The following is a 144,179-nucleotide window of genomic DNA, read 5'->3' as shown; positions in this document are numbered from 1 at the left end:
AAATTTATATTAAACTAAAATCATTTTCGGTTTGAGGATCATTGAACCACATTTTCATACTTCCAGTTTAGCAAAATCCAAACAAACTCAGCTTAAAAATCATATTTCGCATCAAGGGACATCGAGGTACAAGTTCAACCTTCTCATTTATCATATTTGTAACCATAAATGCTAAAACCTCATTTTTGCGACAAGAGTCATCGAGAAACAATATGATAGGAGAGAAAAAGCATGTGTTCAATTTACCAAATTTAAAACAAAATAGGTTCAAATATCATGTTTCGCATGAAGGGATATAGAGGGACAAGTTCAACCTTCATATTTATCAAACTTCTAACCATATAGGCTAAAATCTCGTTTTCGCGACAAGGAACATTCCAATACTTTCATTTTACCGAATATGAAACCAAACACATATCATGTTCTGCATCAAGGGCCATCGAGGGTTCAACCTGCATATTTATCAAACTTGTAACGATATTAGCTAAAATTTTGTTTTCGCAGCAAGGATCGTCTCACTACTTTCTATTTACATAATTTAAAACTAAATAGGTTCAATATTATGTTACGCATCAAAGGACATCGAGGGACAAATTCATCCTTCATATTTATCAAACTTCTAACCATATAGGCTAAAATCTCGTTTTCGCGACAAGGAACAATCCAATACTTTCATTTTACCGAATATGAAACCAAATAGGTTCACATATCATGTTTTGCATCATGGGCCATCGAGGGTTCAACCTTCATATTTATCAAGCTTGTAACAATATTAGCTAAAATTTCGTTTTCGCAGCAAGGACCATCTCATTACTTTCTATTTACATAATTTTAAACCAAATAGGTTCAATATTATGTTACGCATCAAAGGACATCGAGGGACAAATTCAACCTTCATATTTATCAAACTTCTAACCATATAGGCTAAAATCTCATTTTTGTGACAAGTGTCATTCCAATACACTTTCATTTTACCGAATACAAAACAAAATAGTTTCATATATCATATTTTGCATCAAGGGACAACGAGGGACAAGTTCAACCTTTATCAAACTTCTAACCATATAGGCTAAAATCTCATTTTCGCCTCATGTTTCGCATCAATGGTCAAGTTCAAACTTCTCATTTATCAAACTTGTAGGCATATATACCAAAATCAAATTTTCACGACAAGGGTCATTCCAATACTTTCATTTTACCGAATACAAGAACAAATAGGTTCACATACCATGTTTCACATCAAGCGACAATTTCAAACTTCCCATTTATCAAACTTTGTAACCATATAGGCTAAAATCTCGTTTTTGTGACAAGGGTCATCCCAATACTTTATATTTACCGAGGGACAAGTTCAAACTTCCAATTTATCAAACATGTAACCATTTAAGCTAAAATCTGTTTTTCGCGGCAAACAGAAGACATAACTCAATAAAATAAAAAGAAAAAAACTCCAAAGTTATAAACTCAAAAGACAATCGATAAAAAAAATAAACAAAACATACGAAAGAGATTATATTTTGACGACAAAATTCAATATCTAAACAAACTAAAACAAATGGTAAAAAGATGAATAAAGAGAGATGTTGTGGTGATTAAAGAAATTAAATTTACAAGTGTTACACGACTAACCTTGAGAGAACTACATATTTAACGATTGATCCATCAATCAAGAAGCTTCGTATTTCTTCCCATTTAATCAAATATCACATTTTCGCGTCAACTGTCATCAAAACAAAATATTAACTTTCCTATTTATCAAATTTATATTAAACTAAAATCATTTTCGGTTTGAGGATCATTGAACCACATTTTCATACTTCCAGTTTAGCAAAATCCAAACAAACTCAGCTTAAAAATCATATTTCGCATCAAGGGACATCGAGGTACAAGTTCAACCTTCTCATTTATCATATTTGTAACCATAAATGCTAAAACCTCATTTTTGCGACAAGAGTCATCGAGAAACAATATGATAGGAGAGAAAAAGCATGTGTTCAATTTACCAAATTTAAAACAAAATAGGTTCAAATATCATGTTTCGCATGAAGGGATATAGAGGGACAAGTTCAACCTTCATATTTATCAAACTTCTAACCATATAGGCTAAAATCTCGTTTTCGCGACAAGGAACATTCCAATACTTTCATTTTACCGAATATGAAACCAAATAGGTTCACATATCATGTTTTGCATCAAGGGCCATCGAGGGTTCAACCTGCATATTTATCAAACTTGTAACGATATTAGCTAAATTTTGTTTTCGCAGCAAGGATCGTCTCACTACTTTCTATTTACATAATTTAAAACTAAATAGGTTCAATATTATGTTACGCATCAAAGGACATTGAGGGACAAATTCATCCTTCATATTTATCAAACTTCTAACCATATAGGCTAAAATCTCATTTTTGTGACAAGGGTCATTCCAATACACTTTCATTTTACCGAATACAAAACAAAATAGTTTCATATATCATATTTTGCATCAAGGGACATCGAGGGACAAGTTCAACCTTTATCAAACTTCTAACCATATAGGCTAAAATCTCATTTTCGCCTCATGTTTCGCATCAATGGTCAAGTTCAAACTTCTCATTTATCAAACTTGTAGGCATATATACCAAAATCAAATTTTCACGACAAGGGTCATTCCAATACTTTCATTTTACCGAATACAAGAACAAATAGGTTCACACATCATGTTTCACATCAAGCGACAATTTCAAACTTCCCATTTATCAAACTTTGTAACCATATAGGCTAAAATCTCGTTTTTGTGACAAGGGTCATCCCAATACTAAATATTTACCGAGGGACAAGTTCAAACTTCCAATTTATCAAACATGTAACCATTTAAGCTAAAATCTGTTTTTCGCGGCAAACAGAAGACATAACTCAATAAAATAAAAAGAAAAAAACTCCAAAGTTATAAACTCAAAAGACAATCGATAAAAAAAATAAACAAAACATACGAAAGAGATTATATTTTGACGACAAAATTCAATATCTAACCAAACTAAAACAAATGGTAAAAAGATGAATAAAGAGAGATGTTGTGGTGATTAAAGAAATTAAATTTACAAGTGTTACACGACTAACCTTGAGAGAACTACATATTTAACGATTGATCCATCAATCAAGAAGCTTCGTATTTCTTCCTATTTAATCAAATATCACATTTTCGCGTCAACTGTCATCAAAACAAAATATTAACTTTCCTATTTATCAAATTTATATTAAACTAAAATCATTTTCGGTTTGAGGATCATTGAGCCACATTTTCATACTTCCAGTTTAGCAAAATCCAAACAAACTCAGCTTAAAAATCATATTTCGCATCAAGGGACATCGAGGTACAAGTTCAACCTTCTCATTTATCATATTTGTAACCATAAATGCTAAAACCTCATTTTTGCGACAAGAGTCATCGAGAAACAATATGATAGGAGAGAAAAAGCATGTGTTCAATTTACCAAATTTAAAACAAAATAGGTTCAAATATCATGTTTCGCATGAAGGGATATAGAGGGACAAGTTCTACCTTCATATTTATCAAACTTCTAACCATATAGGCTAAAATCTCGTTTTCGCGACAAGGAACATTCCAATACTTTCATTTTACCGAATATGAAACCAAATAGGTTCACATATCATGTTTTGCATCAAGGGCCATCGAGGGTTCAACCTGCATATTTATCAAACTTGTAACGATATTAGCTAAATTTTGTTTTCGCAGCAAGGATCGTCTCACTACTTTCTATTTACATAATTTAAAACTAAATAGGTTCAATATTATGTTACGCATCAAAGGGCATTGAGGGACAAATTCATCCTTCATATTTATCAAACTTCTAACCATATAGGCTAAAATCTCATTTTTGTGACAAGGGTCATTCCAATACACTTTCATTTTACCGAATACAAAACAAAATAGTTTCATATATCATATTTTGCATCAAGGGACATCGAGGGACAAGTTCAACCTTTATCAAACTTCTAACCATATAGGCTAAAATCTCATTTTCGCCTCATGTTTCGCATCAATGGTCAAGTTCAAACTTCTCATTTATCAAACTTGTAGGCATATATACCAAAATCAAATTTTCACGACAAGGGTCATTCCAATACTTTCATTTTACCGAATACAAGAACAAATAGGTTCACACATCATGTTTCACATCAAGCGACAATTTCAAACTTCCCATTTATCAAACTTTGTAACCATATAGGCTAAAATCTCGTTTTTGTGACAAGGGTCATCCCAATACTTTATATTTACCGAGGGACAAGTTCAAACTTCCAATTTATCAAACATGTAACCATTTAAGCTAAAATCTGTTTTTCGCGGCAAACAGAAGACATAACTCAATAAAATAAAAAGAAAAAAACTCCAAAGTTATAAACTCAAAAGACAATCGATAAAAAAAATAAACAAAACATACGAAAGAGATTATATTTTGACGACAAAATTCAATATCTAAACAAACTAAAACAAATGGTAAAAAGATGAATAAAGAGAGATGTTGTGGTGATTAAAGAAATTAAATTTACAAGTGTTACACGACTAACCTTGAGAGAACTACATATTTAACGATTGATCCATCAATCAAGAAGCTTCGTATTTCTTCCCATTTAATCAAATATCACATTTTCGCGTCAACTGTCATCAAAACAAAATATTAACTTTCCTACTTTCAGTTTAGCAAAATCCAAACAAACTCAGCTTAAAAATCATATTTCGCATCAACGGACATCGAGATACAAGTTCAACCTTCTCATTTATCATATTTGTAACCATAAATGCTAAAACCTCATTTTTGCGACAAGAGTCATCGAGAAACAATATGATAGGGGAGAAAAAGCATGTGTTCAATTTACCAAATTTAAAACAAAATAGGTTCAAATATCATGTTTCGCATGAAGGGATATAGAGGGACAAGTTCAACCTTCATATTTATCAAACTTCTAACCATATAGGCTAAAATCTCGTTTTCGCGACAAGGAACAATCTAATACTTTCATTTTACCGAATATGAAACCAAATAGGTTCACATATCATGTTTTGCATCATGGGCCATCGAGGGTTCAACCTTCATATTTATCAAGCTTGTAACGATATTAGCTAAAATTTCGTTTTCCCAGCAAGGACCATCTCATTACTTTCTATTTACATAATTTTAAACCAAATAGGTTCAATATTATGTTACGCATCAAAGGACATCGAGGGACAAATTCAACCTTCATATTTATCAAACTTCTAACCATATAGGCTAAAATCTCATTTTTGTGACAAGGGTCATTCCAATACACTTTCATTTTACCGAATACAAAACAAAATAGTTTCATATATCATATTTTGCATCAAGGGACATCGAGGGACAAGTTCAACCTTTATCAAACTTCTAACCATATAGGCTAAAATCTCATTTTCGCCTCATGTTTCGCATCAATGGTCAAGTTCAAACTTCTCATTTATCAAACTTGTAGGCATATATACCAAAATCAAATTTTCACGACAAGGGTCATTCCAATACTTTCATTTTACCGAATACAAGAACAAATAGGTTCACATATCATGTTTCACATCAAGCGACAATTTCAAACTTCCCATTTATCAAACTTTGTAACCATATAGGCTAAAATCTCGTTTTTGTGACAAGGGTCATCCCAATACTTTATATTTACCGAGGGACAAGTTCAAACTTCCAATTTATCAAACATGTAACCATTTAAGCTAAAATCTGTTTTTCGCGGCAAACAGAAGACATAACTCAATAAAATAAAAAGAAAAAAACTCCAAAGTTATAAACTCAAAAGACAATCGATAAAAAAAATAAACAAAACATACGAAAGAGATTATATTTTGACGACAAAATTCAATATCTAAACAAACTAAAACAAATGGTAAAAAGATGAATAAAGAGAGATGTTGTGGTGATTAAAGAAATTAAATTTACAAGTGTTACACGACTAACTTTGAGAGAACTACATATTTAACGATTGATCCATCAATCAAGAAGCTTCGTATTCCTTCCCATTTAATCAAATATCACATTTTCGCGTCAACTGTCATCAAAAGAAAATATTAACTTTCCTATTTATCAAATTTATATTAAACTAAAATCATTTTCGGTTTGAGGATCATTGAACCACATTTTCATACTTTCAGTTTAGCAAAATCCAAACAAACTCAGCTGAAAAATCATATTTCGCATCAAGGGACATCGAGATACAAGTTCAACCTTCTCATTTATCATATTTGTAACCATAAATGCTAAAACCTCATTTTTGCGACAAGAGTCATCGAGAAACAATATGATAGGAGAGAAAAAGCATGTGTTCAATTTACCAAATTTAAAACAAAATAGGTTCAAATATCATGTTTCGCATGAAGGGACATCGAGGGACAAATTCAACCTTCATATTTATCAAACTTCTAACCATATAGGCTAAAATCTCATTTTTGTGACAAGGGTCATTCCAATACACTTTCATTTTACCGAATACAAAACCAAGTAGTTTCATATATCATATTTTGCATCAAGGGACATCGAGGGACAAGTTCAACATTTATCAAACTTCTAACCATATAGGCTAAAATCTCATTTTCGCCTCATGTTTCGCATCAATGGTCAAGTTTAAACTTCTCATTTATCAAACTTGTAGGCATATATACCAAAATCAAATTTTTGCGACAAGGGCCATTCCAATACTTTCATTTTACCGAATACAAAAACAAATAGGTTCACATATCATGTTTAACATCAAGCGACGTCAGGAGACAATTTCAAACTTTCCATTTATCAAACTTTGTAACCATATAGGCTAAAATCTCGTTTTTGTGACAAGGGTCATCTCAATACTTTATATTTACCGATGGACAAGTTCAAACTTCCAATTTATCAAACATGTAACCATTTAAGCTAAAATCTGTTTTTCGCGGCAAACAGAAGACATAACTCAATAAAATAAAAAGAAAAAAACTTCAAAGTTATAAACTCAAAAGACAATTGATAAAAAAAATAAACAAAACATACGAAAGAGATTATATTTTGACGACAAAATTCAATATCTAAACAAACTAAAACAAATGGTAAAAAGATGAATAAAGAGAGATGTTGTGGTGATTAAAGAATTTAAATTTACAAGTGTTACACGACTAACCTTGAGAGAACTGCATATTTAACGATTGATCCATCAATCAAGAAGCTTCGTATTTCTTCCCATTTAATCAAATATCACATTTTCGCGTCAACTGTCATCGAAACAAAATATTAACTTTCCTATTTATCAAATTTATATTAAACTAAAATCATTTTCGGTTTGAGGATCATTGAACCACATTTTCATACTTCCAGTTTAGCAAAATCCAAACAAACTCAGCTTAAAAATCATATTTCGCATCAAGGGACATCGAGGTACAAGTTTAACCTTCTCATTTATCATATTTGTAACCATAAATGCTAAAACCTCATTTTTGCGACAAGAGTCATCGAGAAACAATATGATAGGAGAGAAAAAGCATGTGTTCAATTTACCAAATTTAAAACAAAATAGGTTCAAATATCATGTTTCGCATGAAGGGATATAGAGGGACAAGTTCAACCTTCATATTTATCAAACTTCTAACCATATAGGCTAAAATCTCGTTTTCGCGACAAGGAACAATCCAATACTTTCATTTTACCGAATATGAAACCAAATAGGTTCACATATCATGTTTTGCATCAAGGGCCATCGATGGTTCAACCTTCATATTTATCAAGCTTGTAACGATATTAGCTAAAATTTCGTTTTCCCAGCAAGGACCATCTCATTACTTTCTATTTACATAATTTTAAACCAAATAGGTTCAATATTATGTTACGCATCAAAGGACATCGAGGGACAAATTCAACCTTCATATTTATCAAACTTCTAACCATATAGGCTAAAATCTCATTTTTGTGACAAGGGTCATTCCAATACACTTTCATTTTACCGAATACAAAACAAAATAGTTTCATATATCATATTTTGCATCAAGGGATATCGAGGGACAAGTTCAACCTTTATCAAACTTCTAACCATATAGGCTAAAATCTCATTTTCGCCTCATGTTTCGCATCAATGGTCAAGTTCAAACTTCTCATTTATCAAACTTGTAGGCATATATACCAAAATCAAATTTTCACGACAAGGGTCATTCCAATACTTTCATTTTACCGAATACAAGAACAAATAGGTTCACATATCATGTTTCACATCAAGCGACAATTTCAAACTTCCCATTTATCAAACTTTGTAACCATATAGGCTAAAATCTCGTTTTTGTGACAAGGGTCATCCCAATACTTTATATTTACCGAGGGACAAGTTCAAACTTCCAATTTATCAAACATGTAACCATTTAAGCTAAAATCTGTTTTTCGCGGCAAACAGAAGACATAACTCAATAAAATAAAAAGAAAAAAACTCCAAAGTTATAAACTCAAAAGACAATCGATAAAAAAAATAAACAAAACATACGAAAGAGATTATATTTTGACGACAAAATTCAATATCTAAACAAACTAAAACAAATGGTAAAAAGATGAATAAAGAGAGATGTTGTGGTGATTAAAGAAATTAAATTTACAAGTGTTACACGACTAACTTTGAGAGAACTACATATTTAACGATTGATCCATCAATCAAGAAGCTTCGTATTCCTTCCCATTTAATCAAATATCACATTTTCGCGTCAACTGTCATCAAAACAAAATATTAACTTTCCTATTTATCAAATTTATATTAAACTAAAATCATTTTCGGTTTGAGGATCATTGAACCACATTTTCATACTTTCAGTTTAGCAAAATCCAAACAAACTCAGCTGAAAAATCATATTTCGCATCAAGGGACATCGAGATACAAGTTCAACCTTCTCATTTATCATATTTGTAACCATAAATGCTAAAACCTCATTTTTGCGACAAGAGTCATCGAGAAACAATATGATAGGAGAGAAAAAGCATGTGTTCAATTTACCAAATTTAAAACAAAATAGGTTCAAATATCATGTTTCGCATGAAGGGACATCGAGGGACAAATTCAACCTTCATATTTATCAAACTTCTAACCATATAGGCTAAAATCTCATTTTTGTGACAAGGGTCATTCCAATACACTTTCATTTTACCGAATACAAAACCAAGTAGTTTCATATATCATATTTTGCATCAAGGGACATCGAGGGACAAGTTCAACATTTATCAAACTTCTAACCATATAGGCTAAAATCTCATTTTCGCCTCATGTTTCGCATCAATGGTCAAGTTTAAACTTCTCATTTATCAAACTTGTAGGCATATATACCAAAATCAAATTTTTGCGACAAGGGCCAATCCAATACTTTCATTTTACCGAATACAAAAACAAATAGGTTCACATATCATGTTTAACATCAAGCGACGTCAGGAGACAATTTCAAACTTTCCATTTATCAAACTTTGTAACCATATAGGCTAAAATCTCGTTTTTGTGACAAGGGTCATCCCAATACTTTATATTTACCGATGGACAAGTTCAAACTTCCAATTTATCAAACATGTAACCATTTAAGCTAAAATCTGTTTTTCGCGGCAAACAGAAGACATAACTCAATAAAATAAAAAGAAAAAAACTTCAAAGTTATAAACTCAAAAGACAATTGATAAAAAAAATAAACAAAACATACGAAAGAGATTATATTTTGACGACAAAATTCAATATCTAAACAAACTAAAACAAATGGTAAAAAGATGAATAAAGAGAGATGTTGTGGTGATTAAAGAATTTAAATTTACAAGTGTTACACGACTAACCTTGAGAGAACTGCATATTTAACGATTGATCCATCAATCAAGAAGCTTCGTATTTCTTCCCATTTAATCAAATATCACATTTTCGCGTCAACTGTCATCGAAACAAAATATTAACTTTCCTATTTATCAAATTTATATTAAACTAAAATCATTTTCGGTTTGAGGATCATTGAACCACATTTTCATACTTCCAGTTTAGCAAAATCCAAACAAACTCAGCTTAAAAATCATATTTCGCATCAAGGGACATCGAGGTACAAGTTTAACCTTCTCATTTATCATATTTGTAACCATAAATGCTAAAACCTCATTTTTGCGACAAGAGTCATCGAGAAACAATATGATAGGAGAGAAAAAGCATGTGTTCAATTTACCAAATTTAAAACAAAATAGGTTCAAATATCATGTTTCGCATGAAGGGATATAGAGGGACAAGTTCAACCTTCATATTTATCAAACTTCTAACCATATAGGCTAAAATCTCGTTTTCGCGACAAGGAACAATCCAATACTTTCATTTTACCGAATATGAAACCAAATAGGTTCACATATCATGTTTTGCATCAAGGGCCATCGATGGTTCAACCTTCATATTTATCAAGCTTGTAACGATATTAGCTAAAATTTCGTTTTCCCAGCAAGGACCATCTCATTACTTTCTATTTACATAATTTTAAACCAAATAGGTTCAATATTATGTTACGCATCAAAGGACATCGAGGGACAAATTCAACCTTCATATTTATCAAACTTCTAACCATATAGGCTAAAATCTCATTTTTGTGACAAGGGTCATTCCAATACACTTTCATTTTACCGAATACAAAACAAAATAGTTTCATATATCATATTTTGCATCAAGGGATATCGAGGGACAAGTTCAACCTTTATCAAACTTCTAACCATATAGGCTAAAATCTCATTTTCGCCTCATGTTTCGCATCAATGGTCAAGTTCAAACTTCTCATTTATCAAACTTGTAGGCATATATACCAAAATCAAATTTTCACGACAAGGGTCATTCCAATACTTTCATTTTACCGAATACAAGAACAAATAGGTTCACATATCATGTTTCACATCAAGCGACAATTTCAAACTTCCCATTTATCAAACTTTGTAACCATATAGGCTAAAATCTCGTTTTTGTGACAAGGGTCATCCCAATACTTTATATTTACCGAGGGACAAGTTCAAACTTCCAATTTATCAAACATGTAACCATTTAAGCTAAAATCTGTTTTTCGCGGCAAACAGAAGACATAACTCAATAAAATAAAAAGAAAAAAACTCCAAAGTTATAAACTCAAAAGACAATCGATAAAAAAAATAAACAAAACATACGAAAGAGATTATATTTTGACGACAAAATTCAATATCTAAACAAACTAAAACAAATGGTAAAAAGATGAATAAAGAGAGATGTTGTGGTGATTAAAGAAATTAAATTTACAAGTGTTACCCGACTAACTTTGAGAGAACTACATATTTAACGATTGATCCATCAATCAAGAAGCTTCGTATTCCTTCCCATTTAATCAAATATCACATTTTCGCGTCAACTGTCATCAAAACAAAATATTAACTTTCCTATTTATCAAATTTATATTAAACTAAAATCATTTTCGGTTTGAGGATCATTGAACCACATTTTCATACTTTCAGTTTAGCAAAATCCAAACAAACTCAGCTGAAAAATCATATTTCGCATCAAGGGACATCGAGATACAAGTTCAACCTTCTCATTTATCATATTTGTAACCATAAATGCTAAAACCTCATTTTTGCGACAAGAGTCATCGAGAAACAATATGATAGGAGAGAAAAAGCATGTGTTCAATTTACCAAATTTAAAACAAAATAGGTTCAAATATCATGTTTCGCATGAAGGGACATCGAGGGACAAATTCAACCTTCATATTTATCAAACTTCTAACCATATAGGCTAAAATCTCATTTTTGTGACAAGGGTCATTCCAATACACTTTCATTTTACCGAATACAAAACCAAGTAGTTTCATATATCATATTTTGCATCAAGGGACATCGAGGGACAAGTTCAACATTTATCAAACTTCTAACCATATAGGCTAAAATCTCATTTTCGCCTCATGTTTCGCATCAATGGTCAAGTTTAAACTTCTCATTTATCAAACTTGTAGGCATATATACCAAAATCAAATTTTTGCGACAAGGGCCATTCCAATACTTTCATTTTACCGAATACAAAAACAAATAGGTTCACATATCATGTTTAACATCAAGCGACGTCAGGAGACAATTTCAAACTTTCCATTTATCAAACTTTGTAACCATATAGGCTAAAATCTCGTTTTTGTGACAAGGGTCATCCCAATACTTTATATTTACCGATGGACAAGTTCAAACTTCCAATTTATCAAACATGTAACCATTTAAGCTAAAATCTGTTTTTCGCGGCAAACAGAAGACATAACTCAATAAAATAAAAAGAAAAAAACTTCAAAGTTATAAACTCAAAAGACAATTGATAAAAAAAATAAACAAAACATACGAAAGAGATTATATTTTGACGACAAAATTCAATATCTAAACAAACTAAAACAAATGGTAAAAAGATGAATAAAGAGAGATGTTGTGGTGATTAAAGAATTTAAATTTACAAGTGTTACACGACTAACCTTGAGAGAACTGCATATTTAACGATTGATCCATCAATCAAGAAGCTTCGTATTTCTTCCCATTTAATCAAATATCACATTTTCGCGTCAACTGTCATCGAAACAAAATATTAACTTTCCTATTTATCAAATTTATATTAAACTAAAATCATTTTCGGTTTGAGGATCATTGAACCACATTTTCATACTTCCAGTTTAGCAAAATCCAAACAAACTCAGCTTAAAAATCATATTTCGCATCAAGGGACATCGAGGTACAAGTTTAACCTTCTCATTTATCATATTTGTAACCATAAATGCTAAAACCTCATTTTTGCGACAAGAGTCATCGAGAAACAATATGATAGGAGAGAAAAAGCATGTGTTCAATTTACCAAATTTAAAACAAAATAGGTTCAAATATCATGTTTCGCATGAAGGGATATAGAGGGACAAGTTCAACCTTCATATTTATCAAACTTCTAACCATATAGGCTAAAATCTCGTTTTCGCGACAAGGAACAATCCAATACTTTCATTTTACCGAATATGAAACCAAATAGGTTCACATATCATGTTTTGCATCAAGGGCCATCGATGGTTCAACCTTCATATTTATCAAGCTTGTAACGATATTAGCTAAAATTTCGTTTTCCCAGCAAGGACCATCTCATTACTTTCTATTTACATAATTTTAAACCAAATAGGTTCAATATTATGTTACGCATCAAAGGACATCGAGGGACAAATTCAACCTTCATATTTATCAAACTTCTAACCATATAGGCTAAAATCTCATTTTTGTGACAAGGGTCATTCCAATACACTTTCATTTTACCGAATACAAAACAAAATAGTTTCATATATCATATTTTGCATCAAGGGATATCGAGGGACAAGTTCAACCTTTATCAAACTTCTAACCATATAGGCTAAAATCTCATTTTCGCCTCATGTTTCGCATCAATGGTCAAGTTCAAACTTCTCATTTATCAAACTTGTAGGCATATATACCAAAATCAAATTTTCACGACAAGGGTCATTCCAATACTTTCATTTTACCGAATACAAGAACAAATAGGTTCACATATCATGTTTCACATCAAGCGACAATTTCAAACTTCCCATTTATCAAACTTTGTAACCATATAGGCTAAAATCTCGTTTTTGTGACAAGGGTCATCCCAATACTTTATATTTACCGAGGGACAAGTTCAAACTTCCAATTTATCAAACATGTAACCATTTAAGCTAAAATCTGTTTTTCGCGGCAAACAGAAGACATAACTCAATAAAATAAAAAGAAAAAAACTCCAAAGTTATAAACTCAAAAGACAATCGATAAAAAAAATAAACAAAACATACGAAAGAGATTATATTTTGACGACAAAATTCAATATCTAAACAAACTAAAACAAATGGTAAAAAGATGAATAAAGAGAGATGTTGTGGTGATTAAAGAAATTAAATTTACAAGTGTTACACGACTAACTTTGAGAGAACTACATATTTAACGATTGATCCATCAATCAAGAAGCTTCGTATTCCTTCCCATTTAATCAAATATCACATTTTCGCGTCAACTGTCATCAAAACAAAATATTAACTTTCCTATTTATCAAATTTATATTAAACTAAAATCATTTTCGGTTTGAGGATCATTGAACCACATTTTCATACTTTCAGTTTAGCAAAATCCAAACAAACTCAGCTGAAAAATCATATTTCGCATCAAGGGACATCGAGATACAAGTTCAACCTTCTCATTTATCATATTTGTAACCATAAATGCTAAAACCTCATTTTTGCGACAAGAGTCATCGAGAAACAATATGATAGGAGAGAAAAAGCATGTGTTCAATTTACCAAATTTAAAACAAAATAGGTTCAAATATCATGTTTCGCATGAAGGGACATCGAGGGACAAATTCAACCTTCATATTTATCAAACTTCTAACCATATAGGCTAAAATCTCATTTTTGTGACAAGGGTCATTCCAATACACTTTCATTTTACCGAATACAAAACCAAGTAGTTTCATATATCATATTTTGCATCAAGGGACATCGAGGGACAAGTTCAACATTTATCAAACTTCTAACCATATAGGCTAAAATCTCATTTTCGCCTCATGTTTCGCATCAATGGTCAAGTTTAAACTTCTCATTTATCAAACTTGTAGGCATATATACCAAAATCAAATTTTTGCGACAAGGGCCATTCCAATACTTTCATTTTACCGAATACAAAAACAAATAGGTTCACATATCATGTTTAACATCAAGCGACGTCAGGAGACAATTTCAAACTTTCCATTTATCAAACTTTGTAACCATATAGGCTAAAATCTCGTTTTTGTGACAAGGGTCATCCCAATACTTTATATTTACCGATGGACAAGTTCAAACTTCCAATTTATCAAACATGTAACCATTTAAGCTAAAATCTGTTTTTCGCGGCAAACAGAAGACATAACTCAATAAAATAAAAAGAAAAAAACTTCAAAGTTATAAACTCAAAAGACAATTGATAAAAAAAATAAACAAAACATACGAAAGAGATTATATTTTGACGACAAAATTCAATATCTAAACAAACTAAAACAAATGGTAAAAAGATGAATAAAGAGAGATGTTGTGGTGATTAAAGAATTTAAATTTACAAGTGTTACACGACTAACCTTGAGAGAACTGCATATTTAACGATTGATCCATCAATCAAGAAGCTTCGTATTTCTTCCCATTTAATCAAATATCACATTTTCGCGTCAACTGTCATCGAAACAAAATATTAACTTTCCTATTTATCAAATTTATATTAAACTAAAATCATTTTCGGTTTGAGGATCATTGAACCACATTTTCATACTTCCAGTTTAGCAAAATCCAAACAAACTCAGCTTAAAAATCATATTTCGCATCAAGGGACATCGAGGTACAAGTTTAACCTTCTCATTTATCATATTTGTAACCATAAATGCTAAAACCTCATTTTTGCGACAAGAGTCATCGAGAAACAATATGATAGGAGAGAAAAAGCATGTGTTCAATTTACCAAATTTAAAACAAAATAGGTTCAAATATCATGTTTCGCATGAAGGGATATAGAGGGACAAGTTCAACCTTCATATTTATCAAACTTCTAACCATATAGGCTAAAATCTCGTTTTCGCGACAAGGAACAATCCAATACTTTCATTTTACCGAATATGAAACCAAATAGGTTCACATATCATGTTTTGCATCAAGGGCCATCGATGGTTCAACCTTCATATTTATCAAGCTTGTAACGATATTAGCTAAAATTTCGTTTTCCCAGCAAGGACCATCTCATTACTTTCTATTTACATAATTTTAAACCAAATAGGTTCAATATTATGTTACGCATCAAAGGACATCGAGGGACAAATTCAACCTTCATATTTATCAAACTTCTAACCATATAGGCTAAAATCTCATTTTTGTGACAAGGGTCATTCCAATACACTTTCATTTTACCGAATACAAAACAAAATAGTTTCATATATCATATTTTGCATCAAGGGACATCGAGGGACAAGTTCAACCTTTATCAAACTTCTAACCATATAGGCTAAAATCTCATTTTCGCCTCATGTTTCGCATCAATGGTCAAGTTCAAACTTCTCATTTATCAAACTTGTAGGCATATATACCAAAATCAAATTTTCACGACAAGGGTCATTCCAATACTTTCATTTTACCGAATACAAGAACAAATAGGTTCACATATCATGTTTCACATCAAGCGACAATTTCAAACTTCCCATTTATCAAACTTTGTAACCATATAGGCTAAAATCTCGTTTTTGTGACAAGGGTCATCCCAATACTTTATATTTACCGAGGGACAAGTTCAAACTTCCAATTTATCAAACATGTAACCATTTAAGCTAAAATCTGTTTTTCGCGGCAAACAGAAGACATAACTCAATAAAATAAAAAGAAAAAAACTCCAAAGTTATAAACTCAAAAGACAATCGATAAAAAAAAATAAACAAAACATACGAAAGAGATTATATTTTGACGACAAAATTCAATATCTAAACAAACTAAAACAAATGGTAAAAAGATGAATAAAGAGAGATGTTGTGGTGATTAAAGAAATTAAATTTACAAGTGTTACACGACTAACTTTGAGAGAACTACATATTTAACGATTGATCCATCAATCAAGAAGCTTCGTATTCCTTCCCATTTAATCAAATATCACATTTTCGCGTCAACTGTCATCAAAACAAAATATTAACTTTCCTATTTATCAAATTTATATTAAACTAAAATCATTTTCGGTTTGAGGATCATTGAACCACATTTTCATACTTTCAGTTTAGCAAAATCCAAACAAACTCAGCTGAAAAATCATATTTCGCATCAAGGGACATCGAGATACAAGTTCAACCTTCTCATTTATCATATTTGTAACCATAAATGCTAAAACCTCATTTTTGCGACAAGAGTCATCGAGAAACAATATGATAGGAGAGAAAAAGCATGTGTTCAATTTACCAAATTTAAAACAAAATAGGTTCAAATATCATGTTTCGCATGAAGGGACATCGAGGGACAAATTCAACCTTCATATTTATCAAACTTCTAACCATATAGGCTAAAATCTCATTTTTGTGACAAGGGTCATTCCAATACACTTTCATTTTACCGAATACAAAACCAAGTAGTTTCATATATCATATTTTGCATCAAGGGACATCGAGGGACAAGTTCAACATTTATCAAACTTCTAACCATATAGGCTAAAATCTCATTTTCGCCTCATGTTTCGCATCAATGGTCAAGTTTAAACTTCTCATTTATCAAACTTGTAGGCATATATACCAAAATCAAATTTTTGCGACAAGGGCCATTCCAATACTTTCATTTTACCGAATACAAAAACAAATAGGTTCACATATCATGTTTAACATCAAGCGACGTCAGGAGACAATTTCAAACTTTCCATTTATCAAACTTTGTAACCATATAGGCTAAAATCTCGTTTTTGTGACAAGGGTCATCCCAATACTTTATATTTACCGATGGACAAGTTCAAACTTCCAATTTATCAAACATGTAACCATTTAAGCTAAAATCTGTTTTTCGCGGCAAACAGAAGACATAACTCAATAAAATAAAAAGAAAAAAACTTCAAAGTTATAAACTCAAAAGACAATTGATAAAAAAAATAAACAAAACATACGAAAGAGATTATATTTTGACGACAAAATTCAATATCTAAACAAACTAAAACAAATGGTAAAAAGATGAATAAAGAGAGATGTTGTGGTGATTAAAGAATTTAAATTTACAAGTGTTACACGACTAACCTTGAGAGAACTGCATATTTAACGATTGATCCATCAATCAAGAAGCTTCGTATTTCTTCCCATTTAATCAAATATCACATTTTCGCGTCAACTGTCATCGAAACAAAATATTAACTTTCCTATTTATCAAATTTATATTAAACTAAAATCATTTTCGGTTTGAGGATCATTGAACCACATTTTCATACTTCCAGTTTAGCAAAATCCAAACAAACTCAGCTTAAAAATCATATTTCGCATCAAGGGACATCGAGGTACAAGTTTAACCTTCTCATTTATCATATTTGTAACCATAAATGCTAAAACCTCATTTTTGCGACAAGAGTCATCGAGAAACAATATGATAGGAGAGAAAAAGCATGTGTTCAATTTACCAAATTTAAAACAAAATAGGTTCAAATATCATGTTTCGCATGAAGGGATATAGAGGGACAAGTTCAACCTTCATATTTATCAAACTTCTAACCATATAGGCTAAAATCTCGTTTTCGCGACAAGGAACAATCCAATACTTTCATTTTACCGAATATGAAACCAAATAGGTTCACATATCATGTTTTGCATCAAGGGCCATCGATGGTTCAACCTTCATATTTATCAAGCTTGTAACGATATTAGCTAAAATTTCGTTTTCCCAGCAAGGACCATCTCATTACTTTCTATTTACATAATTTTAAACCAAATAGGTTCAATATTATGTTACGCATCAAAGGACATCGAGGGACAAATTCAACCTTCATATTTATCAAACTTCTAACCATATAGGCTAAAATCTCATTTTTGTGACAAGGGTCATTCCAATACACTTTCATTTTACCGAATACAAAACAAAATAGTTTCATATATCATATTTTGCATCAAGGGACATCGAGGGACAAGTTCAACCTTTATCAAACTTCTAACCATATAGGCTAAAATCTCATTTTCGCCTCATGTTTCGCATCAATGGTCAAGTTCAAACTTCTCATTTATCAAACTTGTAGGCATATATACCAAAATCAAATTTTCACGACAAGGGTCATTCCAATACTTTCATTTTACCGAATACAAGAACAAATAGGTTCACATATCATGTTTCACATCAAGCGACAATTTCAAACTTCCCATTTATCAAACTTTGTAACCATATAGGCTAAAATCTCGTTTTTGTGACAAGGGTCATCCCAATACTTTATATTTACCGAGGGACAAGTTCAAACTTCCAATTTATCAAACATGTAACCATTTAAACTAAAATCTGTTTTTCGCGGCAAACAGAAGACATAACTCAATAAAATAAAAAGAAAAAAACTCCAAAGTTATAAACTCAAAAGACAATCGATAAAAAAAAATAAACAAAACATACGAAAGAGATTATATTTTGACGACAAAATTCAATATCTAAACAAACTAAAACAAATGGTAAAAAGATGAATAAAGAGAGATGTTGTGGTGATTAAAGAAATTAAATTTACAAGTGTTACACGACTAACTTTGAGAGAACTACATATTTAACGATTGATCCATCAATCAAGAAGCTTCGTATTCCTTCCCATTTAATCAAATATCACATTTTCGCGTCAACTGTCATCAAAACAAAATATTAACTTTCCTATTTATCAAATTTATATTAAACTAAAATCATTTTCGGTTTGAGGATCATTGAACCACATTTTCATACTTTCAGTTTAGCAAAATCCAAACAAACTCAGCTGAAAAATCATATTTCGCATCAAGGGACATCGAGATACAAGTTCAACCTTCTCATTTATCATATTTGTAACCATAAATGCTAAAACCTCATTTTTGCGACAAGAGTCATCGAGAAACAATATGATAGGAGAGAAAAAGCATGTGTTCAATTTACCAAATTTAAAACAAAATAGGTTCAAATATCATGTTTCGCATGAAGGGACATCGAGGGACAAATTCAACCTTCATATTTATCAAACTTCTAACCATATAGGCTAAAATCTCATTTTTGTGACAAGGGTCATTCCAATACACTTTCATTTTACCGAATACAAAACCAAGTAGTTTCATATATCATATTTTGCATCAAGGGACATCGAGGGACAAGTTCAACATTTATCAAACTTCTAACCATATAGGCTAAAATCTCATTTTCGCCTCATGTTTCGCATCAATGGTCAAGTTTAAACTTCTCATTTATCAAACTTGTAGGCATATATACCAAAATCAAATTTTTGCGACAAGGGCCATTCCAATACTTTCATTTTACCGAATACAAAAACAAATAGGTTCACATATCATGTTTAACATCAAGCGACGTCAGGAGACAATTTCAAACTTTCCATTTATCAAACTTTGTAACCATATAGGCTAAAATCTCGTTTTTGTGACAAGGGTCATCCCAATACTTTATATTTACCGATGGACAAGTTCAAACTTCCAATTTATCAAACATGTAACCATTTAAGCTAAAATCTGTTTTTCGCGGCAAACAGAAGACATAACTCAATAAAATAAAAAGAAAAAAACTTCAAAGTTATAAACTCAAAAGACAATTGATAAAAAAAATAAACAAAACATACGAAAGAGATTATATTTTGACGACAAAATTCAATATCTAAACAAACTAAAACAAATGGTAAAAAGATGAATAAAGAGAGATGTTGTGGTGATTAAAGAATTTAAATTTACAAGTGTTACACGACTAACCTTGAGAGAACTGCATATTTAACGATTGATCCATCAATCAAGAAGCTTCGTATTTCTTCCCATTTAATCAAATATCACATTTTCGCGTCAACTGTCATCGAAACAAAATATTAACTTTCCTATTTATCAAATTTATATTAAACTAAAATCATTTTCGGTTTGAGGATCATTGAACCACATTTTCATACTTCCAGTTTAGCAAAATCCAAACAAACTCAGCTTAAAAATCATATTTCGCATCAAGGGACATCGAGGTACAAGTTTAACCTTCTCATTTATCATATTTGTAACCATAAATGCTAAAACCTCATTTTTGCGACAAGAGTCATCGAGAAACAATATGATAGGAGAGAAAAAGCATGTGTTCAATTTACCAAATTTAAAACAAAATAGGTTCAAATATCATGTTTCGCATGAAGGGATATAGAGGGACAAGTTCAACCTTCATATTTATCAAACTTCTAACCATATAGGCTAAAATCTCGTTTTCGCGACAAGGAACAATCCAATACTTTCATTTTACCGAATATGAAACCAAATAGGTTCACATATCATGTTTTGCATCAAGGGCCATCGATGGTTCAACCTTCATATTTATCAAGCTTGTAACGATATTAGCTAAAATTTCGTTTTCCCAGCAAGGACCATCTCATTACTTTCTATTTACATAATTTTAAACCAAATAGGTTCAATATTATGTTACGCATCAAAGGACATCGAGGGACAAATTCAACCTTCATATTTATCAAACTTCTAACCATATAGGCTAAAATCTCATTTTTGTGACAAGGGTCATTCCAATACACTTTCATTTTACCGAATACAAAACAAAATAGTTTCATATATCATATTTTGCATCAAGGGATATCGAGGGACAAGTTCAACCTTTATCAAACTTCTAGCCATATAGGCTAAAATCTCATTTTCGCCTCATGTTTCGCATCAATGGTCAAGTTCAAACTTCTCATTTATCAAACTTGTAGGCATATATACCAAAATCAAATTTTCACGACAAGGGTCATTCCAATACTTTCATTTTACCGAATACAAGAACAAATAGGTTCACATATCATGTTTCACATCAAGCGACAATTTCAAACTTCCCATTTATCAAACTTTGTAACCATATAGGCTAAAATCTCGTTTTTGTGACAAGGGTCATCCCAATACTTTATATTTACCGAGGGACAAGTTCAAACTTCCAATTTATCAAACATGTAACCATTTAAGCTAAAATCTGTTTTTCGCGGCAAACAGAAGACATAACTCAATAAAATAAAAAGAAAAAAACTCCAAAGTTATAAACTCAAAAGACAATCGATAAAAAAAATAAACAAAACATACGAAAGAGATTATATTTTGACGACAAAATTCAATATCTAAACAAACTAAAACAAATGGTAAAAAGATGAATAAAGAGAGATGTTGTGGTGATTAAAGAAATTAAATTTACAAGTGTTACACGACTAACTTTGAGAGAACTACATATTTAACGATTGATCCATCAATCAAGAAGCTTCGTATTCCTTCCCATTTAATCAAATATCACATTTTCGCGTCAACTGTCATCAAATCAAAATATTAACTTTCCTATTTATCAAATTTATATTAAACTAAAATCATTTTCGGTTTGAGGATCATTGAACCACATTTTCATACTTTCAGTTTAGCAAAATCCAAACAAACTCAGCTGAAAAATCATATTTCGCATCAAGGGACATTGAGATACAAGTTCAACCTTCTCATTTATCATATTTGTAACCATAAATGCTAAAACCTCATTTTTGCGACAAGAGTCATCGAGAAACAATATGATAGGAGAGAAAAAGCATGTGTTCAATTTACCAAATTTAAAACAAAATAGGTTCAAATATCATGTTTCGCATGAAGGGACATCGAGGGACAAATTCAACCTTCATATTTATCAAACTTCTAACCATATAGGCTAAAATCTCATTTTTGTGACAAGGGTCATTCCAATACACTTTCATTTTACCGAATACAAAACCAAGTAGTTTCATATATCATATTTTGCATCAAGGGACATCGAGGGACAAGTTCAACATTTATCAAACTTCTAACCATATAGGCTAAAATCTCATTTTCGCCTCATGTTTCGCATCAATGGTCAAGTTTAAACTTCTCATTTATCAAACTTGTAGGCATATATACCAAAATCAAATTTTTGCGACAAGGGCCATTCCAATACTTTCATTTTACCGAATACAAAAACAAATAGGTTCACATATCATGTTTAACATCAAGCGACGTCAGGAGACAATTTCAAACTTTCCATTTATCAAACTTTGTAACCATATAGGCTAAAATCTCGTTTTTGTGACAAGGGTCATCCCAATACTTTATATTTACCGATGGACAAGTTCAAACTTCCAATTTATCAAACATGTAACCATTTAAGCTAAAATCTGTTTTTCGCGGCAAACAGAAGACATAACTCAATAAAATAAAAAGAAAAAAACTTCAAAGTTATAAACTCAAAAGACAATTGATAAAAAAAATAAACAAAACATACGAAAGAGATTATATTTTGACGACAAAATTCAATATCTAAACAAACTAAAACAAATGGTAAAAAGATGAATAAAGAGAGATGTTGTGGTGATTAAAGAATTTAAATTTACAAGTGTTACACGACTAACCTTGAGAGAACTGCATATTTAACGATTGATCCATCAATCAAGAAGCTTCGTATTTCTTCCCATTTAATCAAATATCACATTTTCGCGTCAACTGTCATCGAAACAAAATATTAACTTTCCTATTTATCAAATTTATATTAAACTAAAATCATTTTCGGTTTGAGGATCATTGAACCACATTTTCATACTTCCAGTTTAGCAAAATCCAAACAAACTCAGCTTAAAAATCATATTTCGCATCAAGGGACATCGAGGTACAAGTTTAACCTTCTCATTTATCATATTTGTAACCATAAATGCTAAAACCTCATTTTTGCGACAAGAGTCATCGAGAAACAATATGATAGGAGAGAAAAAGCATGTGTTCAATTTACCAAATTTAAAACAAAATAGGTTCAAATATCATGTTTCGCATGAAGGGATATAGAGGGACAAGTTCAACCTTCATATTTATCAAACTTCTAACCATATAGGCTAAAATCTCGTTTTCGCGACAAGGAACAATCCAATACTTTCATTTTACCGAATATGAAACCAAATAGGTTCACATATCATGTTTTGCATCAAGGGCCATCGAGGGTTCAACCTTCATATTTATCAAGCTTGTAACGATATTAGCTAAAATTTCGTTTTCGCAGCAAGGACCATCTCATTACTTTCTATTTACATAATTTAAAACCAAATAGGTTCAATATTATGTTACGCATCAAAGGACATCGAGGGACAAATTCAACCTTCATATTTATCAAACTTCTAACCATATAGGCTAAAATCTCATTTTTGTGACAAGGGTCATTCCAATACACTTTCATTTTACCGAATACAAAACCAAGTAGTTTCATATATCATATTTTGCATCAAGGGACATCGAGGGACAAGTTCAACATTTATCAAACTTCTAACCATATAGGCTAAAATCTCATTTTCGCCTCATGTTTCGCATCAATGGTCAAGTTCAAACTTCTCATTTATCAAACTTGTAGGCATATATACCAAAATCAAATTTTCGCGACAAGGGTCATTCCAATACTTTCATTTTACCGATACAAAAACAAATAGGTTCACATATCATGTTTCACATCAAGCGACATCAAGAGACAATTTCAAACTTCCCATTTATCAAACTTTAGGCTAAAATCTCGTTTATGTGACAAGGGTCATCCCAATACTTTATATTTACCGAGGGACAAGTTCAAACTTCCAATTTATCAAACATGTAACCATTTAAGCTAAAATCTGTTTTTCGCGGCAAACAGAAGACATAACTCAATAAAATAAAAAGAAAAAAACTTCAAAGTTATAAACTCAAAAGACAATCGATAAAAAAATAAACAAAACATACGAAAGAGATTATATTTTGACGACAAAATTCAATATCTAAACAAACTAAAACAAATGGTAAAAAGATGAATAAAGAGAGATGTTGTGGTGATTAAAGAAATTAAATTTACAAGTGTTACACGACTAACCTTGAGAGAACTGCATATTTAACGATTGATCCATCAATCAAGAAGCTTCGTATTTCTTCCCATTTAATCAAATATCACATTTTCGCGTCAACTGTCATCGAAACAAAATATTAACTTTCCTATTTATCAAATTTATATTAAACTAAAATCATTTTCGGTTTGAGGATCATTGAACCACATTTTCATACTTACAGTTTAGCAAAATCCAAACAAACTCAGCTTAAAAATCATATTTCGCATCAAGGGACATCGAGGTGCAAGTTCAACTTTCTCATTTATCATATTTGTAACCATAAATGCTAAAATCTCATTTTTGCAACAAGAGTCATCGAGAAACAATATGATAGGAGAGAAAAAGCATGTGTTCAATTTACCAAATTTAAAACAAAATAGGTTCAAATATCATGTTTCGTATGAAGGGATATAGAGGGACAAGTTCAACCTTCATATTTATCAAACTTCTAACCATATAGGCTAAAATCTCGTTTTCGCGACAAGGAACAATCCAATACTTTCATTTTACCGAATATGAAACCAAATAGGTTCACATATCATGTTTTGCATCAAGGGCCATCGATGGTTCAACCTTCATATTTATCAAGCTTGTAACGATATTAGCTAAAATTTCGTTTTCGCAGCAAGGACCATCTCATTACTTTCTATTTACATAATTTAAAACCAAATAGGTTCAATATTATGTTACGCATCATAGGACATCGAGGGACAAATTCAACCTTCATATTTATCAAACTTCTAACCATATAGGCTAAAATCTCATTTTTGTGACAAGGGTCATTCCAATACACTTTCATTTTACCGAATACAAAACCAAGTAGTTTCACATATCATCTTTTGCATCAAGGGACATCGAGGGACAAGTTCAACATTTATCAAACTTCTAACCATATAGGCTAAAATCTCATTTTCGCCTCATGTTTCGCATCATTGGTCAAGTTCAAACTTCTCATTTATCAAACTTGTAGGCATATATACCAAAATCAAATTTTCGCGACAAGGGTCATTCCAATACTTTCATTTTACCGAATACAAAAACAAATAGGTTCACATATCATGTTTCACATCAAGCGACATCAAGAGACAATTTCAAACTTCCCATTTATCAAACTTTAGGCTAAAATCTCGTTTTTGTGACAAGGGTCATTCCATTACTTTCATTTTACCGAATACAAAAACAAATAGGTTCACATATCATGTTTCACATCAAGCGACATCAAGAGACAATTTCAAACTTCCCATTTATCAAACTTTGTAACCATATAGGCTAAAATCTCGTTTTTGTGACAAGGGTCATCCCAATACTTTATATTTACCGAGGGACAAGTTCAAACTTCCAATTTATCAAACATGTCACCATTTAAGCTAAAATCTGTTTTTCGCGGCAAACAGAAGACATAACTCAATAAAATAAAAAGAAAAAAACTTCAAAGTTATAAACTCAAAAGACAATCGATAAAAAAATAAACAAAACATACGAAAGAGATTATATTTTGACGACAAAATTCAATATTTAAACAAACTAAAACAAATGGTAAAAAGATGAATAAAGAGAGATGTTGTGGTGATTAAAGAAATTAAATTTACAAGTGTTACACGACTAACCTTGAGAGAACTGCATATTTAACGATTGATCCATCAATCAAGAAGCTTCGTATTTCTTCCCATTTAATCAAATATCACATTTTCGCGTCAACTGTCATCGAAACAAAATATTAACTTTCCTATTTATCAAATTTATATTAAACTAAAATCATTTTCGGTTTGAGGATCATTGAACCACATTTTCATACTTCCAGTTTAGCAAAATCCAAACAAACTCAGCTTAAAAATCATATTTCGCATCAAGGGACATCAAGGTACAAGTTCAACCTTCTCATTTATCATATTTGTAACCATAAATGCTAAAATCTCATTTTTGCAACAAGAGTCATCGAGAAACAATATGATAGGAGAGAAAAAGCATGTGTTCAATTTACCAAATTTAAAACAAAATAGGTTCAAATATCATGTTTCGCATGAAGGGATATAGAGGGACAAGTTCAACCTTCATATTTATCAAACTTCTAACCATATAGGCTAAAATCTCGTTTTCGCGACAAGGAACAATCCAATACTTTCATTTTACCGAATATGAAACCAAATAGGTTCACATATCATGTTTTGCATCAAGGGCCATCGATGGTTCAACCTTCATATTTATCAAGCTTGTAACGATATTAGCTAAAATTTCGTTTTCGCATCAAGGAGCATCTCATTACTTTCTATTTACATAATTTAAAACCAAATAGGTTCAATATTATGTTACGCATCATAGGACATCGAGGGACAAATTCAACCTTCATATTTATCAAACTTCTAACCATATAGGCTAAAATCTCATTTTTGTGACAAGGGTCATTCCAATACACTTTCATTTTACCGAATACAAAACCAAGTAGTTTCATATATCATATTTTGCATCAAGGGACATCGAGGGACAAGTTCAACATTTATCAAACTTCTAACCATATAGTCTAAAATCTCATTTTCGCCTCATGTTTCGCATCAATGGTCAAGTTCAAACTTCTCATTTATCAAACTTATAGGCATATATACCAAAATCAAATTTTCGCGACAAGGTCATTCCAATACTTTCATTTTACCGAATACAAAAAAAAAATAGGTTCACATATCATGTTTCACATCAAGCGACATCAAGAGACAATTTCAAACTCCCCATTTATCAAACTTTAGGCTAAAATCTCGTTTTTGTGACAATGGTCATTCCAATACTTTCATTTTACCGAATACAAAAACAAATAGGTTCACATATCATGTTTCACATCAAGCGACATCAAGAGACAATTTCAAACTTCCCATTTATCAAACTTTGTAACCATATAGGCTAAAATCTCGTTTTTGTGACAAGGGTCATCCCAATACTTTATATTTACCGAGGGACAAGTTCAAACTTCCAATTTATCAAACATGTAACCATTTAAGCTAAAATCTGTTTTTCGCGGCAAACAGAAGACATAACTCAATAAAATAAAAAGAAAAAAACTTCAAAGTTATAAACTCAAAAGACAATCGATAAAAAATTAAACAAAACATGCGAAAGAGATTATATTTTGACGACAAAATTCAATATCTAAACAAACTAAAACAAATGGTAAAAAGATGAATAAAGAGAGATGTTGTGGTGATTAAAGAAATTAAATTTACAAGTGTTACACGACGACTAACCTTGAGAGAACTGCATATTTAACGATTGATCCATCAATCAAGAAGCTTCGTATTTCTTCCCATTTAATCAAATATCACATTTTCGCGTCAACTGTCATCGAAACAAAATATTAACTTTCCTATTTATCAAATTTAGATTAAACTAAAATCATTTTCGGTTTGAGGATCATTGAACCACATTTTCATACTTCCAGTTTAGCAAAATCCAAACAAACTCAGCTTAAAAATCATATTTCGCATCAAGGGACATCGAGGTACAAGTTCAACCTTCTCATTTATCATATTTGTAACCATAAATGCTAAAATCTCATTTTTGCAACAAGAGTCATCGAGAAACAATATGATAGGAGAGAAAAAGCATGTGTTCAATTTACCAAATTTAAAACAAAATAGGTTCAAATATCATGTTTCGCATGAAGGGATATAGAGGGACAAGTTCAACCTTCATATTTATCAAACTTCTAACCATATAGGCTAAAATCTCGTTTTCGCGACAAGGAACAATCCAATACTTTCATTTTACCGAATATGAAACCAAATAGGTTCACATATCATGTTTTGCATCAAGGGCCATCGATGGTTCAACCTTCATATTTATCAAGCTTGTAACGATATTAGCTAAAATTTCGTTTTCGCAGCAAGGACCATCTCATTACTTTCTATTTACATAATTTAAAACCAAATAGGTTCAATATTATGTTACGCATCATAGGACATCGAGGGACAAATTCAACCTTCATATTTATCAAACTTCTAACCATATAGGCTAAAATCTCATTTTTGTGACAATGGTCATTCCAATACACTTTCATTTTACCGAATACAAAACCAAGTAGTTTCATATATCATATTTTGCATCAAGGGACATCGAGGGACAAGTTCAACATTTATCAAACTTCTAACCATATAGGCTAAAATCTCATTTTCGCCTCATGTTTCGCATCAATGGTCAAGTTCAAACTTCTCATTTATCAAACTTGTAGGCATATATACCAAAATCAAATTTTCGCGACAAGGATCATTCCAATACTTTCATTTTACCGAATACAAAAACAAATAGGTTCACATATCATGTTTCACATCAAGAGACAATTTCAAACTTCCCATTTATCAAACTTTAGGCTAAAATCTCGTTTTTGTGACAAGGGTCATCCCAATACTTTATATTTACCGAGGGACGAGTTCAAACTTCCAATTTATCAAACATGTAACCATTTAAGCTAAAATCTGTTTTTCGCGGCAAACAGAAGACATAACTCAATAAAATAAAAAGAAAAAAACTTCAAAGTTATAAACTCAAAAGACAATCGATAAAAAAAATAAACAAAACGTACGAAAGAGATTATATTTTGACGACAAAATTCAATATCTAAACAAACTAAAACAAATGGTAAAAAGATGAATAAAGAGAGATGTTGTGGTGATTAAAGAAATTAAATTTACAAGTGTTACACGACGACTAACCTTGAGAGAACTGCATATTTAACGATTGATCCATCAATCAAGAAGCTTCGTATTTCTTCCCATTTAATCAAATATCACATTTTCGCGTCAACTGTCATCGAAACAAAATATTAACTTTCCTATTTATCAAATTTATATTAAACTAAAATCATTTTCGGTTTGAGGATCATTGAACCACATTTTCATACTTCCAGTTTAGCAAAATCCAAACAAACTCAGCTTAAAAATCATATTTCGCATCAAGGGACATCGAGGTACAAGTTCAACCTTCTCATTTATCATATTTGTAACCATAAATGCTAAAATCTCATTTTTGCAACAAGAGTCATCGAGAAACAATATGATAGGAGAGAAAAAGCATGTGTTCAATTTACCAAATTTAAAACAAAATAGGTTCAAATATCATGTTTCGCATGAAGGGATATAGAGGGACAAGTTCAACCTTCATATTTATCAAACTTCTAACCATATAGGCTAAAATCTCGTTTTCGCGACAAGGAACAATCCAATACTTTCATTTTACCGAATATGAAACAAAATAGGTTCACATATCATGTTTTGCATCAAGGGCCATCGATGGTTCAACCTTCATATTTATCAAGCTTGTAACGATATTAGCTAAAATTTCGTTTTCGCAGCAAGGACCATCTCATTACTTTCTATTTACATAATTTAAAACCAAATAGGTTCAATATTATGTTACGCATCATAGGACATCGAGGGACAAATTCAACCTTCATATTTATCAAACTTCTAACCATATAGGCTAAAATCTCATTTTTGTGACAATGGTCATTCCAATACACTTTCATTTTACCGAATACAAAACCAAGTAGTTTCATATATCATATTTTGCATCAAGGGACATCGAGGGACAAGTTCAACATTTATCAAACTTCTAACCATATAGGCTAAAATCTCATTTTCGCCTCATGTTTCGCATCAATGGTCAAGTTCAAACTTCTCATTTATCAAACTTGTAGGCATATATACCAAAATCAAATTTTCGCGACAAGGGTCATTCCAATACTTTCATTTTACCGAATACAAAAACAAATAGGTTCACATATCATGTTTCACATCAAGAGACAATTTCAAACTTCCCATTTATCAAACTTTAGGCTAAAATCTCGTTTTTGTGACAAGGGTCATCCCAATACTTTATATTTACCGAGGGACGAGTTCAAACTTCCAATTTATCAAACATGTAACCATTTAAGCTAAAATCTGTTTTTCGCGGCAAACAGAAGACATAACTCAATAAAATAAAAAGAAAAAAACTTCAAAGTTATAAACTCAAAAGACAATCGATAAAAAAAATAAACAAAACGTACGAAAGAGATTATATTTTGACGACAAAATTCAATATCTAAACAAACTAAAACAAATGGTAAAAAGATGAATAAAGAGAGATGTTGTGGTGATTAAAGAAATTAAATTTACAAGTGTTACACGACGACTAACCTTGAGAGAACTGCATATTTAACGATTGATCCATCAATCAAGAAGCTTCGTATTTCTTCCCATTTAATCAAATATCACATTTTCGCGTCAACTGTCATCGAAACAAAATATTAACTTTCCTATTTATCAAATTTATATTAAACTAAAATCATTTTCGGTTTGAGGATCATTGAACCACATTTTCATACTTCCAGTTTAGCAAAATCCAAACAAACTCAGCTTAAAAATCATATTTCGCATCAAGGGACATCGAGGTACAAGTTCAACCTTCTCATTTATCATATTTGTAACCATAAATGCTAAAATCTCATTTTTGCAACAAGAGTCATCGAGAAACAATATGATAGGAGAGAAAAAGCATGTGTTCAATTTACCAAATTTAAAACAAAATAGGTTCAAATATCATGTTTCGCATGAAGGGATATAGAGGGACAAGTTCAACCTTCATATTTATCAAACTTCTAACCATATAGGCTAAAATCTCGTTTTCGCGACAAGGAACAATCCAATACTTTCATTTTACCGAATATGAAACCAAATAGGTTCACATATCATGTTTTGCATCAAGGGCCATCGATGGTTCAACCTTCATATTTATCAAGCTTGTAACGATATTAGCTAAAATTTCGTTTTCGCAGCAAGGACCATCTCATTACTTTCTATTTACATAATTTCAAACCAAATAGGTTCAATATTATGTTACGCATCATAGGACATCGAGGGACAAATTCAACCTTCATATTTATCAAACTTCTAACCATATAGGCTAAAATCTCATTTTTGTGACAAGGGTCATTCCAATACACTTTCATTTAACCGAATACAAAACCAAGTAGTTTCATATATCATATTTTGCATCAAGGGACATCGAGGGACAAGTTCAACATTTATCAAACTTCTAACCATATAGGCTAAAATCTCATTTTCGCCTCATGTTTCGCATCAATGGTCAAGTTCAAACTTCTCATTTATCAAACTTGTAGGCATATATACCAAAATCAAATTTTCGCGACAAGGGTCATTCCAATACTTTCATTTTACTGAATACAAAAACAAATAGGTTCACATATCATGTTTCACATCAAGCGACATCAAGAGACAATTTCAAACTTCAAATTTATCAAACTTTAGGCTAAAATCTCGTTTTTGTGACAAGGGTCATCCCAATACTTTATATTTACCGAGGGACGAGTTCAAACTTCCAATTTATCAAACATGTAACCATTTAAGCTAAAATCTGTTTTTCGCGGCAAACAGAAGACATAACTCAATAAAATAAAAAGAAAAAAACTTCAAAGTTATAAACTCAAAAGACAATCGATAAAAAAAATAAACAAAACGTACGAAAGAGATTATATTTTGACGACAAAATTCAATATCTAAACAAACTAAAACAAATGGTAAAAAGATGAATAAAGAGAGATGTTGTGGTCATTAAAGAAATTAAATTTACAAGTGTTACACGACTAACCTTGAGAGAACTGCATATTTAACGATTGATCCATCAATCAAGAAGCTTCGTATTTCTTCCCATTTAATCAAATATCACATTTTCGCGTCAACTGTCATCGAAACAAAATATTAACTTTCCTATTTATCAAATTTATATTAAACTAAAATCATTTTCGGTTTGAGGATCATTGAACCACATTTTCATACTTCCAGTTTAGCAAAATCCAAACAAACTCAACTTAAAAATCATATTTCGCATCAAGGGACATCGAGGTACAAGTTCAACCTTCTCATTTATCATACTTGTAACCATAAATGCTAAAATCTCATTTTTGCAACAAGAGTCATCGAGAAACAATATGATAGGAGAGAAAAAGCATGTGTTCAATTTACCAAATTTAAAACAAAATAGGTTCAAATATCATGTTTCGCATGAGGGGATATAGAGGGACAAGTTCAACCTTCATATTTATCAAACTTCTAACCATATAGGCTAAAATCTCGTTTTCGCGACAAGGAACAATCCAATACTTTCATTTTACCGAATATGAAACCAAATAGGTTCACATATCATGTTTTGCATCAAGGGTCATCGATGGTTCAACCTTCATATTTATCAAGCTTGTAACGATATTAGCTAAAATTTCGTTTTCGCAGCAAGGACCATCTCATTACTTTCTATTTACATAATTTCAAACCAAATAGGTTCAATATTATGTTACGCATCATAGGACATCGAGGGACAAATTCAACCTTCATATTTATCAAACTTCTAACCATATAGGCTAAAATCTCATTTTTGTGACAAGGGTCATTCCAATACACTTTCATTTTACCGAATACAAAACCAAGTAGTTTCATATATCATATTTTGCATCAAGGGACATCGAGGGACAAGTTCAACATTTATCAAACTTCTAACCATATAGGCTAAAATCTCATTTTCGCCTCATGTTTCGCATCAATGGTCAAGTTCAAACTTCTCATTTATCAAACTTGTAGGCATATATACCAAAATCAAATTTTCGCGACAAGGGTCATTCCAATACTTTCATTTTACCGAATACAAAAACAAATAGGTTCACATATCATGTTTCACATCAAGCGACATCAAGAGACAATTTCAAACTTCCCATTTATCAAACTTTAGGCTAAAATCTCGTTTTTGTGACAAGGGTCATCCCAATACTTTATATTTACCGAGGGACGAGTTCAAACTTCCAATTTATCAAACATGTAACCATTTAAGCTAAAATCTGTTTTTTGCGGCAAACAGAAGACATAACTCAATAAAATAAAAAGAAAAAAAACTTCAAAGTTATAAACTCAAAAGACAATCGATAAAAAAAATAAACAAAACGTACGAAAGAGATTATATTTTGACGACAAAATTCAATATCTAAACAAACTAAAACAAATGGTAAAAAGATGAATAAAGAGAGATGTTGTGGTGATTAAAGAAATTAAATTTACAAGTGTTACACGACTAACCTTGAGAGAACTGCATATTTAACGATTGATCCATCAATCAAGAAGCTTCGTATTTCTTCCTATTTAATCAAATATCACATTTTCGCGTCAACTGTCATCGAAACAAAATATTAACTTTCCTATTTATCAAATTTATATTAAACTAAAATCATTTTCGGTTTGAGGATCATTGAACCACATTTTCATACTTCCAGTTTAGCAAAATCCAAACAAACTCAGCTTAAAAATCATATTTCGCATCAAGGGACATCAAGGTACAAGTTCAACCTTCTCATTTATCATATTTGTAACCATAAATGCTAAAACCTCATTTTTGCGACAAGAGTCATCGAGAAACAATATGATAGGAGAGAAAAAGCATGTGTTCAATTTACCAAATTTAAAACAAAATAGGTTGAAATATCATGTTTCGCATGAAGGGATATAGAGGGACAAGTTCAACCTTCATATTTATCAAACTTCTAACCATATAGGCTAAAATCTCGTTTTCGCGACAAGGAACAATCCAATACTTTCATTTTACCGAATATGAAACCAAATAGGTTCACATATCATGTTTTGCATCAAGGGCCATCGAGGGTTCAACCTTCATATTTATCAAGCTTGTAACGATATTAGCTAAAATTTCGTTTTCGCAGCAAGGACCATCTCATTACTTTCTATTTACATAATTTAAAACCAAATAGGTTCAATATTATGTTACGCATCAAAGGACATCGAGGGACAAATTCAACCTTCATATTTATCAAACTTCTAACCATATAGGCTAAAATCTCATTTTTGTGACAAGGGTCATTCCAATACACTTTCATTTTACCGAATACAAAACCAAGTAGTTTCATATATCATATTTTGCATCAAGGGACATCGAGGGACAAGTTCAACATTTATCAAATTTCTAACCATATAGGCTAAAATCTCATTTTCGCCTCATGTTTCGCATCAATGGTCAAGTTCAAACTTCTCATTTATCAAACTTGTAGGCATATATACCAAAATCAAATTTTCGCGACAAGGGTCATTCCAATACTTTCATTTTACCGAATACAAAAACAAATAGGTTCACATATCATGTTTCACATCAAGCGACATCAAGAGACAATTTCAAACTTCTCATTTATCAAACTTTAGGCTAAAATCTCGTTTTTGTGACAAGGGTCATCCCAATACTTTATATTTACCGAGGGACGAGTTCAAACTTCCAATTTATCAAACATGTAACCATTTAAGCTAAAATCTGTTTTTCGCGGCAAACAAAAGACATAACTCAATAAAATAAAAAGAAAAAAACTTCAAAGTTATAAACTCAAAAGACAATCGATAAAAAAAATAAACAAAACGTACGAAAGAGATTATATTTTGACGACAAAATTCAATATCTAAACAAACTAAAACAAATGGTAAAAAGATGAATAAAGAGAGATGTTGTGGTGATTAAAGAAATTAAATTTACAAGTGTTACACGACTAACCTTGAGAGAACTGCATATTTAACGATTGATCCATCAATCAAGAAGCTTCGTATTTCTTCCCATTTAATCAAATATCACATTTTCGCGTCAACTGTCATCGAAACAAAATATTAACTTTCCTATTTATCAAATTTATATTAAACTAAAATCATTTTTGGTTTGAGGATCATTGAACCACATTTTCATACTTCCAGTTTAGCAAAATCCAAACAAACTCAGCTTAAAAATCATATTTCGCATCAAGGGACATCAAGGTACAAGTTCAACCTTCTCATTTATCATATTTGTAACCATAAATGCTAAAACCTCATTTTTGCGACAAGAGTCATCGAGAAACAATATGATAGGAGAGAAAAAGCATGTGTTCAATTTACCAAATTTAAAACAAAATAGGTTCAAATATCATGTTTCGCATGAAGGGATATAGAGGGACAAGTTCAACCTTCATATTTATCAAACTTCTAACCATATAGGCTAAAATCTCGTTTTCGCGACAAGGAACAATCCAATACTTTCATTTTACCGAATATGAAACCAAATAGGTTCACATATCATGTTTTGCATCAAGGGCCATCGAGGGTTCAACCTTCATATTTATCAAGCTTGTAACTATATTAGCTAAAATTTCGTTTTCGCAGCAAGGACCATCTCATTACTTTCTATTTACATAATTTAAAACCAAATAGGTTCAATATTATGTTACGCATCAAAGGACATCGAGGGACAAATTCAACCTTCATATTTATCAAACTTCTAACCATATAGGCTAAAATCTCATTTTTGTGACAAGGGTCATTCCAATACACTTTCATTTTACCGAATACAAAACCAAGTAGTTTCATATATCATATTTTGCATCAAGGGACATCGAGGGACAAGTTCAACATTTATCAAACTTCTAACCATATAGGCTAAAATCTCATTTTCGCCTCATGTTTCGCATCAATGGTCAAGTTCAAACTTCTCATTTATCAAACTTGTAGGCATATATACCAAAATCAAATTTTCGCGACAAGGGTCATTCCAATACTTTCATTTTACCGAATACAAAAACAAATAGGTTCACATATCATGTTTCACATCAAGCGACATCAAGAGACAATTTCAAACTTCCCATTTATCAAACTTTGTAACCATATAGGCTAAAATCTCGTTTTTGTGACAAGGGTCATCCCAATACTTTATATTTACCGAGGGACAAGTTCAAACTTCCAATTTATCAAACATGTAACCATTTAAGCTAAAATCTGTTTTTCGCGGCAAACAGAAGACATAACTCAATAAAATAAAAAGAAAAAAACTTCAAAGTTATAAACTCAAAAGACAATCGATAAAAAAATAAACAAAACATACGAAAGAGATTATATTTTGACGACAAAATTCAATATCTAAACAAACTAAAACAAATGGTAAAAAGATGAATAAAGAGAGATGTTGTGGTGATTAAAGAAATTAAATTTACAAGTGTTACACGACTAACCTTGAGAGAACTGCATATTTAACGATTGATCCATCAATCAAGAAGCTTCGTATTTCTTCCCATTTAATCAAATATCACATTTTCGCGTCAACTGTCATCGAAACAAAATATTAACTTTCCTATTTATCAAATTTATATTAAACTAAAATCATTTTCGGTTTGAGGATCATTGAACCACATTTTCATACTTCCAGTTTAGCAAAATCCAAACAAACTCAGCTTAAAAATCATATTTCGCATCAAGGGACATCGAGGTACAAGTTCAACCTTCTCATTTATCATATTTGTAACCATAAATGCTAAAATCTCATTTTTGCGACAAGAGTCATCGAGAAACAATATGATAGGAGAGAAAAAGCATGTGTTCAATTTACCAAATTTAAAACAAAATAGGTTCAAATATCATGTTTCGCATGAAGGGATATAGAGGGACAAGTTCAACCTTCATATTTATCAAACTTCTAACCATATAGGCTAAAATCTCATTTTTGCGACAAGGAACAATCCAATACTTTCATTTTACCGAATATGAAACCAAATAGGTTCACATATCATGTTTTGCATCAAGGGCCATCGAGGGTTCAACCTTCATATTTATCAAGCTTGTAACTATATTAGCTAAAATTTCGTTTTCGCAGCAAGGACCATCTCATTACTTTCTATTTACATAATTTAAAACCAAATAGGTTCAATATTATGTTACGCATCAAAGGACATCGAGGGACAAATTCAACCTTGATATTTATCAAACTTCTAACCATATAGGCTAAAATCTCATTTTTGTGACAAGGGTCATTCCAATACACTTTCATTTTACCGAATACAAAACCAAGTAGTTTCATATATCATATTTTGCATCAAGGGACATCGAGGGACAAGTTCAACATTTATCAAACTTCTAACCATATAGGCTAAAATCTCATTTTCGCCTCATGTTTCGCATCAATGGTCAAGTTCAAACTTCTCATTTATCAAACTTGTAGGCATATATACCAAAATCAAATTTTCGCGACAAGGGTCATTCCAATACTTTCATTTTACCGAATACAAAAACAAATAGGTTCACATATCATGTTTCACATCAAGCGACATCAAGAGACAATATCAAACTTCCCATTTATCAAACTTTGTAACCATATAGGCTAAAATCTCGTTTTTGTGACAAGGGTCATCCCAATACTTTATATTTACCGAGGGACAAGTTCAAACTTCCAATTTATCAAACATGTAACCATTTAAGCTAAAATCTGTTTTTCGCGGCAAACAGAAGACATAACTCAATAAAATAAAAAGAAAAAAACTTCAAAGTTATAAACTCAAAAGACAATCGATAAAAAAATAAACAAAACATACGAAAGAGATTATATTTTGACGACAAAATTCAATATCTAAACAAACTAAAACAAATGGTAAAAAGATGAATAAAGAGAGATGTTGTGGTGATTAAAGAAATTAAATTTACAAGTGTTACACGACTAACCTTGAGAGAACTGCATATTTAACGATTGATCCATCAATCAAGAAGCTTCGTATTTCTTCCCATTTAATCAAATATCACATTTTCGCGTCAACTGTCATCGAAACAAAATATTAACTTTCCTATTTATCAAATTTATATTAAACTAAAATCATTTTCGGTTTGAGGATCATTGAACCACATTTTCATACTTCCAGTTTAGCAAAATCCAAACAAACTCAGCTTAAAAATCATATTTCGCATCAAGGGACATCGAGGTACAAGTTCAACCTTCTCATTTATCATATTTGTAACCATAAATGCTAAAATCTCATTTTTGCGACAAGAGTCATCGAGAAACAATATGATAGGAGAGAAAAAGCATGTGTTCAATTTACCAAATTTAAAACAAAATAGGTTCAAATATCATGTTTCGCATGAAGGGATATAGAGGGACAAGTTCAACCTTCATATTTATCAAACTTCTAACCATATAGGCTAAAATCTCATTTTCGCGACAAGGAACAATCCAATACTTTCATTTTACCGAATATGAAACCAAATAGGTTCACATATCATGTTTTGCATCAAGGGCCATCGAGGGTTCAACCTTCATATTTAAAAAGCTTGTAACTATATTAGCTAAAATTTCGTTTTCGCAGCAAGGACCATCTCATTACTTTCTATTTACATAATTTAAAACCAAATAGGTTCAATATTATGTTACGCATCAAAGGACATCGAGGGACAAATTCAACCTTCATATTTATCAAACTTCTAACCATATAGGCTAAAATCTCATTTTTGTGACAAGGGTCATTCCAATACACTTTCATTTTACCGAATACAAAACCAAGTAGTTTCATATATCATATTTTGCATCAAGGGACATCGAGGGACAAGTTCAACATTTATCAAACTTCTAACCATATAGGCTAAAATCTCATTTTCGCCTCATGTTTCGCATCAATGGTCAAGTTCAAACTTCTCATTTATCAAACTTGTAGGCATATATACCAAAATCAAATTTTCGCGACAAGGGTCATTCCAATACTTTCATTTTACCGAATACAAAAACAAATAGGTTCACATATCATGTTTCACATCAAGCGACATCAAGAGACAATTTCAAACTTCCCATTTATCAAACTTTGTAACCATATAGGCTAAAATCTCGTTTTTGTGACAAGGGTCATCCCAATACTTTATATTTACCGAGGGACAAGTTCAAACTTCCAATTTATCAGACATGTAACCATTTAAGCTAAAATCTGTTTTTCGCGGCAAACAGAAGACATAACTCAATAAAATAAAAAGAAAAAAACTTCAAAGTTATAAACTCAAAAGACAATCGATAAAAAAATAAACAAAACATACGAAAGAGATTATATTTTGACGACAAAATTCAATATCTAAACAAACTAAAACAAATGGTAAAAAGATGAATAAAGAGAGATGTTGTGGTGATTAAAGAAATTAAATTTACAAGTGTTACACGACTAACCTTGAGAGAACTGCATATTTAACGATTGATCCATCAATCAAGAAGCTTCGTATTTCTTCCCATTTAATCAAATATCACATTTTCGCGTCAACTGTCATCGAAACAAAATATTAACTTTCCTATTTATCAAATTTATATTAAACTAAAATCATTTTCGGTTTGAGGATCATTGAACCACATTTTCATACTTCCAGTTTAGCAAAATCCAAACAAACTCAGCTTAAAAATCATATTTCGCATCAAGGGACATCGAGGTACAAGTTCAACCTTCTCATTTATCATATTTGTAACCATAAATGCTAAAATCTCATTTTTGCGACAAGAGTCATCGAGAAACAATATGATAGGAGAGAAAAAGCATGTGTTCAATTTACCAAATTTAAAACAAAATAGGTTCAAATATCATGTTTCGCATGAAGGGATATAGAGGGACAAGTTCAACCTTCATATTTATCAAACTTCTAACCATATAGGCTAAAATCTCATTTTCGCGACAAGGAACAATCCAATACTTTCATTTTACCGAATATGAAACCAAATAGGTTCACATATCATGTTTTGCATCAAGGGCCATCGAGGGTTCAACCTTCATATTTATCAAGCTTGTAACTATATTAGCTAAAATTTCGTTTTCGCAGCAAGGACCATCTCATTACTTTCTATTTACATAATTTAAAACCAAATAGGTTCAATATTATGTTACGCATCAAAGGACATCGAGGGACAAATTCAACCTTCATATTTATCAAACTTCTAACCATATAGGCTAAAATCTCATTTTTGTGACAAGGGTCATTCCAATACACTTTCATTTTACCGAATACAAAACCAAGTAGTTTCATATATCATATTTTGCATCAAGGGACATCGAGGGACAAGTTCAACATTTATCAAACTTCTAACCATATAGGCTAAAATCTCATTTTCGCCTCATGTTTCGCATCAATGGTCAAGTTCAAACTTCTCATTTATCAAACTTGTAGGCATATATACCAAAATCAAATTTTCGCGACAAGGGTCATTCCAATACTTTCATTTTACCGAATACAAAAACAAATAGGTTCACATATCATGTTTCACATCAAGCGACATCAAGAGACAATTTCAAACTTCCCATTTATCAAACTTTGTAACCATATAGGCTAAAATCTCGTTTTTGTGACAAGGGTCATCCCAATACTTTATATTTACCGAGGGACAAGTTCAAACTTCCAATTTATCAGACATGTAACCATTTAAGCTAAAATCTGTTTTTCGCGGCAAACAGAAGACATAACTCAATAAAATAAAAAGAAAAAAACTTCAAAGTTATAAACTCAAAAGACAATCGATAAAAAAATAAACAAAACATACGAAAGAGATTATATTTTGACGACAAAATTCAATATCTAAACAAACTAAAACAAATGGTAAAAAGATGAATAAAGAGAGATGTTGTGGTGATTAAAGAAATTAAATTTACAAGTGTTACACGACTAACCTTGAGAGAACTGCATATTTAACGATTGATCCATCAATCAAGAAGCTTCGTATTTCTTCCCATTTAATCAAATATCACATTTTCGCGTCAACTGTCATCGAAACAAAATATTAACTTTCCTATTTATCAAATTTATATTAAACTAAAATCATTTTCGGTTTGAGGATCATTGAACCACATTTTCATACTTCCAGTTTAGCAAAATCCAAACAAACTCAGATTAAAAATCATATTTCGCATCAAGGGACATCGAGGTACAAGTTCAACCTTCTCATTTATCATATTTGTAACCATAAATGCTAAAATCTCATTTTTGCGACAAGAGTCATCGAGAAACAATATGATAGGAGAGAAAAAGCATGTGTTCAATTTACCAAATTTAAAACAAAATAGGTTCAAATATCATGTTTCGCATGAAGGGATATAGAGGGACAAGTTCAACCTTCATATTTATCAAACTTCTAACCATATAGGCTAAAATCTCATTTTCGCGACAAGGAACAATCCAATACTTTCATTTTACCGAATATGAAACCAAATAGGTTCACATATCATGTTTTGCATCAAGGGCCATCGAGGGTTCAACCTTCATATTTATCAAGCTTGTAACTATATTAGCTAAAATTTCGTTTTCGCAGCAAGGACCATCTCATTACTTTCTATTTACATAATTTAAAACCAAATAGGTTCAATATTATGTTACGCATCAAAGGACATCGAGGGACAAATTCAACCTTCATATTTATCAAACTTCTAACCATATAGGCTAAAATCTCATTTTTGTGACAAGGGTCATTCCAATACACTTTCATTTTACCGAATACAAAACCAAGTAGTTTCATATATCATATTTTGCATCAAGGGACATCGAGGGACAAGTTCAACATTTATCAAACTTCTAACCATATAGGCTAAAATCTCATTTTCGCCTCATGTTTCGCATCAATGGTCAAGTTCAAACTTCTCATTTATCAAACTTGTAGGCATATATACCAAAATCAAATTTTCGCGACAAGGGTCATTCCAATACTTTCATTTTACCGATAGAAAAACAAATAGGTTCACATATCATGTTTCACATCAAGCGACATCAAGAGACAATTTCAAACTTCCCATTTATCAAACTTTAGGCTAAAATCTCGTTTATGTGACAAGGGTCATCCCAATACTTTATATTTACCGAGGGACAAGTTCAAACTTCCAATTTATCAAACATGTAACCATTTAAGCTAAAATCTGTTTTTCGCGGCAAACAGAAGACATAACTCAATAAAATAAAAAGAAAAAAACTTCAAAGTTATAAACTCAAAAGACAATCGATAAAAAAATAAACAAAACATACGAAAGAGATTATATTTTGACGACAAAATTCAATATCTAAACAAACTAAAACAAATGGTAAAAAGATGAATAAAGAGAGATGTTGTGGTGATTAAAGAAATTAAATTTACAAGTGTTACACGACTAACCTTGAGAGAACTGCATATTTAACGATTGATCCATCAATCAAGAAGCTTCGTATTTCTTCCCATTTAATCAAATATCACATTTTCGCGTCAACTGTCATCGAAACAAAATATTAACTTTCCTATTTATCAAATTTATATTAAACTAAAATCATTTTCGGTTTGAGGATCATTGAACCACATTTTCATACTTCCAGTTTAGCAAAATCCAAACAAACTCAGCTTAAAAATCATATTTCGCATCAAGGGACATCGAGGTACAAGTTCAACCTTCTCATTTATCATATTTGTAACCATAAATGCTAAAATCTCATTTTTGCGACAAGAGTCATCGAGAAACAATATGATAGGAGAGAAAAAGCATGTGTTCAATTTACCAAATTTAAAACAAAATAGGTTCAAATATCATGTTTCGCATGAAGGGATATAGAGGGACAAGTTCAACCTTCATATTTATCAAACTTCTAACCATATAGGCTAAAATCTCATTTTCGCGACAAGGAACAATCCAATACTTTCATTTTACCGAATATGAAACCAAATAGGTTCACATATCATGTTTTGCATCAAGGGCCATCGAGGGTTCAACCTTCATATTTATCAAGCTTGTAACTATATTAGCTAAAATTTCGTTTTCGCAGCAAGGACCATCTCATTACTTTCTATTTACATAATTTAAAACCAAATAGGTTCAATATTATGTTACGCATCAAAGGACATCGAGGGACAAATTCAACCTTCATATTTATCAAACTTCTAACCATATAGGCTAAAATCTCATTTTTGTGACAAGGGTCATTCCAATACACTTTCATTTTACCGAATACAAAACCAAGTAGTTTCATATATCATATTTTGCATCAAGGGACATCGAGGGACAAGTTCAACATTTATCAAACTTCTAACCATATAGGCTAAAATCTCATTTTCGCCTCATGTTTCGCATCAATGGTCAAGTTCAAACTTCTCATTTATCAAACTTGTAGGCATATATACCAAAATCAAATTTTCGCGACAAGGGTCATTCCAATACTTTCATTTTACCGAATACAAAAACAAATAGGTTCACATATCATGTTTCACATCAAGCGACATCAAGAGACAATTTCAAACTTCCCATTTATCAAACTTTGTAACCATATAGGCTAAAATCTCGTTTTTGTGACAAGGGTCATCCCAATACTTTATATTTACCGAGGGACAAGTTCAAACTTCCAATTTATCAGACATGTAACCATTTAAGCTAAAATCTGTTTTTCGCGGCAAACAGAAGACATAACTCAATAAAATAAAAAGAAAAAAACTTCAAAGTTATAAACTCAAAAGACAATCGATAAAAAAATAAACAAAACATACGAAAGAGATTATATTTTGACGACAAAATTCAATATCTAAACAAACTAAAACAAATGGTAAAAAGATGAATAAAGAGAGATGTTGTGGTGATTAAAGAAATTAAATTTACAAGTGTTACACGACTAACCTTGAGAGAACTGCATATTTAACGATTGATCCATCAATCAAGAAGCTTCGTATTTCTTCCCATTTAATCAAATATCACATTTTCGCGTCAACTGTCATCGAAACAAAATATTAACTTTCCTATTTATCAAATTTATATTAAACTAAAATCATTTTCGGTTTGAGGATCATTGAACCACATTTTCATACTTCCAGTTTAGCAAAATCCAAACAAACTCAGATTAAAAATCATATTTCGCATCAAGGGACATCGAGGTACAAGTTCAACCTTCTCATTTATCATATTTGTAACCATAAATGCTAAAATCTCATTTTTGCGACAAGAGTCATCGAGAAACAATATGATAGGAGAGAAAAAGCATGTGTTCAATTTACCAAATTTAAAACAAAATAGGTTCAAATATCATGTTTCGCATGAAGGGATATAGAGGGACAAGTTCAACCTTCATATTTATCAAACTTCTAACCATATAGGCTAAAATCTCATTTTCGCGACAAGGAACAATCCAATACTTTCATTTTACCGAATATGAAACCAAATAGGTTCACATATCATGTTTTGCATCAAGGGCCATCGAGGGTTCAACCTTCATATTTATCAAGCTTGTAACTATATTAGCTAAAATTTCGTTTTCGCAGCAAGGACCATCTCATTACTTTCTATTTACATAATTTAAAACCAAATAGGTTCAATATTATGTTACGCATCAAAGGACATCGAGGGACAAATTCAACCTTCATATTTATCAAACTTCTAACCATATAGGCTAAAATCTCATTTTTGTGACAAGGGTCATTCCAATACACTTTCATTTTACCGAATACAAAACCAAGTAGTTTCATATATCATATTTTGCATCAAGGGACATCGAGGGACAAGTTCAACATTTATCAAACTTCTAACCATATAGGCTAAAATCTCATTTTCGCCTCATGTTTCGCATCAATGGTCAAGTTCAAACTTCTCATTTATCAAACTTGTAGGCATATATACCAAAATCAAATTTTCGCGACAAGGGTCATTCCAATACTTTCATTTTACCGAATACAAAAGCAAATAGGTTCACATATCATGTTTCACATCAAGCGACATCAAGAGACAATTTCAAACTTCCCATTTATCAAACTTTGTAACCATATAGGCTAAAATCTCGTTTTTGTGACAAGGGTCATCCCAATACTTTATATTTACCGAGGGACAAGTTCAAACTTCCAATTTATCAAACATGTAACCATTTAAGCTAAAATCTGTTTTTCGCGGCAAACAGAAGACATAACTCAATAAAATAAAAAGAAAAAAACTTCAAAGTTATAAACTCAAAAGACAATCGATAAAAAAATAAACAAAACATACGAAAGAGATTATATTTTGACGACAAAATTCACTATCTAAACAAACTAAAACAAATGGTAAAAAGATGAATAAAGAGAGATGTTGTGGTGATTAAAGAAATTAAATTTACAAGTGTTACACGACTAACCTTGAGAGAACTGCATATTTAACGATTGATCCATCAATCAAGAAGCTTCGTATTTCTTCCCATTTAATCAAATATCACATTTTCGCGTCAACTGTCATCGAAACAAAATATTAACTTTCCTATTTATCAAATTTATATTAAACTAAAATCATTTTCGGTTTGAGGATCATTGAACCACATTTTCATACTTCCAGTTTAGCAAAATCCAAACAAACTCAGCTTAAAAATCATATTTCGCATCAAGGGACATCGAGGTACAAGTTCAACCTTCTCATTTATCATATTTGTAACCATAAATGCTAAAATCTCATTTTTGCGACAAGAGTCATCGAGAAACAATATGATAGGAGAGAAAAAGCATGTGTTCAATTTACCAAATTTAAAACAAAATAGGTTCAAATATCATGTTTCGCATGAAGGGATATAGAGGGACAAGTTCAACCTTCATATTTATCAAACTTCTAACCATATAGGCTAAAATCTCATTTTCGCGACAAGGAACAATCCAATACTTTCATTTTACCGAATATGAAACCAAATAGGTTCACATATCATGTTTTGCATCAAGGGCCATCGAGGGTTCAACCTTCATATTTATCAAGCTTGTAACTATATTAGCTAAAATTTCGTTTTCGCAGCAAGGACCATCTCATTACTTTCTATTTACATAATTTAAAACCAAATAGGTTCAATATTATGTTACGCATCAAAGGACATCGAGGGACAAATTCAACCTTCATATTTATCAAACTTCTAATCATATAGGCTAAAATCTCATTTTTGTGACAAGGGTCATTCCAATACACTTTCATTTTACCGAATACAAAACCAAGTAGTTTCATATATCATATTTTGCATCAAGGGACATCGAGGGACAAGTTCAACATTTATCAAACTTCTAACCATATAGGCTAAAATCTCATTTTCGCCTCATGTTTCGCATCAATGGTCAAGTTCAAACTTCTCATTTATCAAACTTGTAGGCATATATACCAAAATCAAATTTTCGCGACAAGGGTCATTCCAATACTTTCATTTTACCGAATACAAAAACAAATAGGTTCACATATCATGTTTCACATCAAGCGACATCAAGAGACAATTTCAAACTTCCCATTTATCAAACTTTGTAACCATATAGGCTAAAATCTCGTTTTTGTGACAAGGGTCATCCCAATACTTTATATTTACCGAGGGACAAGTTCAAACTTCCAATTTATCAAACATGTAACCATTTAAGCTAAAATCTGTTTTTCGCGGCAAACAGAAGACATAACTCAATAAAATAAAAAGAAAAAAACTTCAAAGTTATAAACTCAAAAGACAATCGATAAAAAAATAAACAAAACATACGAAAGAGATTATATTTTGACGACAAAATTCACTATCTAAACAAACTAAAACAAATGGTAAAAAGATGAATAAAGAGAGATGTTGTGGTGATTAAAGAAATTAAATTTACAAGTGTTATACGACTAACCTTGAGAGAACTGCATATTTAACGATTGATCCATCAATCAAGAAGCTTCGTATTTCTTCCCATTTAATCAAATATCACATTTTCGCGTCAACTGTCATCGAAACAAAATATTAACTTTCCTATTTATCAAATTTATATTAAACTAAAATCATTTTCGGTTTGAGGATCATTGAACCACATTTTCATACTTCCAGTTTAGCAAAATCCAAACAAACTCAGCTTAAAAATCATATTTCGCATCAAGGGACATCGAGGTACAAGTTCAACCTTCTCATTTATCATATTTGTAACCATAAATGCTAAAATCTCATTTTTGCGACAAGAGTCATCGAGAAACAATATGATAGGAGAGAAAAAGCATGTGTTCAATTTACCAAATTTAAAACAAAACAGGTTCAAATATCATGTTTCGCATGAAGGGATATAGAGGGACAAGTTCAACCTTCATATTTATCAAACTTCTAACCATATAGGCTAAAATCTCATTTTCGCGACAAGGAACAATCCAATACTTTCATTTTACCGAATATGAAACCAAATAGGTTCACATATCATGTTTTGCATCAAGGGCCATCGAGGGTTCAACCTTCATATTTATCAAGCTTGTAACTATATTAGCTAAAATTTCGTTTTCGCAGCAAGGACCATCTCATTACTTTCTATTTACATAATTTAAAACCAAATAGGTTCAATATTATGTTACGCATCAAAGGACATCGAGGGACAAATTCAACCTTCATATTTATCAAACTTCTAACCATATAGGCTAAAATCTCATTTTTGTGACAAGGGTCATTCCAATACACTTTCATTTTACCGAATACAAAACCAAGTAGTTTCATATATCATATTTTGCATCAAGGGACATCGAGGGACAAGTTCAACATTTATCAAACTTCTAACCATATAGGCTAAAATCTCATTTTCGCCTCATGTTTCGCATCAATGGTCAAGTTCAAACTTCTCATTTATCAAACTTGTAGGCATATATACCAAAATCAAATTTTCGCGACAAGGGTCATTCCAATACTTTCATTTTACCGAATACAAAAACAAATAGGTTCACATATCATGTTTCACATCAAGCGACATCAAGAGACAATTTCAAACTTCCCATTTATCAAACTTTGTAACCATATAGGCTAAAATCTCGTTTTTGTGACAAGGGTCATCCCAATACTTTATATTTACCGAGGGACAAGTTCAAACTTCCAATTTATCAAACATGTAACCATTTAAGCTAAAATCTGTTTTTCGCGGCAAACAGAAGACATAACTCAATAAAATAAAAAGAAAAAAACTTCAAAGTTATAAACTCAAAAGACAATCGATAAAAAAATAAACAAAACATACGAAAGAGATTATATTTTGACGACAAAATTCACTATCTAAACAAACTAAAACAAATGGTAAAAAGATGAATAAAGAGAGATGTTGTGGTGATTAAAGAAATTAAATTTACAAGTGTTACACGACTAACCTTGAGAGAACTGCATATTTAACGATTGATCCATCAATCAAGAAGCTTCGTATTTCTTCCCATTTAATCAAATATCACATTTTCGCGTCAACTGTCATCGAAACAAAATATTAACTTTCCTATTTATCAAATTTATATTAAACTAAAATCATTTTCGGTTTGAGGATCATTGAACCACATTTTCATACTTCCAGTTTAGCAAAATCCAAACAAACTCAGCTTAAAAATCATATTTCGCATCAAGGGACATCGAGGTACAAGTTCAACCTTCTCATTTATCATATTTGTAACCATAAATGCTAAAATCTCATTTTTGCGACAAGAGTCATCGAGAAACAATATGATAGGAGAGAAAAAGCATGTGTTCAATTTACCAAATTTAAAACAAAATAGGTTCAAATATCATGTTTCGCATGAAGGGATATAGAGGGACAAGTTCAACCTTCATATTTATCAAACTTCTAACCATATAGGGTAAAATCTCATTTTCGCGACAAGGAACAATCCAATACTTTCATTTTACCGAATATGAAACCAAATAGGTTCACATATCATGTTTTGCATCAAGGGCCATCGAGGGTTCAACCTTCATATTTAAAAAGCTTGTAACGATATTAGCTAAAATTTCGTTTTCGCAGCAAGGACCATCTCATTACTTTTTATTTACATAATTTAAAACCAAATAGATTCAATATTATGTTACGCATCAAAGGACATCGAGGGACAAATTCAACCTTCATATTTATCAAACTTCTAACCATATAGGCTAAAATCTCATTTTTGTGACAAGGGTCATTCCAATACACTTTCATTTTACCGAATACAAAACCAAGTAGTTTCATATATCATATTTTGCATCAAGGGACATCGAGGGACAAGTTCAACATTTATCAAACTTCTAACCATATAGGCTAAAATCTCATTTTCGCCTCATGTTTCGCATCAATGGTCAAGTTCAAACTTCTCATTTATCAAACTTGTAGGCATATATACCAAAATCAAATTTTCGCGACAAGGGTCATTCCAATACTTTCATTTTACCGAATACAAAAACAAATAGGTTCACATATCATGTTTCACATCAAGCGACATCAAGAGACAATATCAAACTTCCCATTTATCAAACTTTGTAACCATATAGGCTAAAATCTCGTTTTTGTGACAAGGGTCATCCCAATACTTTATATTTACCGAGGGACAAGTTCAAACTTCCAATTTATCAGACATGTAACCATTTAAGCTAAAATCTGTTTTTCGCGGCAAACAGAAGACATAACTCAATAAAATAAAAAGAAAAAAACTTCAAAGTTATAAACTCAAAAGACAATCGATAAAAAAATAAACAAAACATACGAAAGAGATTATATTTTGACGACAAAATTCAATATCTGAACAAACTAAAACAAATGGTAAAAAGATGAATAAAGAGAGATGTTGTGGTGATTAAAGAAATTAAATTTACAAGTGTTACACGACTAACCTTGAGAGAACTGCATATTTAACGATTGATCCATCAATCAAGAAGCTTCGTATTTCTTCCCATTTAATCAAATATCACATTTTCGCGTCAACTGTCATCGAAACAAAATATTAACTTTCCTATTTATCAAATTTATATTAAACTAAAATCATTTTCGGTTTGAGGATCATTGAACCACATTTTCATACTTCCAGTTTAGCAAAATCCAAACAAACTCAGCTTAAAAATCATATTTCGCATCAAGGGACATCGAGGTACAAGTTCAACCTTCTCATTTATCATATTTGTAACCATAAATGCTAAAATCTCATTTTTGCGACAAGAGTCATCGAGAAACAATATGATAGGAGAGAAAAAGCATGTGTTCAATTTACCAAATTTAAAACAAAATAGGTTCAAATATCATGTTTCGCATGAAGGGATATAGAGGGACAAGTTCAACCTTCATATTTATCAAACTTCTAACCATATAGGCTAAAATCTCATTTTCGCGACAAGGAACAATCCAATACTTTCATTTTACCGAATATGAAACCAAATAGGTTCACATATCATGTTTTGCATCAAGGGCCATCGAGGGTTCAACCTTCATATTTATCAAGCTTGTAACTATATTAGCTAAAATTTCGTTTTCGCAGCAAGGACCATCTCATTACTTTCTATTTACATAATTTAAAACCAAATAGGTTCAATATTATGTTACGCATCAAAGGACATCGAGGGACAAATTCAACCTTCATATTTATCAAACTTCTAACCATATAGGCTAAAATCTCATTTTTGTGACAAGGGTCATTCCAATACACTTTCATTTTACCGAATACAAAACCAAGTAGTTTCATATATCATATTTTGCATCAAGGGACATCGAGGGACAAGTTCAACATTTATCAAACTTCTAACCATATAGGCTAAAATCTCATTTTCGCCTCATGTTTCGCATCAATGGTCAAGTTCAAACTTCTCATTTATCAAACTTGTAGGCATATATACCAAAATCAAATTTTTGCGACAAGGGTCATTCCAATACTTTCATTTTACCGAATACAAAAACAAATAGGTTCACATATCATGTTTCACATCAAGCGACATCAAGAGACAATTTCAAACTTCCCATTTATCAAACTTTGTAACCATATAGGCTAAAATCTCGTTTTTGTGACAAGGGTCATCCCAATACTTTATATTTACCGAGGGACAAGTTCAAACTTCCAATTTATCAAACATGTAACCATTTAAGCTAAAATCTGTTTTTCGCGGCAAACAGAAGACATAACTCAATAAAATAAAAAGAAAAAAACTTCAAAGTTATAAACTCAAAAGACAATCGATAAAAAAATAAACAAAACATACGAAAGAGATTATATTTTGACGACAAAATTCAATATCTAAACAAACTAAAACAAATGGTAAAAAGATGAATAAAGAGAGATGTTGTGGTGATTAAAGAAATTAAATTTACAAGTGTTACACGACTAACCTTGAGAGAACTGCATATTTAACGATTGATCCATCAATCAAGAAGCTTCGTATTTCTTCCCATTTAATCAAATATCACATTTTCGCGTCAACTGTCATCGAAACAAAATATTAACTTTCCTATTTATCAAATTTATATTAAACTAAAATCATTTTCGGTTTGAGGATCATTGAACCACATTTTTATACTTCCAGTTTAGCAAGATCCAAACAAACTCAGCTTAAAAATCATATTTCGCATCAAGGGACATCGAGGTACAAGTTCAACCTTCTCATTTATCATATTTGTAACCATAAATGCTAAAATCTCATTTTTGCGACAAGAGTCATCGAGAAACAATATGATAGGAGAGAAAAAGCATGTGTTCAATTTACCAAATTTAAAACAAAATAGGTTCAAATATCATGTTTCGCATGAAGGGATATAGAGGGACAAGTTCAACCTTCATATTTATCAAACTTCTAACCATATAGGCTAAAATCTCATTTTCGCGACAAGGAACAATCCAATACTTTCATTTTACCGAATATGAAACCAAATAGGTTCACATATCATGTTTTGCATCAAGGGCCATCGAGGGTTCAACCTTCATATTTATCAAGCTTGTAACGATATTAGCTAAAATTTCGTTTTCGCAGCAAGGACCATCTCATTACTTTCTATTTACATAATTTAAAACCAAATAGATTCAATATTATGTTACGCATCAAAGGACATCGAGGGACAAATTCAACCTTCATATTTATCAAACTTCTAACCATATAGGCTAAAATCTCATTTTTGTGACAAGGGTCATTCCAATACACTTTCATTTTACCGAATACAAAACCAAGTAGTTTCATATATCATATTTTGCATCAAGGGACATCGAGGGACAAGTTCAACATTTATCAAACTTCTAACCATATAGGCTAAAATCTCATTTTCGCCTCATGTTTCGCATCAATGGTCAAGTTCAAACTTCTCATTTATCAAACTTGTAGGCATATATACCAAAATCAAATTTTCGCGACAAGGGTCATTCCAATACTTTCATTTTACCGAATACAAAAACAAATAGGTTCACATATCATGTTTCACATCAAGCGACATCAAGAGACAATTTCAAACTTCCCATTTATCAAACTTTGTAACCATATAGGCTAAAATCTCGTTTTTGTGACAAGGGTCATCCCAATACTTTATATTTACCGAGGGACAAGTTCAAACTTCCAATTTATCAAACATGTAACCATTTAAGCTAAAATCTGTTTTTCGCGGCAAACAGAAGACATAACTCAATAAAATAAAAAGAAAAAAACTTCAAAGTTATAAACTCAAAAGACAATCGATAAAAAAATAAACAAAACATACGAAAGAGATTATATTTTGACGACAAAATTCAATATCTAAACAAACTAAAACAAATGGTAAAAAGATGAATAAAGAGAGATGTTGTGGTGATTAAAGAAATTAAATTTACAAGTGTTACACGACTAACCTTGAGAGAACTGCATATTTAACGATTGATCCATCAATCAAGAAGCTTCGTATTTCTTCCCATTTAATCAAATATCACATTTTCGCGTCAACTGTCATCGAAACAAAATATTAACTTTCTTATTTATCAAATTTATATTAAACTAAAATCATTTTCGGTTTGAGGATCATTGAACCACATTTTCATACTTCCAGTTTAGCAAAATCCAAACAAACTCAGCTTAAAAATCATATTTCGCATCAAGGGACATCGAGGTACAAGTTCAACCTTCTCATTTATCATATTTGTAACCATAAATGCTAAAATCTCATTTTTGCAACAAGAGTCATCGAGAAACAATATGATAGGAGAGAAAAAGCATGTGTTCAATTTACCAAATTTAAAACAAAATAGGTTCAAATATCATGTTTCGCATGAAGGGATATAGAGGGACAAGTTCAACCTTCATATTTATCAAACTTCTAACCATATAGGCTAAAATCTCGTTTTCGCGACAAGGAACAATCCAATACTTTCATTTTACCGAATATGAAACCAAATAGGTTCACATATCATGTTTTGCATCAAGGGCCATCGATGGTTCAACCTTCATATTTATCAAGCTTGTAACGATATTAGCTAAAATTTCGTTTTCGCAGCAAGGACCAGCTCATTACTTTCTATTTACATAATTTAAAACCAAATAGGTTCAATATTATGTTACGCATCATAGGACATCGAGGGACAAATTCAACCTTCATATTTATCAAACTTCTAGCCATATAGGCTAAAATCTCATTTTTGTGACAAGGGTCATTCTAATACACTTTCATTTTACCGAATTCAAAACCAAGTAGTTTCATATATCATATTTTGCATCAAGGGACATCGAGGGACAAGTTCAACATTTATCAAACTTCTAACCATATAGGCTAAAATCTCATTTTCGCCTCATGTTTCGCATCAATGGTCAAGTTCAAACTTCTCATTTATCAAACTTGTAGGCATATATACCAAAATCAAATTTTCGCGACAAGGGTCATTCCAATACTTTCATTTTACCGAATACAAAAACAAATAGGTTCACATATCATGTTTCACATCAAGCGACATCAAGAGACAATTTCAAACTTCCCATTTATCAAACTTTAGGCTAAAATCTCGTTTTTGTGACAAGGGTCATCCCAATACTTTATATTTACCGAGGGACGAGTTCAAACTTCCAATTTATCAAACATGTAACCATTTAAGCTAAAATCTGTTTTTCGCGGCAAACAAAAGACATAACTCAATAAAATAAAAAGAAAAAAACTTCAAAGTTATAAACTCAAAAGACAATCGATAAAAAAAATAAACAAAACGTACGAAAGAGATTATATTTTGACGACAAAATTCAATATCTAAACAAACTAAAACAAATGGTAAAAAGATGAATAAAGAGAGATGTTGTGGTGATTAAAGAAATTAAATTGACAAGTGTTACACGACTAACCTTGAGAGAACTGCATATTTAACGATTGATCCATCAATCAAGAAGCTTCGTATTTCTTCCCATTTAATCAAATATCACATTTTCGCGTCAACTGTCATCGAAACAAAATATTAACTTTCTTATTTATCAAATTTATATTAAACTAAAATCATTTTCGGTTTGAGGATCATTGAACCACATTTTCATACTTCCAGTTTAGCAAAATCCAAACAAACTCAGCTTAAAAATCATATTTCGCATCAAGGGACATCGAGGTACAAGTTCAACCTTCTCATTTATCATATTTGTAACCATAAATGCTAAAATCTCATTTTTGCAACAAGAGTCATCGAGAAACAATATGATAGGAGAGAAAAAGCATGTGTTCAATTTACCAAATTTAAAACAAAATAGGTTCAAATATCATGTTTCGCATGAAGGGATATAGAGGGACAAGTTCAACCTTCATATTTATCAAACTTCTAACCATATAGGCTAAAATCTCGTTTTCGCGACAAGGAACAATCCAATACTTTCATTTTACCGAATATGAAACCAAATAGGTTCACATATCATGTTTTGCATCAAGGGCCATCGATGGTTCAACCTTCATATTTATCAAGCTTGTAACGATATTAGCTAAAATTTCGTTTTCGCAGCAAGGACCAGCTCATTACTTTCTATTTACATAATTTAAAACCAAATAGGTTCAATATTATGTTACGCATCATAGGACATCGAGGGACAAATTCAACCTTCATATTTATCAAACTTCTAACCATATAGGCTAAAATCTCATTTTTGTGACAAGGGTCATTCTAATACACTTTCATTTTACCGAATTCAAAACCAAGTAGTTTCATATATCATATTTTGCATCAAGGGACATCGAGGGACAAGTTCAACATTTATCAAACTTCTAACCATATAGGCTAAAATCTCATTTTCGCCTCATGTTTCGCATCAATGGTCAAGTTCAAACTTCTCATTTATCAAACTTGTAGGCATATATACCAAAATCAAATTTTCGCGACAAGGGTCATTCCAATACTTTCATTTTACCGAATACAAAAACAAATAGGTTCACATATCATGTTTCACATCAAGCGACATCAAGAGACAATTTCAAACTTCCCATTTATCAAACTTTAGGCTAAAATCTCGTTTTTGTGACAAGGGTCATCCCAATACTTTATATTTACCGAGGGACGAGTTCAAACTTCCAATTTATCAAACATGTAACCATTTAAGCTAAAATTTGTTTTTCGCGGCAAACAAAAGACATAACTCAATAAAATAAAAAGAAAAAAACTTCAAAGTTATAAACTCAAAAGACAATCGATAAAAAAAATAAACAAAACGTACGAAAGAGATTATATTTTGACGACAAAATTCAATATCTAAACAAACTAAAACAAATGGTAAAAAGATGAATAAAGAGAGATGTTGTGGTGATTAAAGAAATTAAATTTACAAGTGTTACACGACTAACCTTGAGAGAACTGCATATTTAACGATTGATCCATCAATCAAGAAGCTTCGTATTTCTTCCCATTTAATCAAATATCACATTTTCGCGTCAACTGTCATCGAAACAAAATATTAACTTTCCTATTTATCAAATTTATATTAAACTAAAATCATTTTCGGTTTGAGGATCATTGAACCACATTTTCATACTTCCAGTTTAGCAAAATCCAAACAAACTCAGCTTAAAAATCATATTTCGCATCAAGGGACATCGAGGTACAAGTTCAACCTTCTCATTTATCATATTTGTAACCATAAATGCTAAAATCTCAATTTTGCGACAAGAGTCATCGAGAAACAATATGATAGGAGAGAAAAAGCATGTGTTCAATTTACCAAATTTAAAACAAAATAGGTTCAAATATCATGTTTCGCATGAAGGGATATAGAGGGACAAGTTCAACCTTCATATTTATCAAACTTCTAACCATATAGGCTAAAATCTCATTTTCGCGACAAGGAACAATCCAATACTTTCATTTTACCGAATATGAAACCAAATAGGTTCACATATCATGTTTTGCATCAAGGGCCATCGAGGGTTCAACCTTCATATTTATCAAGCTTGTAACGATATTAGCTAAAATTTCGTTTTCGCAGCAAGGACCATCTCATTACTTTCTATTTACATAATTTAAAACCAAATAGATTCAATATTATGTTACGCATCAAAGGACATCGAGGGACAAATTCAACCTTCATATTTATCAAACTTCTAACCATATAGGCTAAAATCTCATTTTTGTGACAAGGGTCATTCCAATACACTTTCATTTTACCGAATACAAAACCAAGTAGTTTCATATATCATATTTTGCATCAAGGGACATCGAGGGACAAGTTCAACATTTATCAAACTTCTAACCATATAGGCTAAAATCTCATTTTCGCCTCATGTTTCGCATCAATGGTCAAGTTCAAACTTCTCATTTATCAAACTTGTAGGCATATATACCAAAATCAAATTTTCGCGACAAGGGTCATTCCAATACTTTCATTTTACCGAATACAAAAACAAATAGGTTCACATATCATGTTTCACATCAAGCGACATCAAGAGACAATTTCAAACTTCCCATTTATCAAACTTTGTAACCATATAGGCTAAAATCTCGTTTTTGTGACAAGGGTCATCCCAATACTTTATATTTACCGAGGGACAAGTTCAAACTTCCAATTTATCAAACATGTAACCATTTAAGCTAAAATCTGTTTTTCGCGGCAAACAGAAGACATAACTCAATAAAATAAAAAGAAAAAAACTTCAAAGTTATAAACTCAAAAGACAATCGATAAAAAAATAAACAAAACATACGAAAGAGATTATATTTTGACGACAAAATTCAATATCTAAACAAACTAAAACAAATGGTAAAAAGATGAATAAAGAGAGATGTTGTGGTGATTAAAGAAATTAAATTTACAAGTGTTACACGACTAACCTTGAGAGAACTGCATATTTAACGATTGATCCATCAATCAAGAAGCTTCGTATTTCTTCCCATTTAATCAAATATCACATTTTCGCGTCAACTGTCATCGAAATAAAATATTAACTTTCTTATTTATCAAATTTATATTAAACTAAAATCATTTTCGGTTTGAGGATCATTGAACCACATTTTCATACTTCCAGTTTAGCAAAATCCAAACAAACTCAGCTTAAAAATCATATTTCGCATCAAGGGACATCGAGGTACAAGTTCAACCTTCTCATTTATCATATTTGTAACCATAAATGCTAAAATCTCATTTTTGCAACAAGAGTCATCGAGAAACAATATGATAGGAGAGAAAAAGCATGTGTTCAATTTACCAAATTTAAAACAAAATAGGTTCAAATATCATGTTTCGCATGAAGGGATATAGAGGGACAAGTTCAACCTTCATATTTATCAAACTTCTAACCATATAGGCTAAAATCTCGTTTTCGCGACAAGGAACAATCCAATACTTTCATTTTACCGAATATGAAACCAAATAGGTTCACATATCATGTTTTGCATCAAGGGCCATCGATGGTTCAACCTTCATATTTATCAAGCTTGTAACGATATTAGCTAAAATTTCGTTTTCGCAGCAAGGACCAGCTCATTACTTTCTATTTACATAATTTAAAACCAAATAGGTTCAATATTATGTTACGCATCATAGGACATCGAGGGACAAATTCAACCTTCATATTTATCAAACTTCTAACCATATAGGCTAAAATCTCATTTTTGTGACAAGGGTCATTCTAATACACTTTCATTTTACCGAATTCAAAACCAAGTAGTTTCATATATCATATTTTGCATCAAGGGACATCGAGGGACAAGTTCAACATTTATCAAACTTCTAACCATATAGGCTAAAATCTCATTTTCGCCTCATGTTTCGCATCAATGGTCAAGTTCAAACTTCTCATTTATCAAACTTGTAGGCATATATACCAAAATCAAATTTTCGCGACAAGGGTCATTCCAATACTTTCATTTTACCGAATACAAAAACAAATAGGTTCACATATCATGTTTCACATCAAGCGACATCAAGAGACAATTTCAAACTTCCCATTTATCAAACTTTAGGCTAAAATCTCGTTTTTGTGACAAGGGTCATCCCAATACTTTATATTTACCGAGGGACGAGTTCAAACTTCCAATTTATCAAACATGTAACCATTTAAGCTAAAATCTGTTTTTCGCGGCAAACAAAAGACATAACTCAATAAAATAAAAAGAAAAAAACTTCAAAGTTATAAACTCAAAAGACAATCGATAAAAAAAATAAACAAAACGTACGAAAGAGATTATATTTTGACGACAAAATTCAATATCTAAACAAACTAAAACAAATGGTAAAAAGATGAATAAAGAGAGATGTTGTGGTGATTAAAGAAATTAAATTTACAAGTGTTACACGACTAACCTTGAGAGAACTGCATATTTAACGATTGATCCATCAATCAAGAAGCTTCGTATTTCTTCCCATTTAATCAAATATCACATTTTCGCGTCAACTGTCATCGAAACAAAATATTAACTTTCCTATTTATCAAATTTATATTAAACTAAAATCATTTTCGGTTTGAGGATCATTGAACCACATTTTCATACTTCCAGTTTAGCAAAATCCAAACAAACTCAGCTTAAAAATCATATTTCGCATCAAGGGACATCGAGGTACAAGTTCAACCTTCTCATTTATCATATTTGTAACCATAAATGCTAAAATCTCAATTTTGCGACAAGAGTCATCGAGAAACAATATGATAGGAGAGAAAAAGCATGTGTTCAATTTACCAAATTTAAAACAAAATAGGTTCAAATATCATGTTTCGCATGAAGGGATATAGAGGGACAAGTTCAACCTTCATATTTATCAAACTTCTAACCATATAGGCTAAAATCTCATTTTCGCGACAAGGAACAATCCAATACTTTCATTTTACCGAATATGAAACCAAATAGGTTCACATATCATGTTTTGCATCAAGGGCCATCGAGGGTTCAACCTTCATATTTATCAAGCTTGTAACGATATTAGCTAAAATTTCGTTTTCGCAGCAAGGACCATCTCATTACTTTTTATTTACATAATTTAAAACCAAATAGATTCAATATTATGTTACGCATCAAAGGACATCGAGGGACAAATTCAACCTTCATATTTATCAAACTTCTAACCATATAGGCTAAAATCTCATTTTTGTGACAAGGGTCATTCCAATACACTTTCATTTTACCGAATACAAAACCAAGTAGTTTCATATATCATATTTTGCATCAAGGGACATCGAGGGACAAGTTCAACATTTATCAAACTTCTAACCATATAGGCTAAAATCTCATTTTCGCCTCATGTTTCGCATCAATGGTCAAGTTCAAACTTCTCATTTATCAAACTTGTAGGCATATATACCAAAATCAAATTTTCGCGACAAGGGTCATTCCAATACTTTCATTTTACCGAATACAAAAACAAATAGGTTCACATATCATGTTTCACATCAAGCGACATCAAGAGACAATTTCAAACTTCCCATTTATCAAACTTTGTAACCATATAGGCTAAAATCTCGTTTTTGTGACAAGGGTCATCCCAATACTTTATATTTACCGAGGGACAAGTTCAAACTTCCAATTTATCAAACATGTAACCATTTAAGCTAAAATCTGTTTTTCGCGGCAAACAGAAGACATAACTCAATAAAATAAAAAGAAAAAAACTTCAAAGTTATAAACTCAAAAGACAATCGATAAAAAAATAAACAAAACATACGAAAGAGATTATATTTTGACGACAAAATTCAATATCTAAACAAACTAAAACAAATGGTAAAAAGATGAATAAAGAGAGATGTTGTGGTGATTAAAGAAATTAAATTTACAAGTGTTACACGACTAACCTTGAGAGAACTGCATATTTAACGATTGATCCATCAATCAAGAAGCTTCGTATTTCTTCCCATTTAATCAAATATCACATTTTCGCGTCAACTGTCATCGAAATAAAATATTAACTTTCTTATTTATCAAATTTATATTAAACTAAAATCATTTTCGGTTTGAGGATCATTGAACCACATTTTCATACTTCCAGTTTAGCAAAATCCAAACAAACTCAGCTTAAAAATCATATTTCGCATCAAGGGACATCGAGGTACAAGTTCAACCTTCTCATTTATCATATTTGTAACCATAAATGCTAAAATCTCATTTTTGCAACAAGAGTCATCGAGAAACAATATGATAGGAGAGAAAAAGCATGTGTTCAATTTACCAAATTTAAAACAAAATAGGTTCAAATATCATGTTTCGCATGAAGGGATATAGAGGGACAAGTTCAACCTTCATATTTATCAAACTTCTAACCATATAGGCTAAAATCTCGTTTTCGCGACAAGGAACAATCCAATACTTTCATTTTACCGAATATGAAACCAAATAGGTTCACATATCATGTTTTGCATCAAGGGCCATCGAGGGTTCAACCTTCATATTTATCAAGCTTGTAACGATATTAGCTAAAATTTCGTTTTCGCAGCAAGGACCATCTCATTACTTTTTATTTACATAATTTAAAACCAAATAGATTCAATATTATGTTACGCATCAAAGGACATCGAGGGACAAATTCAACCTTCATATTTATCAAACTTCTAACCATATAGGCTAAAATCTCATTTTTGTGACAAGGGTCATTCCAATACACTTTCATTTTACCGAATACAAAACCAAGTAGTTTCATATATCATATTTTGCATCAAGGGACATCGAGGGACAAGTTCAACATTTATCAAACTTCTAACCATATAGGCTAAAATCTCATTTTCGCCTCATGTTTCGCATCAATGGTCAAGTTCAAACTTCTCATTTATCAAACTTGTAGGCATATATACCAAAATCAAATTTTCGCGACAAGGGTCATTCCAATACTTTCATTTTACCGAATACAAAAACAAATAGGTTCACATATCATGTTTCACATCAAGCGACATCAAGAGACAATTTCAAACTTCCCATTTATCAAACTTTGTAACCATATAGGCTAAAATCTCGTTTTTGTGACAAGGGTCATCCCAATACTTTATATTTACCGAGGGACAAGTTCAAACTTCCAATTTATCAAACATGTAACCATTTAAGCTAAAATCTGTTTTTCGCGGCAAACAGAAGACATAACTCAATAAAATAAAAAGAAAAAAACTTCAAAGTTATAAACTCAAAAGACAATCGATAAAAAAATAAACAAAACATACGAAAGAGATTATATTTTGACGACAAAATTCAATATCTAAACAAACTAAAACAAATGGTAAAAAGATGAATAAAGAGAGATGTTGTGGTGATTAAAGAAATTAAATTTACAAGTGTTACACGACTAACCTTGAGAGAACTGCATATTTAACGATTGATCCATCAATCAAGAAGCTTCGTATTTCTTCCCATTTAATCAAATATCACATTTTCGCGTCAACTGTCATCGAAATAAAATATTAACTTTCTTATTTATCAAATTTATATTAAACTAAAATCATTTTCGGTTTGAGGATCATTGAACCACATTTTCATACTTCCAGTTTAGCAAAATCCAAACAAACTCAGCTTAAAAATCATATTTCGCATCAAGGGACATCGAGGTACAAGTTCAACCTTCTCATTTATCATATTTGTAACCATAAATGCTAAAATCTCATTTTTGCAACAAGAGTCATCGAGAAACAATATGATAGGAGAGAAAAAGCATGTGTTCAATTTACCAAATTTAAAACAAAATAGGTTCAAATATCATGTTTCGCATGAAGGGATATAGAGGGACAAGTTCAACCTTCATATTTATCAAACTTCTAACCATATAGGCTAAAATCTCGTTTTCGCGACAAGGAACAATCCAATACTTTCATTTTACCGAATATGAAACCAAATAGGTTCACATATCATGTTTTGCATCAAGGGCCATCGAGGGTTCAACCTTCATATTTATCAAGCTTGTAACGATATTAGCTAAAATTTCGTTTTCGCAGCAAGGACCATCTCATTACTTTTTATTTACATAATTTAGAACCAAATAGATTCAATATTATGTTACGCATCAAAGGACATCGAGGGACAAATTCAACCTTCATATTTATCAAACTTCTAACCATATAGGCTAAAATCTCATTTTTGTGACAAGGGTCATTCCAATACACTTTCATTTTACCGAATACAAAACCAAGTAGTTTCATATATCATATTTTGCATCAAGGGACATCGAGGGACAAGTTCAACATTTATCAAACTTCTAACCATATAGGCTAAAATCTCATTTTCGCCTCATGTTTCGCATCAATGGTCAAGTTCAAACTTCTCATTTATCAAACTTGTAGGCATATATACCAAAATCAAATTTTCGCGACAAGGGTCATTCCAATACTTTCATTTTACCGAATACAAAAACAAATAGGTTCACATATCATGTTTCACATCAAGCGACATCAAGAGACAATTTCAAACTTCCCATTTATCAAACTTTGTAACCATATAGGCTAAAATCTCGTTTTTGTGACAAGGGTCATCCCAATACTTTATATTTACCGAGGGACAAGTTCAAACTTCCAATTTATCAAACATGTAACCATTTAAGCTAAAATCTGTTTTTCGCGGCAAACAGAAGACATAACTCAATAAAATAAAAAGAAAAAAACTTCAAAGTTATAAACTCAAAAGACAATCGATAAAAAAATAAACAAAACATACGAAAGAGATTATATTTTGACGACAAAATTCAATATCTAAACAAACTAAAACAAATGGTAAAAAGATGAATAAAGAGAGATGTTGTGGTGATTAAAGAAATTAAATTTACAAGTGTTACACGACTAACCTTGAGAGAACTGCATATTTAACGATTGATCCATCAATCAAGAAGCTTCGTATTTCTTCCCATTTAATCAAATATCACATTTTCGCGTCAACTGTCATCGAAATAAAATATTAACTTTCTTATTTATCAAATTTATATTAAACTAAAATCATTTTCGGTTTGAGGATCATTGAACCACATTTTCATACTTCCAGTTTAGCAAAATCCAAACAAACTCAGCTTAAAAATCATATTTCGCATCAAGGGACATCGAGGTACAAGTTCAACCTTCTCATTTATCATATTTGTAACCATAAATGCTAAAATCTCATTTTTGCAACAAGAGTCATCGAGAAACAATATGATAGGAGAGAAAAAGCATGTGTTCAATTTACCAAATTTAAAACAAAATAGGTTCAAATATCATGTTTCGCATGAAGGGATATAGAGGGACAAGTTCAACCTTCATATTTATCAAACTTCTAACCATATAGGCTAAAATCTCGTTTTCGCGACAAGGAACAATCCAATACTTTCATTTTACCGAATATGAAACCAAATAGGTTCACATATCATGTTTTGCATCAAGGGCCATCGATGGTTCAACCTTCATATTTATCAAGCTTGTAACGATATTAGCTAAAATTTCGTTTTCGCAGCAAGGACCAGCTCATTACTTTCTATTTACATAATTTAAAACCAAATAGGTTCAATATTATGTTACGCATCATAGGACATCGAGGGACAAATTCAACCTTCATATTTATCAAACTTCTAACCATATAGGCTAAAATCTCATTTTTGTGACAAGGGTCATTCTAATACACTTTCATTTTACCGAATTCAAAACCAAGTAGTTTCATATATCATATTTTGCATCAAGGGACATCGAGGGACAAGTTCAACATTTATCAAACTTCTAACCATATAGGCTAAAATCTCATTTTCGCCTCATGTTTCGCATCAATGGTCAAGTTCAAACTTCTCATTTATCAAACTTGTAGGCATATATACCAAAATCAAATTTTCGCGACAAGGGTCATTCCAATACTTTCATTTTACCGAATACAAAAACAAATAGGTTCACATATCATGTTTCACATCAAGCGACATCAAGAGACAATTTCAAACTTCCCATTTATCAAACTTTAGGCTAAAATCTCGTTTTTGTGACAAGGGTCATCCCAATACTTTATATTTACCGAGGGACGAGTTCAAACTTCCAATTTATCAAACATGTAACCATTTAAGCTAAAATCTGTTTTTCGCGGCAAACAAAAGACATAACTCAATAAAATAAAAAGAAAAAAACTTCAAAGTTATAAACTCAAAAGACAATCGATAAAAAAAATAAACAAAACGTACGAAAGAGATTATATTTTGACGACAAAATTCAATATCTAAACAAACTAAAACAAATGGTAAAAAGATGAATAAAGAGAGATGTTGTGGTGATTAAAGAAATTAAATTTACAAGTGTTACACGACTAACCTTGAGAGAACTGCATATTTAACGATTGATCCATCAATCAAGAAGCTTCGTATTTCTTCCCATTTAATCAAATATCACATTTTCGCGTCAACTGTCATCGAAACAAAATATTAACTTTCCTATTTATCAAATTTATATTAAACTAAAATCATTTTCGGTTTGAGGATCATTGAACCACATTTTCATACTTCCAGTTTAGCAAAATCCAAACAAACTCAGCTTAAAAATCATATTTCGCATCAAGGGACATCGAGGTACAAGTTCAACCTTCTCATTTATCATATTTGTAACCATAAATGCTAAAATCTCAATTTTGCGACAAGACTCATCGAGAAACAATATGATAGGAGAGAAAAAGCATGTGTTCAATTTACCAAATTTAAAACAAAATAGGTTCAAATATCATGTTTCGCATGAAGGGATATAGAGGGACAAGTTCAACCTTCATATTTATCAAACTTCTAACCATATAGGCTAAAATCTCATTTTCGCGACAAGGAACAATCCAATACTTTCATTTTACCGAATATGAAACCAAATAGGTTCACATATCATGTTTTGCATCAAGGGCCATCGAGGGTTCAACCTTCATATTTATCAAGCTTGTAACGATATTAGCTAAAATTTCGTTTTCGCAGCAAGGACCATCTCATTACTTTTTATTTACATAATTTAAAACCAAATAGATTCAATATTATGTTACGCATCAAAGGACATCGAGGGACAAATTCAACCTACATATTTATCAAACTTCTAACCATATAGGCTAAAATCTCATTTTTGTGACAAGGGTCATTCCAATACACTTTCATTTTACCGAATACAAAACCAAGTAGTTTCATATATCATATTTTGCATCAAGGGACATCGAGGGACAAGTTCAACATTTATCAAACTTCTAACCATATAGGCTAAAATCTCATTTTCGCCTCATGTTTCGCATCAATGGTCAAGTTCAAACTTCTCATTTATCAAACTTGTAGGCATATATACCAAAATCAAATTTTCGCGACAAGGGTCATTCCAATACTTTCATTTTACCGAATACAAAAACAAATAGGTTCACATATCATGTTTCACATCAATCGACATCAAGAGACAATTTCAAACTTCCCATTTATCAAACTTTGTAACCATATAGGCTAAAATCTCGTTTTTGTGACAAGGGTCATCCCAATACTTTATATTTACCGAGGGACAAGTTCAAACTTCCAATTTATCAAACATGTAACCATTTAAGCTAAAATCTGTTTTTCGCGGCAAACAGAAGACATAACTCAATAAAATAAAAAGAAAAAAACTTCAAAGTTATAAACTCAAAAGACAATCGATAAAAAAATAAACAAAACATACGAAAGAGATTATATTTTGACGACAAAATTCAATATCTAAACAAACTAAAACAAATGGTAAAAAGATGAATAAAGAGAGATGTTGTGGTGATTAAAGAAATTAAATTTACAAGTGTTACACGACTAACCTTGAGAGAACTGCATATTTAACGATTAATCCATCAATCAAGAAGCTTCGTATTTCTTCCCATTTAATCAAATATCACATTTTCGCGTCAACTGTCATCGAAACAAAATATTAACTTTCCTATTTATCAAATTTATATTAAACTAAAATCATTTTCGGTTTGAGGATCATTGAACCACATTTTTATACTTCCAGTTTAGCAAAATCCAAACAAACTCAGCTTAAAAATCATATTTCGCATCAAGGGACATCGAGGTACAAGTTCAACCTTCTCATTTATCATATTTGTAACCATAAATGCTAAAATCTCAATTTTGCGACAAGACTCATCGAGAAACAATATGATAGGAGAGAAAAAGCATGTGTTCAATTTACCAAATTTAAAACAAAATAGGTTCAAATATCATGTTTCGCATGAAGGGATATAGAGGGACAAGTTCAACCTTCATATTTATCAAACTTCTAACCATATAGGCTAAAATCTCATTTTCGCGACAAGGAACAATCCAATACTTTCATTTTACCGAATATGAAACCAAATAGGTTCACATATCATGTTTTGCATCAAGGGCCATCGAGGGTTCAACCTTCATATTTATCAAGCTTGTAACGATATTAGCTAAAATTTCGTTTTCGCAGCAAGGACCATCTCATTACTTTTTATTTACATAATTTAAAACCAAATAGATTCAATATTATGTTACGCATCAAAGGACATCGAGGGACAAATTCAACCTACATATTTATCAAACTTCTAACCATATAGGCTAAAATCTCATTTTTGTGACAAGGGTCATTCCAATACACTTTCATTTTACCGAATACAAAACCAAGTAGTTTCATATATCATATTTTGCATCAAGGGACATCGAGGGACAAGTTCAACATTTATCAAACTTCTAACCATATAGGCTAAAATCTCATTTTCGCCTCATGTTTCGCATCAATGGTCAAGTTCAAACTTCTCATTTATCAAACTTGTAGGCATATATACCAAAATCAAATTTTCGCGACAAGGGTCATTCCAATACTTTCATTTTACCGAATACAAAAACAAATAGGTTCACATATCATGTTTCACATCAATCGACATCAAGAGACAATTTCAAACTTCCCATTTATCAAACTTTGTAACCATATAGGCTAAAATCTCGTTTTTGTGACAAGGGTCATCCCAATACTTTATATTTACCGAGGGACAAGTTCAAACTTCCAATTTATCAAACATGTAACCATTTAAGCTAAAATCTGTTTTTCGCGGCAAACAGAAGACATAACTCAATAAAATAAAAAGAAAAAAACTTCAAAGTTATAAACTCAAAAGACAATCGATAAAAAAATAAACAAAACATACGAAAGAGATTATATTTTGACGACAAAATTCAATATCTAAACAAACTAAAACAAATGGTAAAAAGATGAATAAAGAGAGATGTTGTGGTGATTAAAGAAATTAAATTTACAAGTGTTACACGACTAACCTTGAGAGAACTGCATATTTAACGATTAATCCATCAATCAAGAAGCTTCGTATTTCTTCCCATTTAATCAAATATCACATTTTCGCGTCAACTGTCATCGAAACAAAATATTAACTTTCCTATTTATCAAATTTATATTAAACTAAAATCATTTTCGGTTTGAGGATCATTGAACCACATTTTTATACTTCCAGTTTAGCAAAATCCAAACAAACTCAGCTTAAAAATCATATTTCGCATCAAGGGACATCGAGGTACAAGTTCAACCTTCTCATTTATCATATTTGTAACCATAAATGCTAAAATCTCATTTTTGCGACAAGAGTCATCGAGAAACAATATGATAGGAGAGAAAAAGCATGTGTTCAATTTACCAAATTTAAAACAAAATAGGTTCAAATATCATGTTTCGCATGAAGGGATATAGAGGGACAAGTTCAACCTTCATATTTATCAAACTTCTAACCATATAGGCTAAAATCTCATTTTCGCGACAAGGAACAATCCAATACTTTCATTTTACCGAATATGAAACCAAATAGGTTCACATATCATGTTTTGCATCAAGGGCCATCGAGGGTTCAACCTTCATATTTATCAAGCTTGTAACGATATTAGCTAAAATTTCGTTTTCGCAGCAAGGACCATCTCATTACTTTCTATTTACATAATTTAAAACCAAATAGATTCAATATTATGTTACGCATCAAAGGACATCGAGGGACAAATTCAACCTTCATATTTATCAAACTTCTAACCATATAGGCTAAAATCTCATTTTTGTGACAAGGGTCATTCCAATACACTTTCATTTTACCGAATACAAAACCAAGTAGTTTCATATATCATATTTTGCATCAAGGGACATCGAGGGACAAGTTCAACATTTATCAAACTTCTAACCATATAGGCTAAAATCTCATTTTCGCCTCATGTTTCGCATCAATGGTCAAGTTCAAACTTCTCATTTATCAAACTTGTAGGCATATATACCAAAATCAAATTTTCGCGACAAGGGTCATTCCAATACTTTCATTTTACCGAATACAAAAACAAATAGGTTCACATATCATGTTTCACATCAAGCGACATCAAGAGACAATTTCAAACTTCCCATTTATCAAACTTTGTAACCATATAGGCTAAAATCTCGTTTTTGTGACAAGGGTCATCCCAATACTTTATATTTACCGAGGGACAAGTTCAAACTTCCAATTTATCAAACATGTAACCATTTAAGCTAAAATCTGTTTTTCGCGGCAAACAGAAGACATAACTCAATAAAATAAAAAGAAAAAAACTTCAAAGTTATAAACTCAAAAGACAATCGATAAAAAAATAAACAAAACATACGAAAGAGATTATATTTTGACGACAAAATTCAATATCTAAACAAACTAAAACAAATGGTAAAAAGATGAATAAAGAGAGATGTTGTGGTGATTAAAGAAATTAAATTTACAAGTGTTACACGACTAACCTTGAGAGAACTGCATATTTAACGATTGATCCATCAATCAAGAAGCTTCGCATTTCTTCCCATTTAATCAAATATCACATTTTCGCGTCAACTGTCATCGAAACAAAATATTAACTTTCTTATTTATCAAATTTATATTAAACTAAAATCATTTTCGGTTTGAGGATCATTGAACCACATTTTCATACTTCCAGTTTAGCAAAATCCAAACAAACTCAGCTTAAAAATCATATTTCGCATCAAGGGACATCGAGGTACAAGTTCAACCTTCTCATTTATCATATTTGTAACCATAAATGCTAAAATCTCATTTTTGCGACAAGAGTCATCGAGAAACAATATGATAGGAGAGAAAAAGCATGTGTTCAATTTACCAAATTTAAAACAAAATAGGTTCAAATATCATGTTTCGCATGAAGGGATATAGAGGGACAAGTTCAACCTTCATATTTATCAAACTTCTAACCATATAGGCTAAAATCTCATTTTCGCGACAAGGAACAATCCAATACTTTCATTTTACCGAATATGAAACCAAATAGGTTCACATATCATGTTTTGCATCAAGGGCCATCGAGGGTTCAACCTTCATATTTATCAAGCTTGTAACGATATTAGCTAAAATTTCGTTTTCGCAGCAAGGACCATCTCATTACTCTCTATTTACATAATTTAAAACCAAATAGATTCAATATTATGTTACGCATCAAAGGACATCGAGGGACAAATTCAACCTTCATATTTATCAAACTTCTAACCATATAGGCTAAAATCTCATTTTTGTGACAAGGGTCATTCCAATACACTTTCATTTTACCGAATACAAAACCAAGTAGTTTCATATATCATATTTTGCATCAAGGGACATCGAGGGACAAGTTCAACATTTATCAAACTTCTAACCATATAGGCTAAAATCTCATTTTCGCCTCATGTTTCGCATCAATGGTCAAGTTCAAACTTCTCATTTATCAAACTTGTAGGCATATATACCAAAATCAAATTTTCGCGACAAGGGTCATTCCAATACTTTCATTTTACCGAATACAAAAACAAATAGGTTCACATATCATGTTTCACATCAAGCGACATCAAGAGACAATTTCAAACTTCCCATTTATCAAACTTTGTAACCATATAGGCTAAAATCTCGTTTTTGTGACAAGGGTCATCCCAATACTTTATATTTACCGAGGGACAAGTTCAAACTTCCAATTTATCAAACATGTAACCATTTAAGCTAAAATCTGTTTTTCGCGGCAAACAGAAGACATAACTCAATAAAATAAAAAGAAAAAAACTTCAAAGTTATAAACTCAAAAGACAATCGATAAAAAAATAAACAAAACATACGAAAGAGATTATATTTTGACGACAAAATTCAATATCTAAACAAACTAAAACAAATGGTAAAAAGATGAATAAAGAGAGATGTTGTGGTGATTAAAGAAATTAAATTTACAAGTGTTACACGACTAACCTTGAGAGAACTGCATATTTAACGATTAATCCATCAATCAAGAAGCTTCGTATTTCTTCCCATTTAATCAAATATCACATTTTCGCGTCAACTGTCATCGAAACAAAATATTAACTTTCCTATTTATCAAATTTATATTAAACTAAAATCATTTTCGGTTTGAGGATCATTGAACCACATTTTTATACTTCCAGTTTAGCAAAATCCAAACAAACTCAGCTTAAAAATCATATTTCGCATCAAGGGACATCGAGGTACAAGTTCAACCTTCTCATTTATCATATTTGTAACCATAAATGCTAAAATCTCATTTTTGCGACAAGAGTCATCGAGAAACAATATGATAGGAGAGAAAAAGCATGTGTTCAATTTACCATATTTAAAACAAAATAGGTTCAAATATCATGTTTCGCATGAAGGGATATAGAGGGACAAGTTCAACCTTCATATTTATCAAACTTCTAACCATATAGGCTAAAATCTCATTTTCGCGACAAGGAACAATCCAATACTTTCATTTTACCGAATATGAAACCAAATAGGTTCACATATCATGTTTTGCATCAAGGGCCATCGAGGGTTCAACCTTCATATTTATCAAGCTTGTAACGATATTAGCTAAAATTTCGTTTTCGCAGCAAGGACCATCTCATTACTTTCTATTTACATAATTTAAAACCAAATAGATTCAATATTATGTTACGCATCAAAGGACATCGAGGGACAAATTCAACCTTCATATTTATCAAACTTCTAACCATATAGGCTAAAATCTCATTTTTGTGACAAGGGTCATTCCAATACACTTTCATTTTACCGAATACAAAACCAAGTAGTTTCATATATCATATTTTGCATCAAGGGACATCGAGGGACAAGTTCAACATTTATCAAACTTCTAACCATATAGGCTAAAATCTCATTTTCGCCTCATGTTTCGCATCAATGGTCAAGTTCAAACTTCTCATTTATCAAACTTGTAGGCATATATACCAAAATCAAATTTTCGCGACAAGGGTCATTCCAATACTTTCATTTTACCGAATACAAAAACAAATAGGTTCACATATCATGTTTCACATCAAGCGACATCAAGAGACAATTTCAAACTTCCCATTTATCAAACTTTGTAACCATATAGGCTAAAATCTCGTTTTTGTGACAAGGGTCATCCCAATACTTTATATTTACCGAGGGACAAGTTCAAACTTCCAATTTATCAAACATGTAACCATTTAAGCTAAAATCTGTTTTTCGCGGCAAACAGAAGACATAACTCAATAAAATAAAAAGAAAAAAACTTCAAAGTTATAAACTCAAAAGACAATCGATAAAAAAATAAACAAAACATACGAAAGAGATTATATTTTGACGACAAAATTCAATATCTAAACAAACTAAAACAAATGGTAAAAAGATGAATAAAGAGAGATGTTGTGGTGATTAAAGAAATTAAATTTACAAGTGTTACACGACTAACCTTGAGAGAACTGCATATTTAACGATTGATCCATCAATCAAGAAGCTTCGCATTTCTTCCCATTTAATCAAATATCACATTTTCGCGTCAACTGTCATCGAAACAAAATATTAACTTTCTTATTTATCAAATTTATATTAAACTAAAATCATTTTCGGTTTGAGGATCATTGAACCACATTTTCATACTTCCAGTTTAGCAAAATCCAAACAAACTCAGCTTAAAAATCATATTTCGCATCAAGGGACATCGAGGTACAAGTTCAACCTTCTCATTTATCATATTTGTAACCATAAATGCTAAAATCTCATTTTTGCGACAAGAGTCATCGAGAAACAATATGATAGGAGAGAAAAAGCATGTGTTCAATTTACCAAATTTAAAACAAAATAGGTTCAAATATCATGTTTCGCATGAAGGGATATAGAGGGACAAGTTCAACCTTCATATTTATCAAACTTCTAACCATATAGGCTAAAATCTCATTTTCGCGACAAGGAACAATCCAATACTTTCATTTTACCGAATATGAAACCAAATAGGTTCACATATCATGTTTTGCATCAAGGGCCATCGAGGGTTCAACCTTCATATTTATCAAGCTTGTAACGATATTAGCTAAAATTTCGTTTTCGCAGCAAGGACCATCTCATTACTTTCTATTTACATAATTTAAAACCAAATAGATTCAATATTATGTTACGCATCAAAGGACATCGAGGGACAAATTCAACCTTCATATTTATCAAACTTCTAACCATATAGGCTAAAATCTCATTTTTGTGACAAGGGTCATTCCAATACACTTTCATTTTACCGAATACAAAACCAAGTAGTTTCATATATCATATTTTGCATCAAGGGACATCGAGGGACAAGTTCAACATTTATCAAACTTCTAACCATATAGGCTAAAATCTCATTTTCGCCTCATGTTTCGCATCAATGGTCAAGTTCAAACTTCTCATTTATCAAACTTGTAGGCATATATACCAAAATCAAATTTTCGCGACAAGGGTCATTCCAATACTTTCATTTTACCGAATACAAAAACAAATAGGTTCACATATCATGTTTCACATCAAGCGACATCAAGAGACAATTTCAAACTTCCCATTTATCAAACTTTGTAACCATATAGGCTAAAATCTCGTTTTTGTGACAAGGGTCATCCCAATACTTTATATTTACCGAGGGACAAGTTCAAACTTCCAATTTATCAAACATGTAACCATTTAAGCTAAAATCTGTTTTTCGCGGCAAACAGAAGACATAACTCAATAAAATAAAAAGAAAAAAACTTCAAAGTTATAAACTCAAAAGACAATCGATAAAAAAATAAACAAAACATACGAAAGAGATTATATTTTGACGACAAAATTCAATATCTAAACAAACTAAAACAAATGGTAAAAAGATGAATAAAGAGAGATGTTGTGGTGATTAAAGAAATTAAATTTACAAGTGTTACACGACTAACCTTGAGAGAACTGCATATTTAACGATTGATCCATCAATCAAGAAGCTTCGCATTTCTTCCCATTTAATCAAATATCACATTTTCGCGTCAACTGTCATCGAAACAAAATATTAACTTTCTTATTTATCAAATTTATATTAAACTAAAATCATTTTCGGTTTGAGGATCATTGAACCACATTTTCATACTTCCAGTTTAGCAAAATCCAAACAAACTCAGCTTAAAAATCATATTTCGCATCAAGGGACATCGAGGTACAAGTTCAACCTTCTCATTTATCATATTTGTAACCATAAATGCTAAAATCTCATTTTTGCGACAAGAGTCGTCGAGAAACAATATGATAGGAGAGAAAAAGCATGTGTTCAATTTACCAAATTTAAAACAAAATAGGTTCAAATATCATGTTTCGCATGAAGGGATATAGAGGGACAAGTTCAACCTTCATATTTATCAAACTTCTAACCATATAGCCTAAAATCTCATTTTCGCGACAAGGAACAATCCAATACTTTCATTTTACCGAATATGAAACCAAATAGGTTCACATATCATGTTTTGCATCAAGGGCCATCGAGGGTTCAACCTTCATATTTATCAAGCTTGTAATGATATTAGCTAAAATTTCGTTTTCGCAGCAAGGACCATCTCATTACTTTCTATTTACATAATTTAAAACCAAATAGGTTCAATATTATGTTACGCATCAAAGGACATCGAGGGACAAATTCAACCTTCATATTTATCAAACTTCTAACCATATAGGCTAAAATCTCATTTTTGTGACAAGGGTCATTCCAATACACTTTCATTTTACCGAATACAAAACCAAGTAGTTTCATATATCATATTTTGCATCAAGGGACATCGAGGGACAAGTTCAACATTTATCAAACTTCTAACCATATAGGCTAAAATCTCATTTTCGCCTCATGTTTCGCATCAATGGTCAAGTTCAAACTTCTCATTTATCAAACTTGTAGGCATATATACCAAAATCAAATTTTCGCGACAAGGGTCATTCCAATACTTTCATTTTACCGAATACAAAAACAAATAGGTTCACATATCATGTTTCACATCAAGCGACATCAAGAGACAATTTCAAACTTCCCATTTATCAAACTTTGTAACCATATAGGCTAAAATCTCGTTTTTGTGACAAGGGTCATCCCAATACTTTATATTTACCGAGGGACAAGTTCAAACTTCCAATTTATCAAACATGTAACCATTTAAGCTAAAATCTGTTTTTCGCGGCAAACAGAAGACATAACTCAATAAAATAAAAAGAAAAAAACTTCAAAGTTATAAACTCAAAAGACAATCGATAAAAAAATAAACAAAACATACGAAAGAGATTATATTTTGACGACAAAATTCAATATCTAAACAAACTAAAACAAATGGTAAAAAGATGAATAAAGAGAGATGTTGTGGTGATTAAAGAAATTAAATTTACAAGTGTTACACGACTAACCTTGAGAGAACTGCATATTTAACGATTGATCCATCAATCAAGAAGCTTCGCATTTCTTCCCATTTAATCAAATATCACATTTTCGCGTCAACTGTCATCGAAACAAAATATTAACTTTCTTATTTATCAAATTTATATTAAACTAAAATCATTTTCGGTTTGAGGATCATTGAACCACATTTTCATACTTCCAGTTTAGCAAAATCCAAACAAACTCAGCTTAAAAATCATATTTCGCATCAAGGGACATCGAGGTACAAGTTCAACCTTCTCATTTATCATATTTGTAACCATAAATGCTAAAATCTCATTTTTGCGACAAGAGTCATCGAGAAACAATATGATAGGAGAGAAAAAGCATGTGTTCAATTTACCAAATTTAAAACAAAATAGGTTCAAATATCATGTTTCGCATGAAGGGATATAGAGGGACAAGTTCAACCTTCATATTTATCAAACTTCTAACCATATAGGCTAAAATCTCATTTTCGCGACAAGGAACAATCCAATACTTTCATTTTACCGAATATGAAACCAAATAGGTTCACATATCATGTTTTGCATCAAGGGCCATCGAGGGTTCAACCTTCATATTTATCAAGCTTGTAACGATATTAGCTAAAATTTCGTTTTCGCAGCAAGGACCATCTCATTACTTTCTATTTACATAATTTAAAACCAAATAGGTTCAATATTATGTTACGCATCAAAGGACATCGAGGGACAAATTCAACCTTCATATTTATCAAACTTCTAACCATATAGGCTAAAATCTCATTTTTGTGACAAGGGTCATTCCAATACACTTTCATTTTACCGAATACAAAACCAAGTAGTTTCATATATCATATTTTGCATCAAGGGACATCGAGGGACAAGTTCAACATTTATCAAACTTCTAACCATATAGGCTAAAATCTCATTTTCGCCTCATGTTTCGCATCAATGGTCAAGTTCAAACTTCTCATTTATCAAACTTGTAGGCATATATACCAAAATCAAATTTTCGCGACAAGGGTCATTCCAATACTTTCATTTTACCGAATACAAAAACAAATAGGTTCACATATCATGTTTCACATCAAGCGACATCAAGAGACAATTTCAAACTTCCCATTTATCAAACTTTGTAACCATATAGGCTAAAATCTCGTTTTTGTGACAAGGGTCATCCCAATACTTTATATTTACCGAGGGACAAGTTCAAACTTCCAATTTATCAAACATGTAACCATTTAAGCTAAAATCTGTTTTTCGCGGCAAACAGAAGACATAACTCAATAAAATAAAAAGAAAAAAACTTCAAAGTTATAAACTCAAAAGACAATCGATAAAAAAATAAACAAAACATACGAAAGAGATTATATTTTGACGACAAAATTCAATATCTAAACAAACTAAAACAAATGGTAAAAAGATGAATAAAGAGAGATGTTGTGGTGATTAAAGAAATTAAATTTACAAGTGTTACACGACTAACCTTGAGAGAACTGCATATTTAACGATTGATCCATCAATCAAGAAGCTTCGCATTTCTTCCCATTTAATCAAATATCACATTTTCGCGTCAACTGTCATCGAAACAAAATATTAACTTTCTTATTTATCAAATTTATATTAAACTAAAATCATTTTCGGTTTGAGGATCATTGAACCACATTTTCATACTTCCAGTTTAGCAAAATCCAAACAAACTCAGCTTAAAAATCATATTTCGCATCAAGGGACATCGAGGTACAAGTTCAACCTTCTCATTTATCATATTTGTAACCATAAATGCTAAAATCTCATTTTTGCGACAAGAGTCATCGAGAAACAATATGATAGGAGAGAAAAAGCATGTGTTCAATTTACCAAATTTAAAACAAAATAGGTTCAAATATCATGTTTCGCATGAAGGGATATAGAGGGACAAGTTCAACCTTCATATTTATCAAACTTCTAACCATATAGGCTAAAATCTCATTTTCGCGACAAGGAACAATCCAATACTTTCATTTTACCGAATATGAAACCAAATAGGTTCACATATCATGTTTTGCATCAAGGGCCATCGAGGGTTCAACCTTCATATTTATCAAGCTTGTAACGATATTAGCTAAAATTTCGTTTTCGCAGCAAGGACCATCTCATTACTTTCTATTTACATAATTTAAAACCAAATAGGTTCAATATTATGTTACGCATCAAAGGACATCGAGGGACAAATTCAACCTTCATATTTATCAAACTTCTAACCATATAGGCTAAAATCTCATTTTTGTGACAAGGGTCATTCCAATACACTTTCATTTTACCGAATACAAAACCAAGTAGTTTCATATATCATATTTTGCATCAAGGGACATCGAGGGACAAGTTCAACATTTATCAAACTTCTAACCATATAGGCTAAAATCTCATTTTCGCCTCATGTTTCGCATCAATGGTCAAGTTCAAACTTCTCATTTATCAAACTTGTAGGCATATATACCAAAATCAAATTTTCGCGACAAGGTCATTTCAATACTTTCATTTTACCGAATACAAAATCATATAGGTTCACATATCATGTTTCACATCAAGCGACAATTTCAAACTTCCCATTTATCAAACTTTGTAACCATATAGGCTAAAATCTCGTTTTTGTGACAAGGGTCATCCCAATACTTTATATTTACCGAGGGACAAGTTCAAACTTCCAATTTATCAAACATGTAACCATTTAAGCTAAAATCTGTTTTTCGCGGCAAACAGAAGACATAACTCAATAAAATAAAAAGAAAAAAACTTCAAAGTTATAAACTCAAAAGACAATCGATAAAAAAAAATAAACAAAACATACGAAAGAGATTATATTTTGACGACAAAATTCAATATCTAAACAAACTAAAACAAATGGTAAAAAGATGAATAAAGAGGGATGTTGTGGTGATTAAAGAAATTAAATTTACAAGTGTTACACGACTAACCTTGAGAGAACTGCATATTTAACGATTGATCCATCAATCAAGAAGCTTCGTATTTCTTCCCATTTAATCAAATATCACATTTTCGCGTCAACTGTCATCGAAACAAAATATTAACTTTCTTATTTATCAAATTTATATTAAACTAAAATCATTTTCGGTTTGAGGATCATTGAACCACATTTTCATACTTCCAGTTTAGCAAAATCCAAACAAACTCAGCTTAAAAATCATATTTCGCATCAAGGGACATCGAGGTACAAGTTCAACCTTCTCATTTATCATATTTGTAACCATAAATGCTAAAACCTCATTTTTGCGACAAGAGTCATCGAGAAACAATATGATAGGAGAGAAAAAGCATGTGTTCAATTTACCAAATTTAAAACAAAATAGGTTCAAATATCATGTTTCGCATGAAGGGATATAGAGGGACAAGTTCAACCTTCATATTTATCAAACTTCTAACCATATAGGCTAAAATCTCGTTTTCTCGACAAGGAACAATCCAATACTTTCATTTTACCGAATATGAAACCAAATAGGTTCACATATCATGTTTTGCATCAAGGGCCATCGAGGGTTCAACCTTCATATTTATCAAGCTTGTAACGATATTAGCTAAAATTTCGTTTTCGCAGCAAGGACCATCTTATTACTTTCTATTTACATAATTTAAAACCAAATAGGTTCAATATTATGTTACGCATCAAAGGACATCGAGGGACAATTTCAACCTTCATATTTATCAAACTTCTAACCATATAGGCTAAAATCTCATTTTTGTGACAAGGGTCATTCCAATACACTATCATTTTACCGAATACAAAACCAAGTAGTTTCATATATCATATTTTGCATCAAGGGACATCGAGGGACAAGTTCAACATTTATCAAACTTCTAACCATATAGGCTAAAATCTCATTTTCGCCTCATGTTTCGCATCAATGGTCAAGTTCAAACTTCTCATTTATCAAACTTGTAGGCATATATACCAAAATCAAATTTTCGCGACAAGGGTCATTCCAATACTTTCATTTTACCGAATACAAAAACAAATAGGTTCACATATCATGTTTCACATCAAGCGACAATTTCAAACTTCCCATTTATCAAACTTTGTAACCATATAGGGTAAAATCTCGTTTTTGTGACAAGGGTCATCCCAATACTTTATATTTACCGAGGGACAAGTTCAAACTTCCAATTTATCAAACATGTAACCATTTAAGCTAAAATCTGTTTTTCGCGGCAAACAGAAGACATAACTCAATAAAATAAAAAGAAAAAAACTTCAAAGTTATAAACTCAAAAGACAATCGATAAAAAAATAAACAAAACATACGAAAGAGATTATATTTTGACGACAAAATTCAATATCTAAACAAACTAAAACAAATGGTAAAAAGATGAATAAAGAGAGATGTTGTGGTGATTAAAGAAATTAAATTTACAAGTGTTACACGACTAACCTTGAGAGAACTGCATATTTAACGATTGATCCATCAATCAAGAAGCTTCGCATTTCTTCCCATTTAATCAAATATCACATTTTCGCGTCAACTGTCATCGAAACAAAATATTAACTTTCTTATTTATCAAATTTATATTAAACTAAAATCATTTTCGGTTTGAGGATCATTGAACCACATTTTCATACTTCCAGTTTAGCAAAATCCAAACAAACTCAGCAAAAATATTATTTCGCATCAAGGGACATCGAGGTACAAGTTCAACCTTCTCATTTATCATATTTGTAACCATAAATGCTAAAATCTCATTTTTGCGACAAGAGTCATCGAGAAACAATATGATAGGAGAGAAAAAGCATGTGTTCAATTTACCAAATTTAAAACAAAATAGGTTCAAATATCATGTTTCGCATGAAGGGATATAGAGGGACAAGTTCAACCTTCATATTTATCAAACTTCTAACCATATAGCCTAAAATCTCATTTTCGCGACAAGGAACAATCCAATACTTTCATTTTACCGAATATGAAACCAAATAGGTTCACATATCATGTTTTGCATCAAGGGCCATCGAGGGTTCAACCTTCATATTTATCAAGCTTGTAATGATATTAGCTAAAATTTCGTTTTCGCAGCAAGGACCATCTCATTACTTTCTATTTACATAATTTAAAACCAAATAGGTTCAATATTATGTTACGCATCAAAGGACATCGAGGGACAAATTCAACCTTCATATTTATCAAACTTCTAACCATATAGGCTAAAATCTCATTTTTGTGACAAGGGTCATTCCAATACACTTTCATTTTACCGAATACAAAACCAAGTAGTTTCATATATCATATTTTGCATCAAGGGACATCGAGGGACAAGTTCAACATTTATCAAACTTCTAACCATATAGGCTAAAATCTCATTTTCGCCTCATGTTTCGCATCAATGGTCAAGTTCAAACTTCTCATTTATCAAACTTGTAGGCATATATACCAAAATCAAATTTTCGCGACAAGGGTCATTCCAATACTTTCATTTTACCGAATACAAAAACAAATAGGTTCACATATCATGTTTCACATCAAGCGACATCAAGAGACAATTTCAAACTTCCCATTTATCAAACTTTGTAACCATATAGGCTAAAATCTCGTTTTTGTGACAAGGGTCATCCCAATACTTTATATTTACCGAGGGACAAGTTCAAACTTCCAATTTATCAAACATGTAACCATTTAAGCTAAAATCTGTTTTTCGCGGCAAACAGAAGACATAACTCAATAAAATAAAAAGAAAAAAACTTCAAAGTTATAAACTCAAAAGACAATCGATAAAAAAATAAACAAAACATACGAAAGAGATTATATTTTGACGACAAAATTCAATATCTAAACAAACTAAAACAAATGGTAAAAAGATGAATAAAGAGAGATGTTGTGGTGATTAAAGAAATTAAATTTACAAGTGTTACACGACTAACCTTGAGAGAACTGCATATTTAACGATTGATCCATCAATCAAGAAGCTTCGCATTTCTTCCCATTTAATCAAATATCACATTTTCGCGTCAACTGTCATCGAAACAAAATATTAACTTTCTTATTTATCAAATTTATATTAAACTAAAATCATTTTCGGTTTGAGGATCATTGAACCACATTTTCATACTTCCAGTTTAGCAAAATCCAAACAAACTCAGCTTAAAAATCATATTTCGCATCAAGGGACATCGAGGTACAAGTTCAACCTTCTCATTTATCATATTTGTAACCATAAATGCTAAAATCTCATTTTTGCGACAAGAGTCATCGAGAAACAATATGATAGGAGAGAAAAAGCATGTGTTCAATTTACCAAATTTAAAACAAAATAGGTTCAAATATCATGTTTCGCATGAAGGGATATAGAGGGACAAGTTCAACCTTCATATTTATCAAACTTCTAACCATATAGGCTAAAATCTCATTTTCGCGACAAGGAACAATCCAATACATTCATTTTACCGAATATGAAACCAAATAGGTTCACATATCATGTTTTGCATCAAGGGCCATCGAGGGTTCAACCTTCATATTTATCAAGCTTGTAACGATATTAGCTAAAATTTCGTTTTCGCAGCAAGGACCATCTCATTACTTTCTATTTACATAATTTAAAACCAAATAGGTTCAATATTATGTTACGCATCAAAGGACATCGAGGGACAAATTCAACCTTCATATTTATCAAACTTCTAACCATATAGGCTAAAATCTCATTTTTGTGACAAGGGTCATTCCAATACACTTTCATTTTACCGAATACAAAACCAAGTAGTTTCATATATCATATTTTGCATCAAGGGACATCGAGGGACAAGTTCAACATTTATCAAACTTCTAACCATATAGGCTAAAATCTCATTTTCGCCTCATGTTTCGCATCAATGGTCAAGTTCAAACTTCTCATTTATCAAACTTGTAGGCATATATACCAAAATCAAATTTTCGCGACAAGGTCATTCCAATACTTTCATTTTACCGAATACAAAATCATATAGGTTCACATATCATGTTTCACATCAAGCGACAATTTCAAACTTCCCATTTATCAAACTTTGTAACCATATAGGCTAAAATCTCGTTTTTGTGACAAGGGTCATCCCAATACTTTATATTTACCGAGGGACAAGTTCAAACTTCCAATTTATCAAACATGTAACCATTTAAGCTAAAATCTGTTTTTCGCGGCAAACAGAAGACATAACTCAATAAAATAAAAAGAAAAAAACTTCAAAGTTATAAACTCAAAAGACAATCGATAAAAAAAAATAAACAAAACATACGAAAGAGATTATATTTTGACGACAAAATTCAATATCTAAACAAACTAAAACAAATGGTAAAAAGATGAATAAAGAGGGATGTTGTGGTGATTAAAGAAATTAAATTTACAAGTGTTACACGACTAACCTTGAGAGAACTGCATATTTAACGATTGATCCATCAATCAAGAAGCTTCGTATTTCTTCCCATTTAATCAAATATCACATTTTCGCGTCAACTGTCATCGAAACAAAATATTAACTTTCTTATTTATCAAATTTATATTAAACTAAAATCATTTTCGGTTTGAGGATCATTGAACCACATTTTCATACTTCCAGTTTAGCAAAATCCAAACAAACTCAGCTTAAAAATCATATTTCGCATCAAGGGACATCGAGGTACAAGTTCAACCTTCTCATTTATCATATTTGTAACCATAAATGCTAAAACCTCATTTTTGCGACAAGAGTCATCGAGAAACAATATGATAGGAGAGAAAAAGCATGTGTTCAATTTACCAAATTTAAAACAAAATAGGTTCAAATATCATGTTTCGCATGAAGGGATATAGAGGGACAAGTTCAACCTTCATATTTATCAAACTTCTAACCATATAGGCTAAAATCTCGTTTTCTCGACAAGGAACAATCCAATACTTTCATTTTACCGAATATGAAACCAAATAGGTTCACATATCATGTTTTGCATCAAGGGCCATCGAGGGTTCAACCTTCATATTTATCAAGCTTGTAACGATATTAGCTAAAATTTCGTTTTCGCAGCAAGGACCATCTTATTACTTTCTATTTACATAATTTAAAACCAAATAGGTTCAATATTATGTTACGTATCAAAGGACATCGAGGGACAATTTCAACCTTCATATTTATCAAACTTCTAACCATATAGGCTAAAATCTCATTTTTGTGACAAGGGTCATTCCAATACACTATCATTTTACCGAATACAAAACCAAGTAGTTTCATATATCATATTTTGCATCAAGGGACATCGAGGGACAAGTTCAACATTTATCAAACTTCTAACCATATAGGCTAAAATCTCATTTTCGCCTCATGTTTCGCATCAATGGTCAAGTTCAAACTTCTCATTTATCAAACTTGTAGGCATATATACCAAAATCAAATTTTCGCGACAAGGGTCATTCCAATACTTTCATTTTACCGAATACAAAATCAAATAGGTTCACATATCATGTTTCACATCAAGCGACAATTTCAAACTTCCCATTTATCAAACTTTGTAACCATATAGGCTAAAATCTCGTTTTTGTGACAAGGGTCATCCCAATACTTTATATTTACCGAGGGACAAGTTCAAACTTCCAATTTATCAAACATGTAACCATTTAAGCTAAAATCTGTTTTTCGCGGCAAACAGAAGACATAACTCAATAAAATAAAAAGAAAAAAACTTCAAAGTTATAAACTCAAAAGACAATCGATAAAAAAATAAACAAAACATACGAAAGAGATTATATTTTGACGACAAAATTCAATATCTAAACAAACTAAAACAAATGGTAAAAAGATGAATAAAGAGAGATGTTGTGGTGATTAAAGAAATTAAATTTACAAGTGTTACACGACTAACCTTGAGAGAACTGCATATTTAACGATTGATCCATCAATCAAGAAGCTTCGCATTTCTTCCCATTTAATCAAATATCACATTTTCGCGTCAACTGTCATCGAAACAAAATATTAACTTTCTTATTTATCAAATTTATATTAAACTAAAATCATTTTCGGTTTGAGGATCATTGAACCACATTTTCATACTTCCAGTTTAGCAAAATCCAAACAAACTCAGCAAAAATATTATTTCGCATCAAGGGACATCGAGGTACAAGTTCAACCTTCTCATTTATCATATTTGTAACCATAAATGCTAAAATCTCATTTTTGCGACAAGAGTCATCGAGAAACAATATGATAGGAGAGAAAAAGCATGTGTTCAATTTACCAAATTTAAAACAAAATAGGTTCAAATATCATGTTTCGCATGAAGGGATATAGAGGGACAAGTTCAACCTTCATATTTATCAAACTTCTAACCATATAGCCTAAAATCTCATTTTCGCGACAAGGAACAATCCAATACTTTCATTTTACCGAATATGAAACCAAATAGGTTCACATATCATGTTTTGCATCAAGGGCCATCGAGGGTTCAACCTTCATATTTATCAAGCTTGTAATGATATTAGCTAAAATTTCGTTTTCGCAGCAAGGACCATCTCATTACTTTCTATTTACATAATTTAAAACCAAATAGGTTCAATATTATGTTACGCATCAAAGGACATCGAGGGACAAATTCAACCTTCATATTTATCAAACTTCTAACCATATAGGCTAAAATCTCATTTTTGTGACAAGGGTCATTCCAATACACTTTCATTTTACCGAATACAAAACCAAGTAGTTTCATATATCATATTTTGCATCAAGGGACATCGAGGGACAAGTTCAACATTTATCAAACTTCTAACCATATAGGCTAAAATCTCATTTTCGCCTCATGTTTCGCATCAATGGTCAAGTTCAAACTTCTCATTTATCAAACTTGTAGGCATATATACCAAAATCAAATTTTCGCGACAAGGGTCATTCCAATACTTTCATTTTACCGAATACAAAAACAAATAGGTTCACATATCATGTTTCACATCAAGCGACATCAAGAGACAATTTCAAACTTCCCATTTATCAAACTTTGTAACCATATAGGCTAAAATCTCGTTTTTGTGACAAGGGTCATCCCAATACTTTATATTTACCGAGGGACAAGTTCAAACTTCCAATTTATCAAACATGTAACCATTTAAGCTAAAATCTGTTTTTCGCGGCAAACAGAAGACATAACTCAATAAAATAAAAAGAAAAAAACTTCAAAGTTATAAACTCAAAAGACAATCGATAAAAAAATAAACAAAACATACGAAAGAGATTATATTTTGACGACAAAATTCAATATCTAAACAAACTAAAACAAATGGTAAAAAGATGAATAAAGAGAGATGTTGTGGTGATTAAAGAAATTAAATTTACAAGTGTTACACGACTAACCTTGAGAGAACTGCATATTTAACGATTGATCCATCAATCAAGAAGCTTCGCATTTCTTCCCATTTAATCAAATATCACATTTTCGCGTCAACTGTCATCGAAACAAAATATTAACTTTCTTATTTATCAAATTTATATTAAACTAAAATCATTTTCGGTTTGAGGATCATTGAACCACATTTTCATACTTCCAGTTTAGCAAAATCCAAACAAACTCAGCTTAAAAATCATATTTCGCATCAAGGGACATCGAGGTACAAGTTCAACCTTCTCATTTATCATATTTGTAACCATAAATGCTAAAATCTCATTTTTGCGACAAGAGTCATCGAGAAACAATATGATAGGAGAGAAAAAGCATGTGTTCAATTTACCAAATTTAAAACAAAATAGGTTCAAATATCATGTTTCGCATGAAGGGATATAGAGGGACAAGTTCAACCTTCATATTTATCAAACTTCTAACCATATAGGCTAAAATCTCATTTTCGCGACAAGGAACAATCCAATACATTCATTTTACCGAATATGAAACCAAATAGGTTCACATATCATGTTTTGCATCAAGGGCCATCGAGGGTTCAACCTTCATATTTATCAAGCTTGTAACGATATTAGCTAAAATTTCGTTTTCGCAGCAAGGACCATCTCATTACTTTCTATTTACATAATTTAAAACCAAATAGGTTCAATATTATGTTACGCATCAAAGGACATCGAGGGACAAATTCAACCTTCATATTTATCAAACTTCTAACCATATAGGCTAAAATCTCATTTTTGTGACAAGGGTCATTCCAATACACTTTCATTTTACCGAATACAAAACCAAGTAGTTTCATATATCATATTTTGCATCAAGGGACATCGAGGGACAAGTTCAACATTTATCAAACTTCTAACCATATAGGCTAAAATCTCATTTTCGCCTCATGTTTCGCATCAATGGTCAAGTTCAAACTTCTCATTTATCAAACTTGTAGGCATATATACCAAAATCAAATTTTCGCGACAAGGTCATTCCAATACTTTCATTTTACCGAATACAAAATCATATAGGTTCACATATCATGTTTCACATCAAGCGACAATTTCAAACTTCCCATTTATCAAACTTTGTAACCATATAGGCTAAAATCTCGTTTTTGTGACAAGGGTCATCCCAATACTTTATATTTACCGAGGGACAAGTTCAAACTTCCAATTTATCAAACATGTAACCATTTAAGCTAAAATCTGTTTTTCGCGGCAAACAGAAGACATAACTCAATAAAATAAAAAGAAAAAAACTTCAAAGTTATAAACTCAAAAGACAATCGATAAAAAAAAATAAACAAAACATACGAAAGAGATTATATTTTGACGACAAAATTCAATATCTAAACAAACTAAAACAAATGGTAAAAAGATGAATAAAGAGGGATGTTGTGGTGATTAAAGAAATTAAATTTACAAGTGTTACACGACTAACCTTGAGAGAACTGCATATTTAACGATTGATCCATCAATCAAGAAGCTTCGTATTTCTTCCCATTTAATCAAATATCACATTTTCGCGTCAACTGTCATCGAAACAAAATATTAACTTTCTTATTTATCAAATTTATATTAAACTAAAATCATTTTCGGTTTGAGGATCATTGAACCACATTTTCATACTTCCAGTTTAGCAAAATCCAAACAAACTCAGCTTAAAAATCATATTTCGCATCAAGGGACATCGAGGTACAAGTTCAACCTTCTCATTTATCATATTTGTAACCATAAATGCTAAAACCTCATTTTTGCGACAAGAGTCATCGAGAAACAATATGATAGGAGAGAAAAAGCATGTGTTCAATTTACCAAATTTAAAACAAAATAGGTTCAAATATCATGTTTCGCATGAAGGGATATAGAGGGACAAGTTCAACCTTCATATTTATCAAACTTCTAACCATATAGGCTAAAATCTCGTTTTCTCGACAAGGAACAATCCAATACTTTCATTTTACCGAATATGAAACCAAATAGGTTCACATATCATGTTTTGCATCAAGGGCCATCGAGGGTTCAACCTTCATATTTATCAAGCTTGTAACGATATTAGCTAAAATTTCGTTTTCGCAGCAAGGACCATCTTATTACTTTCTATTTACATAATTTAAAACCAAATAGGTTCAATATTATGTTACGTATCAAAGGACATCGAGGGACAATTTCAACCTTCATATTTATCAAACTTCTAACCATATAGGCTAAAATCTCATTTTTGTGACAAGGGTCATTCCAATACACTATCATTTTACCGAATACAAAACCAAGTAGTTTCATATATCATATTTTGCATCAAGGGACATCGAGGGACAAGTTCAACATTTATCAAACTTCTAACCATATAGGCTAAAATCTCATTTTCGCCTCATGTTTCGCATCAATGGTCAAGTTCAAACTTCTCATTTATCAAACTTGTAGGCATATATACCAAAATCAAATTTTCGCGACAAGGGTCATTCCAATACTTTCATTTTACCGAATACAAAATCAAATAGGTTCACATATCATGTTTCACATCAAGCGACAATTTCAAACTTCCCATTTATCAAACTTTGTAACCATATAGGCTAAAATCTCGTTTTTGTGACAAGGGTCATCCCAATACTTTATATTTACCGAGGGACAAGTTCAAACTTCCAATTTATCAAACATGTAACCATTTAAGCTAAAATCTGTTTTTCGCGGCAAACAGAAGACATAACTCAATAAAATAAAAAGAAAAAAACTTCAAAGTTATAAACTCAAAAGACAATCGATAAAAAAATAAACAAAACATACGAAAGAGATTATATTTTGACGACAAAATTCAATATCTAAACAAACTAAAACAAATGGTAAAAAGATGAATAAAGAGAGATGTTGTGGTGATTAAAGAAATTAAATTTACAAGTGTTACACGACTAACCTTGAGAGAACTGCATATTTAACGATTGATCCATCAATCAAGAAGCTTCGCATTTCTTCCCATTTAATCAAATATCACATTTTCGCGTCAACTGTCATCGAAACAAAATATTAACTTTCTTATTTATCAAATTTATATTAAACTAAAATCATTTTCGGTTTGAGGATCATTGAACCACATTTTCATACTTCCAGTTTAGCAAAATCCAAACAAACTCAGCAAAAATATTATTTCGCATCAAGGGACATCGAGGTACAAGTTCAACCTTCTCATTTATCATATTTGTAACCATAAATGCTAAAATCTCATTTTTGCGACAAGAGTCATCGAGAAACAATATGATAGGAGAGAAAAAGCATGTGTTAAATTTACCAAATTTAAAACAAAATAGGTTCAAATATCATGTTTCGCATGAAGGGATATAGAGGGACAAGTTCAACCTTCATATTTATCAAACTTCTAACCATATAGCCTAAAATCTCATTTTCGCGACAAGGAACAATCCAATACTTTCATTTTACCGAATATGAAACCAAATAGGTTCACATATCATGTTTTGCATCAAGGGCCATCGAGGGTTCAACCTTCATATTTATCAAGCTTGTTAGGATATTAGCTAAAATTTCGTTTTCGCAGCAAGGACCATCTCATTACTTTCTATTTACATAATTTAAAACCAAATAGGTTCAATATTATGTTACGCATCAAAGGACATCGAGGGACAAATTCAACCTTCATATTTATCAAACTTCTAACCATATAGGCTAAAATCTCATTTTTGTGACAAGGGTCATTCCAATACACTTTCATTTTACCGAATACAAAACCAAGTAGTTTCATATATCATATTTTGCATCAAGGGACATCGAGGGACAAGTTCAACATTTATCAAACTTCTAACCATATAGGCTAAAATCTCATTTTCGCCTCATGTTTCGCATCAATGGTCAAGTTCAAACTTCTCATTTATCAAACTTGTAGGCATATATACCAAAATCAAATTTTCGCGACAAGGGTCATTCCAATACTTTCATTTTACCGAATACAAAAACAAATAGGTTCACATATCATGTTTCACATCAAGCGACATCAAGAGACAATTTCAAACTTCCCATTTATCAAACTTTGTAACCATATAGGCTAAAATCTCGTTTTTGTGACAAGGGTCATCCCAATACTTTATATTTACCGAGGGACAAGTTCAAACTTCCAATTTATCAAACATGTAACCATTTAAGCTAAAATCTGTTTTTCGCGGCAAACAGAAGACATAACTCAATAAAATAAAAAGAAAAAAACTTCAAAGTTATAAACTCAAAAGACAATCGATAAAAAAATAAACAAAACATACGAAAGAGATTATATTTTGACGACAAAATTCAATATCTAAACAAACTAAAACAAATGGTAAAAAGATGAATAAAGAGAGATGTTGTGGTGATTAAAGAAATTAAATTTACAAGTGTTACACGACTAACCTTGAGAGAACTGCATATTTAACGATTGATCCATCAATCAAGAAGCTTCGCATTTCTTCCCATTTAATCAAATATCACATTTTCGCGTCAACTGTCATCGAAACAAAATATTAACTTTCTTATTTATCAAATTTATATTAAACTAAAATCATTTTCGGTTTGAGGATCATTGAACCACATTTTCATACTTCCAGTTTAGCAAAATCCAAACAAACTCAGCTTAAAAATCATATTTCGCATCAAGGGACATCGAGGTACAAGTTCAACCTTCTCATTTATCATATTTGTAACCATAAATGCTAAAATCTCATTTTTGCGACAAGAGTCATCGAGAAACAATATGATAGGAGAGAAAAAGCATGTGTTCAATTTACCAAATTTAAAACAAAATAGGTTCAAATATCATGTTTCGCATGAAGGGATATAGAGGGACAAGTTCAACCTTCATATTTATCAAACTTCTAACCATATAGGCTAAAATCTCATTTTCGCGACAAGGAACAATCCAATACATTCATTTTACCGAATATGAAACCAAATAGGTTCACATATCATGTTTTGCATCAAGGGCCATCGAGGGTTCAACCTTCATATTTATCAAGCTTGTAACGATATTAGCTAAAATTTCGTTTTCGCAGCAAGGACCATCTCATTACTTTCTATTTACATAATTTAAAACCAAATAGGTTCAATATTATGTTACGCATCAAAGGACATCGAGGGACAAATTCAACCTTCATATTTATCAAACTTCTAACCATATAGGCTAAAATCTCATTTTTGTGACAAGGGTCATTCCAATACACTTTCATTTTACCGAATACAAAACCAAGTAGTTTCATATATCATATTTTGCATCAAGGGACATCGAGGGACAAGTTCAACATTTATCAAACTTCTAACCATATAGGCTAAAATCTCATTTTCGCCTCATGTTTCGCATCAATGGTCAAGTTCAAACTTCTCATTTATCAAACTTGTAGGCATATATACCAAAATCAAATTTTCGCGACAAGGGTCATTCCAATACTTTCATTTTACCGAATACAAAAACAAATAGGTTCACATATTATGTTTCACATCAAGCGACATCAAGAGACAATTTCAAACTTCCCATTTATCAAACTTTGTAACCATATAGGCTAAAATCTCGTTTTTGTGACAAGGGTCATCCCAATACTTTATATTTACCGAGGGACAAGTTCAAACTTCCAATTTATCAAACATGTAACCATTTAAGCTAAAATCTGTTTTTCGCGGCAAACAGAAGACATAACTCAATAAAATAAAAAGAAAAAAACTTCAAAGTTATAAACTCAAAAGACAATCGATAAAAAAATAAACAAAACATACGAAAGAGATTATATTTTGACGACAAAATTCAATATCTAAACAAACTAAAACAAATGGTAAAAAGATGAATAAAGAGAGATGTTGTGGTGATTAAAGAAATTAAATTTACAAGTGTTACACGACTAACCTTGAGAGAACTGCATATTTAACGATTGATCCATCAATCAAGAAGCTTCGCATTTCTTCCCATTTAATCAAATATCACATTTTCGCGTCAACTGTCATCGAAACAAAATATTAACTTTCTTATTTATCAAATTTATATTAAACTAAAATCATTTTCGGTTTGAGGATCATTGAACCACATTTTCATACTTCCAGTTTAGCAAAATCCAAACAAACTCAGCTTAAAAATCATATTTCGCATCAAGGGACATCGAGGTACAAGTTCAACCTTCTCATTTATCATATTTGTAACCATAAATGCTAAAATCTCATTTTTGCGACAAGAGTCATCGAGAAACAATATGATAGGAGAGAAAAAGCATGTGTTCAATTTACCAAATTTAAAACAAAATAGGTTCAAATATCATGTTTCGCATGAAGGGATATAGAGGGACAAGTTCAACCTTCATATTTATCAAACTTCTAACCATATAGGCTAAAATCTCATTTTCGCGACAAGGAACAATCCAATACATTCATTTTACCGAATATGAAACCAAATAGGTTCACATATCATGTTTTGCATCAAGGGCCATCGAGGGTTCAACCTTCATATTTATCAAGCTTGTAACGATATTAGCTAAAATTTCGTTTTCGCAGCAAGGACCATCTCATTACTTTCTATTTACATAATTTAAAACCAAATAGGTTCAATATTATGTTACGCATCAAAGGACATCGAGGGACAAATTCAACCTTCATATTTATCAAACTTCTAACCATATAGGCTAAAATCTCATTTTTGTGACAAGGGTCATTCCAATACACTTTCATTTTACCGAATACAAAACCAAGTAGTTTCATATATCATATTTTGCATCAAGGGACATCGAGGGACAAGTTCAACATTTATCAAACTTCTAACCATATAGGCTAAAATCTCATTTTCGCCTCATGTTTCGCATCAATGGTCAAGTTCAAACTTCTCATTTATCAAACTTGTAGGCATATATACCAAAATCAAATTTTCGCGACAAGGGTCATTCCAATACTTTCATTTTACCGAATACAAAAACAAATAGGTTCACATATCATGTTTCACATCAAGCGACATCAAGAGACAATTTCAAACTTCCCATTTATCAAACTTTGTAACCATATAGGCTAAAATCTCGTTTTTGTGACAAGGGTCATCCCAATACTTTATATTTACCGAGGGACAAGTTCAAACTTCCAATTTATCAAACATGTAACCATTTAAGCTAAAATCTGTTTTTCGCGGCAAACAGAAGACATAACTCAATAAAATAAAAAGAAAAAAACTTCAAAGTTATAAACTCAAAAGACAATCGATAAAAAAATAAACAAAACATACGAAAGAGATTATATTTTGACGACAAAATTCAATATCTAAACAAACTAACACAAATGGTAAAAAGATGAATAAAGAGAGATGTTGTGGTGATTAAAGAAATTAAATTTACAAGTGTTACACGACTAACCTTGAGAGAACTGCATATTTAACGATTGATCCATCAATCAAGAAGCTTCGTATTTCTTCCCATTTAATCAAATATCACATTTTCGCGTCAACTGTCATCGAAACAAAATATTAACTTTCTTATTTATCAAATTTATATTAAACTAAAATCCTTTTCGGTTTGAGGATCATTGAACCACATTTTCATACTTCCAGTTTAGCAAAATCCAAACAAACTCAGCTTAAAAATCATATTTCGCATCAAGGGACATCGAGGTACAAGTTCAACCTTCTCATTTATCATATTTGTAACCATAAATGCTAAAATCTCATTTTTGCGACAAGAGTCATCGAGAAACAATATGATAGGAGAGAAAAAGCATGTGTTCAATTTACCAAATTTAAACAAAATAGGTTCAAATATCATGTTTCGCATGAAGGGATATAGAGGGACAAGTTCAACCTTCATATTTATCAAACTTCTAACCATATAGGCTAAAATCTCATTTTCGCGACAAGGAACAATCCAATACTTTCATTTTACCGAATATGAAACCAAATAGGTTCACATATCATGTTTTGCATCAAGGGCCATCGAGGGTTCAACCTTCATATTTATCAAGCTTGTAACGATATTAGCTAAAATTTCGTTTTCGCAGCAAGGACCATCTCATTACTTTCTATTTACATAATTTAAAACCAAATAGGTTCAATATTATGTTACGCATCAAAGGACATCGATGGACAAATTCAACCTTCATATTTATCAAACTTCTAACCATATAGGCTAAAATCTCATTTTTGTGACAAGGGTCATTCCAATACACTTTCATTTTACCGAATACAAAACCAAGTAGTTTCATATATCATATTTTGCATCAAGGGACATCGAGGGACAAGTTCAACATTTATCAAACTTCTAACCATATAGGCTAAAATCTCATTTTCGCCTCATGTTTCGCATCAATGGTCAAGTTCAAACTTCTCATTTATCAAACTTGTAGGCATATATACCAAAATCAAATTTTCGCGACAAGGTCATTCCAATACTTTCATTTTACCGAATACAAAATCAAATAGGTTCACATATCATGTTTCACATCAAGCGACAATTTCAAACTTCCCATTTATCAAACTTTGTAACCATATAGGCTAAAATCTCGTTTTTGTGACAAGGGTCATCCCAATACTTTATATTTACCGAGGGACAAGTTCAAACTTCCAATTTATCAAACATGTAACCATTTAAGCTAAAATCTGTTTTTCGCGGCAAACAGAAGACATAACTCAATAAAATAAAAAGAAAAAAACTTCAAAGTTATAAACTCAAAAGACAATCGATAAAAAAAATAAACAAAACATACGAAAGAGATTATATTTTGACGACAAAATTCAATATCTAAACAAACTAAAACAAATGGTAAAAAGATGAATAAAGAGGGATGTTGTGGTGATTAAAGAAATTAAATTTACAAGTGTTACACGACTAACCTTGAGAGAACTGCATATTTAACGATTGATCCATCAATCAAGAAGCTTCGTATTTCTTCCCATTTAATCAAATATCACATTTTCGCGTCAACTGTCATCGAAACAAAATATTAACTTTCTTATTTATCAAATTTATATTAAACTAAAATCATTTTCGGTTTGAGGATCATTGAACCACATTTTCATACTTCCAGTTTAGCAAAATCCAAACAAACTCAGCTTAAAAATCATATTTCGCATCAAGGGACATCGAGGTACAAGTTCAACCTTCTCATTTATCATATTTGTAACCATAAATGCTAAAACCTCATTTTTGCGACAAGAGTCATCGAGAAACAATATGATAGGAGAGAAAAAGCATGTGTTCAATTTACCAAATTTAAAACAAAATAGGTTCAAATATCATGTTTCGCATGAAGGGATATAGAGGGACAAGTTCAACCTTCATATTTATCAAACTTCTAACCATATAGGCTAAAATCTCGTTTTCTCGACAAGGAACAATCCAATACTTTCATTTTACCGAATATGAAACCAAATAGGTTCACATATCATGTTTTGCATCAAGGGCCATCGAGGGTTCAACCTTCATATTTATCAAGCTTGTAACGATATTAGCTAAAATTTCGTTTTCGCAGCAAGGACCATCTTATTACTTTCTATTTACATAATTTAAAACCAAATAGGTTCAATATTATGTTACGCATCAAAGGACATCGAGGGACAATTTCAACCTTCATATTTATCAAACTTCTAACCATATAGGCTAAAATCTCATTTTTGTGACAAGGGTCATTCCAATACACTATCATTTTACCGAATACAAAACCAAGTAGTTTCATATATCATATTTTGCATCAAGGGACATCGAGGGACAAGTTCAACATTTATCAAACTTCTAACCATATAGGCTAAAATCTCATTTTCGCCTCATGTTTCGCATCAATGGTCAAGTTCAAACTTCTCATTTATCAAACTTGTAGGCATATATACCAAAATCAAATTTTCGCGACAAGGGTCATTCCAATACTTTCATTTTACCGAATACAAAATCAAATAGGTTCACATATCATGTTTCACATCAAGCGACAATTTCAAACTTCCCATTTATCAAACTTTGTAACCATATAGGCTAAAATCTCGTTTTTGTGACAAGGGTCATCCCAATACTTTATATTTACCGAGGGACAAGTTCAAACTTCCAATTTATCAAACATGTAACCATTTAAGCTAAAATCTGTTTTTCGCGGCAAACAGAAGACATAACTCAATAAAATAAAAAGAAAAAAACTCCAAAGTTATAAACTCAAAAGACAATCGATAAAAAAAATAAACAAAACATACGAAAGAGATTATATTTTGGCGACAAAATTCAATATCTAAACAAACTAAAACAAATGGTAAAAAGATGAATAAAGAGAGATGTTGTGGTGATTAAAGAAATTAAATTTACAAGTGTTACACGACTAACCTTGAAAGAACTGCATCTTTAACGATTGATCCATCAATCAAGAAGCTTCGTATTTCTTCCCATTTAATCAAATATCACATTTTCGCGTCAACTGTTGTTTTATCTTTGTTGTTTATGCATCATTTTATAAGCATTTCTCATGCTGTTTGATAAATTTGTCCTTCATGTTGAGATTTGTCTTCATAATTGTGCTCCATGTGCTAAATTTGATGATGTAGGTGGTCCATTGGAGGATATAAATCAACAAGTTTTGTAAATGGTATGTAAACTTCTATACAAGATATGTATGCAATTTCATGCTTCTTTGTCTCCAATCCATAGGTTTACACAGCTAACTCATGAGACTTGAGGCCACACCAGCAACATGAAGGCATGTCAAAAGAATACAACAATTAGTCTACGATTAAAGTGCAAAAGAAAAATTGAATCTTTTCATTTTTCTAAAATCTGTCCAAGGTGTAAATATAGTTTAACAAAAAGGTTCTCATGTTTATTCAAGAATTCAGTCTATTGAGCAGTGCCCGAAACAAACACACCAGCAACATGTTATATTCAAGTTTAAATTTTGTATTTTCTATTATAAAATGCAATCTATCTAAACACACGTTTAAAAAAGAAAACTAACAGATTTACAACACACCATAGTCCAAAAAAGGTACATAAAACCATGTAGAATTGAAAGCATTTTTCTTGAATTATCTAATGCTATATTGCCAACATGATAATTGGTTCTCACAATCAATTCTGGTGATTATAACACTGGTTGGGAAGGAACCATAAAAATATTCTAAAAGGAGACATCTAATCCCACACCTGAAATAGTTGATCAGAAGACTATTTTAAAAAAGTAACTTACGTAAAATTTATATTTAAATATTAAGAGAAATAATACAAAACCTATGATTTTAAGCCATAATATATATGCACACTTGCATGTATCATACTAGAATCTTAGATGAAATTTCAAAACAAAAAAGTCCAATCAATCACCAAAAATGAAATTTCATATTTAAATTGAGAGGAAATTAGAGTTCAAAATATAAATTGAGAATAAGTTTCCATCAATCAATGCTATAAAAGTAGTAGAGTAATATGGAGTAGATATTAGTTTTAGTGCAAAGAGCTATATTGGTAGTTGTCCATCTATCCTTGCTATAAATTGTGTTTGTATCTATTACTCAATACTCAATATAATACTAATATTCTTTTAATGTTAAATATTAATAGAATACCATGTCAATAATTAAACAATTCAAAGGCGCCACTTTTTGGAAGGAATGATACAAAATATGATAAGGGATGGAATTAAAATCATTAGGGAACTAACTCATATTCTTTGTAAAAACTAGGATAGTTCTAAGAAAAACTTTATTATTAAGAGATGCTTCTAGAGCTTGGTGTTTTTGAGAAAAGAGACGATTTAAGATAGGGGTGATTCATTATTTTCAATGGAGATTTTCAATTAGCATGACTATCAGTTAATATTAAAAAAATACAATATTGTAAGAGATCATGAGATTTATATAATTACTTGAATCAAGTTAGACTTTGAAAGAAAGAAAGAAAGAAAGAAAAAAAAGCGAGAAGCCAAGGAATATATTATTTTTATCATGCTATGAGATCATAGATATTATTTTAAAATACTGCATTATTTTAGTTCTACATAAATTTACCAGCAGCCATTGCAGGAGCAACAAGAACATTAGCTTTCCTCAGAACTTGCACTTCAAGGTCATAGGGCATGTTTGAACCTAGCATTTAAATAATAAGAAGCATATTTCATTAGTGCACATCACAATAACACAAATTGTACATTTACTTTGAGTAAATTTGTAATGCTTTATCAAAATATCAAAGCCACAAGTAAAGGTGAGATAGGCAATGGCTGAAGTGTTAAAAAAACCTAGACATTCACACATATGGATTTAGACTTGCACATTCCAAAATCAAAATTCAAATAAGTATACAAAATTGATCACAATTTATTAAGGAAAAATAAAATTTGTTTCTTGTTTACTTCTAAAAAAATATCATATACAATCGGTTAAATAATGCTCAACAGTTTCATGATCTTTAATCCAAATAGGCAAGGGCGTAATAGGGTTCTCAGGATTGTAGGACTCGCAATCAAAGAAATGAGGTACAACCACATAATAACAATCAATAATCTTTTCAGTAATCACTAATCTCCCGCTTAAGTGTTTCTTGAATAATATATCAAATTAAATTATTGATACAACATGCAGATTTTTTTATATTAAAGCATCACCCTATAACATATTGAACATTTTTAGATTCCTGTCTGAAAATCTGATGAAGCAACAAAACAAATACAAGATTAAGTTTGGATTTGAAAGGAAAAAGGATTAACGTCTCAGAAAAATTGGGACTATAAAGTTTTTTATGCAAACTGCAAACTATCCACAAAAGAAAAAGGAATCTTTTTTAAAATATAGTTTCTAATCTGAGGATATTGCATAATGCTACTACCCAGTTTTTTTTTCTTTCTTCAATACATCTTAATGTACACTGAAATTATATCCAAGTTACCATACTCCTATACTAGGGCTATCATAAAGACTATGAATCTATTCAGACGATTAAATTATTTGATGTGATTTTTAATTTTTCCCCTCCAATCAAACTAAGAGGTTAATAGCATGCAAGCACAGAACACATGAAAGTTTCTTTTTAGATTTCACTCCCGCAGACTACATAACCCTGTTAACAACACCATATCAGGTTTTCTGTATCAAAAATACATTTTGGCATTTTTTCCAAGCCTAGCGCAGGAAAATCACAAATCACAAATTCATGTTGAATGATATTTCATTTTTTCAGTCAAAGTCTATCACCCATGAAAATAAAATTTCAAGTTTCTATTATAATTACTCACTATCGCATTCACACATACAAATACAAATAAATCCCTCTACCATTTAACAACAAAATACAAATAAACAACGCATTACCATGTCTGGTCATTAATTACTTCAGAATATGCAAAAGGGTGAGCTTCTGAGGAGATTCTAACAATTCATGGTAATCTCTGAAAATTTCAACAACAAAAAAATTAGAAATTTCATTTACAGCTTAAATAGGTGTTGAAAGAATAATGATAGTGTGGAAACAAATTCAATTTGTGGAATGAAGCAATTGACAACAAATATATGAGAATGTAAGACCTAATAGTAGAGGATTTGAATCTGCCTCATATATCTCACCTTAAGGTTTCCAGCAACATTAAATATGATACAGCTGTAGTGAAAATAATGATCATGGCCGCCCAAAGATATGGATGAATACTGAAAACTACATGAAAATGGAATACCCATTTTTTCTACCTGTTGCTTTCGTAATTCTGTCCGGATAGAAAGACAGAAATCGTTGAGGAGATGAAGAAAATGAGGTTCTTTTGGCCAAACGGGGAAGATCTCGACGATGCATGTGGGGAAAGGTTAGTTGACGGCGGCGCATAAGGGGGAGAAAATGAAACCCGTCAGTTTTGATTTAAGCTTCAGAATGAAGTAGATGAGAGGGAGAGTAGATAGCCCGCTCGGTTTGTGATGGAAATTGGGCTTTGACCCAATTCTAGATAGTGCAGGGGTGTCCGCCTAAAACAGTGGTACTAATAGCAATGTATTCAAAAGTGCATTTTTATTGAATTCAACTAGTTACAAACCCGTGCTTCGCACGGGGTGAATTTCCTTTTTTCGAAATTTTTTGTTATAGAGGAATTACCTTTCTGAGTGTTTATTTGGAAGGATTCGTGTCAAATTAATATTAGCTTGATTTTAAAATATTGTTATACACGAAAAATGAACAAATTAAGGGAAATAGCTGTATTTTTTTTAAAGAAATAGCTTCATTTTTCATATTCTAGCAAATTAAGGGAAAGAGCAAAATAGGAGTGAAAATGCATACTTCATATTCATAAAAAAAAAAAAAAAATATGATTGAAAATTACAAAACATAACCATTTGCATCTGCTCGTAAAAAATATTAAGAGTAATGGTGATGAAAATTTTCAAATGCACCCTCTATAACAAAATATACGTATAGATGTAAATCAAATAGTGATTGTAAGGTTTTTGCTTTATGCCATTGGAGTCATTTTCCATCCGTTTTTTTGGCTTCAATCTTGATTCACTTCCAAGAACTACGACATGCTTTCGAACAGTTTGGTTCTCATGTCCACCTAGTAACATATAGAACAGTTTGTTCATTGTTTTGAGCTCTTTCAAATGTGTAATAACTTCAGCTAGTAAGGATGTTCTGTCCAACTAATTTAAAAAGGTACACAAAAATGTTAGATTCAGAAAGATTAACATATATACCATGTTTGTATATTTGTGTAGACATGAATTTCATGATTCCAAGCATAAGCATAATTAAGTTGGACAGTTAATATTAACATCTTTTTTAATACCATCAAACTCATACTGCTGAGCTCTTGCTACTCCAAAATTAAATTATTCCATTCCCTTCTTTTAGAAAAGAAAATTGAACTTTGTCCCTAGAAAACCAAAAGCTACATTACACAAAAAAGAAGAATCAAGACTTCAAAAGCATTTTAAAAATAATCCCTTTCTTGATGCACCCTTTCTTCCCTGATATGGAATTTATATAAGTGCCAAAAATACAGCATTTTAAAATCAATCCAGTTACTTCTTAAAATATAACCTGTGTCAAATCACTTTTGGATTTAAAAAAATCCCCATCATCCATTCTTTTAGTGCTACATCAAACTACATAATACCCCTTTGCATAACCACTCTCTAAATAAGTACTTGAAAATTGATAAAAACAATCTTTTGAATTTAGTATTATTTAGAATGGTACTGATAGCAAGCATAGAGAGGGAAAAAAAACCTACTTTTTCTGGGTAGGTTCAAAGATGTCAAAGAATTACATTACAAATTACCCTTGTAAATAACTTATAGCTTAGACACCAACACATTCTTCAACATTAAGTGCAAAGAAATGCTTCAGACAAAGAACTAAAAAGAACAATACCAAATAAAAAATCTCAAAAATAATATAATAAAGGGCAAGTTGAACCAAAGGAGAAATTGTAATATATATCAGGCATGGGACAGTAAGATTTCAATACCAAATTGAATTGAAAAGAAATGTTATCATATATGAAGAACGTTTATTGGGCTTAAAGTTTCACAATTGTACATTTACAATCCTCATAAGTTTAGATTTGTCTCGTGCTATATATATTACAATTCTCCAAGATGAATAGAGCATGTGCAATCAACTTAATGAGAAAACAACCATAAACTTTACAATGACATAATCCGAACTCTCCTCAATTTGTTCCTTAAATAGGGGCAAGAGATTCTTCCTAACAGTTTCAAGGATTTTTTCATACCGTGCAAGATAAAGTAACATATTAGATTGAAGTAAATCAGTGGATGCTAGCAACTCGTTTAGAACAACATTTATTGCAGTTTAGGCAGATGATGTAAAGGCAGGTATTATAATATGATAAATCAATCTAATTTGTAATTAGAGAACAAAAATGTCCAATTTTATTTTCCTCACAATGTAGCAGATAAAAAACTAATTGCATATTATTATGAACAACATATAAGACAACAATATCATCAAAAGGTATAAAATAGGTTAAAAATCAACCTTTCCGCCAACAATTTCTGCAGCTTTAGTTATCTTCTGGTTTTTTTCCTACAATTGGAAGTGATTCAAGAAAAAAACAAACGTTAACAAAGAATAAAGAATTAGCAAAATCATCACACAATGGGTTTCTTATTGTTAGTAAAAATTGCAAACAAACTTACATGTGTATGCCATTTTTGCAGAAAAAGAGAGAATGAGATGTATTGAGTTCAGAAAAGCTGGTTTTGTTGTATATATTTTTAACTTGGAGGCTGTCAGCGAACAATGACAAAATTTATCTTGCTCTTTTATTTTTGCTAAAGGCTAAGCTGCCAAATTTTTATTTACTCTCCTTGAATAGTGAAATTAAATTTGTTCCAAAAGTACACTCAAACTCAACCACTCTCTGGAATGTTAGTTGCAATACTCTCAACACATAATCACAAACTTGAATATGCCTCAGTTACTATCTTCCTAAGGTTTCTGCTATCATACATAAGCTCTAATGTCATAAGTTAAATGCAGAATCTAAAATAACCAAACAGAGAATGCCTCAATTGAATAACTAAGATTGTTAAAGCTTTTTCTCTCCTCCATCACAACTGAAATATACAATCCAGAGTAAAATAGAGCTTACAACAACATGCATTATTAATTTAGGTTCTGCATTGTCTGATGCTACTATAGTCATGAAGAACAAAGAAAGTAAAACTGAACCAAGAAACTTATGTTCTTCAACCCTAAGAGACGATCCCATATTTCAACCTCATGAATAGTACTTTTTCATTCATGTTGGCTTTCACAAAAGATGTGGATTTATAGTTAAATCTATGGCAGAACTTACTTTTTAATAATCAAACTCTAATTGTCACAATACACACTTGATTTTTTCTTCATAAACAAACCTCATCATATAAACACATGTACATTTAAAAAAAAAACATGTATAGGCTTCAATTTGCAATCAGTAACAGCCAAGCGAAGACAAAATAATCTCCATAACATATTTTCTTGATAAGGAAGCTGTAATACTTTGAAAGATCAAGGAAATTGAATTGTTAGATTCAAGAAATTTAGTTTGGTTTGGTGAAAATTTCTATAATTTTTGATGACATTGCTGCACAAATTTGGACAATCTCTATACCATAAACAATGCTATGATCAAGAAAACTTCTATATCACAACCATTTCATCAACTCATAAAAAGAAACCTCAAATACACACTATAATCCTAAGTTAAAAAAAAAAAACAACTTTCTTCAAAAGGGAGATTAGTCATTAACATTAATGCTATTTAACCTCACCTCACCATGGTTTTTAAAGAAGAATTTCTGTTTTCATGAATCCATATTTTCACTAAGAAACAAACCTTATATTCAATAAACTGCACTTAACATGCCAATACCCAAAACTTTTCACAACACAACCCACCAAAACAGGTACCATAAACATATCCAGATGTATTTAATCTCAAACAAAATGTACAGAATGTCCATAGATACTTATGATAGTGAATTTCTTTGATTTTAACATTAGAAAGCAGACCAAATCATTATTTTTTTAAAAAAACTCTCCTACAAAGCGACATTTTACTATCAATGGAAAATGATGTTAACATTGTTACCACACAAATAAGAAATCTGGATATGAAAATCAAAGAAATAACTCAGGCCAAACAGCACCTTATTAGTTACATTTAACTTAGGATCTTATTAAATAAACAGTAAACACTTATTTGAGCTTTTTACTCAAACACACAAAGCAGTATTAATCCCTTACTTGGTCAGCAAGTAACTCAGGCCTAGCTGTTGCAACTCTAGGTTGCTTCTCAACAATCCCATGAGCAATTTCTTTCATCCTCAATACTAAATGCATCCCCTGGTCATCCAAGCCTTCATAGGAAATCCTACTTAACATATGAACAATATCTTTGGATGCACACACCTGCAAACTACCTCAAGTCAGTTCAAATATAGACCAAAAAAACACCAATATTAACAAAATCCATCATGAATGAATACATGAAAGAAGCAAAATCAACCATTTTCTCAATGCTGTATTGCAAAGCAGTAATCACGTCATTCTTCGTCACCTATGGAATGTAAATAGCACTCGTTTCATGACGGCAATGCCAATAGGCACGAAAATTGTGTACAAAACATAATTAACTTCTTATATATCTCTATAATCTAACTGATGAGTCCCATATTCCAAAAATTGTTATTTTTCCTCCAAATTCACGAAATTGCTTGATAATGTGATTCAAAAATGCATTAAACAGAATGGAAAGTGGTTATTTGGGTTAAAATATGCAAATGGCAGAATTTTGACCCAAACAGATTTTGTGGATAAAATGGAGAAATGGAATGGAAAGAAAGGGACGCCACACTTTCTAATCCAAGAAAGTGATAAGTCTATGGGATTGAGGATCACCACAAGAAAGGATTCTTGATATGATCAAAATTGGTCCAATCCAGAACCAAAGAGCAATTGCTCAAAAACACACATAGTGTAGTTTTTCACTCCCATTAATGTTCTTGAGTTCTTGTCACTATACTTGATTCAACATATTATTTTCTTTTTAAAATAAAGCAAGCACGCCATTTAAAGCTTTTGAAAGCTTTAAAATGGATAAAACACACTAGAAATTCAAACTTAGTGTTTTTGGCCAGAATTGGTCCCTTACACTTTTATTACAACAAAAAATAAAAAACATCAAAATGGGCAGCAAGCAAGCCCTCCCTCCATTCCATTGTGGCCCTCATCATACTCCCCCTCTTCGAAAGAATTCGTCCTCGAATTTGGAAGCTATACAACCTCCAGGTTCAAACACAATTCTTTCAAATTTTTGTGGTACCTTCTTTGGGAATACATCGTCACATTCCTGCAAGAGAAATTTAGTACAACTTGGAAAATTTTGAGTGTTAGTCAACAAAGCCACCTTTTTGCAAAGTAGTAAATATAGGGGCTGTTTGTTCATGACTATTTCTTGAGACTCTCCTTTTTTTTCAAGCAAACTCTCTTTCTTTTCTTTTGATTTTTCTTTTTCTTTTTCTCTGTTTTCTTGCTCATATTTTTCTTTCATTTTCTTTTGATCATCTCTAATCTCACTAGGACTCAATGGTGCAAGAATAATCTTTTGACCAGAATGCATAAAAGAGTACTTGTTGGTTCGGCCATCGTGAAGAACACTTCTATCAAACTGCCAAGGTCTCCCTAACAACAAATGACTAGCCTCCATTGGTACTACATCACACAAAACAGCATCTTCATACTTACCAATTTTAAAACAGATCTCTACTTGTTTATCACAAATCATTTCTGCATTTTCATTAAGCCATTGAAGTTTGTAAGGCCTTGGGTGAGGTTTTGTTTCTAATTCCAATTTAGACACCAAGCGTGTACTAGCAACATTAGTACAACTACCTCCATCAATAATTAAAGAGCATACCTTCCCTTGAACAAGGCATCTTGTGTGGAAAAGAGTTTCCCTTTGATTTGATTCCTCCTCCTTAGCTTGATTTCCCAAAAACCTCCTAATCATGAAAAAGTCTCCACTTGGTATTTCTTCAGCCTCCTCTTCAACATACCCATCACGATTCTCTACCTCAACGTATTCATTCTCCTCAATCATCATAGTTCTCTTTGTTGGACATTGAGAAGCTATGTGACCTTGACCTTGACATTTGAAACACTTAACACTTTTGTTAGTAGAAGTACTTTGAGAAGGGTTTGTTTGTATACCTTTAGGATCAGCCGTGGACTCCTTTGGAATTGATGACGAGGCTCCCTCCTTCTCTATTTTATCCTTCCAACTTGAAGAGTTAGAAGAAGAACTGTTTCTAAGATATTCTCCATTGACAAGAATAATAAAGTCATTATGGAATAAAAGAACCAAATTATTTTTGGTTCAAATTTTTATTTTTCGTAGGTCATTTTGTATCTGTCTTGTATTCATCATATCTAGAGCTCTGTAACTCCGATTGAGGTGATCTTTGAAGCGTTGGAAAGGGTACAAAATCATCTACATTTCATATGTTGGACTCAGAAGCAGAATCGGCGTATAACATGGTCTAAAAATGGGATTAAAGTGGAGGACGTGATTAAATGAAGGAGCTGAAGCAAAAGAGGTGAAACACAATTAATTTGAGTAGTTGAAGAGCATAATCTGAAGCAAAAGTAACAGCCATGAGTGTTTAACTTCAAGAATTGATTCAGCCACCTTAAATCAAAACCAATAATTTTGTAACATTTCCTTGCAATAATTAGCCACATAAGAGTTATTTCATTAATCATGATATAATTGTAAGCTTTTCAGCATTCTAGCCTATTACCTATATAAAGGGGGCGAAAATAATGAATAAGGAGGTAGAATTTTGATAAAAAATACACTTTGTGTGTTCTGAGAGCTTTGTCTCTTTTTTTGGTTCTGGATTGAACCAAGTTTATCGACTCTTATCAATGGCTTCCTTACCATTGTGGCGATTCCTCAAGGCTTAGCATTCCTTCTTGGATTGGAAGTGAATGTGACGCATTCTTTCACCATTTCTTTCCCCAAATCCATATTTTTATTTTATTTTTATTCCTATACGAATTCTGTCCTTTATCATTTGGTATTCAGAGCTAGGTTCCGTTGGGACTGATTTTTATTTTTCAATTTCAAAATCTTTTTCATTTGCATATTATCCTTGAAATTTCTTCATCCCAGTTTCTTTTTGAAGTATTAAACAAAAAAAAAATGGCTCATGAAATTCAAGCTTCAATTGAATATTTTGATAAAGTATGTAGAGAAAAAATTCTTGAGAATATCAAGAGAAGATCAAGTCCTTCTTCTGCTCTTAGAGAGTCACAAAGAAATAGGAGAGAGGAAATGAGGGCAATAATTGATAGAGGAATGGCTGATATCTCTAAAATACTAGAGGAAAATCTCTTTCAAATCCAAAATAATTATAAAAAAGAGATTGAAGAAAAAGAAAGTCATGAGGAAGAAGTGAAAAGGAAGGAAAAAGAAGAAATAAAAGAATGTGATGAAAAAGAAGTAGATGAAAAAAAAGAGAGAAAAGAAGGTGTTGAAGAATTCGAGAGAAAAGAAGAGAAAAAGGAGAGTCATAATGAAAATCAAGCGAAGTTTTGGCCTACTATTACATTAGTACCTTCTTCTAAGTTGGTTTGTCTTTTCAAATGTTGGGATTCTTCTTCTAATATTATTCAATTGCCTAACATTTCTTTATGTCATGAAGGAAACAAAGTCAATGAAGAAACTTTTTCTCAACAGGTGGAAGGAAATTATGAGATTTGGAACGATTATTATGTCCATAAATCAAAAGTGGATGAAAATCAAGCAAATTCTTCCAATAAAAGTGAAGAGCTCTCTAAAGTTAAAGTTACATGTGATGGATTCTACAGATTTGTTTTTGACCCAGGAGGTGTTCAAGCTATAAATTCGAGGTCGAATTCTCTTGAAGAGGGAGAGTATGATGTGATCCTAAGATATTCTCCATTGACAAGAATAATAAAGTCATTATGGAATAAAAGAACCAAATTATTTTTGGTTCAAATTTTTATTTTTCGTAGGTCATTTTGTATCTGTCTTGTATTCATCATATCTAGAGCTCTGTAACTCCGATTGAGGTGATCTTTGAAGCGTTGGAAAGGGTACAAAATCATCTACATTTCATATGTTGGACTCAGAAGCAGAATCGGCGTATAACATGGTCTAAAAATGGGATTAAAGTGGAGGACGTGATTAAATGAAGGAGCTGAAGCAAAAGAGGTGAAACACAATTAATTTGAGTAGTTGAAGAGCATAATCTGAAGCAAAAGTAACAGCCATGAGTGTTTAACTTCAAGAATTGATTCAGCCACCTTAAATCAAAACCAATAATTTTGTAACATTTCCTTGCAATAATTAGCCACATAAGAGTTATTTCATTAATCATGATATAATTGTAAGCTTTTCAGCATTCTAGCCTATTACCTATATAAAGGGGGCGAAAATAATGAATAAGGAGGTAGAATTTTGATAAAAAATACACTTTGTGTGTTCTGAGAGCTTTGTCTCTTTTTTTGGTTCTGGATTGAACCAAGTTTATCGAATCTTATCAATGGCTTCCTTACCATTGTGGCGATTCCTCAAGGCTTAGCATTCCTTCTTGGATTGGAAGTGAATGTGACGCATTCTTTCACCATTTCTTTCCCCAAATCCATATTTTTATTTTATTTTTATTCCTATATGAATTCTGTCCTTTATATACCAAATGATAAAGGACAGAATTCGTATAGGAATAAAAATAAAATAAAAATATGGATTTGGGGAAAGAAATGGTGAAAGAATGCGTCACATTCACTTCCAATCCAAGAAGGAATGCTAAGCCTTGAGGAATCGCCACAATGGTAAGGAAGCCATTGATAAGATTCGATAAACTTGGTTCAATCCAGAACCAAAAAAAGAGACAAAGCTCTCAGAACACACAAAGTGTATTTTTTTATCAAAATTCTACCTCCTTATTCATTATTTTCGCCCCCTTTATATAGGTAATAGGCTAGAATGCTGAAAAGCTTACAATTATATCATGATTAATGAAATAACTCTTATGTGGCTAATTATTGCAAGGAAATGTTACAAAATTATTGGTTTTGATTTAAGGTGGCTGAATCAATTCTTGAAGTTAAACACTCATGGCTGTTACTTTTGCTTCAGATTATGCTCTTCAACTACTCAAATTAATTGTGTTTCACCTCTTTTGCTTCAGCTCCTTCATTTAATCACGTCCTCCACTTTAATCCCATTTTTAGACCATGTTATACGCCGATTCTGCTTCTGAGTCCAACATATGAAATGTAGATGATTTTGTACCCTTTCCAACGCTTCAAAGATCACCTCAATCGGAGTTACAGAGCTCTAGATATGATGAATACAAGACAGATACAAAATGACCTACGAAAAATAAAAATTTGAACCAAAAATAATTTGGTTCTTTTATTCCATAATGACTTTATTATTCTTGTCAATGGAGAATATCTTAGGATCACATCACTAACCTTTCTATCTTGACCAACAACAACTCCATGCGCTATTTCTCTCATCGTCATTAAGGAGTGAACTTGCTGGTCATCTAAATTCACCAAAGACATTGAATTGATTCCTTCCAAAATCTTATGACACCCACTCTTGATTATCTCTTTGTGATGCTCCATAACTAAAAAAACCGGCAAATGTAACAAACCAGATACTCAAATTATCATCGACAAAGCTTCTGCTTGGTTCTTTCTTTTTCGTGAAAAAAAGTCTTGCAAAAACACAGATTATTTTCTATATACATAAATGTCCAAGATGCCAAACATAACAAATCAAATACTCCAATTGGCCTAATGGAATAAAACTTTTCATGTCTAAGCTGCTCAACTTATTCAACTGTTCAATCATATCATATTTTCTAATGCCTTTCTCAAAGGTACTTCTTTGATGCTGCTATCTCATGCCAAACACAATGAACTGAGAAGCAAAAGAAAAAATAGCATAACATCCTTAGGAAGGAAGGTCTAGAAAAGCTAAAGTCAATTGTTTGGAATAAACATGAATCTAAATTGAAAAAAGAAGGTTGAAGATGATGAATAACTGATACACATTGAATCCAAGATTGAGTTAAACTATTGTGCTGCAAATTTCTTCCATTGATAAAAAAACACAATACACCTACAAATTTTTTGTTCTTAATCATTTTGACCTCAACTATTTCCGTCGACAAATAAAAAATACGATGCTATATCTGATTAAAATCTGAGATGGAGTCATACCTGTTGGTTCTTAGATAGCTTTTGCTGGTCAATGTTATGGTAGTAGGACCATAGCTTCCACTTGGATACTAAATCACACGGACCAGCCCCACCGAAACCATGAAGCACCGTAATGCCAACCAATTAATAATCAGCATAATGAGACACTCACATAGTCACATCTTTCTAAAAAAACAATGTTTTTGAATGAGTGAATTCACTCAGTTACAATTATATATCCCTACTCAAGCCTGGGATTATCCAATAATCTACCAAGGTTAAAAAAAGTTCTGCCAACGTAACCAATGTTGTCGATAGCAGACAACGGAAAATAGCAGACTTTTAAAATACCACTACGCAATATTAACAACTACACTATAACTGTTATATAACAACACTGCAAAGAGATGAGCAGCCACATCAAGACTGTTGATGTCTTAGTGGCTGCAGCGCAGCTAAAACTTCTCTGAATTATAAAGCACACCAACAAAAATAAGATTGAAAACTTAGTAATTTGTATTGATGAGTTTTAAACTTATAATATTTATAGTGATCAGAGAACTTTTCATGCCATGCCCATGAGAGCTGGTTGAAGAACTTGTCCCAATAGCCATTGGAGTAACAAACATTTAGCTCTAGATTGAAACATCACACACACAAACACTGCAATATATCGAATAGTACATGTCCTGTCACTGTATACAGTTTATTTTATTCTCTCCTTTACCGCTAATCTCATCATCGGTGGAGCTTCTTGTATAATAGTGAAGAGAATTTAATTTGCTATGGACCTGTGTCACATGGTTATAATCGTGATGAATAGTAAGAAAACAATTTAATTTGCTCATCTCTTCTTGTATAATAGTGTTTCAGACCAAAAAACAATAAACTTGAGAAGGCGTCGGATGAACATACTAAGGATTGTAAACTTACAACAATGAGCTTTCCTGCATTTTCTGGTCTCTTTTATAGCAGCTGCTGCTGCAGCTCCAGATGAAATTCCCATCTGCAAAAGATATTCATATAACACTTTCCAATTTTGGCCTAAATGTGGCACCAAATAAGATTATGCATAGTAGTGCAGCATGCAATAACTCCATCATGATCAGCCTTGTTATCAGTTCAGTAATCTAATGAATGCATACACCACAAATTTAGATAAAAAAATATGCACAGTTGCCTCATTTAAAAAATATGCAAATCAATCCCCCTTAAACTATTAATTCATTATAATGTGCAAATCATATATAATGAGATCATTAGATAGGTCCCAAACCGTAGTTTCAAAGAGCAACAATATAAGAGTAGAGTAAAATGAAGTAAAATGAGCTAACATCCGAATCAACCTCAATCCAAAGTAAATATGCGAAAAGGAACAAATAGACATACAATAAACAACTCAAAACTTACTTCAGAAACCAATAATTTATAGAGAAACATGAAAGAAGAAATAAAATACCAAGGAAGAGCATAAGCTACCTGTTAGAAACCATGGAGTCTTCAAGTGGAGCACATACCCCTATAACCACTACATCAGAAAGTACATGTTGATTAGTACAATATCAACACATTTCACTACTACAATTTCTAGAAGTAGAGCATTGTTAATAGTTCTGTGATAAACATATCAATCATAAACAAATCATAAATAACAAATGGTACCTTCTGTTTGATACAAAATGTCCACTCCCTTTGGCAGGAAAGTGTTAAATCCAAAAATCAAATGGTTGTGACCTTTGAATAGTTCCTTAACCCTTGCTCAGTCCTGGAAACAGCCAAAAATAAATAATCACAACCTGCAACACTGTCAAAATTCATAATATTCTTTTTAATATTTTTATCAAAATATTTACCTGCCTAGTAAGTTTCATACAACAATTTCATTCACTCTTTTCTCCTTCTGCAACTGAATTATCACCCTCCTTTACTGAATCAGCAGAAAATTCTGCAACTGAATTATAAATCTTTTGTGTTATTCGCAGTCCTGGTTTCAATCACATCATTTGAACCGCCATTGTTCTTTCGACTCCCATAATTCAAATCCTTCGGATCCAAACTCTCCTCAGATTTCATACCCCATTCTATCTCAACAACACATTCCTTTCCACCCTCGACTTCACCAACCTTACCATCGTTACGGATTTCTTCCGAGGACTTTGCAACAACAGCAGCTGATGGTTTGACTTCAATCTCCTCCACCTCTTCACTATCTTCATTGAATTGATTGTTTTGATATCGTCATGGTTCTGATACGCAGACGATCACCGTCACTTCCTTTCTCATCAATTGACTTCAATTCATTCTTCCCTTAAAACTCGTTATCAAAACCAATCAATTTCAATACAATTATGAATTAAACAACCTTATTAACATAACCTAATTAAATTTCAGAAAACAATGCAGGGTTCTATTGCTATCCTTGAACTGCATTCCACCGTAAATATGAGCCACATCAAAAATATAAAAATCAAAATTAAAAATATAAAAATCTTTGTAGTAGATCATAAATCATGATATTGTCCAGTACATAAATTAAAGAAACCATATAGCATCAATTATCAAACCAACTCAACAAAATAAAAAAACAATCCTGTTAACATCTCACAAACTCAAACAACAGAAACAAAACACCAAGCCAAAATGCAACCTAAATCAATTAAAAGGAAAAAACACACAACCTCAATCAATTAAGAAGAACAATCATCTAACATTCAATAGAAGAACCCAATCGCACAAAGAAAGAAGGAAATCAAAAAGGAAGAAGGAAATCAAATAAAAGAAAAAAAAACATAGCAGAAAAGGAACATGCATGCCGATCAAAAATAAAAAACAAACCTTGATTGATGATGAAGAAGAACGGATGAAGAAGCTGACAGCGAACAGACCATATCCTTCAGTCGTTTGAGTCGGTGGTGTGAGGGAGAAACTGAAAAACCCAATTGTAAATCATGGTATATATATGGGGGAGATGGTTATTTACCAATTTACCAAAATACCCCCATAAGGGCAAAATGGTAAAAAGCACGGACAAGATTTGTCCTATATAGTATAGTAGATAAGGGAAATGCTAACCAAGATAAATGCTAACAACACATATTTTAACACATACTTTTCAAATATGTATTGGACTATTGTATTAATATTTAGCTTTTTTAATTTAATCATCGTTATCATTTCACATCATTTAACCGATGCCCCCGGGGCACTAGTTAAGGAATCCAAAAGCAGAAAAATTATCTTGGAAATATAAACGGTTACTTTTGAGCAACTAATTATTACATCACTTTTTAATAAAATCTCACTTCTTTAGGATGCTTAACCAATGCCCCCAGGGGCACTGGTTAACATTCTCCTTTATATTTTATTGCTTTGGGTAGTTTGAAGCTAATGATGTGTTGATCTATTGATTTGAAAATCAATGATGACAGCCACCCCGTGCGTACGCGCACGGGTTCTAGACTAGTAGATAATACATAAGTGATTATATGCTATAAGCAGTAAATAAAATAAAACCACACACTATCAAAATCAAAATTAACATTAATTGACATTAATCAATTTGACAATCAATTTAAAATCGAAATCAACATTAATCAAAATCAAATTCAAAAACAAAAATAGAACCAATTTTCCGGTATAATCGGTTCTCGCTGGCACCACCGACTTCGTCTTTGAACCCCTCCGCTTCCACCACCACCACGAAAAAACTCTCATCTTCTTCCCTATCTCTTTCCCTTCTTCCACCTCACGCTATCTCATTCGAACCACCGTAATCTGCTCCTTGCGGTCTCCATGGCCACAAAACCTCGCTCGTGACAGCGCATACACCTTCTACACCGCCACCGATTACATGTGCTCGTGACGGCGTCGGCGTCGCTTCGTTCTTCTCCGAATTCGACCGTTCGAAAATGACGTCGTAATACAAAACAGTAATTCGTTTTCAACAAAAACAATCATCGGAATCAAAACCGAAGAAAAAGAGTTTGCTGAAATTCGAGTTGAGAATTTGTGAATGTGAAATCGAAAATGAAGAGAGAGAGAGAGAGAGAGAGAGAGAGAGAGAGAGAGAGGAGAACGTTAAAACTCCGAAGAAATAATTTGAATTTTGAATTTTTATTTTGTTTTCATAGATAAAATAAACTATAGTTACTAGGTTGGTTAATTAGGGAGTTAAGCGGTGTTTGGCTCATGTTATTTTTAACTTTTCTTTCTTCACTTAAAAGGAGAACTAGGGTAAATACTCATTATAAAAAAGTCTAAAAAAAATAAGGACCTTAATTTTATAGAATAAAATGTAAATTTGCAAAAAGTTAATAACATCGAATTACAACATTAGCTAAATCAATTATATTTTTTTAACATTATCGAAACCCCTCTTATAGTTACACGAATAGATGGTATCATTAACTTTGTTTATAAAAATGGTGTACCTATCATTGGTAAAACAAAATTGTGAGTTTCAGGATTAATTTGTAAAACTATATAATTTATATTCTTAAAACAAAGATTCAAAATAGTAAAAATATTTTTTTATAAAAAAAAATCTTGGTAAAGGAAATGATGGTTCGTTTAATTTGACATTTATTGTTAAATATTTATCAACTTAATTTACTTATTTAGGTGAATGGAAGTATGTCAAATAAGTTAGGCTAAATGCTACCTTAGTTACTCCAAGATACTTTATAATTAAGCTACATCAATTTAATTCATTCTTGTACTTGTAAAAAGTACAATAATCATATTAGGGTTTATATTGTATTGGTCATGCCCTGAGAAGCCTCTCAACGATTGTATTTATAGCCCTCTATAGGTCTGATTTGTGGTTACTTAGGCAGTATGTAACAGGGGTATTTATGGTTCACCAGAGGCTACTTCAGAGGCTTTCTCTGAGGTTTGCCTAACCTCTGGTAGTTCACCAGAGTAGTGACTAACCAGATTGTCTTGGACAGATGTTTCTTGGGTTTGGTTGGTTGAAGGAGATTGAGATGATGATGACTCAATAGTTACATCAGGATCAACTATATTGAGTGGTTTGATTATTTATGGTTGAAATGATGATGAGACATTAGGATTGAATGACTCAGAACCTATGTGTTCATCTGTGAACTCTGCATCAGCAGGAACAACGTTCAGAGGTTGAATCATTGGTGGTTGCAATGGATTATTAACAAGAAAACTATTATAGAAGTCTGCTTTCCTTTGAGACAAGCCAATGATTCTTTCATCAATATCTGATCTAACAAGTTCATAAGGTGTGTTGTCAACAGGCTTTTTGTGGGTTTTGGTTGATGATGAAAGGCCTTTTTGAGTGGATGGGTAAAGTTTGCCTGATGGTGCATTGTCTATGTCAGAAGATGATGATGAGGATGGGAATTTGGAGGATGTGGATTGAGTTGAATCAGATTCTACATCTATGACATTGTGAGTATGAGAAGAGTCAGGATTACCTGTAGTAGCTTTTGGTGTAGCATCTGAGCCAGCAGCATCCTCCTAGATTCCTTCAGCTTTCTGATAGTAGGCTTCCTCTTCTTCTTGGGAATTGGAGGCTGTTTAGGAGCATTTTGAGTGGAAGTAGCAGCTTTGCCACTTCTGGTCCTCTTGTTCAGGATAGTATCTGTGTCCAGATCCTGAACTTCTTCCTGTATTGTTGGTAGACCAGAACCACCAATCTTCAGCTTGTCAGAAGCTTTCTCCTTCTTAGCCTTCTTTGATAGTTGTTCACCTTCCAGGTATTCTTCCTTAGAGGTCTCCTTCCTCTTGGATTTTCTGCTCTTGGCCACAGGCAGAGTACCACCATACATTTCTTCTGGAACATATTCAAGTCTGATGACTTGATCATATGTTTGAAAATGGTATGTGATGAAGTGCATCTGAACATCAATAAGGTCCTTCTTGAAAGTGCATCTGCAACCACATTAGCTTTACCTTTTTTGTGTTTAATCACATATGGAAATTGTTCAAGAAATTCAACCCATTTAGCATGTCTCTTGTTCAACTTACCTTGCCCTTTTAAATGTTTCAAAGATTCATGGTCACTATGAATGACAAATTCTTTGGGCAGTAGGTAATGTTGCCAAGTTTGCAATGCTTTAAACAAAGCATACAATTCCTTATCATAAGTGGAGTAATTAAGGGAAGCACCCTTTAACTTCTCACTAAAATAAGCAATTGGATGTCCTTCTTGCATCAAAACAGCCCCAACTCCAACATTAGAAGCATCACATTCAATTTCAAAAGATTTGGAAAAATTCGGCAATGCTAAAATTGGTGCTTTGGTGAGTTTTTCTTTAAGTGCAGCAAAAGCTTGCTCTTGTTTCTCACCCCATTTAAAAAGAACATTTTTCTTAACAATCTCATTAAGAGGTGCAGCAATGGTGCTAAAATCTTTCACAAACCTCCTATAGAAACTTGCTAAACCATGGAAACTTCTTACCTCACTTACATTTTTGGGTGGTGGCCAATCCTTGATTGCTCTTACCTTCTCTTCATCCATATGGATTCCCTTGGAGCTTACAACAAAACCTAAGAAAATTACATGATCCGTGCAAAAGACACATTTTTCCAGATTTGCAAACAAATGTTCTTTCTTTAAAACTTCTAAAACAGCCCTTAAATGACCACAATGTTCCTCTAAATTTTTGCTATATATCAAGATATCATCAAAATATACAACAAAAAATTTTCCCAAAAATTCCCTCAAAACATGGTTCATGAGTCTCATAAAAGTACTTGGTGCATTAGTTAAACCAAATGGCATAACCATCCACTCATACAAACCATATTTTGTTTTAAAAGCAGTTTTCCATTCATCCCCCTCCCTAATTCTTATTTGGTGATAGCCACTTTTCAAATCAATTTTAGAAAATAAACATGCACCAAACAATTCATCAAGTAAGTCATCTAACCTAGGAATTGGATGTCTATACTTAATGGTGATATTGTTAACAGCCCTACAATCAGTGCACATTCTCCAACTACCATCTTTCTTTGGAACTAGAATAACAGGAACAGCACAAGGACTTAAACTTTCTCTTACCCATCCTTTACTTACCAATTCAGCAACTTGATTTTGAATTTCTTGAGTTTGTTGGGGATTGCTTCGGTAGGCTGGACGGTTTGGTAAAGATGCCCCCGGAATAAGGTCAATGTGATGTTCAATACCTCTTATAGGTGGTAGCCCATTTGGTATTTCTTTAGGGAACAAAGCCTCAAACTCCTGCAAAAGAAATTCAACACAACTTGGAAATTTTTGAGTGTTAGGAGTGTTAGAGAACAAAGCCACCTCTTTGCAAAATAGCAAATATAGGGGCTGTTTGGTAACAATGGCATTCTTTATTTCTTCTTTTTTTGCCATGAAATTTTCTTTCTTTTCTTTTTCTTTTTCTTTTTCTTTTCTTTCTTTTTCTTTTTCTTGCGCATATTTTTCTTTCATTTTCTTTTGATCTTCCCTTACATCATTAGGACTCAATGGAGCAAGAATAATTTTTTTACCAAAGTGCAAAAAGGAATACTTATTACTTCGGACATCATGTTGCGCTCCTCTATCAAATTGCCATGGCCTTCCCAACAACAAATGGCAAGCCTCCATCGGCACTACATCACACACAACAACATCTTCATACTTCCCAATTTTAAAACAAACCTCTACTTGTTTGTCAACAAGCATTTCTACACTTTCACTAAGCCATTGAAGTTTGTAAGGCCTAGGGTGAGGTCTTGTTTCTAATTCTAATTTACCCACCATGTGTGCACTAGCAACATTAGTACAACTACCTCCATCAATAATTAGAGAACATACCTTTCCTTGCACTAAGCATCTTGTATGGAAAAGGTTTTCCCTTTGATTTGATTCTTCCTCCTTGGCTTGGTTTCCCAACATCCTCCTAATCATGAGAAAGTCACCATTTTCACCATCCTCCTCTTCTTCTCCTCCTTCATCATTCACGACACCCTCCTCCTCCTCAAAGTCATCGTTTTCTTCAATTAACATAGTTCTCTTTGTTGGACATTGAGAGGCTATGTGTCCTTGACCTTGGCACTTGAAGCACTTAACAATTTTGTTAGTAGAAACATTTTGGGATGAAGTAATATTTTTACCTTTAGGATCACTCATGGCCTCCTTAGGTGAAGAGGTACCCTCCTTCTTTTGCTTGTCCTTCCAACTTGAAGAATTAAAAGAAGAAGTTGAGCTTCTCCTCAATTGACCCTTCCTTTTGAGTTGTTGTTCCACCTTGATGGCTTGATGGACTAATTCCTCCAAAGACATGTAATGATGCAGCTCCACAATGTCACTAATGTCACGGTTAAGTCCATGAATGAATCTAGCCATGGTTGCTTCGTGATCTTCCACCACATTGGCTCTAATCTTCGCCACCTCCATCTCCTTGGAATATTCTTCAACACTTTTAGAACCTTGAGTGAGTCTTTGTAATTTGTTGTGCAAATCCCTATGGTAATAGAATGGCACAAATCTTCTCCTCATGATTCTCTTCATCTCCTCCCAAGTTGCAATGGGTGGTTCATTATACCTCACCTTCTCTTTGACCATTTGATCCCACCATATTAGAGCATACTCCTTAAATTCAATGGCTGCCACCTGCACTTTTTCAACATCAGAATAATCATGACAATTAAAAATTTGTTCCATTTTGGTCTCCCACTCTAGATATGCCTCCGGATCATTCGCTCCCACAAAGGATGGAACTTTGATCTTAATACTCCTCAACCTATCCTCCCTTGGCCTCTCATCCTCCTTCTAGGCCTACTTCCATCATCCTCCCCACCACTTCCATCATTAGTTAAACTAGCTTTTAACTCATCAATTTGTTCTTGAAATTGTTCAGCTTGCACCTGCAACATGGCTTGAAACCTTGTTGTGAGTGCATCTAATAGTAACTTATTTGGACCTTCCTCAGTCATGATTCCCTAAAACTAATCCTCACAAGTGTTTACACTCACTCAAATTGGCTTTTTTTTTTTAATGTATCACTCTTGCCTTTTTCCACTCAATTGCTCTTTTGAGTTCTTTAGAGAAACCAAGTAAATCAAGGTAAGAAAACTTTCAAAATGGTGAAAATCAAAACACAAACTTAACACAATTCAGGGAATGAAAAAAAAAACAAAGGTTTGGAAATGATGTGAACAAGGAAACTAATTCAAATTCTGAAATGACAAGATAAATGGAAAACAAGGAAAGTGTGGCAATTAAAACACAAAAACGAAATTGATGAACACAAGCAACAATTCTGATTTTTTTTTAATATATATATTTTTTTTCGATTTTTTTTTGTAAGATGAAAATCAGAATGATGAACAAGAAGAATTTGATACCTTTGAACTTTTGGCCCTTTTAAAAGGAACCTTGCTCTGATACCACTTGATGAACACTATTTTGTGAAAATTGTTCATAAAGTTGCTTGCTGAAAGATTAATTTTAGGTAAAGAAACACAAGAAATAGACTGAAAAATATTGTGAATGAAATGATATGCAAAGGAATACGAAAATTATGTTGATGGGGTTAATTTTGACAATTGTTTGAGCTGAAAACGTGAATTTGGGAGTGAATTGGTGTTTAGGCTGTTTTGTGGATTCAACAAGAAATGGAATGGAGGGTTTAGGGACGCCACACTTTCTAATCCTAGAAAATGATAAGTCTGTGGGGATGAAGATCACCACAAGAAAGGATTCTTGATATGATCAATACAAGGTCCAATCCAGAACCTAAAGAGCAAATACTCACTTTTTTTTATCAAAATTCAACTTGATTTTTATTCAATTTTCGTGTCCTATATATAGGTAGGAGGGACACTTGCTGAATTACAAAGGAAAAGGCAAATAACTCTTAAGATTCCTTCAGCCAAATTAATCTATCATTATTTCATATGGCTGAAGTAAATTAACATGAATACAAGAAATGGTTACAAAACAAATCAATGAATGAGGGTGGCTGGTCTTGATGATCATGAAGATGGTGATTTAGGACGTGATTTTGATGATGATGATGGTTTCCTATGCTGAAATGAAGTGCCTTCATTGTCTCATTGATATCTTGTCTGGTTCCTTTTCAATTCTTGCACCTTTCCTCCTTCAGATTAAATGCTCTTTAATGCCTTGTCTTTCTTTTGTCTTCAGCACTTCTTTGCATAAAATAAACACACAAAACGTTCCATTTAAAGCTTTGGAAGCTTTAAAATGGATTAAACACAGAAAATAAGCAACTTAGTGTTTTTGGGCCAAAATTGATCCCTTACACCTTTTTATTACAACATAATAAAAACAACTAAATAAAATGGGCAGCAAGAGATGCGCCCCACCCCTCCTCCAATGGTTTGATGCACATGACCATTCTACCCTCCATGCTTCCTAGTGTAGGTTTGAACTCCAAGACTTTTGCCACCAATTGAGTTAGCGCCTCCTTAGCTTTCTTGGCCCTTTCCCTTGTCATTGGTCCTCCTAGCCCTTGAATTGAAGCACTTGTATCATGGACAATTATGCCCTCATCACTTGTTGATGCCGAGGAGTGGAGTCCTCTTTTTCATGCAAGTGTCTAGATTAGGGCTCTGATCTAGGATAGTCTTTGCATGTTGTTATTTGACTTTATATTTTGGAATTGTTGAGCTATTTTGTTATTTGGAGTTTGAAGAATACATTTGTATTTTATTGGAGATCCAGATATGTCTATGAATTATATGTATATGTTCCGCTGCTATGTGATGTGACATGATCTTTATGCATGTATGTATTGTGGTTTATTTGAAGACGTAGCATCTATTTCTAGAATATGGTTGTATATTCGCGCGTTTTACCGCTTATTAGAAATAGGGTGTTACAAGTTGGTATCAGAGCCGTGGTCAGTCTTGTCTGGACTAGTAGACTAGTGTATGTTGATTTACCCTGTTAGTATGCGAATGGTAATGAGTTACCTTCGGTACTTGTTCTTGTGTTGTTGTGCTGTTGTTCTTATCTGTTGGTTGGTTTTGTGTAGAAGTGAGATGGCTGGTGGTAGAGATGTGATGAGATCAAGAGCTCATTAAGCATGTGGAAGGAAACATATAAAAAAATACATGAAAAAATGAATAAAAGTTGGCGCAAAAACACTAAGTATGGTTATTTTGTGTGTTTAATCCATTTGAAAGCTTCCAAAGCTTTAAATGGAGTGTTTTGTGTGTTTATTTCGTGCAAAGAAGTGCTGAAGACAAAAGAAAAACAAAGCATTAAGAGCATTTATTCTGATGGAGGAAAGAAGGCAGAATTGAAAAAGAAAGAGACAAGACTTCAATGAGACAATGAAGGCATTTCATTTCAGCATATGAAACCACCATCATCATCAAAATCACGTCCATAAACATGAACATCAAGAGCAGCCACCCTCATTTATTGATTTGTCTTGTAACCATTTCTTATATTCATGTTAATTTACTTCAGCCATAGGAAATAATGATAGACTAATTTGGCTGAAGGAATTTTAAGAGTTATTTGCCTTTTCCTTTGTAATTCAGTAAGTGTCCCTCCTACCTATATATAGGACACGAAAATTATGAATAAAATAAGACTATTTTGAGTGAAAAACTACACTATGTGTGTTTTTGAGCAATTGCTCTTTGGTTCTAGATTGGACCAATTTTGATCATATCAAGAATCCTTTCTTGTGGTGATCCTCAATCCCATAGACTTATCACTTTCTTGGATTAGAAAGTGTGGCGTCCCTTTCTTTTCATTCCATTTCTCCATTTTATCAACGAAATCTGTTTGGGTCAAAATTCTGCCATTTGCCTATTTTAACCCAAATATCCATTGTCCATTCTGTTTAATGCATTTTGAATCACATTATCACAACAATTTCGTGAATTTGGAGGAAAATAACAATTTTTTTGGAATATTGCACTCATCATTTGGTATCAGAGCTCAGGTTCAAATCAGGTGTTATTTATCATTTTTCTTTCTTTCATTGTATTTTCTTTGTTTTTATTTTGTTTGAAAAAAAATCATCAAAAAAAAGTGTGGAAAAAAAAACGTAGCATTTTGAAAAGAAAAGTAAGAAGAAAAAAATCAAAAGTTTCAACATTTTATTTTCTTAGTGGTCCTTCATGGAAGCCAAACAAATGAATATTTTCTTTACAAGATGTCTTGTGAATGATAAAGTTTGTGAGTTGTTCATTGATAGACAATATTGGATCAACATGGCAAGTACATCAATGGTGGAGAAATGGAGACTTCCGATTCTTGAGCATCCAGATCCATATATTCTTTATAGTCTTGAGGATCCAGAATTTAAAGACATGGCTGATGTTTTGGTGACCAAACAAGTGAGATTGTTATTCAAAATTGGAGAATATGAAGATGAGGTACTATGTGACGTGGTGCCTTCCAAAACAAGAGATTTGTTACTTGGGCTTCCATGGCAGCAACAACGTCGAGCGAAGCATGACCAACACACCAACACATACACATTTTCATTTAAAAATTGCCAAATCAATATTGCACATGATAAGGTCGGTCATGATCAAATCTTGAAAAGAAGAGTGAGAAAAGAAGAAAGCGCTCTAAGGATTGAGAGAGGGATTGCTGCTATTTTTAAAACATTTGAGGAAGAGCTCCTTCAAATTCAAAACGATTATAAAAAGCGTGAAAGAGATGTTGAAAAAATAGAGGATCTCATTGTAAAAGAAAGTCATGAGAAAGACTTCAAGAAGGAAAAAGAAGAGAAAAAGGTGAGTGAGAAGGTAAATGAAGAGGAAAATGTTAGGAAGTTTTGGCCTACTATTACACTAGTACCCTCATCTTTTGCACATCACTTCATTATAGGAATTATTTCGCTTCCGACGCCTCAGTGACCTTCATCAAGTGGTAATCAGAGCAAGGTTCTAAAAAGGGCCAAACATTGGTAAAGTGTCTTTCTTCTTGTTCCTTATTTTTTTTTCTTCTTTTTCTGTCCAATATTGATATTCATACAAAAAAAAAACGAAAAAAAATTGTTATTTTCCTCCAAATTCACGAAATTGCTGTGATAATGTGATTTAAAATGCATTAAACAGAATGGAAAATGGATATTTGGGTTAAAATAGGCAAATGGCAGAATTTTGACCCAAACAGATTTTGTTGATAAAATGGAGAAATGGAATGAAAAGAAAGGGACGCCACACTTTCTAATCCAAGAAAGTGATAAGTCTATGGGATTGAGGATCACCACAAGAAAGGATTCTTGATATGATCAAAATTGGTCCAATCCAGAACCAAAGAGCAATTGTTCAAAAACACACATAGTGTAGTTTTTCACTCAAAATAGTCTTATTTTATTCATAATTTTCGTGTCCTATATATAGGTAGGAGGGACACTTACTGAATTACAAAGGAAAAGGCAAATAACTCTTAAAATTCCTTCAGCCAAACTATTACACTAGTACCCTCATGATCAATATTGAAAAAGAAAGAGGGTGTTATCTCAAGCTCTTTGGTTTATGGTAATTACCAAAGAAGTGCTGAAGACAAAAGAAAAACAAAGCATTAAGAGCATTTATTCTGATGGAGGAAAGAAGGCAGAATTGAAAAAGAAAGAGATAAGACTTCAATGAGACAATGAAGGCATTTCATTTCAACATATGAAACCACCATCATCATCAAAATCACGTCCATAAACATGAACATCAAGAGCAGCCACCCTCATTTATTGATTTGTCTTGTAACCATTTCTTATATTCATGTTAATTTACTTCAGCCATAGGAAATAATGATAGACTAATTTGGCTGAAGGAATTTTAAGAGTTATTTGCCTTTTCCTTTGTAATTCAGTAAGTGTCCCACCTACCTATATATAGGACACGAAAATTATGAATAAAATAAGACTATTTTGAGTGAAAAACTACACTATGTGTGTTTTTGAGCAATTGCTCTTTGGTTCTGGATTGGACCAATTTTGATCATATCAAGAATCCTTTCTTGTGGTGATCCTCAATCCCATAGACTTATCACTTTCTTGGATTAGAAAGTGTGGCGTCCCTTTCTTTTCATTCCATTTCTCCATTTTATCAACAAAATCTGTTTGGGTCAAAATTCTGCCATTTGCCTATTTTAACCCAAATATCCATTTTCCATTCTGTTTAATGCATTTTGAATCACATTATCACAGCAATTTCGTGAATTTGGAGGAAAATAACAATTTTTTTGGAATATTGCACTCATCATTTGGTATCAGAGCTCAGGTTCAAATCAGGTGTTATTTATCATTTTTCTTTCTTTCATTGTATTTTCTTTGTTTTTATTTTGTTTGAAAAAAAATCATCAAAAAAAAAAAGTGGAAAAAAAAAACGTTGCATTTTGAAAAGAAAAGTAAGAAGAAAAAAAATCAAAAGTTTCAACATTTTATTTTCTTAGTGGTCCTTCATGGAAGCCAAACAAATGAATATTTTCTTTACAAGATGTCTTGTGAATGATAAAGTTTGTGAGTTGTTCATTGATAGACAATATTGGATCAACATGGCAAGTACATCAATGGTGGAGAAATGGAGACTTCCGATTCTTGAGCATCCAGATCCATATATTCTTTATAGTCTTGAGGATCCAGAATTTAAAGACATGGCTGATGTTTTGGTGACCAAACAAGTGAGATTGTTATTCAAAATTGGAGAATATGAAGATGAGGTACTATGTGACGTGGTGCCTTCCAAAACAAGAGATTTGTTACTTGGGCTTCCATGGCAGCAACAACGTCGAGCGAAGCATGACCAACACACCAACACATACACATTTTCATTTAAAAATTGTCAAATCAATATTGCACATGATAAGGTCGGTCATGATCAAATCTTGAAAAGAAGAGTGAGAAAAGAAGAAAGCGCTCTAAGGATTGAGAGAGGGATTGCTGCTATTTTTAAAACATTTGAGGAAGAGCTCCTTCAAATTCAAAACGATTATAAAAAGCGTGAAAGAGATGTTGAAAAAATAGAGGATCTCATTGTAAAAGAAAGTCATGAGAAAGACTTCAAGAAGGAAAAAGAAGAGAAAAAGGTGAGTGAGAAGGTAAATGAAGAGGAAAATGTTAGGAAGTTTTGGCCTACTATTACACTAGTACCCTCATCTTTTGCACATCACTTCATTATAGGAATTATTTCGCTTCCGACGCCTCAGTGACCTTCATCAAGTGGTAATCAGAGCAAGGTTCTAAAAAGGGCCAAACTTTGGTAAAGTGTCTTTCTTCTTGTTCCTTATTTTTTTTTTCTTCTTTTTCTGTCCAATATTGATATTCATACAAAAAAAAACGAAAAAAAATTGTTATTTTCCTCCAAATTCATGAAATTGCTGTGATAATGTGATTCAAAATGCATTAAACAGAATGGAAAATGGATATTTGGGTTAAAATAGGCAAATGGCAGAATTTTGACCCAAACAGATTTTGTTGATAAAATGGAGAAATGGAATGAAAAGAAAGGGACGCCACACTTTCTAATCCAAGAAAGTGATAAGTCTATGGGATTGAGGATCACCACAAGAAAGGATTCTTGATATGATCAAAATTGGTCCAATCCAGAACCAAAGAGCAATTGCTCAAAAACACACATAGTGTAGTTTTTCACTCAAAATAGTCTTATTTTATTCATAATTTTCGTGTCCTATATATAGGTAGGAGGGACACTTACTGAATTACAAAGGAAAAGGCAAATAACTCTTAAAATTCCTTCAGCCAAACTATTACACTAGTACCCTCATGATCAATATTGAAAAAGAAAGAGGGTGTTATCTCAAGCTCTTTGGTTTATGGTAATTACCAAAGAAGTGCTGAAGACAAAAGAAAAACAAAGCATTAAGAGCATTTATTCTGATGGAGGAAAGAAGGCAGAATTGAAAAAGAAAGAGATAAGACTTCAATGAGACAATGAAGGCATTTCATTTCAGCATATGAAACCACCATCATCATCAAAATCACGTCCATAATCATGAACATCAAGAGCAGCCACCCTCATTTATTAATTTGTCTTGTAACCATTTCTTATATTCATGTTAATTTACTTCAGCCATAGGAAATAATGATAGACTAATTTGGCTGAAGGAATTTTAAGAGTTATTTGCCTTTTCCTTTGTAATTCAGTAAGTGTCCCACCTACCTATATATAGGACACGAAAATTATGAATAAAATAAGACTATTTTGAGTGAAAAACTACACTATGTGTGTTTTTGAGCAATTGCTCTTTGGTTCTGGATTGGACCAATTTTGATCATATCAAGAATCTTTTCTTGTGGTGATCCTCAATCCCATAGACTTATCACTTTCTTGGATTAGAAAGTGTGGCGTCCCTTTCTTTTCATTCCATTTCTCCATTTTATCAACAAAATCTGTTTGGGTCAAAATTCTGCCATTTGCCTATTTTAACCCAAATATCCATTTTCCATTCTGTTTAATGCATTTTGAATCACATTATCACAGCAATTTCGTGAATTTGGAGGAAAATAACAATTTTTTTGGAATATTGCACTCATCATTTGGTATCAGAGCTCAGGTTCAAATCAGGTGTTATTTATCATTTTTCTTTCTTTCATTGTATTTTCTTTGTTTTTATTTTGTTTGAAAAAAAATCATCAAAAAAAAGTGTGGAAAAAAAAACGTAGCATTTTGAAAAGAAAAGTAAGAAGAAAAAAATCAAAAGTTTCAACATTTTATTTTCTTAGTGGTCCTTCATGGAAGCCAAACAAATGAATATTTTCTTTACAAGATGTCTTGTGAATGATAAAGTTTGTGAGTTGTTCATTGATAGACAATATTGGATCAACATGGCAAGTACATCAATGGTGGAGAAATGGAGACTTCCGATTCTTGAGCATCCAGATCCATATATTCTTTATAGTCTTGAGGATCCAGAATTTAAAGACATGGCTGATGTTTTGGTGACCAAACAAGTGAGATTGTTATTCAAAATTGGAGAATATGAAGATGAGGTACTATGTGACGTGGTGCCTTCCAAAACAAGAGATTTGTTACTTGGGCTTCCATGGCAGCAACAACGTCGAGCGAAGCATGACCAACACACCAACACATACACATTTTCATTTAAAAATTGTCAAATCAATATTGCACATGATAAGGTCGGTCATGATCAAATCTTGAAAAGAAGAGTGAGAAAAGAAGAAAGCGCTCTAAGGATTGAGAGAGGGATTGCTGCTATTTTTAAAACATTTGAGGAAGAGCTCCTTCAAATTCAAAACGATTATAAAAAGCGTGAAAGAGATGTTGAAAAAATAGAGGATCTCATTGTAAAAGAAAGTCATGAGAAAGACTTCAAGAAGGAAAAAGAAGAGAAAAAGGTGAGTGAGAAGGTAAATGAAGAGGAAAATGTTAGGAAGTTTTGGCCTACTATTACACTAGTACCCTCATCTTTTGCACATCACTTCATTATAGGAATTATTTCGCTTCCGACGCCTCAGTGACCTTCATCAAGTGGTAATCAGAGCAAGGTTCTAAAAAGGGCCAAACTTTGGTAAAGTGTCTTTCTTCTTGTTCCTTATTTTTTTTTCTTCTTTTTCTGTCCAATATTGATATTCATACAAAAAAAAACGAAAAAAAATTGTTATTTTCCTCCAAATTCACGAAATTGCTGTGATAATGTGATTCAAAATGCATTAAACAGAATGGAAAATGGATATTTGGGTTAAAATAGGCAAATGGCAGAATTTTGACCCAAACAGATTTTGTTGATAAAATGGAGAAATGGAATGAAAAGAAAGGGACGCCACACTTTCTAATCCAAGAAAGTGATAAGTCTATGGGATTGAGGATCACCACAAGAAAGGATTCTTGATATGATCAAAATTGGTCCAATCCAGAACCAAAGAGCAATTGCTCAAAAACACACATAGTGTAGTTTTTCACTCAAAATAGTCTTATTTTATTCATAATTTTCGTGTACTATATATAGGTAGGAGGGACACTTACTGAATTACAAAGGAAAAGGCAAATAACTCTTAAAATTCCTTCAGCCAAACTATTACACTAGTACCCTCATGATCAATATTGAAAAAGAAAGAGGGTGTTATCTCAAGCTCTTTGGTTTATGGTAATTACCAAAGAAGTGCTGAAGACAAAAGAAAAACAAAGCATTAAGAGCATTTATTCTGATGGAGGAAAGAAGGCAGAATTGAAAAAGAAAGAGATAAGACTTCAATGAGACAATGAAGGCATTTCATTTCAGCATATGAAACCACCATCATCATCAAAATCACGTCCATAAACATGAACATCAGGAGCAGCCACCCTCATTTATTGATTTGTCTTGTAACCATTTCTTATATTCATGTTAATTTACTTCAGCCATAGGAAATAATGATAGACTAATTTGGCTGAAGGAATTTTAAGAGTTATTTGCCTTTTCCTTTGTAATTCAGTAAGTGTCCCTCCTACCTATATATAGGACACGAAAATTATGAATAAAATAAGACTATTTTGAGTGAAAAACTACACTATGTGTGTTTTTGAGCAATTGCTCTTTGGTTCTGGATTGGACCAATTTTGATCATATCAAGAATCCTTTCTTGTGGTGATCCTCAATCCCATAGACTTATCACTTTCTTGGATTAGAAAGTGTGGCGTCCCTTTCTTTTCATTCCATTTCTCCATTTTATCAACAAAATTTGTTTGGGTCAAAATTCTGCCATTTGCCTATTTTAACCCAAATATCCATTTTCCATTCTGTTTAATGCATTTTGAATCACATTATCACAGCAATTTCGTGAATTTGGAGGAAAATAACAATTTTTTTGGAATATTGCACTCATCAAGATGATGCGGCAATTGCTCAGGCTTTGGCTTCGATGGCTCAGGTGTTGGCTCAGGCAAATGAGCAGGCGGCAGTTGGTCATCGTGATCCTGGTGAGGCTGAGGAGCGAAGGTTGGATCGTTTCTTGCGAAACAGTCCGCCGACGTTCAAGGGTAGATATGACCTGGATGGAGCTCAGAGTTGGGTGCAGGCCATGGAGAGGATCTTCCGTGCTATGGTGACTAGTGAGGACCAGAAGGTCAGGTTGGCTACTCATATGCTTGCAGAGGAGGCTGAGTATTGGTGGACCAATGCTAAGGGAAGGCTTGAGGCTGGTGGAGCTGTGACTTGGGCTAGGTTCAAGACTGAGTTTTTGAGGAAGTACTTTCCTGAGGATTTGAGGACTAAGAAGGAAGTGGAGTTCTTGAACTTGAAGCAAGAGAACCGTTCAGTGGCTGAGTATGCGGCAAAGTTTGAGGAGCTTTCGAGGTTTTGCCCGTACATCAATGCGGAGGGTGCTATGGTCTCTAAGTGTGTAAAGTTTGAGAGTGGCTTGAGGCCCGACATCTACCAGTATATGTGTATTCAGGAGATCCGTGATTTTGATACTTTGGTGCATAAGTGTCGTATGTTTGATGATGCTGGAAGGGCTAAGGTTAATCACTACAAGGCTCAGAATGAGAAGAAAGGAAAGGGGCATGGATTTGGGAAGCCGTACAACAAAGACAAAGGCAAGAAGAGAGAATCTGGTGGAGGCTCTAAGGTGAATGTTGCTGAGGTGAGGTGCTACAAGTGTGGCACATTGGGTCATTTTGCTAATGATTGCAAGAGTGGTGAGAAGTGCTACAAGTGTGGAGAAGCAGGTCACAAGGCTGCTGAGTGCAAGAAGGAGATCACTTGCTATAATTGTGGTGAGAAGGGGCATATCAGTACTAAGTGTACCAAGCCGAAGAAGGCGGCGGGGAAGGTGTTTGCATTGAATGCGGAAGAGGTGGAGCATCCTGATAATCTCATCCGAGGTATGTGTTTTATCAATAGTACTCCTTTGATTGCAATTATTGATACTGGTGCTACTCATTCTTTTATTGCGGCGAGTTGTGTTGAGCGTTTGGGTTTGGTTGTGACTCCGTTGTCTCGAGGGATGGTTATCGATACCCCGACTAGTGGTTCAGTGACTACTTCTTTAGTGTGTGCTAAGTGTCCTGTTAGTTTTGGTAATGTTGACTTTGAGTTGGATCTTGTGTGTCTTCCGTTGAAGCATATGGACGTAATTTTTGGTATGGATTGGATGTTGACTTTTGGTGTTAACATTAATTGTTTAACCAAGAGTATAACATTTTCTAAGCCGGTAGCTGAGGAAGGCGGAAGGTTCTTGACCGCGGAGCAAGTGAAGAAGTCTTTGGATGGCGAAGCTTGTGTGTTCATGATGTTTGCTTCCTTGAAGGAGAGTAGTGAGAAAGGAGTTGGTGATTTGCCGGTAGTGCAAGAATTTCCAGAAGTTTTTCCGGACGACATTACCGAGTTACCACCGGAGAGAGAGGTTGAGTTTGCAATTGATTTGGTGCCTGGTACGAGTCCTATTTCGATTGCGCCGTATCGGATGTCTGCATCAGAGTTGGGAGAGTTGAAGAAGCAGTTGGAAGAGTTGTTGGAGAAACAGTTTATCAGGCCAAGTGTTTCGCCATGGGGAGCTCCTATGTTGTTGGTTAAGAAGAAAGATGGAGGCATGAGGTTATGTGTGGATTATCGGCAGTTGAACAAGGTGACAATCAAGAATCGGTATCCGCTTCCGAGGATTGATGATTTGATGGATCAGTTGGTTGGTGCAGAAGTGTTTAACAAGATTGATTTGAGATCAGGATATCATCAGATTAGAGTGAAGGCGGAAGATATATCCAAAACTGCGTTCAGAACGAGGTATGGACACTATGAGTATTCTGTGATGCCATTTGGAGTGTCTAATGCGCCAGGTGTCTTCATGGAATACATGAATAGGATATTTCATCCTTTTCTGGACCGTTTTGTGGTGGTGTTTATAGATGATATTTTGGTATATTCGAAGTCTGAAGAAGAACATGCCGAGCATTTGAGGATTGTGTTGGGAGTGTTGAAGGAGAAGAGGTTGTTTGCTAAGTTTTCGAAGTGTGAGTTTTGGTTGCGGGAAGTGAGTTTCCTTGGTCATGTGATTTCTAAAGGTGGTATTGTCGTGGATCCGTCGAAGGTTGATCCGAGGTTTACTTCTAAGTTTTGGGAGAGTTTGCAAGATGCTTTGGGAACTAAGTTGAGGTTGAGTTCTGCGTATCATCCCCAGACTGATGGTCAGACGGAAAGGACTATTCAGAGTTTGGAAGATTTGTTGAGAGCTTGTGTGTTGGAGCAAGGTGTCAGTTGGATTGAATGTTTACCGTTGATTGAGTTCACTTACAACAACAGTTTTCATTCTAGTATCGTTATGGCACCGTTTGAGGCTTTGTTTGGTCGGAGGTGTAGAACTCCTTTGTGTTGGTATGAGTCAGGAGAAAGTACTTTGTTAGGACCGGAAGTTGTGCAAGAGACGACCAAGAAGGTTAAGATGATCCAAGAGAAGATGAGAGCGTCTCAGAGTAGGCAGAAGAGTTATCATGATAAGAGGAGGAAAGACCTTGAGTTTCAGGTTGGTGATCATGTGTTTTGGAGAGTGAATCCTGTAACTGGTGTTGGACGTGCTTTGAAGTGTCAGAAGTTGACTCCTCGTTTTGTTGGACCTTTTGAGATTGTTGAAAAGGTTGGGGTTGTAGCGTATCGGATTGCGTTACCGCCATCTTTGTCGAATCTTCATGATGTGTTTCATGTATCTCAGTTGAGGAAGTATGTGTATGATGCGTCTCATGTGATTCAAGTGGATGATTTGGAAGTAAGGGATAATTTGACCGTTGAGACTTGGCCAGTGAGGATTGAGGATCGTGAAGTGAAGCATTTGCGTGGCAAGGAGGTCGTTTTGGTTAAAGTGATTTGGGTTGGACCGACCGGTGAGAGTGCCACTGAGGAATCAGAGAGTAGGATGAGGGTTGCGTATCCAGAGTTGTTTCCTTCAGGTAATTTTCGAGGGCGAAAATTCTTTTTAGTGGGGGAGAGTTGTAACAGCTCGATTTTCGCTAGTTTTATTTTATTATTTATTTATGTGTGTTATATGTGCTCTTATGTGATTATTTGCCTCTGTGTGTATTTTTGGTTGGGAATCGTAGAATTCGGTGTTAGAAGGGTATTTTAGTCATTTTGGACTTAGGGGCATTTTGGCCATTTTGAAGGCAGTGGCAATTTTGTAATTTTGCAGAAAGTTATTTTTTTAGTGTTTAGTGGAAGTTATTATTTTACCAAGTTACTAGAGAGGGTGTAGTAGTTATTTTAATTACCGTTAAGTGACCGTTAGTGTTATATTTTACCGGTAAGTGAGTAGTAACATTTTTGAGGTTGAATTAGAAATGGGTTAGGCCCATTAAGGTTTGTGAAGTGAGCCTTTATAAACTAATGTTAGTGAGAAGAGATAGGGTTACAACATTTTCATTTCATTTTTCATTTGAGAAAGAGATAGAGATAGAGACTAGAGGCAACAACAACAACAAGGGTTAGAAGGCAAAGAGGGATTCAACATCTAGGAGCAAAATTGAAGCTTGGGTTAGAGAATCTTGGTGTTAGAGGTAAGAGGGTTAGGTTTCAACCATAATTCACAACTTTTTCTCTTTACCCATTTTTGTAAAATTGTTGAATTGAACCTATTTGTTTTCAAATTTGTGTTCATGTTTTGATGCAATGTTTGAGTATGTAATTTGAATGATAATTGAGTTGTTAGTGATGAAATTACATGCTTAAGTGGTGGTTATATGTATACTTTGCATTTTTGTCCAAAAATGGTGATATGAGATGTTGTTGTGATGAATTGGTGGTAAATTCATGAGATATAGCTACTGTTGTTGCTGATATATGTTGTTGTTGATGAATAAAACATTGGGTAATCATAATTGGATGATTTTGTGTTGTTTTTGAATATTTGATGAAAAATGGGTCAAATGATGATTTTTGTTTAGAGAATGTTTTGGGGCAAATTTTATATGGAATTGAGTGTCTTTTCATGTTTAGAAATGTTTAGACAAACTTTGGGATCAAATTTGGGCATTGGGAAGTCAAAATTGGGGTTTTGGGGTGAAAATGGGGTTTTTCCCGAGAGGAACCTGTCACAACTCGCACTGGCGAGTAACGTTTACTCGCAATTGCGAGCACTCGCAATGGCGAGCAACCTGCTCGCAGTTGCGAGTTGTTCAGTGTAGGCCCCCTGTTTTTGCGTTTTCGTGCCTTTTCACTCGTTTTTGTTTTGAACTGGTTTTTGGTGAAAACATGAATATTGTAGAGAATGTTTTTATCTTTCTAAGGGCGTTGGTTTGACTTGAATACGATTTTTGGTTTGCAAGTTATGGGGAAACTACTCTTGAAACGTTTTATTGAAAAATCCCGCGTAACTCGTTCCAAGTCGACCCAATCCTTGTGGAATGTTTTTAATCTTTGAAAACTTGATTTTTAAGAGTGCAACAGTGATGGTTAAGCTGTGTTGAGGTGAACCTACTCATTTTTGGGAAATTCTTTGAAAAATGATAATGGAGACGAACTTTGTGATTTTTATGAATTCGTCGGATTTGGCCGATGAAATGCTTACGTATCCTCTACTGCACACACATGTGGACTGTGAGAATACAAGGCATAGGCTATTGAGCTGGTTTACTTGGTGTTGAATTAATTGTTCGATTAATTTTAAGTTATGACTTGGAGAGACGAACTTGACTAAAGATGACTTTTGTGAATCAATTGATTGTGAATCCTTTATGGAGAGTTATTATATGTTATGTGAGGATGATTAGTGGTGTGTTTATGTGACAACTTCATGTTGTGTGATTTTTGGATGTTGTTGGTAATTGTATATATGATATGTGGTGGTGAATTGTTAATGATTGCATATATACAAGTATTGGTGATGGTGAGGTGATTATTGTTGTGTGAACATATGCATTGTAGTTGGGTCATATGTTCATGCATACATGACTGATGGTGGTGGATTTATATCCAATGGAGGTGATTACGATGTTTTTGTTGCATCAAAGGTGACGACCTTGAGGTGTTTTGGTACCACATGCATCTAGATGAGTCTAGAGACATTGCATAAACTGTTGGTGGATTGAATTGCATTAAGATGTGTTTGATGGTTGATTATTGCTAATTGTACTTGCGGATTGAATTGTTAATTGTTGATTGACAAGGTGAGGTTGTGATATGTGTAAGATACACTTGTGGATATGAACTTGATATGATGATATTGAATGATCTTGGATTATTACATGTTGTGAATATTGTGGAACTATGTATGAATTGTCATTCTTTATCCTTGATTATATCTTTCATTTCCAAAGTTCTTATTAATCTTATATGGATTATGATGATGTAATGCTAACCCTCAGTGGTTTACCACCTACCTTTCTGTATAGACGGGTAGATGGAGTGCAGGATGCTTAGTGTTGCTTGTTGATGCCGAGGAGTGGAGTCCTCTTTTTCATGCAAGTGTCTAGATTAGGGCTCTGATCTAGGATAGTCTTTGCATGTTGTTATTTGACTTTATATTTTGGAATTGTTGAGCTATTTTGTTATTTGGAGTTTGGAGAATACATTTGTATTTTATTAGAGATCCAGATATGTCTATGAATTATATGTATATGTTCCGCTGCTATGTGATGTGACATAATCTTTATGCATGTATGTATTGTGGTTTATTTGAAGACGTAGCATCTATTTCTAGAATATGGTTGTATATTCGCGCGTTTTACCGCTTATTAGAAATAGGGTGTTACAAGTTGGTATCAGAGCCGTGGTCAGTCTTGTCTGGACTAGTAGACTAGTGTATGTTGATTTACCCTGTTAGTATGCGAATGGTAATGAGTTACCTTCGGTACTTGTTCTTGTGTTGTTGTGCTGTTGTTCTTATCTGTTGGTTGGTTTTGTGTAGAAGTGAGATGGCTGGTGGTAGAGATGATGCGGCAATTGCTCAGGCTTTGGCTTCGATGGCTCAGGTGTTGGCTCAGGCTAATGAGCAAGCGGCAGTTGGTCATCGTGATCCTGGTGAGGCTGAAGAGCGAAGGTTGGATCGTTTCTTGCGAAACAGTCCACCGACGTTCAAGCGTAGATATGACCTGGATGGAGCTCAGAGTTGGGTGCAGGCCATGGAGAGGATCTTCCGTGCTATGGTGACTAGTGAGGACCAGAAGGTCAGGTTGGCTACTCATATGCTTGCAGAGGAGGCTGAGTATTGGTGGACCAATGCTAAGGGAAGGCTTGAGGCTGGTGGAGCTGTGACTTGGGCTAGGTTCAAGACTGAGTTTTTGAGGAAGTACTTTCCTGAGGATTTGAGGACTAAGAAGGAAGTGGAGTTCTTGAACTTGAAGCAATAGAACCGTTCAGTGGCTGAGTATGCGGCAAAGTTTGAGGAGCTTTCGAGGTTTTGCCCGTACATCAATGCGGAGGATGCTATGGTCTCTAAGTGTGTAAAGTTTGAGAGTGGCTTGAGGCCCGACATCTACCAGTATATGTGTATTCAGGAGATCCGTGATTTTGATACTTTGGTGCATAAGTGTCGTATGTTTGATGATGCTGGAAGGGCTAAGGTTAATCACTACAAGGCTCAGAATGAGAAGAAAGGAAAGGGGCATGGATTTGGGAAGCCGTACAACAAAGACAAAGGCAAGAAGAGAGAATCTGGTGGAGGCTCTAAGGTGAATGTTGCTGAAGTGAGGTGCTACAAGTGTGGCACATTGGGTCATTTTGCTAATGATTGCAAGAGTGGTGAGAAGTGCTACAAGTGTGGAGAAGCAGGTCACAAGGCTGCTGAGTGCAAGAAGGAGATCACTTGCTACAATTGTGGTGAGAAGGGGCATATCAGTACTAAGTGTACCAGGCCGAAGAAGACGGCGGGGAAGGTGTTTGCATTGAATGCGGAAGAGGTGGAGCATCCTGATAATCTCATCCGAGGTATGTGTTTTATCAATAGTACTTGATGAGATCATGAGTTCATTAAGCATGTGGAAGGAGACATATAAAAAAATGCACTACAAAAATAATATTTTATTCTGTTTTTTAGTCCATTTAATTCCAAGTCAGCATCATATTTTCTAATTGAATAATTTCTTCTATGAGCTATTATTCTCACTGCTTTGGTATTAACTAGTTGAAGATTCATGGCTTAAATCTCTAGTGTCATTTGATTCATCATTGCATAATTTGATACATGAAGTGGAGTATTAAGTCACAATCTGCTCAAGGGACAATCTCGTTGGTTTTTATTGTTTCCAAAGTAGAGAATTATTTTGATTCATGGTACTAGCTCACCAAAGACCAAATAAAACGTGATTTTTAATTGTCACAATCATTCAGGTCAATTCCAATGAAGATAAATGGGCTGGTTCATAACGGTTTTAGAATTAAAATGTGGAAGCTTGATAGTAATTACTACATTTAAATGTGGTAGCTTGCAACGGTTATGGAATCTGTTTGGAGCAGCTTTTATCCATTGAAAATGAAGATAACAAGAAAGTCACGTTAATTCTCAAAGAATAATTTTATGGCTATATTTTTGTAAGGCTGATTATATGCCATATAGATTAGGATTAGTTTTATTTGAATTAATTAGGGACTGTTGAGTTTATTAGAGTTGGAACTCTATAAATTGTAACTTTTTCTATAAAATAAGACATGTAGAATTTTGATAAAAATATACCTTTGTGTATGTGTGAGAGCTTTGTCTCTTTCTTTGGTTCTGGATTGAACCAAGTTTTTCGAATCTTATCAATGGCTTCCTTACCATTGTGGCGATTCTTCGTAGCTTAGCATTCCTTCTTGGATTGGAAGTGAGTGTGACGCCTTCTTTCACCATTTCTTTCCCCAAATCCATATTTTTATTTTACTTTTATTCCTATACAATTTTCTGTCCTTTATCATTTGGTATCAGAGCACGGTTTCGTTTGGGACAATTTTTGTTTCAATTTCGAAATCATCATCATCTTCATTTTCAATTTTATCAATGCAATTCCTTAATTTCATTTTCTTTTTGAAGTATTAGAAAGAAAAAATTTAAAAAAAAAATGTCTCCAGAATTAGATATGAGAGAGCTTCTCATGGTAAGGAGAATGTTTGGAAATCAGGTCAAGGAGGAGGATACAACTCAAAGAGAAAATCTTTTCCAAACAAGATGTCTAGTGCAAGGAAAGGTATGTGCTTTAATTATTGATGGAGGGAGTTGTAGTAATTTTGCTAGTACTCGATTGGTGTCTAAACTTAATTTGGACACAAAATCTCATCCTAAACCTTACAAACTCCAATGGCTTAATGAAACTGTCGAAATGATGGTTAATAAACAAGTGGAGGTTTGTTTTAGAATTGGAAAATATGAGGATGTTATTTTGTGTGATGTAGTACCAATGGAGGCTAGTCACTTATTGTTTGGGAGACCTTGGCAATTTGATAGAAAAACTAATCATGATGGATATTCAAATAAATATTCTTTTGTTCATCATGGCAAAAAGGTTATTCTTGCACCATTGAGTCCTAGTGAGGTGAGAGAAGATCAAAAGAAATTGAGAGAAAAATATGAGCAAGAAAGAAAAGAAAGTGAGAAAGAAGTAGAGGAGAAGGAAAAGTGTGAGAGAAAAGAAGAGGAAAAGGAAAATAAAAATGAAAGTGAGAAGGAAAAGGAAGATAAAAGGGAGAGTCAAAAAAGAATTCTTGTTGATAAAAATGAAGGAGGTAAACATAAAAAAACAGGGAGAGAGAATAAAGGAAAATTCCTTTTACATAATTCAGTCCCATTTAGTGCAAGTTTGGATTTGAGGACAAATCCTTTTGAAGGGAGGGAGAATGATGAGATCATGAGTTCATTAAGCATGTGGAAGGAGACATATAAAAAAATGCACTACAAAAATAATATTTTATTCTGTTTTTTAGTCCATTTAATTCCAAGTCAGCATCATATTTTCTAATTGAATAATTTCTTCTATGAGCTATTATTCTCACTGCTTTGGTATTAACTAGTTGAAGATTCATGGCTTAAATCTCTAGTGTCATTTGATTCATCATTGCATAATTTGATACATGAAGTGGAGTATTAAGTCACAATCTGCTCAAGGGACAATCTCGTTGGTTTTTATTGTTTCCAAAGTAGAGAATTATTTTGATTCATGGTACTAGCTCACCAAAGACCAAATAAAACGTGATTTTTAATTGTCACAATCATTCAGGTCAATTCCAATGAAGATAAATGGGCTGGTTCATAACGGTTTTAGAATTAAAATGTGGAAGCTTGATAGTAATTACTACATTTAAAGGTGGTAGCTTGCAACGGTTATGGAATCTGTTTGGAGCAGCTTTTATCCATTGAAAATGAAGATAACAAGAAAGTCACGTTAATTCTCAAAGAATAATTTTATGGCTATATTTTTGTAAGGCTGATTATATGCCATATAGATTAGGATTAGTTTTATTTGAATTAATTAGGGACTGTTGAGTTTATTAGAGTTGGAACTCTATAAATTGTAACTTTTTCTATAAAATAAGACATGTAGAATTTTGATAAAAATATACCTTTGTGTATGTGTGAGAGCTTTGTCTCTTTCTTTGGTTCTGGATTGAACCAAGTTTTTCGAATCTTATCAATGGCTTCCTTACCATTGTGGCGATTCTTCGTAGCTTAGCATTCCTTCTTGGATTGGAAGTGAGTGTGACGCCTTCTTTCACCATTTCTTTCCCCAAATCCATATTTTTATTTTACTTTTATTCCTATACAATTTTCTGTCCTTTATCATTTGGTATCAGAGCACGGTTTCGTTTGGGACAATTTTTGTTTCAATTTCGAAATCATCATCATCTTCATTTTCAATTTTATCAATGCAATTCCTTAATTTCATTTTCTTTTTGAAGTATTAGAAAGAAAAAATTTAAAAAAAAAATGTCTCCAGAATTAGATATGAGAGAGCTTCTCATGGTAAGGAGAATGTTTGGAAATCAGGTCAAGGAGGAGGATACAACTCAAAGAGAAAATCTTTTCCAAACAAGATGTCTAGTGCAAGGAAAGGTATGTGCTTTAATTATTGATGGAGGGAGTTGTAGTAATTTTGCTAGTACTCGATTGGTGTCTAAACTTAATTTGGACACAAAATCTCATCCTAAACCTTACAAACTCCAATGGCTTAATGAAACTGTCGAAATGATGGTTAATAAACAAGTGGAGGTTTGTTTTAGAATTGGAAAATATGAGGATGTTATTTTGTGTGATGTAGTACCAATGGAGGCTAGTCACTTATTGTTTGGGAGACCTTGGCAATTTGATAGAAAAACTAATCATGATGGATATTCAAATAAATATTCTTTTGTTCATCATGGCAAAAAGGTTATTCTTGCACCATTGAGTCCTAGTGAGGTGAGAGAAGATCAAAAGAAATTGAGAGAAAAATATGAGCAAGAAAGAAAAGAAAGTGAGAAAGAAGTAGAGGAGAAGGAAAAGTGTGAGAGAAAAGAAGAGGAAAAGGAAAATAAAAATGAAAGTGAGAAGGAAAAGGAAGATAAAAGGGAGAGTCAAAAAAGAATTCTTGTTGATAAAAATGAAGGAGGTAAACATAAAAAAACAGGGAGAGAGAATAAAGGAAAATTCCTTTTACATAATTCAGTCCCATTTAGTGCAAGTTTGGATTTGAGGACAAATCCTTTTGAAGGGAGGGAGAATGATGAGATCATGAGTTCATTAAGCATGTGGAAGGAGACATATAAAAAAATGCACTACAAAAATAATATTTTATTCTGTTTTTTAGTCCATTTAATTCCAAGTCAGCATCATATTTTCTAATTGAATAATTTCTTCTATGAGCTATTATTCTCACTGCTTTGGTATTAACTAGTTGAAGATTCATGGCTTAAATCTCTAGTGTCATTTGATTCATCATTGCATAATTTGATACATGAAGTGGAGTATTAAGTCACAATCTGCTCAAGGGACAATCTCGTTGGTTTTTATTGTTTCCAAAGTAGAGAATTATTTTGATTCATGGTACTAGCTCACCAAAGACCAAATAAAACGTGATTTTTAATTGTCACAATCATTCAGGTCAATTCCAATGAAGATAAATGGGCTGGTTCATAACGGTTTTAGAATTAAAATGTGGAAGCTTGATAGTAATTACTACATTTAAAGGTGGTAGCTTGCAACGGTTATGGAATCTGTTTGGAGCAGCTTTTATCCATTGAAAATGAAGATAACAAGAAAGTCACGTTAATTCTCAAAGAATAATTTTATGGCTATATTTTTGTAAGGCTGATTATATGCCATATAGATTAGGATTAGTTTTATTTGAATTAATTAGGGACTGTTGAGTTTATTAGAGTTGGAACTCTATAAATTGTAACTTTTTCTATAAAATAAGACATGTAGAATTTTGATAAAAATATACCTTTGTGTATGTGTGAGAGCTTTGTCTCTTTCTTTGGTTCTGGATTGAACCAAGTTTTTCGAATCTTATCAATGGCTTCCTTACCATTGTGGCGATTCTTCGTAGCTTAGCATTCCTTCTTGGATTGGAAGTGAGTGTGACGCCTTCTTTCACCATTTCTTTCCCCAAATCCATATTTTTATTTTACTTTTATTCCTATACAATTTTCTGTCCTTTATCATTTGGTATCAGAGCACGGTTTCGTTTGGGACAATTTTTGTTTCAATTTCGAAATCATCATCATCTTCATTTTCAATTTTATCAATGCAATTCCTTAATTTCATTTTCTTTTTGAAGTATTAGAAAGAAAAAATTTAAAAAAAAAATGTCTCCAGAATTAGATATGAGAGAGCTTCTCATGGTAAGGAGAATGTTTGGAAATCAGGTCAAGGAGGAGGATACAACTCAAAGAGAAAATCTTTTCCAAACAAGATGTCTAGTGCAAGGAAAGGTATGTGCTTTAATTATTGATGGAGGGAGTTGTAGTAATTTTGCTAGTACTCGATTGGTGTCTAAACTTAATTTGGACACAAAATCTCATCCTAAACCTTACAAACTCCAATGGCTTAATGAAACTGTCGAAATGATGGTTAATAAACAAGTGGAGGTTTGTTTTAGAATTGGAAAATATGAGGATGTTATTTTGTGTGATGTAGTACCAATGGAGGCTAGTCACTTATTGTTTGGGAGACCTTGGCAATTTGATAGAAAAACTAATCATGATGGATATTCAAATAAATATTCTTTTGTTCATCATGGCAAAAAGGTTATTCTTGCACCATTGAGTCCTAGTGAGGTGAGAGAAGATCAAAAGAAATTGAGAGAAAAATATGAGCAAGAAAGAAAAGAAAGTGAGAAAGAAGTAGAGGAGAAGGAAAAGTGTGAGAGAAAAGAAGAGGAAAAGGAAAATAAAAATGAAAGTGAGAAGGAAAAGGAAGATAAAAGGGAGAGTCAAAAAAGAATTCTTGTTGATAAAAATGAAGGAGGTAAACATAAAAAAAACAGGGAGAGAGAATAAAGGAAAATTCCTTTTACATAATTCAGTCCCATTTAGTGCAAGTTTGGATTTGAGGACAAATCCTTTTGAAGGGAGGGAGAATGATGAGATCATGAGTTCATTAAGCATGTGGAAGGAGACATATAAAAAAATGCACTACAAAAATAATATTTTATTCTGTTTTTTAGTCCATTTAATTCCAAGTCAGCATCATATTTTCTAATTGAATAATTTCTTCTATGAGCTATTATTCTCACTGCTTTGGTATTAACTAGTTGAAGATTCATGGCTTAAATCTCTAGTGTCATTTGATTCATCATTGCATAATTTGATACATGAAGTGGAGTATTAAGTCACAATCTGCTCAAGGGACAATCTCGTTGGTTTTTATTGTTTCCAAAGTAGAGAATTATTTTGATTCATGGTACTAGCTCACCAAAGACCAAATAAAACGTGATTTTTAATTGTCACAATCATTCAGGTCAATTCCAATGAAGATAAATGGGCTGGTTCATAACGGTTTTAGAATTAAAATGTGGAAGCTTGATAGTAATTACTACATTTAAAGGTGGTAGCTTGCAACGGTTATGGAATCTGTTTGGAGCAGCTTTTATCCATTGAAAATGAAGATAACAAGAAAGTCACGTTAATTCTCAAAGAATAATTTTATGGCTATATTTTTGTAAGGCTGATTATATGCCATATAGATTAGGATTAGTTTTATTTGAATTAATTAGGGACTGTTGAGTTTATTAGAGTTGGAACTCTATAAATTGTAACTTTTTCTATAAAATAAGACATGTAGAATTTTGATAAAAATATACCTTTGTGTATGTGTGAGAGCTTTGTCTCTTTCTTTGGTTCTGGATTGAACCAAGTTTTTCGAATCTTATCAACGGCTTCCTTACCATTGTGGCGATTCTTCGTAGCTTAGCATTCCTTCTTGGATTGGAAGTGAGTGTGACGCCTTCTTTCACCATTTCTTTCCCCAAATCCATATTTTTATTTTACTTTTATTCCTATACAATTTTCTGTCCTTTATCATTTGGTATCAGAGCACGGTTTCGTTTGGGACAATTTTTGTTTCAATTTCGAAATCATCATCATCTTCATTTTCAATTTTATCAATGCAATTCCTTAATTTCATTTTCTTATTGAAGTATTAGAAAGAAAAAATTTTAAAAAAAAATGTCTCCAGAATTAGATATGAGAGAGCTTCTCATGGTAAGGAGAATGTTTGGAAATCAGGTCAAGGAGGAGGATACAACTCAAAGAGAAAATCTTTTCCAAACAAGATGTCTAGTGCAAGGAAAGGTATGTGCTTTAATTATTGATGGAGGGAGTTGTAGTAATTTTGCTAGTACTCGATTGGTGTCTAAACTTAATTTGGACACAAAATCTCATCCTAAACCTTACAAACTCCAATGGCTTAATGAAACTGTCGAAATGATGGTTAATAAACAAGTGGAGGTTTGTTTTAGAATTGGAAAATATGAGGATGTTATTTTGTGTGATGTAGTACCAATGGAGGCTAGTCACTTATTGTTTGGGAGACCTTGGCAATTTGATAGAAAAACTAATCATGATGGATATTCAAATAAATATTCTTTTGTTCATCATGGCAAAAAGGTTATTCTTGCACCATTGAGTCCTAGTGAGGTGAGAGAAGATCAAAAGAAATTGAGAGAAAAATATGAGCAAGAAAGAAAAGAAAGTGAGAAAGAAGTAGAGGAGAAGGAAAAGTGTGAGAGAAAAGAAGAGGAAAAGGAAAATAAAAATGAAAGTGAGAAGGAAAAGGAAGATAAAAGGGAGAGTCAAAAAAGAATTCTTGTTGATAAAAATGAAGGAGGTAAACATAAAAAAAACAGGGAGAGAGAATAAAGGAAAATTCCTTTTACATAATTCAGTCCCATTTAGTGCAAGTTTGGATTTGAGGACAAATCCTTTTGAAGGGAGGGAGAATGATGAGATCATGAGTTCATTAAGCATGTGGAAGGAGACATATAAAAAAATGCACTACAAAAATAATATTTTATTCTGTTTTTTAGTCCATTTAATTCCAAGTCAGCATCATATTTTCTAATTGAATAATTTCTTCTATGAGCTATTATTCTCACTGCTTTGGTATTAACTAGTTGAAGATTCATGGCTTAAATCTCTAGTGTCATTTGATTCATCATTGCATAATTTGATACATGAAGTGGAGTATTAAGTCACAATCTGCTCAAGGGACAATCTCGTTGGTTTTTATTGTTTCCAAAGTAGAGAATTATTTTGATTCATGGTACTAGCTCACCAAAGACCAAATAAAACGTGATTTTTAATTGTCACAATCATTCAGGTCAATTCCAATGAAGATAAATGGGCTGGTTCATAACGGTTTTAGAATTAAAATGTGGAAGCTTGATAGTAATTACTACATTTAAAGGTGGTAGCTTGCAACGGTTATGGAATCTGTTTGGAGCAGCTTTTATCCATTGAAAATGAAGATAACAAGAAAGTCACGTTAATTCTCAAAGAATAATTTTATGGCTATATTTTTGTAAGGCTGATTATATGCCATATAGATTAGGATTAGTTTTATTTGAATTAATTAGGGACTGTTGAGTTTATTAGAGTTGGAACTCTATAAATTGTAACTTTTTCTATAAAATAAGACATGTAGAATTTTGATAAAAATATACCTTTGTGTATGTGTGAGAGCTTTGTCTCTTTCTTTGGTTCTGGATTGAACCAAGTTTTTCGAATCTTATCAACGGCTTCCTTACCATTGTGGCGATTCTTCGTAGCTTAGCATTCCTTCTTGGATTGGAAGTGAGTGTGACGCCTTCTTTCACCATTTCTTTCCCCAAATCCATATTTTTATTTTACTTTTATTCCTATACAATTTTCTGTCCTTTATCATTTGGTATCAGAGCACGGTTTCGTTTGGGACAATTTTTGTTTCAATTTCGAAATCATCATCATCTTCATTTTCAATTTTATCAATGCAATTCCTTAATTTCATTTTCTTATTGAAGTATTAGAAAGAAAAAATTTTAAAAAAAAATGTCTCCAGAATTAGATATGAGAGAGCTTCTCATGGTAAGGAGAATGTTTGGAAATCAGGTCAAGGAGGAGGATACAACTCAAAGAGAAAATCTTTTCCAAACAAGATGTCTAGTGCAAGGAAAGGTATGTGCTTTAATTATTGATGGAGGGAGTTGTAGTAATTTTGCTAGTACTCGATTGGTGTCTAAACTTAATTTGGACACAAAATCTCATCCTAAACCTTACAAACTCCAATGGCTTAATGAAACTGTCGAAATGATGGTTAATAAACAAGTGGAGGTTTGTTTTAGAATTGGAAAATATGAGGATGTTATTTTGTGTGATGTAGTACCAATGGAGGCTAGTCACTTATTGTTTGGGAGACCTTGGCAATTTGATAGAAAAACTAATCATGATGGATATTCAAATAAATATTCTTTTGTTCATCATGGCAAAAAGGTTATTCTTGCACCATTGAGTCCTAGTGAGGTGAGAGAAGATCAAAAGAAATTGAGAGAAAAATATGAGCAAGAAAGAAAAGAAAGTGAGAAAGAAGTAGAGGAGAAGGAAAAGTGTGAGAGAAAAGAAGAGGAAAAGGAAAATAAAAATGAAAGTGAGAAGGAAAAGGAAGATAAAAGGGAGAGTCAAAAAAGAATTCTTGTTGATAAAAATGAAGGAGGTAAACATAAAAAAACAGGGAGAGAGAATAAAGGAAAATTCCTTTTACATAATT

At 32.4% G+C, this 144,179-nt stretch overlaps 2 protein-coding genes and 2 long non-coding RNA genes across 8 annotated transcripts; all 4 read right to left on the bottom strand.

Annotated features, from left to right (window-relative positions):
- Positions 1-67,693: 67,693 nt before the first annotated feature.
- On the bottom strand, positions 67,694-72,227 carry LOC146922109 (uncharacterized). The gene is made up of 3 exons (XR_015012374.1): positions 72,134-72,227; positions 69,174-69,264; positions 67,694-67,784 (listed from the first exon to the last, which is right to left on the bottom strand). It is a non-coding gene; the product is annotated as an uncharacterized LOC146922109 (long non-coding RNA).
- Positions 72,228-76,534: 4,307 nt separating this feature from the next.
- On the bottom strand, positions 76,535-99,330 carry LOC146922108 (uncharacterized). Of its 2 annotated transcripts, XR_015012372.1 has the most exons (12): positions 98,955-99,330; positions 98,703-98,779; positions 97,404-97,481; positions 95,731-96,074; positions 91,311-91,401; positions 89,831-89,921; positions 88,353-88,443; positions 85,412-85,502; positions 83,934-84,024; positions 80,993-81,083; positions 79,515-79,605; positions 76,535-76,664 (listed from the first exon to the last, which is right to left on the bottom strand). It is a non-coding gene; the product is annotated as an uncharacterized LOC146922108 (long non-coding RNA). The 2 variants fall into 2 exon arrangements; XR_015012373.1 differs by lacking the exons at positions 76,535-76,664; positions 79,515-79,605; positions 80,993-81,083; ... (4 more) ...; positions 91,311-91,401; positions 95,731-96,074 and adding an exon at positions 96,461-96,543.
- A 78-nt stretch (positions 99,331-99,408) lies between these two features.
- On the bottom strand, positions 99,409-112,157 carry LOC146922107 (uncharacterized). Of its 4 annotated transcripts, XM_085715216.1 has the most exons (11): positions 111,967-112,157; positions 110,985-111,778; positions 110,794-110,896; positions 110,611-110,659; positions 110,065-110,137; positions 109,153-109,922; positions 108,397-108,554; positions 103,397-103,447; positions 103,135-103,299; positions 101,377-101,424; positions 99,409-100,013 (listed from the first exon to the last, which is right to left on the bottom strand). In XM_085715216.1, exons 7-11 carry the CDS (start codon positions 108,550-108,552, stop codon positions 99,771-99,773), a joined length of 663 nt encoding a protein of 220 aa, XP_085571342.1. In that variant the 5' UTR covers positions 108,553-108,554; positions 109,153-109,922; positions 110,065-110,137; positions 110,611-110,659; positions 110,794-110,896; positions 110,985-111,778; positions 111,967-112,157; the 3' UTR covers positions 99,409-99,770. The 4 variants fall into 4 exon arrangements, 1 of the variants encoding a protein (XP_085571342.1); XR_015012371.1 differs by lacking the exons at positions 99,409-100,013; positions 101,377-101,424; positions 103,135-103,299; ... (2 more) ...; positions 110,065-110,137; positions 111,967-112,157 and having other exon boundaries at positions 108,528-108,554; positions 110,611-110,650; positions 110,985-111,498; XR_015012369.1 differs by lacking the exons at positions 99,409-100,013; positions 101,377-101,424; positions 103,135-103,299; ... (2 more) ...; positions 110,065-110,137; positions 111,967-112,157 and having other exon boundaries at positions 108,528-108,554; positions 110,985-111,466.
- Positions 112,158-113,982: 1,825 nt separating this feature from the next.
- LOC146922106 (uncharacterized) lies at positions 113,983-118,050 on the bottom strand. Its single transcript, XM_085711460.1, has 5 exons — positions 117,858-118,050; positions 115,008-117,732; positions 114,579-114,954; positions 114,219-114,399; positions 113,983-114,149 (listed from the first exon to the last, which is right to left on the bottom strand). Exons 1-5 carry the CDS (start codon positions 118,048-118,050, stop codon positions 113,983-113,985), a joined length of 3,642 nt encoding a protein of 1,213 aa, XP_085567586.1.
- Positions 118,051-144,179: the final 26,129 nt, after the last annotated feature.

The sequence above is a fragment of the Medicago sativa genome, chromosome 5 (genome assembly GCF_051527215.1).
Source record: "Medicago sativa cultivar Bolivia chromosome 5, Bolivia_mono, whole genome shotgun sequence".
NCBI lineage: Eukaryota > Viridiplantae > Streptophyta > Magnoliopsida > Fabales > Fabaceae > Medicago > Medicago sativa.
The sequence above is the reverse complement of the archived record's forward strand: the minus strand, read 5'-3'. Positions and strand labels throughout refer to the sequence as shown.

What these genes read in the sequence shown, in the direction of transcription:
- LOC146922107 (XM_085715216.1), bottom strand. Translation starts at nt 108,552, where the DNA reads ATGGAGCATCACAAAGAGATAATCAAGAGTGGGTGTCATAAGATTTTG. An exon ending in TTGTTGGTCAAGATAGAAAG is followed by an intron (nt 103,448 to 108,396) that starts GTTAGTGATGTG and finishes TACATTCCATAG; the next exon opens with GTGACGAAGAATGACGTGAT. An exon ending in CTGAGTTACTTGCTGACCAA is followed by an intron (nt 101,425 to 103,134) that starts GTAAGGGATTAA and finishes TTCCAATTGTAG; the next exon opens with GAAAAAAACCAGAAGATAAC.
- LOC146922106 (XM_085711460.1), bottom strand. Translation starts at nt 118,050, where the DNA reads ATGACTGAGGAAGGTCCAAATAAGTTACTATTAGATGCACTCACAACA. An exon ending in TCAAGAAGGACCTTATTGAT is followed by an intron (nt 114,955 to 115,007) that starts GTTCAGATGCAC and finishes TCAAGTCATCAG; the next exon opens with ACTTGAATATGTTCCAGAAG. An exon ending in TACACCAAAAGCTACTACAG is followed by an intron (nt 114,400 to 114,578) that starts GTAATCCTGACT and finishes ACCCACAAAAAG; the next exon opens with CCTGTTGACAACACACCTTA.